At 33.9% G+C, this 142,018-nt stretch overlaps 9 protein-coding genes, 2 long non-coding RNA genes, 4 other non-coding genes and 4 pseudogenes across 16 annotated transcripts; 9 read left to right on the top strand and 10 right to left on the bottom strand.

Moving 5' to 3' along the window:
- Window positions 1-3,308: 3,308 nt before the first annotated feature.
- Window positions 3,309-4,722, bottom strand: LOC120170679 (BAHD acyltransferase BIA1). The gene has a single exon (XM_039178591.1). It carries the CDS (start codon window positions 4,708-4,710, stop codon window positions 3,367-3,369), a length of 1,344 nt encoding a protein of 447 aa, XP_039034522.1. The 5' UTR covers window positions 4,711-4,722; the 3' UTR covers window positions 3,309-3,366.
- Window positions 4,723-6,234: 1,512 nt separating this feature from the next.
- LOC120170668 (serine/threonine protein phosphatase 2A 57 kDa regulatory subunit B' theta isoform-like) lies at window positions 6,235-9,491 on the bottom strand. Its single transcript, XM_039178585.1, has 2 exons — window positions 8,275-9,491; window positions 6,235-7,026 (listed from the first exon to the last, which is right to left on the bottom strand). The coding sequence occupies exons 1-2, from the start codon at window positions 9,487-9,489 to the stop codon at window positions 6,673-6,675; spliced, it is 1,569 nt and encodes a 522-aa protein (XP_039034516.1). The 5' UTR covers window positions 9,490-9,491; the 3' UTR covers window positions 6,235-6,672.
- A 6-nt stretch (window positions 9,492-9,497) lies between these two features.
- On the bottom strand, window positions 9,498-10,304 carry LOC120170698. Its single transcript, XR_005520806.1, has 3 exons — window positions 10,113-10,304; window positions 9,874-9,927; window positions 9,498-9,602 (listed from the first exon to the last, which is right to left on the bottom strand). It is a non-coding gene; the product is annotated as an uncharacterized LOC120170698 (long non-coding RNA).
- Window positions 10,305-33,119: 22,815 nt separating this feature from the next.
- On the top strand, window positions 33,120-36,797 carry LOC120170658 (F-box protein SKIP14-like). The gene is made up of 3 exons (XM_039178577.1): window positions 33,120-34,745; window positions 35,789-36,272; window positions 36,354-36,797. Exons 1-3 carry the CDS (start codon window positions 33,807-33,809, stop codon window positions 36,374-36,376), a joined length of 1,446 nt encoding a protein of 481 aa, XP_039034508.1. The 5' UTR covers window positions 33,120-33,806; the 3' UTR covers window positions 36,377-36,797.
- A 1,588-nt stretch (window positions 36,798-38,385) lies between these two features.
- On the bottom strand, window positions 38,386-41,193 carry LOC120173671 (annotated as a pseudogene).
- A 1,067-nt stretch (window positions 41,194-42,260) lies between these two features.
- TRNAS-GCU lies at window positions 42,261-42,342 on the top strand. Its single transcript has one exon. It is a non-coding gene; the product is annotated as a tRNA-Ser (tRNA).
- A 17,191-nt stretch (window positions 42,343-59,533) lies between these two features.
- Window positions 59,534-67,549, top strand: LOC120170643 (putative ABC transporter C family member 15). 2 transcript variants are annotated; one of them, XR_005520803.1, is made up of 11 exons: window positions 59,534-60,807; window positions 60,893-62,322; window positions 62,430-62,516; window positions 62,603-63,196; window positions 63,290-63,454; window positions 63,558-63,852; window positions 63,934-64,454; window positions 64,532-64,595; window positions 64,688-64,927; window positions 67,155-67,312; window positions 67,453-67,549. XR_005520803.1 is itself a non-coding variant. In XM_039178569.1 (10 exons), the coding sequence occupies exons 1-10, from the start codon at window positions 59,958-59,960 to the stop codon at window positions 65,175-65,177; spliced, it is 4,368 nt and encodes a 1,455-aa protein (XP_039034500.1). In that variant the 5' UTR covers window positions 59,534-59,957; the 3' UTR covers window positions 65,178-65,799. The 2 variants fall into 2 exon arrangements, 1 of the variants encoding a protein (XP_039034500.1); XM_039178569.1 differs by lacking the exons at window positions 67,155-67,312; window positions 67,453-67,549 and adding an exon at window positions 65,056-65,799.
- Window positions 65,609-65,720, bottom strand: LOC120174181. The gene has a single exon (XR_005521142.1). It is a non-coding gene; the product is annotated as a U5 spliceosomal RNA (small nuclear RNA).
- On the bottom strand, window positions 66,335-66,451 carry LOC120174278. The gene has a single exon (XR_005521158.1). It is a non-coding gene; the product is annotated as a U5 spliceosomal RNA (small nuclear RNA).
- An 11,880-nt stretch (window positions 67,550-79,429) lies between the features above and the next one.
- On the bottom strand, window positions 79,430-79,543 carry LOC120174271. Its single transcript, XR_005521157.1, has one exon. It is a non-coding gene; the product is annotated as a U5 spliceosomal RNA (small nuclear RNA).
- A 6,746-nt stretch (window positions 79,544-86,289) lies between these two features.
- On the top strand, window positions 86,290-89,381 carry LOC120170634 (annotated as a pseudogene).
- A 2,180-nt stretch (window positions 89,382-91,561) lies between these two features.
- Window positions 91,562-93,374, top strand: LOC120170623 (pentatricopeptide repeat-containing protein At3g04130, mitochondrial). Its single transcript, XM_039178555.1, is given in 1 exon segment — window positions 91,562-93,374. A coding segment is annotated over 1 exon segment (1,512 nt). The 5' UTR covers window positions 91,562-91,667; the 3' UTR covers window positions 93,180-93,374.
- Window positions 93,375-96,474: 3,100 nt separating this feature from the next.
- Window positions 96,475-98,654, top strand: LOC120170615 (annotated as a pseudogene).
- A 304-nt stretch (window positions 98,655-98,958) lies between these two features.
- LOC120173660 lies at window positions 98,959-100,828 on the top strand (annotated as a pseudogene).
- LOC120170603 (3-oxoacyl-[acyl-carrier-protein] reductase 4-like) lies at window positions 100,738-104,581 on the bottom strand. Its single transcript, XM_039178547.1, has 11 exons — window positions 104,359-104,581; window positions 103,963-104,090; window positions 103,432-103,485; window positions 103,042-103,122; window positions 102,919-102,964; window positions 102,742-102,836; window positions 102,627-102,659; window positions 102,230-102,364; window positions 101,792-101,885; window positions 101,364-101,446; window positions 100,738-101,167 (listed from the first exon to the last, which is right to left on the bottom strand). Exons 1-11 carry the CDS (start codon window positions 104,540-104,542, stop codon window positions 101,135-101,137), a joined length of 966 nt encoding a protein of 321 aa, XP_039034478.1. The 5' UTR covers window positions 104,543-104,581; the 3' UTR covers window positions 100,738-101,134.
- Window positions 104,582-106,113: 1,532 nt separating this feature from the next.
- Window positions 106,114-107,890, bottom strand: LOC120170595 (protein Iojap-related, mitochondrial-like). The gene is made up of 4 exons (XM_039178538.1): window positions 107,493-107,890; window positions 107,323-107,410; window positions 106,942-107,039; window positions 106,114-106,296 (listed from the first exon to the last, which is right to left on the bottom strand). The coding sequence occupies exons 1-4, from the start codon at window positions 107,799-107,801 to the stop codon at window positions 106,222-106,224; spliced, it is 570 nt and encodes a 189-aa protein (XP_039034469.1). The 5' UTR covers window positions 107,802-107,890; the 3' UTR covers window positions 106,114-106,221.
- Window positions 107,891-115,253: 7,363 nt separating this feature from the next.
- LOC120170590 lies at window positions 115,254-126,423 on the bottom strand. Its single transcript, XR_005520793.1, has 3 exons — window positions 126,315-126,423; window positions 118,910-118,914; window positions 115,254-115,267 (listed from the first exon to the last, which is right to left on the bottom strand). It is a non-coding gene; the product is annotated as an uncharacterized LOC120170590 (long non-coding RNA).
- LOC120170580 (cell wall protein RBR3-like) lies at window positions 116,442-124,103 on the top strand. The gene is made up of 8 exons (XM_039178525.1): window positions 116,442-116,739; window positions 117,323-117,927; window positions 118,058-118,166; window positions 118,445-118,565; window positions 118,707-119,411; window positions 120,276-120,983; window positions 121,167-122,115; window positions 123,280-124,103. Exons 2-8 carry the CDS (start codon window positions 117,732-117,734, stop codon window positions 123,705-123,707), a joined length of 3,216 nt encoding a protein of 1,071 aa, XP_039034456.1. The 5' UTR covers window positions 116,442-116,739; window positions 117,323-117,731; the 3' UTR covers window positions 123,708-124,103.
- Window positions 126,424-127,491: 1,068 nt separating the features above from the next.
- Window positions 127,492-129,824, top strand: LOC120167033 (uncharacterized membrane protein YuiD-like). Its single transcript, XM_039176164.1, has 5 exons — window positions 127,492-127,613; window positions 128,673-128,829; window positions 129,067-129,117; window positions 129,255-129,347; window positions 129,650-129,824. The coding sequence occupies exons 1-5, from the start codon at window positions 127,522-127,524 to the stop codon at window positions 129,716-129,718; spliced, it is 462 nt and encodes a 153-aa protein (XP_039032095.1). The 5' UTR covers window positions 127,492-127,521; the 3' UTR covers window positions 129,719-129,824.
- The last annotated feature ends 12,194 nt before the right edge of the window (window positions 129,825-142,018 follow it).

Genomic DNA, 142,018 nt, shown 5'->3' with positions numbered 1-142,018 from the left:
CCAACTTCAAGCTTAGTTTAGATGGTCGGGCACTTATTCTTCTTCTAAGGACACCTAGGTTTGAATACCGACAATATCTTTCTTAAGGAGATTTTTCGCTTGTTATATTTCTAATAAGGCGGTGACATGTGTTATCATCTTATTAATTGAATAAACTTAATTAAATAATAATTTTAAAATTAAGAAAATAATTTAAAAAATGTCATGTGAGCTCTGTGGATAAGTTCTTAACGGCGGAATACTAAAATGAAACAAAAACTAAACATATGTACGATTTTAAAAAAATTAAAAGTTTAGGTATTAAAACGGATTAAAATTAATAATTTTGGTACTAAATGTGTAGTTGACCCTTATATATTAAAGATAATCTTTCAATTATATTTTTCATTTTTTTAATTATAAAAAATCTAAAATAATAAATTTAGCCCTTAATTATTTTATTTGATTTTAATCTTTAATTTTAAAAAAAAAACAACTTTTAATATTTTATTATTCTATCGATTTAATCTCTTCAACACATTTTCAACCATTATAATCTTTTTCCACGTATTTAGAATGAATTACCAGTCTAAAATTTAATCGTTTTTTAAGGAGTTCATGAGTGTTTGTTTCATTCATCATCATCATTTTTTTTGTCGTAAAAGAATGAATTTTCAATCTAAAATTCAACTACTTTTAAAGAGTTCATGAGTGTTTATTTGATTAATTATTATCATCATCTTTCCTTTTAGTAAAAGTAGTGCCCTCATCAGCTTTCATAGCTTTACTTATTTCTCATTTGTGAAAAAGGAGGAAAATTTTCATTTGCTTTTCTCACCTTTCCTATGATTTTTTAGAGTAAAATATATAAATAGTCCCCAAACTTTTAGGTTGAGAACATTCTAGTCGTCCAACTTTTGAAACTCATAGTACAACCATCTAGCTTTTAGGGACACTTACATTTTGGTCACCCAACTTTTCATCGTTTGTAGTAAGGTCCCTGCCATAACCATTTGTTGACGTGACTGTTGTTAACCCCTTATCATTCTTCTTCTTTGTTTTCTTCATCTTTTCTCGTTTACCTCACCTCCAATCGGCGGTGGGTCACACCGCCATCACCAAAGTCAACTCCCGACCACACCCCGACCCTTGATTCATACTAATCCTCCACTGTTTGTCCCAAATTACGAGAAAACTATTCGAACACACATTCTCGATCTCCTTCGTCAGTCGTTGGTGATCGTCACTGTCGGTACCAGTAGAAGTACATACCCATTCCGACCAAAATTTCGCTAACCACTCGTCGATACTCACCTCTGTATGTCGTGGAGAGGGTCGAATCTCGTCAAAAAACCCAAATCCTTTTTTCTATATTGATCAATTTTCGGCCGATAGGGCTATCCGTTCACCACGCCGCCGCCATCATTGAAGTCCTTACACTGTTTCGAATAAAACTCAGTTGATCATGTCTCATTGTCGCCGTCTTTTCTATATAGAGGCGAAGAAGAATAAGGAGGAGGACAAGGGGGTTAACGGGGGTTTAACAAAAGTTAAATGTCACATCAATAAAACCTAATGGGTGAGTGTTAGAGTATGTTCAAAGACCAATCATGAGATGATTGTACTGATATACTTTCTTTACCGTGTTTATTGAATAAATGCATTGCAATAATTGTTTTTCAGTTATACTTATGTGACTTAAATAAACTGAAAGATAATGAAGTCATATAATAATAGGATTGTTATTAAAAGATCCTTAGTCGAGTATTATTATGGGCATGGATAATAATAATGCGTTCAAGGCTAACATATAGTTGATTGATGACAACGAGTTGACATTGACAAAGAGATGTCAAAACCAATACATGAGTATGTTGCTAGAGAACGACATATTGGATTGACCCGCTATGAGCACATATTTTGGATTATTATGTGACAGTCACAACATTGCTCATGGTGTTAACTACATGTATAATCCATATACTTGAGATCATTATTATCTCAACGTATATAGTCATATGTTTTGATACAATTAAACATGCTTCGTAACTGATCGCATTATAAAGACTGAAGTTGAACAAATTACAATATATGTAGTGGGATGTGAATGATCAAGATAGGATTTATCCTTCATATATAACAGGAATTATATCACATGTCATTTGATTGAGTGAGACTAGAAATGTATGGCCATGTTCAAACAAGTTGTTCATTTATTGTAGTTTACTCTAAATATCAAGAAACATTAGATGAGCTATACAAGTGTGACTATTCTTGGATTTGTGACTATTCTAGATATAAAAGACAAAATGATATAACACATATAAGAGTTAGTCACGAAGAGGTTATGACAGATCATGACTTCTTGTAACTTATATGACAATAATATATTGCTAGATGTCACTCATTGTTTGTAATGTTATAATGGTTCTAATATTACTATTAATGTTACAGGAACCTAAATGGTCACACCCATGGTTGAAAATGAGCAAATTATAATTGATTTATGAGTGTACAATTTGATTGTACATAAATAAAAAAATTAACATCAATATATATATATATATATATATAATATTAAAATAATATAATTTTTTTTAATTATATTCAAAATTAAACCCTAAGAGTTAGCGCACCTGTATTATAAAAAAGAAAAATATGGCCTAACAACCTTTTTTTATCACTTTACACGAAATTCTCAAGAAAAGTTTTTGAGAACGAAAATTTGCTCTCAACCGGGTGAACTGACTAGAGGTCGAGACGATATTCGTGGAGGCTTGGAATTCACATATATTTGTGACTCGATTGTTGCTTTACTGTTTTTCCAAGAACCCAAGGTAAATCATGTATCCCTTCCTCCTGAATCTGAATTTTGTACGCATATTCATGTTGGGATCGTTGGATATTTTTCCATTGTGCCATGGGGTGTACTGGTGACCAACAGAGAGTACAATAAGTACCTTACTGAAAACGATTAAAAATTCGATGATTGTATTGTAAGTTTTAAAAGTTAGGAGACCAAAATATAAGCGCTCTAAAAATACAGAGACTATTTATATACTTTACCTTTTTTTATTCAATTTATTAACAAAATTTTGAATACAAATCAAGCCCATACTTTGAACACTTTCCTATGAAATTCTATTGTGTATTAATAATTTACCGATACTTTGATTTTTTTTCTTTTTAAGTATTAATATTATTCGAATATAAAATATATCTATTTTTTTAGGAGGACACATAATCATAATAATCAACACATTTTTTCCTCTTCGTTAAAACCGACATTTTTAAAACAGATGAAAATCAACAATGATTACTTTCAATAATGAAACAGAAGGATCCCCAGAAGCAAATGATTATTCCGAAGTACACACTTGAAATTAATCAACAATGAACAGAAGGATTCACAGAAGCAAATGCAAGAAGCTCATGATTACGTTCAAACAAACCCATTTCCGCTTCATTCAACCACACCCAAGCTTCGATCCCTTCACCGTCCCTCCCATCCATTAATAAGAAAATATTCGAAGCGTCGGGGGCACCCTTGACGCTGACCCACGTCGGTTTTCCCCATCCAAAATCTGCTTCGTATACACCAAATCTGCACCAACTTAAGCTGTTATAGAATTTGATATCATCTCTTCTCGACAAGTTTCCCACTTCCTTTGCAGCCTCGAAAATCGTTGAAACCGCATCGCTCCCCTCAAGTTTCTTCACGTAGTTTTCACTAAATTCCCTAATCCCATCCCTTAATCGTTTAACCAGCACCTGTGATTCTGTTTCAGTACTCTCTGGCGAGTTTACGGTGAAGTAAGACACGAGATACCCGACGGCGTTCTCCGGTAATGGAGGGTTCACTCTTTTACGTAAGTTAACAACTTGGCGCAACACCGACGGTGATGGCGATGGCGATGCAGCTATCGCACATTTCCATATAAGTGCCGTAACGGCTTCGACACGAGTCGGTTGCGGCACGGTTGTACTAGCAGTGCAAGCTTTAAGAATGGGAATCTTAGAAGAATCGAATACGAACCTCCTCGAAACACCCTTTCCAGGATTGAATTCCATGGCGGGAATCGTAAAGGATAAATCTTTCTGAGGTGGTAAAAATGACGTCGCGCATCCGAATTCCGGGAACACCGCCGCCTCGTTAGAACCCCGAGTTATGGCGGCCCAAGTGTTTACAAATTTGCTCAAGGTGTATAAATCGGCGATCTTGTGGGAAAGGCACACGCCGACCGCCATGCCACCGCACTCAAAGAAGTTAACTTTAACGAGTAATAATCGTCCCGTTGCTGCTTCATTTGACTCCGTTTGTATAGGAAGAAACTCCGCCAGTAACTCGCCATTGGGTGGTTTAAGGATGTCGTGGAGGACACAGTTGACTCGAGCTTCAATATAGTCAACCCCTTCATCGTTACAGTCGATTAAGCAATCACTTATCCTGCCTGCAAAAGGGTAGAACCGAGTTAACGTTTCTGATAACGATTTCTTCATCCGGTGAAATCTTTCCTCAGCCTCGAGAAAACGATCATCGGCGGCAGCGTTTCCTGTGTACCAGAAAATCAACGGTATATACATCGGCGGAGTCATCCGATCAAGAAGTGAAAGCTCGAAGGTTTTGAGATTAAGGGGAGTGGGTGAAGAAGGTTTGATGGATTCAGTACGGAAGGTTTCAACTTTCAGATCCGTCGTCATTCTTCTGCTCTTTGATTTTTCAAACTCCATTGTCACCTTTAAAATAGGATTGATTATTTCTGGCTGAAAAAAATAAACGCAAAGACTTTATATTATTGATCATTAAAAAGGAAAGGGTAAACTACATGTTTAGTACCCTAACTATTACTTTTATTCTATTTTAGTCACTTAACTATTTTTGTTTCAAAATAATACCTAACATTACGTTTTGGTTTCATTTTGATCATCCACATTTAAAAATTAACGGTGATGTTAATGTGTCACCATAAGATAATGTCGCATCAACATTGATTTTTTTAAATGTCACGTCAATATTTTTGTTAATTTTTTAACAGTGAATGATCAAAATGAAACCAAAACGTAACGTTAAAATGATTTGATAAGATAAGAGTTGGTGACTAAAATGGATTAAAATTGATAATTAGGATACTAAAAGTATAATTTACCCAAAAAGAAATCATTTAATGAACTCGGATCCAATGTTTATTATTATTATTCTTATTATTATAATTAAAGATCCAAAGTTATATAAAAACAATTTTAAGATAGGTTCTGCAAGCAGGAACTTCATTAATCATTCAACATTCAAATTCTGCAACCTGGAACTTCATTAATTATTCAACATTCAAATGCAAATTGTTCTCTTTTTATTTTTGTTTAATGCAAATTGTTTATTCAATATAAACCCACATTGTTTATGCAAATTGATTTGATTCGAAGTTAAATTGAAAATATAAAAAAATGAAATTAAAAATTTAAATAATAAAATATTAAAATAAAAAATCAAGTAAAATAGTTAAAATAAACATAAATTTATTTTATATTAAAAGGTTTAAATACTCGGTTCTCTAAATTTAAAACCTGTTCCTAAATTGATACCATTAATACTACCCATTATCATTAAATTATAATACTTTTAACATTTTACTTCAAATTAATAAATTATACCATTCATCTTAATACATTTGACATTTTATCATCCATGAATCTGCCATATCGTACGCAAAGCAATAAGCATTCCGGATTTTTTTTGACGAATTTATAAATATTTTTTAGGATAGACATACTTATAACATAATTTTCGTATAAGATAAAAAAAATATAATTTTAAGATAGACATAATTAATTAATCAAATAAATAACTAAAAGAAAATTTGAATTCAAGATGAACATGTGTCCGCCATGAGTTAAGGGTGGAACCGCCGCTGGCTGCTTCAATGGATTCCATCAAAACAGGCACCGGTTTCCTCAAGCAACTCGCCAATCGTCGTCAGGTTCCTCCAGCTATTACTTCTTATCCTCCCCGCAAACGGACTCGATTTGATAAGGATTTCGAGTCATGGGGGCCTTCTTTCAGCCATGGCAAACTCAGTATCGTTGTTAGTATTTGCAGTAGCCACCTTCGCCTAGTGACGGCTCAGAACCCTTCGAGCTCAGGGGAGTCGGACCAATCAGTGAAGGTTTGATTGGAGATGAAGAGAGTATATACGGGAATGTATACGTAAGGAGTAGTATTAAGTTCCAAATAAATCCATTCAAATTCATATAAATATTTGTATTGACAAAGTCACACCAAGAAGAGTTTTCATTTGTAAACAAAGATGAGCTATATAGATCATACAAATATGTAAGACATGCCATCAAGCGAGGAACAATTTAAACCAACATTAAAAAAATAAATTACCTGTGACTGTAGATGGTTCGTATGATTCTGGAAAACATCAAACTCTAACAAGAGGTAAAAAGTAGAGAGAGCAGATGCTAACTTCTATTTGCTTTGTATGCATAACAAGCTTTGGACGTCGATGCTGCCGAAATGATCTTGACCATCGGGGACTAGCTGGGCCAACTCGAACTTTTCGGTGCGAAAGATGGCTTAATATCAAGTATTCGACTTCTCTAAGCATTTGAACCATCTAGTGGCAGCAGCAGCAGCAACAATAAAAGATATCAACACTTGACTAGGTTTGGGTCAATTTGCGATGGGTGGACTCATGATGTTTCGGAGGCTAAAACACGGGGAACAAGAACTGGTTCACCGTTTGCGGCTTTTGATACGGCAATCTCTTCTATGCGCTTCCAGGTGGATTGATGTTTCACTTTGGTCTCTTCCAGCTTTTCTTTATCTTCTTGAAACTTGTTCAAGCATTCTTCAAATAGTTCCGGATCAGACTCGGAAAAAATCTTGCGAACATTAAGCGTCAAGCTCTGGACAACCTGATTCCAATGGTTATGCCCATTTTGCTCCAAGGCAGGGAAAATAATGGGCAGTATAACTCTGCGGTTTTGTCTAATTAAGTTCTCGATGTGATCATTATTCCACAAGTACAAAGCCCTCTCCGCTACCTGTAAAAGCAAGCATGGGTGATCAGAAATTTCGGGAAACCATCACGTGCAACCAAATAATATTAAGAAGATATGTCACCACAGAAAGCTTCAAATCTCATACTGATAACAAGAATTTTACACAAAACTATACCAACCAAATTCTATACCAACCAAATTCCTGTGTATGCAGGGAACAATAGTTTTCGACAATAAATTGCCGAACAAAGGCCTAATTATGGAAAGTGATACGCATTCAAACAGATGTTTTTACATGGTAACATCATAATTTAAGAGTCTTACTCATTGAACTATATTAGCATGACATTGAACAAACTACTCGAAGAACGATAGACAATATGTTATTGTTCATTTTAGTACGTATAAAAGAGCTCCTTTGTGTATTAAACACATGCATACAGCTTGGCCTTCGAAGCGAACACCAAAATGCCCTAATGAAAAATGTAGCCCTCAAGTGTAAGTAAGCCAAATATTAATACGAGAAAATTACATATACGTCTGTCTGAATTACTACGAATTGGTTATGCCTCGTAATGCTAGTATGTAATCACACACAATACATATCCTTCCTGCCAAAGGAAAAGTAATTATCCTAACAAGAAAAACTTCAGGCATAGGCACAACCAGAAAATTTGGTCTAGTCTATTCACAGCTTCATCTATGCCAAACCAGCACGGGTTTGGTCCATGTTACTCAGGCTAGGGTGTGAGTGTCGGACACGAATATGTTCAAATTTTTCTACAATTTCCATGTATTTGGAGAGACTTTGGAGGATCATATTCCCAAACCTATGTTCAGATATGCATTAGATACACGTTTGGACATGGTACTTAAAGAAAAATGAAGAGTTGGAGCGACATAAGATTTGGTTCTCGTATTCTCGAGCATCTAGACCGGTGTACAACAGATAGCAGCACAGATAGATCTAATTTGCTAACATATAGCCGATCCTCGTAATCATCTCATTTGGGAGCAATTGATAAAAACCATTGAAACAGCTGACACAAATTACAATCAAAAGAAAGCAGAAACCCGTGTTTGAATGAAAGATGATCATGGAAAACCTTTGTTCCGAACATAAAATAAATGGACTAGAGGAAAGAAACTAACCTTTCATTGAATTTATTCAAAGCAAAGAGTGTTTTTTAGGGTTTACATAAATTCAGCAGGTTAGAAATGGACAGATGGAACAATCAAAAAGGCCATTTCACACAATAGGGAATGAAGTGAAATTTGTAAGGCTATTACCTGAAAGTGTGAACTGCTCAAGCATCGTGCAATTTTGCGGAACAAAGGTACCATACATCTCTGAAATTCAGCAGGCTGAGTAGCTTCCAAAATTTCTTCCAGCTCACTAAGGAACATGACTTCCTTGGAACTATTAGTAACTGGCCAGTACTTCAATAATCCCCCTATAACAGTATCAGCTAGTTTGCAGTCTTTCTCGACAAACTGCGTGATGCAGTACGATAACTGCTGGTGGTACATCGGCAAGCATTTTGGTTTGTGAAGGGGTATTAACGCCCGTATAAGGAACAACTTGTGTTCTTCTTTGAGTGGCAGGGCAAACCCGTTGATTATACTTCCCAAAACCTCCAAAACCTCGGCTATCCCATTATGCTTCTCCGTTTCAAAAATAAAGCGGAAGAAAATGTTGTTAATAGCTTTCCTGATAAATGGCCGATGCACCATAAACTTTCCATAGATACGATGCAGAATTGTTTTTAGATACTCCCTCTCTCTTGGATCTTCAGAATCAAACAGATCCAGTAATTTAAGAACGAAAGAATGGTCAATGTATCTTTTGGCCAACTTCGCATCAGTCTCGGGAGATGCCACGAATCTCAGAAGGAATTCATATACAATTTGCAAGTGAGCCCATGCAGGGTCCGCCGATGGCTCTTCCTCTTCCAAATCGAAGGCTTCTAGCACCTTGTTTTCACGAGGCTGTGGTGTAAGGGGTCGAAACAAGTTGACAGACACCATCTTTACAGCTTCTTGCATGACAGATTCAGCAAATTTTCCATTGGCGGAACTAACATAATCCACAAGCTCAAGTAATGTCTGCCTCTTGATGTCTTTCTCTTTCAAGTTCTTCATTGGGTCTGAGAAATCAAACACGACACAACACAAACTCAGCTTTCTAAGAAACAAGGTTTGCTTCTCAGAGTTAGGAATATCCTTAAATCCCGGTAGAGCTTCATATGGAGCAGTCCCGGAATTCCCATTAAGTTTTTGATCGACAACTTGGGCGAGCCGACTTCCATGGTTATATTCGAAAGGAGCAGAATAAGGGCCAGAAAGAGGAGCATTGTCGAGTAGCAGCCTATGATTACCCACAATATCACTGCTTCTTGAGTGGGAGGGATTACTCAAAGGAGGAGCAGATGAACCTCCAAGTTCACGATTCTCCGAAGACTTAGATGGCTTGCGAGGAAGCCTGCCTAGTATTTGCTTGATCATATCTTACAACAAAAGAAAGAATCAAATCCACAATAAACCAACCCTGATTCAATTTCCTTCACAGAATCAATTTAAAGAAGGGAACTTCAACTCCAAAATCAGGGAAGAAAATCCTAAAAATATCCCAGAAATAGAAACCTTTATCAGGATAAAAATTTGAAAACCCCCAACAGCATGTATCAAAGCAAAAACTCTTGCTTTTATCAATCATCCTATACTAAAAATTTGGCAACTTCATTACTCAGTACAACCATAAAACAGAAAGATAACACCTTTTGACTTAAATTCAGCAGAAATTAAAGGGAAAAACCACTTAAAACTGGAAACAAAACTACAAACTTCAAGAATTGAAAAGCTCCAGGTTTCTATGTAAGTCCCTGTTACCTCTTCTTCCCCAAATCAGCAGCCAAAGTCAGTTGGGTCAAATGATGACAGGATCTGGATTTTATGAACAACAGCGAACCAGCATCAATCAAAGAAACAATGAAACAAATACACGCGCACACACACACACACACATGAGCTATAAAAAAAAGTGATAAACTAAACACAAGATTACATTAGGAACAACAACATAGAAATCAAAAGTAAACCCAGAAGAGAGGAGAGCCCTTGAAACTTACAGAAAGCTAATAACTCGAAAGAGAAGTAGAACACAAGAAAGTAAAAGGCTTTAGATTTATCCCTTTTTCTAATTTCTTTTTCTTTTTTTTGTCTGAATTTACATTGGGCCAAGGGAGAAAAAAGAGAAAGAAGACCGAAGGGAGGAACAAAGTGAAACAAAAGCAGCAACTTTGATAACAAGATGTCATGTCAAGAACCTTACTGGCTTAATCACAACCCGTAAATGGAACATCTGAGAACATTTAAAAATTGTACAAATTTAGTAAAATAAAATAAAAAGTTTGACAAAAGAAAATAATTCCATGTACCCTATCAAGTACTGCAACAGATAATTTGGGTAACTAATAAGCTTTCGTTCTTTTAAGTTTTCTCTTAATATTTATGTTTTTTTTTCTTTAACTTTTTTAATTAAAGACGATATCAATACTAATATTAATTGTTAATCATTGATAATTATTATTTTTCTTAATTTTTTCATGTTATTTCATTCATTTTCTTTTTATCTTGAATTTTATTTTTAATTTAAATAAAAATATATATTCATGTGATACGTTTTCTATGTTTTTATAATATAATTTTTCTCAGTTCTTGTACCACGTTCCTAATAGTTTTAGTTCGTTTTTGACATATTTTTGTAGTTGTTTCAGTGCTCACACAAATACTCTAATAATATTTATTTTTTTGATTGGTTGGCCACTAGTCTTATATAATCAAAACTCATATTTGGTAAAAGATTATTTAACGTATAATCATAATTATATAGCGAAACAGCCTGTCAAATAATTTAGTTCAATCATCACTATTTTATCACTTCGTAAAACATCTAGATTGATATAAGTAATAAATTTTTATGAGAGTTATTAGACTCTTTTACGTTGGGCATTATTCTCAAGAGAATTTTTTTAATTTATTTGTATTATTGAATTTAACATATACGAGGATTTTATGATTATTGTCATCATTTTCTTTCTATACTCAAGTGTGTTGTAATTATTATTCATTTTATTATTTTTATTAGTAAAATACAATTGTTATTGTTAATTTTTTGAATAATTAATAAAATGAAAATAAAAGCAAATAAACAAAGGTTTTGAAATTATAAACATTATTGGCATGATGTAATGTTGAATGTTTTGTACTGGGTGTATGCTTTTTTCCAATTCAGCTACCATGAACAACTGTAACACACGGTTTAAAGCATTGGTCCCCAGCCAATTTATAACCCTTATTTTCTTTGTTTTCTTTTTTTAACAAAATCTATAGCTTAAGAGGAAAAATGGATTACTTTCGGTTCTTTAAAAAATTTCATGGAAACAAAAAAAAATATTAAATTGTTTTGATGCGTTGTATATCTTTCTACACATGTACTTGTAGACATTCGTTTTTGTCCGGATTTTAATTGTTTATTAATTATTATTATTATTATTTTCAGGTTACAAATTGGATCAAACCAAATTACAAAGCCCGGTACAAACCCACCTGGTTCAAGCATCCAAGCGCAACAACGAACCAACACGACCCAAGATCAGACCCAGTTCAGGCCCAGCACCAGGCCGAACTTGACAACCCAAACCCACTAAGGTTTCTTCACTTCTGCCCAGCGTCGCCTCCAACATCAGCCATTGGATCTGGACTCATCCAACGGTCCAGATCGCCCAGATGGTAGGGTTTTCACCTTAATCCTACAGCCAACCGCCGTCGCCAGTGGAGATAGATCGTCCATCGCAGGCGCGTGTACCAACTTTTCGACTCCCTACCCGCGTGAGCAAGCAACCGTCACCATCGAAGCTCCACATCGCCACCGCCGTCATCAACATAGACCAAACAGTGTACAAAAAATCAACAACAACCACATCAGTCAAACACCTAAACTAATTCGAAAACCCCCATTAAAAATGAGAAAAAATCTGAAAGTCGGGGATTTCACCTAGGGAAATCATATCCCTACCAAAAAAGGGTTCACTGCTGCCCGAAACCCCACCATAAATCAGCATGCAACATCCAAAATTAAGAAGAGGAGAGGCATTCGGAGAAAAGGAAAAAAGAAACCAAAGAGAGCAAATCCATATTCGAACAAAAACTCGAATCAAACAACAAAAAAAGGAGAGTTTACCTTCGGGTCTTTGACGACAACAATTCCAGTGGTCGGACGAAAAATTCGAACAGTGAAAAGGCGTGTGGCTGTAAGGAGATCAACATAACTCGGCTGTGACTCCATCGGACGGTGGACTTAGCAGCGGCGGAAGGTAGACCATTCGGTTCTTTTTTTAGATCTAGGCTTTTGAGGTCGTTTTTAGGCCGAAATAGTTTAGGTTTTGGGCTTTGGAGAGCAAGGAGGGGCCTTTTGGGTCATTGTTTTAAACGTCGACCGCCGAGCGCGACCGTTGGAAGCGCCGTTGAGTGACGGCTCTTCGAAGTTTGGGGAGAGAGTTTCTCCTTTTTTTACGGGCAGAAAACAAAATGAAATAGGGTAAAAAAACCTTGAAGTGGTATATAACCACTTAGTCATACGACGTCGTTTTGGTGCTAGAATTCACTACGTTTACTGCATGGGTCAATCACGCATGAAGGGTCCCTGTGTTGTAATATTTACGTTTCGGTCACTTAATGAAATTTCATCTTTCCATTTCGAGCTCTTTATCTATTTTGTGTTTCGTTTTAGTCCTATCTATTTAGTATTATATCTGTTTAAGTGTTTAGATTTTTGGTTGCTGATTTTGTATAGTGTTCATTTTGGTCATCATTTAATGGTTTCTGTTCGTTTCATTTTGGATTCAATATTTATTTACATTTCATTTTGACCATTATTTGTTCATTAACATGTTTTGGGTAATTACTTTGTTTTGAGTCCTGATTTGTGATTTAGTTCATTTAATTGGTTCATTTGTGATTTAGGTTCCAAATTGGCATTATGTTCATTTTAGTCACCTTATTTAGCGCTTTAGTGCTTGGGGTTTATTTTCCATTAGGTCCTTACTTTTACATTTTTTAAAATAATTTAATTATTGTATAATTTGGTTTCTATTTCTTTCCAATTTTATCATGTTTGTATATATATATATATATGTTTTTATGTAAGTACATATTATATCATATTAGATGGGTGTGTATTTATTTGATATTTCTTAACCCTTGAATATATATATATATATATTATTAATTTTTATTTTATTTTGTTCGATCTTGTTTATTTATTTTATTTTATAAAATGACCATTTATCAATATTTTTACTCAACAATAATATATTTTGGATTTTTTTATTCGAACATTTTCAAGAACATTTATTTGTAGAATGGAGGTAGAAAGCACTGCTTGATCGAAGTAGTGTGATCTGATACGACATTCAAACGAAGGGTGAACTTGAATTAAATCTATCATCTTTTAAATAATGAACATGCAAACTTCGATATTTTTTTCTAAATATTTTTTTTTAATGAGAGAATATTCTTTTACAGATAAGAAATATGTGAGATAGTTTTTTCGAAGGAGGATTGTAAATCTCGATATTTCCTTTTTCAAGTTAAAGAATTTTCTCTGATAATTAATTTGGAATAAATTACTTATCGTTCAATAAATGGATCATACTTTAATTATCGATGCAAATTCATGATTTCCACCATTTACGATAACATGTAAGCGACTAAGTATCGATTTTTGGGCTAAGTGGGGCTGCTTATCATTCCCCACGCGTAATCGACTCACGGACCCTTTAAATCAAATTTTTAGTAAACGCATACAAATTTTTGTCTTAAAAACGATTTTCCTTTAAATTGTTTTAAAAGACGTTTTAGGTATTCGACCTACCTAACCTAAAGGTCAGCGGCGACTCCAATTCAAAATTTTTCAAATTAATTTAAAATCGTCAATTTTTTAAATAAAGTCATGATTGTTTTTTTAAATAATTTCACAGTACTGTTTCGGATTAAACTAAGCCAAACCCAAATAGGAAGATAAATTCTTACAAAATACAGAGCATGTCGTTTTAGGGAATCATTTGACTTCATTTTTAAGCTTTCTTAATTGGAGCTAACAAACTTGTTCAATGGTGTACACATAAAAAATTAATTATATTCTATTTCAGGGTTGGAGGGAAAATCCAAAGCCTCCAACCACAGAGATGAGAATGATTAGGGTTTTGTTCTAATTTTTGAAGAAAGTCAACAAAAAGACAAGCACTTATCCTAGGAAAAAAATGTCACAATTTGGTAGATATATAATACTGACCAACTTGTAAAATGGTGTCATGCTGTCATGGACATTAGACATGAATTGAAATCTAATTAGTTCAGTTCAGGAGTTGAAAAATTGTCCATTAATTAAAAAAAGTAAATTATTAAGATAGTTTTCTTAATTATAGTGTACTTTTTTTTTGTTACATCATCCATTATTCAAAAAAACATAAAATATCATTTGAGTGAATAAAATTTATAAATTAATTCTTTTTCGTTAAAAAATTACCATGATGATTCGACAGTTAATAGACTTAACATAATAACAAATTTACCCTAAATTTATTTTAACATTTTATTTTAGTTTAATAATCATTCTGAAAAATTAACCCTCAATATTCTTTGTCAATTTAATATCTATTAGTTTATTTTTATTATTCATCGTCATCCGCCACTCAGTTTCCATACTAACAAATTCTTTTTTCTTTAATTCATTTCATTATTTTCCTGGAAAATTTCTCAAGAGACTAACCCTCAACATTACAAACTTAATTTTCTCACCTTCTCGTCACTGCTTGTAATTGTAAATCTAAAAAATCGTCCCATCTACAAACCACACATATCATGTGCTAGCGAGTGAAATTATTAGTGATCCATATAGTGATCATAAACCTTTAACCACAGAAGAATAAGTAGAATTTAAGTAACATTCATCCTGTGCATATGCCATTAATGATCTCATAAACACAGAAGAGATAAATTACTATAATTAATTACGGTGACCTGCTCTGGTGATATAACGCCATAATCTATTCACAATCTTCACGAATCACCAACATATTGAAAGAAACATAACCACGCGCTAAGTTTCCAACTTAGTGAGAACTTAAAGCAATTAAACAACGATAGATGATTCAACATGAGTAATCATCGACATGCTACATAGTGGAGTAACATGCTATAGTAAGGTTGCACTATACGAACTAATATGCTTTAATTTATCATATATCGTCATCAATAGTTTAATGTGCATGAACATGAAACAACATGGAGGCATGTATTAGCATTTTGACCCTAACTACAATAAATTTATAAATTCTATTTGATCACTATTATCCATGAAAATTTATAAATTTAGCCCTTAAATAAAAATTTGGGGTTACAACTCTTTCCATTAAAAAATCATCCTTGAATTTAACCTGACGTGGATAAGAGAGGATATTGTTGACGTGACTTCTTCGATTTCTCTCATAGCTTATTCTACCTAGTGATTCCTGTATAGGACTTTCACCAATGAAATAGTCTTATTCCTCAACCCATCCCTCGTGTTAGAATCTTTATTGGTTCCTCTTCATAGGTCAAATCTGATTGAATTTCAGTAGATGAATGAGTTATGACATGAGATGGATCCAACCTATACATTCTGAGCACTGAAAAGTTAAAAAAAATTATGAATTTTGTCTAGTTATGAAGGTAATACTAACTAATATTCTACTGGACCGACAATTTTAAGACTTTACCAATGAATTAGGGACTAAGTTTTCCCTTTTAAACTAGAACACCCTCTTCCATGATGAAACCTTGAGGAAAAAAATTTTGCCCACTCATACTCAATACCATTCCTTTTTAGGTTAGAGTATGACTTTTGTCTATGAGAAGCTTCTTTGAGGTTGCTCTGAATTCTCTTCACTTTGTTCTCTGTCTCTTTTACTAAATCGGAGTCAATTGCTTTACAATCACTAAGCTAAAACTAATTGAAGGGTTTTTGACACCTCCTACCATACAAAGTCTCATACAAGGCCATTTGAATGATCAATTAGTAGCTATTATTATAGGCAAATTTGGCCAACAAAAACTATTTCTCATATGAACCCTCAAATTCTATCATACAAACTCGAAGTATATCTACAAGCATATTTTTCAATAGGTAAAGGCAGATATCAAAACACTAATTACTTTCATAGACAAATGACTGGGGAATAGTTTTAATTCTATCAGTGTTACATGATTCCTTTGGCAAAAAACTATCTTCTCAGCAGCAGATTGCTAATAAGTTATTGTCTTTTTTCAAGAATACTCTTATAGTTCACGATTATATATTAGCATAAGTTCCTAAGGTTCAAAACCCTACAATGGAAACGGATTTCAGGCCCATTTCTGGTTATACCACTATGTACAAATGCAACATTAAGAGAAATGCAAATAGAATGAAGTCTTGCTTATCTGGTGATTCTCCATAATCATTGTGCTTTTCTAGAAGGTAGAAATCTTGTAGATAATGTGTTGTTAGCCCATGAATTAGTATATGTGTATGGCAGAAAGTACATTTGTGTACTTTAAAAATTGACTTAAGGAGAGCCTTTGACTTGGTGAATTGGGATTTTATTTTACAAGTGCTTAAAGTGATGGAGTTTCCTGAGCTGTTTCTTAATTGGATCAGAACTTGTATCACTCAGCCTAGATTTTCTGTTTCCCTAAGTGGTGCATTGGAGGGTTATTTTTTCTGGTGCAAAGGATCTTTATTTCAAGTATGAATGTATTGTTAGGATTACTTAACAAGGCTGGATCATTGGGAGCTTTTGGTTTTCATCCTAAATGTCAGAAGTTGGAGCTTTCCCAACTTAGTTTTGTTGATAATCTCATAGTTTTTACAAAGGGGACAATGGGCTCTGTTTCGGCCGTCAAAGAAATTTTAGACAAGTTCTATTGGATTCTGGGCTGCAAATAAATAACTTTAAGAGTGAAGTCTACAGTTCTATGTTAATTACATTTGATTTACAGTTTATAGTTGAACATACAGGTTTTAAGCTTGGCACTCTTCCAGTTAGGTATCATGGTGCAACTCTGGTTACTATTAACATCAGAGAAGGTGACTGCAAAGCTCTTGTAGGTAAGATTACACGAAGGTTGAAGGGCTTGGGGGCTAAATTTTTGTCATTTGTTGGTCGTTTGCTGTTAATTCAGTTTGTAATTTTTAACATAGGCTTTCTGGTGTAGAATTATTTTTCTTCCTGATAAGGTCAATAAAGAAATTACTGCGTTTTGTACTATTATTATTATTATTTAAAAGGTAGGTGATGGTAATTAAGGATGCACATAGGTAAGGTGGGATCTCAATTCCTATTCCTTAAGGTCTCATGTTCGAATTTTGTATTACCTTATATTTATCCTAGATTAATCAAAACACATTATAATTTTTCATTCTAATCCGACCCTAATTTTAGGGATAAAACCTGTCCAGAACCTAAAAAAAATCCCATTTTTATTCAAAAAAAAAAAAGTTGACAAAGGGGAAAAAAATAAAGAGTGGTATTTATAATAGTTATCCCTATTTTTTCTTTTTTATTCAATCAATACAGAGAGTTAATTGAAAATAGAGAGAAAGGGGGACAATATAGTAATTATCCTTAAATATATAGAGAAAATTATATTATTATCCTGAGTCAAATCAGATATTTTTCATCCCAAATTCAAACTCAAACAAACCCGGCATATGATGATTTCTCAATCAACCTGATCAAAACTCGAAAAAAAAAAAAACTCTATCGGGTTGAGTCCATATCCTATACCCATCCCTAATGGTAATGCTAAAGAAGTCGAGGTGAGTTGGGAAAATATATGTTTGCCAAAGAATGAAGGCGTGGTATTAAGGACATATCATCCTGGAATAAAGCTTGTGTATTGAGAAATCTTTGGTCTATCAGGCTCTTTTTGGGTGGCATGGGTGGAGAACTATAAAACTGTGTTAATAAATTTGAACGATTGGCCGTTGGTGTTGTAAATTGTTTTAAAATAACAAACAACTTAAAGAAATGGACCAACCCTCCCTAAGGTAAGTTAATCCTTGATTATTGCCCAAATTTATGGCGTGGTTCAGTTGTTGTGATGGGGGTGTAAACCAACTTATTAACTTGTTCTGGCTTGATCTTGGTCTCTTAACGGTAAGCACATGAATGAATGTATTTTTTTAACAATAACAATTGAATTTCATTAATAAAAAAATCAAAATCATAATACATGTAAACATAAAGATAAAAAAATAGACAATAGTCACAAAAAAACTGATAAAAAATAAAAATATTAAATTTAAAGATATGAAAAAAATAGAACATTCGCTTAAGAATGTCCAACGTCAAAGGAGACGTTTTGTAACACCCCCAACCCGTACCCGACCCGGATACGAGTCCGACGTGTCACATTGACTTTTCAAATCTTGACTCTTAAGAAAAATCCCGGGAAATTTAAAACTTTATTTAAAACAAAATACAGACTTGATCAGAGTGCTCGTACTTAATGACTTATTAATGCCAAACTTATACATAACCAAATACATACTTTGTCAAATACTTCTGATCTGATCTTTTAGTAGTGATACTGTCTTTGCCACTTCTATTCTTTCACTTCTCGTTCTTGGTACCTACGTGTAAATCACTTGCACGCTAAGTCATAGACTTAGTGAGGCATATAAACATATAATATAACCATATTCATTTCATATAATAAAAGACATACATATACAAAACACTATCAATAATCCTTTCCACTTACCATATACTCATCATATAAACATATAATTCATGTATGTGCATTCATATCATTGAATCAATACATATCAATATGCATGAATCTATGGTACTTTCACTTTCATTTGTCTTTCAATTTCATTGCTCATGTATATTATTGAGAATAGAGGTATGTGTACATTGAGGTTGTGCACTAATGTTGTCACCACAGCTCGTATAAATGTCCCGAAGGACCTATCCAGAGTCACACAGACCCCGGTAACTATCCAGAGGTCATAAAGAACCTCGGCAACTGTCCATAGGTCCAAAGAACCTAGGTAAACTGTCCATATGTTCCTTAGAACATAGGTATACTGTTCATATGTCTCGAAAGACATAGGTAAAACCCTCGACTCTTGGCATGCCAACTATACCTATAGCTCTCGTATCATATACTATGGGCATTTATTTATACATTCGTATCACTTGTTCTTTCTCTTCTTTCCTTAGAACATAGGTATACTGTTCATATGTCTCGAAAAGACATAGGTAAAACCCTCGACTCTTGGCATGCCAACTATACCTAGCTCTCGTATATACTATGGGCATTTATTTATACATTTCGTATCACTTGTTCTTTCTCTGTCACATACCACAGTATGTGTAACCATATATCTCATATCATATCATATTATATAAATACATGTATTCATATATCATGTCATCATTCATATCACATATATCACATATGCATATAAGCTTAGCTTCTTTACATATACATGTAGTCACATAGCTTTCTTTCATGTAACCATCATGTCATGTCAATAACATATATCATATGTGCATTTTCACTTAAACATATAAATCATATAACATAGCATCCATCTATTTCTATGTATTAATGCATACATGGTATCACATAACAATTTAGAAGTTACTTCCATAGTAACTCCATCACTGGCTCATCACAAGCCAATGTTAATTCAAAAATAAGTACAAATGAATTGCACTCACCTTAGCTTTGCTTTGATTCGATTCTAATTCCTCAATTGTCCTAAACAGATCACTTTCTATCTCTACATAACAATACACAGATTCATATCAATATTCCAATTGATATATTCTAAACTGTCACTTCTTAGCTAAGAGAAAGCCATTTCCTCTTTCAATGAAGGTATGCATCATGCACTACTTGTGCATCGTGCATAAATGCATTCGATGCATCAAAGGCATTCGATGTTCTTCTTTTAAAGGAATGCATCGATGCCTTATGAATTGCATCGATGCACCTTGTCCAGAAATTGCATTTCAAGCCTGAAATTCATCAATTCTTCATTCAATTCTTCTTTTAATCCCCTATTATGACTTTAAACTCAACTATCATTATTGAAACCAACTTATGTCCATATAAATCATAATCTCTTCCATTTTCATCAAGATTCTTAAAATTAAGAATCTTAAACTTTCAAATTTGTTATAAATCTTTTCTAACTTCATAAATCCTTATTCTTCTTGATGACAAAAATCATCTTAAAAATCTCTTATTACTCTTTTTCCAAAATTTCCTTTAAAAACCCATTTTCTTTAATTCTTTCAAACTTCTTTATCTTTCAATCTTAAGATAACCTAAGCTTTCCTTAAGCTTAGTTAGTTATCTGATCAAAACCCAACCATAAATTTAGCAAATAACCAACTAACAAAGAAACTCACCTTTGCAAGCTGGCTCTTCACGTTTGAGAGAAGATGAAGATGAAGAAGAAGTCTAAAACTTATCTCTTCATACCTCTCATATATAATACCCATTTTAAAATTTATATCTTTGTTCAATGACCATTTTGCCCTTCATCTACTTTAATAATTACTAACAACTTTTAGGAATTATTTCCAATAAATCATCGAATTATTCCATTCTTCTACTTAATTCATCAAATTCTTAAACAATTAGCCACTAACCCCTAGGGGATGTTACAATTCTCCCCTCCTTAATAAAATTCGTCCTCGAATTTTCACTTTTAACATATGAGCAATCCTATATACAGTCCTCTTTAATTACTCAATACATATCTCTTTCACTCATGCTATAAAATCTAACACACCACTTATAACACTTATCCTACTTGATTCTTTAAACTCTATCATTCTCATATCTTTCTCTATTTATTCCTCATTATCAAGATTTCCTTATAGCATAACTAAAACCATATATTTTCTCATGTTCTCATACGCTATTTAATCCACTCAAGTAACCACAATCTTATTTACCTGAACATTATACCTTAATGGGTTTTATATCAAAAAACTACTACAATTAACTTATAACTAAAATTAGTACTTCTATCATCAATTTACTGTTCAAAATTATGCTAGCCTAAATCAACCAATATCATAACGCATTTACTATACAACTGAAAATACCTGCTAATAATTCTGGGTCCTCACAGTCTTCATCAAAAGATATATTCTAGCAGTGGAGCGCATCTCCTGTTGAGTAGAAGATTCTGATTTCTTTCTCTACCTCTACCCTACCCTTTTGAGACATCAAAACAGATCGTTCTGATTGTGCAAGCTCTCTGTCATTCAAGGACAATCTCTCATGAAATGTCCTATTTCCCCACATCGGAAACAAGCTCCAGATTTAATTCTACATATCCCACCATGATATCTTCCACAATTCTGACAATGTCTCAATTGTGCTCTTCCATCACCAGACTCTACAAATTGGGTCTGTCTATCTCTTATCTGACTTGATCCTCTAGCGGAGGATGTCATCGACTCTGACCGTGCTTGAGATCGAAAATCAGAATCTCTACTTCTTTTGGGTGATACTAAACTCGATGAAGGCCCCGTTCTTTTAAAAGATTGAACTCTTTGATCCCCATAACGTTCATTCTGAGCTCTTTCAAGAGCTTTTTGCACGATTCACTACCTCTTGAAACGAGGACAGATTTAACACATCAACATCTCCTTTAATCTCGGGCGTAAGCCCTCCACAAACCATTCGCATGCATCTTTTTCTGTTGGAACTAACTCAGCCGCAAAACGACTCAACTTATTGAATTCACACTCATATTCATATATAGTGTGATCCAATTGCTTCAGATTCAAGAATTCTTGTTTCATTTGCTTGATGAACTGGTCTCTTATATACTTGTGTTTGAACTCTTCTAAAAACAAGAACCAGGTCACTTGGTCACTTGTCATTCTTAGAGTAACGTTCGTCCACCATATTCTCGCTTGTCCACGAAGCAAGGAGACTACTCCGTCTAACTTTTCCATATCAGAACAATGAAGTCCATCTAGCATAATCTTACGTCATTGAGCCAAAAGTCCGCTTCAACAGGACTCTCCTCAACTTCACCTTTGAATTCAGGAGCTCCTAATCCTTTTAAATCTTTTGCTATATTCCTTCTCGGAGTGGAAGGAGCAGGAGATTGGAAACGCATCAACACCGCATCTAACGTTCTAAAGAAAACGTCTTGGTCTTGCACAGGCACTCCAGAAAGTGTATGTCCTTCACCTTGCCTGGCCAGGGCAGGTGAATTACTACCTTCAGCTAATCTATCATTTCCGCTACGTCGGGAGTTGTCTTGTCCAGACATCTAATAAATACAATCATATCATTCTATTAGCAAACAGTATACTTACTTTCTATCAGATCAAAGTTTTCACTATTTCGTTGGCATGTATACTTTTTAAAACACTTTTGACTTCGTTTTTAGCCTAGAATCGGCTAAACCGTAGCTCTGATACCATTAAATGTAACACCCCCAACCCGTACCCGACCCGGATACGAGTCCGACGTGTCACATTGACTTTTCAAATCTTGACTCTTAAGAAAAATCCCGGGAAATTTAAAACTTTATTTAAAACAAAATACAGACTTGATCAGAGTGCTCGTACTTAATGACTTATACATGCCAACACTTTATACATAACCAAATACATACTTTGTCAAATACTTCTAATCTGATCTTTTAGTAGTGATACTGTCTTTGCCAATTCTATTATTTCACTTCTCGTTCTTGGTACCTACGTGTAAATCACTTACACGCTAAGTCATAGACTTAGTGAGGCATATAAAACATATAATATAACCATATCATTTCATAAAATAAAAGACATACATATACAAACACTATCAATAATCCTTTCCACTTACCATACTCATCATATAACACATATAATTCATGTATGTGCATTCATATCATTGAATCACTACATATCAATATGCATGAATCTATGGTATGATAACAATATACAATCAGGTCATGCACACATGTAACTTACCTTCTTTTATCACTTTCACTTTCATTTGTCTTTCAATTTCATTGCCCATGTATATTATTGAGAATAGAGGTATGTGAGTACATTGAGGTTGTGCACTAATGCTGTCACCACAGCTCGTATAAATGTCCCGAAGGACCTATCCAGAGGTCACACAGACCCCGGTAACTATCCAGGTCATAAAGAACCTCGGCAACTGTCCATAGGTCCCAAAGAACCTAGGTAAACTGTCCATATGTTCCTTAGAACATAGGTATACTGTCCATATGTCTCGAAAGACATAGGTAAAACCCTCGACTCTTGGCATGCCAACTATACCTATAGCTCTCGTATCATATACTATGGGCATTTATTATACATTTCGTATCACTTGTTCTTTCTCTTCTGTCACATACCACATGTATGTGTAACCATATATCTCATATCATATCACATGTATTATATATATATACATGTATTCATGTAAATCATTTCATGTAATTCATATCACATATATCACATGTGCATATAAGTTTATAGCTTCTTTCACATATACATGTAGTCACATAGCTTTCTTTCATGTAACCATGCATGTCATGTCAAATAACATATATCATATGTTACATTTTCACTTAAGCATATAAATCATATAACATAGCATCCATCTATTTCTATGTATTAATGCATACATGGTAATCACATAACAATTTAGAAGTTACTTCTTACCATAGTAACTCCATCACTGGCTCATCACAAGCCAATGTTAATTCAATAAAATAAGTACAAATAAATTGCACTCACCTTAGCTTTGCTTTGATTCGATTCTAATTCCTCAATTGTCCTGAAACGGATCACTTTCTATCTCTACATAACAATACACAGATTCATATCAATATTCCAATTGATATATCTAAACTGTCACTTCTTAGGCTAAGAGGATGCCTTATGAATGTGCATCGATGCACCTTGTCCAGAAATTGCATTTCAAGCCCGAAATTCATCAATTCTTCATTCAATTCTTCTATTTTAATCCCCTATTATGACTTTAAAACTCAACTATCATTATTGAAACCAACTTATGTCCATAAATCATATTTATCTTCCATATTTCATCAAGATTCTTAAAATTAAGAATCTTACTAACTTTCAAATTTGTTATAAATCTTTCTAACTTCAAATCTCTTATTCTTCTTGATGACAAGTCCAATTCCATCTTAAAAATCTCTTATTAACTCTTTTCCAAAATTTCCTTTAGAACCCCATTTTCTTTAATCTTTCATAACTTCTTTATCTTTCAATCTTAAGATAACCTAAGCTTTCCTTAAGCTTAGTTATTATCTAATGATCAAAACCCAACCATAAATTTAGCAAATAACCAACTAACAAAGAAACTCACCTTTGCAAGCTGGCTCTTCACGTTTGAGAGAAGATGAAGAAGATAAGTCTAAAACTTATCTCTTCAATCATACCTCTCATATATTATAATACCCATTTATTAATATTTAATATTATCTTTGTTCAATGACCATTTTGCCCTTCATCTACTTTAATAATTACTAACAACTTTTAGGAATTATTTCCAAATAAATCATCGAATTATTCCATTCTTCTACTTAATTCATCAAATTCTTAAACTTTACAATTTAGCCACTAACCCCTAGTTTGGGATGTTACACATTTTATGACGTGATAAAGGTGTGGTGAACGAACCAAACTATCTAACATAATGTTTCACTACACAATTCTAATTATATGGCAAACAACCTTTTACCAAATATGAGATCTGACCATATGTGAACACCGAAAAATCAATCAGAAAATAAATGTTGTGAGAGTCTTTATTCGTTCACCAAAACGATTGTAAATATATGAGAAAAGCATATCAAAAATTAAAAAAAAAATGTACCATAAGAATAGAAAAAAAAAGCATACCACAAGGATAAAGAATCTTATTAAAAAAATAATAAAAAACAAATGATATAGTATTAAAAAAGAAAACTGATAATCATTAATGATCTACAATCAATATTAAAATTAATATCATCGCCAGTTAAATAAAAATTAAAGGTAGAAAAAAAGTACAAAAGTATAGAAAGAACACCTAAATTAAAGAAAAACCTAATTTTATTGACTACTAAAATTGTTCCATGAATGAATTATTTATTTTCCATTGTTTCATTCAAGTATAAATTATTAAAATTTCATTTCTTATACTAATTTTAATTATTTAAACAAACTATGTTATCATTTATTTTTTAAGCATTCGCTTGTTTTTCTTTTATTTATTTTTCATTCATTTCTTTTCCTTTACTACTTATAATCGAAACATATAATTAATAAATGTTTTGAGATTTTTTTTTGAAAATCAATTATTATTTAATCAATTAAAATCAATTGATCTTGTCACATCCACATGTGACATGTACATCAATTTTTCTGTAACCATGCATATGCTTCTGGTTTTATTTAACTTCACCGTCTATTTTAATTGTTTATATATTATAAAATATTTTAAAAAGATCTTAAATTGATAATCTTATAATTTAAATTGAATCATAATAAAATTCAAACATCCCATCGAAACCAGGTGTAACCGCTCAGGTTGGAATCTATAACGGCGCAGAGAAGTAGTTGGAGGAAGTTCTACCGTGTAGCAGTCTTAATATACGATTAAAGAAAAACGAGATTTGGTAAAAAAATACCTACAACATTATTATTTCTATCTAAAACATTATTTTTTTTAACATTTTCGGTAAAGTGCCCAATAATAACAAAACTGGTAAAAAAAATAATGTTTTAGGTAACGATTTACCGGATATGTTAACAAAATCGGTAAAGCACCCAATAATAACAAAACTAGTAGATATAATAATATTTTAAGTAAATTTTTACTAAAAATATTAAAAATAATAACAAAATCGATAATATTTTTTTAACCGTATACTAACTTCCCCGGTAGTTAGTCAAATGAATGCCTCAGCTTACTCCGCTACAAATTCTAATAAGTCTCCAACCCAACTATGTATGTATACAATCTATGTATTCGGCGCAGAGCAGTAAGTGTTCCGTACAGTCATATATAAATATTTTTTACACATATATATCAATTCCGGATAAATCGAGTGAAAAACAGTCGAAAATTTTAAATTATTATATATTTTAAATAATTTTTTGTTTTTTTATTAATAATATATTTTTATACATCAATCTAATAATTTTTAATTGGTAAATACATAACTTGGTTTGAACCTTCCCTCATCGCGTGTGATTGGGATCGGGTGCTTTGGCTTGAGGACGAGGGATAAGCGTTGCTTGCCACTGGGTGCGGTTTGGGGAAGTAGCTTGTGACACGTCAACCTCTTCAACCGATGTAAGCAATTGGTGATTCTAGTGGAAAAATGTTTTTCGACACGTAAAGCTGCTCATTGGTTTTCAATAAAAATCAACTCTTTGTTGAGCCCGACACCTGTAAAATACGGTCGAAGAAATCAAAGTGATTAGAAGGATGGCATTCGATGTATTTTTTTTTTGATAATTCAAATTTTATTATCCAAATAGCAAAATTTACTACAACCAATCAACCAATGATACAACAAAAGAACTATGAACATACAAAACAAACAAAAGATTGGTTAGGTTATTTCCAAGCACTACAAAGAGTAAGGTTAATACTATCTAATCTATTAATGGATTTGCCCCTTAGTCGAATGCCTACAACATTCTTGATTTCTTTGAGCAAGGCTTCAACATTTCTCCGACGTCCTAGGAAAATTATGTTGTTACGTTCTTGTCACAAAAAATAAGTGAAAGCAGACTATGCAAGCTTCAAAATGACAATGATAAGAGATTTCCCTTTCCAAGTAGAACAAGCCGAATCTATAAAGGCATCCCAAGACGTGAAAGAAGGGTTCATACCAGTAAACTGCAGAAAAAAAATCCAGAGTTCAGCTGCTAGAGGGCAGTGGAAGAAAAGATGGTCTGGAGACTCTTGGAAGAGGTTGCAGTTGATACAAATGCTTTCAGAACAGATTCCCATTCGTTGGAGTCGATTTTTAGTAGGAAGACGATCGAGAAGAATCATCCAAGCTATCATACTATGTTTGAGAATATGCAGTGGAAACCAGATTAAACGATGCCAAGGAAACTTTTGTTCATGCATTCGGGTTACTTCCCAGATTTCTTTGGGTTGTATACCAGCAGTGAGAATAGGGAAAGCTGATGTTCTCAGTTTTAAAATCCGTTTTATGCTCCAACTTGAAATAGCCAAAAGTCTTGGTTCTTAAGAACATAGTTGTTGAGCCAAGCTAGCTACCCAGAAGGAGCCATTTCCAGCAAGAATCTTCCTGATAAGATTAAAATTACAGACCCTGCACCAGTCCTTTAAGTTTTTCAGACCAAGCCCTCCCTCAGACTTTGGAAGACAGATACGAGCCCAACAAACTCTAGCGCCAGCAGCCTTTTTATCAGCTCATTTCCAGAAGAAACGGGAGCAAAGCTGCTCCACCTTGGTTAAAATAGAGGCTGGAAGCATTAGTTGTCTACACCAGTAATTACAGACACTATAAAAGATTGTTTTAATCAATTCAAGTATTCCTGCATAGCTTAAATTCTTACATGACCAGTTCTACAGTCTTTGTTTGATATTAGTGATTAGAGCTTCGCAGTCTTTGTTCGTGAGCTTGCGAGAAACAAGGGGAATACCAAGATATTTGACAGGAATAGATCCATTTTTGAAACATGAAATCATTTTGATTTTGTCCAAGATGCCATTAGGAATACCAGCAGCGAAAAACTCGAATTTAAAAGAATTTAGCTTAAGTCCAGAAATTTGATGGAATTGATCAAGCACACTAAGAACACCAACCATCGAGTCCACATTACCTTTACAAAAAACAAGGAGATCATCCACAAATGAAAGGTGCGAAAGGCCTATTTTGTTGCATTTAGTATGAAGTCCAAAGATTCTTTTGTTTGCTGCCAAGTTAAGCATTCTAGTTAAGATATTCATGGCTAGAACAAATAAGTAAGGGGAGAGAGTATCACCTTGTCTAAGCCCCCTAGCCCCTTTAAAATAACCAATCAAGGTTCCATTGAATGCTATTGAATATCTGGCTTGAGTAAAACATTCTTCAATCCAAGCAATAAATTGGTGAGGAAGTTGAATAACTTTAAGAACACCAGTAATAAACCTCCAATCAAGGGAGTCAAACGCCTTGTGGAGGTCAATTTTCATAGAGCACCTAGGGGAAATGGTTTTCCTACCATAACCTTTAACCATTTCTTGAGCAAGGAGTGTGTTATCCATAATACTTCTTCCTTTGATGAAAGCAGACTGATTCAAAGAAACCATCTATGGAATGTAAAAATTCAGCGTATTAACAAGGATTTTAGAAATAGCCTTATAAATCACTGAACAACAGGATATAGGTCTGAAGTCTTTGACAGTGCTTGGGTTAGGAATTTTAGGCACAAGAGCAATAATCGTGGAGTTAAAATAAGGATTAATGAAGCCGTGGGAAAAGAAATATCGTACATCTGCAATGATATCCCTTCCTATGATAGGACAAGATTTCTTTAAGAATAAGGGCGTGAAACCATCCGGTCTCGGGGCCTTATCGTTTCCTTGACAAAAAACAACATTATGGATTTCTTCGTCAATAACATCCCTAATGAGGTTTGTTGAAGCTTCAGAAGGTAAGGAATAATTTAGCAACTCTTTAAGGAGATTAGGATCAACCTCTTTTAAATAAGCATCAGTAGAACCAAGCAGGTTAGAGTAGAACGAAATCACTTTTTGAGACATTGAATCGAACGATTCTAGTCTGCTTCCACTATCATCCATCAGAACATGAATGGTGTCTCTTTTATTTTTAAAGGCAGCTATAGAATGGAAAAATTTAGAATTTTTGTCTCCGTCATAGATCCACTGGACTTTAGCTCTCTGTTTGAGGAATTATGCTTCAGTTTTCTCCAGTGAGATTAAGTCATCTTGCAAGCTAATTTCCTTAACAATGCTTTCCTCACATTTCAAAGTAAGAATTTGTTGTTGCTCCAGCTCAAATCTCTTAAGCTTCACTCTGTCCGATAAGTTGCTAAAATTATCTTTATTAAAGCTTTTGAGAGTGATTTTGAGTCTCTTAAGCTTAGTAATAAGGATAGTCATAGGATTGCCATGAACAGTAGGAAGCCAAGAGTGTCTAACTACATTCAAAAAATTAGAATGAGCAGCCCAAAAGTTAAAGAATTTGAATGGTTTAGGCCTATTAACTGGGGAGTCTTTAGATAGCCACATAGTAGCCATACAATGATCAGAGATGATAGGGGAAAGGAATTCAACAAAAGAGTGAGGGAAATAAGAAGCCCAACTTGAATTTATCATGACCCTGTCAAGTTTCATAGCAAGGAAAAACTCTTGCTGCTTGTTGCTCCAAGTGAAAGTTGGACCGAAAAAAGGATGGTCCATAATGTCAATATCCTGAGAAAGGTCTTGAAAGTCTTTCATGTCAGGAGTAACATAGTTGCCAAGAAGCTCATGATCCGAACTTTCCTCTGAGTGCAGGAAAATATTGAAATCACCACCCAAGGTCCAAGGATAATGATTGACAATGTGATCAACTTCTCTAATAGTTTGCCATAATTGCCTTCGGGCACTCCCATCATTACTCCCATAAATGGCCGAGATAAAGACTGGAGAGCCCGAGGAAGAACCTTTGATGGTAATACATTGGTATGAGATTTGGATAATAGAAAAGTATATTCCCTTTCTCCAGAGTACCCATATCCTACAATTAGTAGCAAAGTCGTAATTTGTACAAGCATTCCAATTTAAAAAATGAGAGTTGAGAATGGCTTCAGATTTGTCTTCTTTAACTCTGGTTTCCATGAGATAAAGAACATCGATATTAAGAAGATTGGCTCTTTGAACCACTTTCTTCTATTTTAGAGGACTGTTAAGTCCTCTAATGTTCCAAAAACTTACAATCATTGAGTAGAAGAGCCCCCATAACCCCCTTTACTTTCATATAATAGACTTTTAACCTTGTCAATTTTCTCTTTCTTTTTAAATTTCAGCTCATTAACCAAACCAGCAACTCCTAGTGAAGCAGCCCGAGGTTTCCTGGAATTGATTCCTTAGAAGTGTTATCTTCTACAGAGTTGAGAAGGTCGAATATGTTCTTAGATCCAGAAAGAGAAACCTTAGATTTTTCTTTTAGAGGTTTACCTCTACCCTTTTTAGAAACTACTAGAAGGGAAATAGTACCTTTGTCTAAAGATTCAATAATTTCAGCGGAGGGAAGATCACTAACAGAGGCAGGAATAGTAGGAAAGTCAACTGTGTTAACAGAACTGCCAATGGCTGGAGCAGTAACTTTAACATTATTCTCAGCCTGGGTAACGTTAGCATCAAAAGAAGGGTTAATCTCATGATTATCAGGAGTAATGGCTTCAATCTCCACTGTCAGTGCAATAACTGCAACTTTTGTAACATTTAAAATATGTTCCTATAAAACTTCAACTCCACCTACTTGGGAAGGAGCTGAATTGTTTTTAGGATCACCTTTCCTTCTTCAGACTTGAGGAACGTTTGATGCAGGGTAAGGTTTCAGTGGGCATCCTTTATCATTGTGGCCATAGACCTTGCATTTCTTACATGATTGAGGGATCCAGGGAACCTCCACGAAGATAGAAGTAGATTGTCCATCGTTAAGAATTACATCTATAAAATTAGGAATAACATCCTCTGCTCCAATTTCAACGCAAACTTTAGCAAACTCTAACCTAGTTTTTGAAGCAGTTATAATGTCCATTGTGAGGGGATTTCCAATGACACTTGCAATATAGCTAAGGCCAGAACGGTTGAACAGTTCTAAGGGTACATTGAACAAGTGTACCCACAGTGGAATATTAGATAAGCTAAAGTTCAATCTCCTCATATTAGGTTCCCATTTTCTAAGAATAAGATGATTATTGTGAATATGTCATAACCCATTCTCAATTATCCAGTCCCTAGCAGTCTCGGTATTGAACGAGAATAAGAAAAGCTTTTGTCCTGCAGAACTAACCTGGATTGAAGAACTTTGCAACGCCTTGCTACATAAGCTTTCAACAGTTCTTCGCAGTAAGGAGAAGCTTGGGGAGGCACCGAAGAATTGGTCCACAAGAGACAATCTCCAATCAGAAGAGCCAGCTTCAAAGATTTAAGGAGGGGGAAGCACGGTCGAAACTCCATCGCGGAGATTTAGGGGAAAATATTTTAGGTCATGGATTTCTGGACTCCCAAAAAGCTTACGCCAATCCATCGAGCGGAAATAGAGCAGCACTAGAAAAGAAACAGCAACTACGAAGATCTTGATGTGAAAATCGGACGAAACTCACCGGTGAATCAATAGAAATCTTTGGTTCCATTAACCCCGCTAACGTGCACCAAGAGGATTTCATAAACGTGCGCCATTTATTGTTCCTTTAGAAGATAGTTTTTATAGTTATTTATTCGATGTATTAATATCCTATAGATTTATGCATAATAAATAATAAAATTATAATTGCGAGTTACGTTGGATTCATAGCTCAGTAATAAATATAGTTTTGGTTGAAATTTGAACCTCGAACCCTTGACTTCAACGTCGTCGTTTTTTCCTATTCTATATTAATATATTTGTCGTGATGGCCACGCCCAAGTACTTGGTTACCAAGGAGATGTTGCTTTCACAAATACTTAGCTCCTACGCGTATCGGTATTATATCTGTGCATAAAATAATTAAAATTTATATTTATATTAAAAAGTTATTATTATATTTAAGAAAATAATCTACTTATTTCAAAATCATTTTATTTTTTATTCATACTTATATTTCTAATTTTTCGCCAAATGAATAAAAGATAGCAGGAATAGTAGTTCGGATCTCAAACCTGATGGGTCCGGATGCGGAGATCCTAAATCTTTGGCCCGTTTACAAACTTGGAAGACAAGTATCCCTCTCCACCAATCACACTCGCCCAATCTTATCCGCTCTTCACTCATCCAATCAAAACCCAACAGGTCAGAAACGCTAACTTCTTTTCCAAAAGGAAATTCGAACGAATGAAAGTTATATAGCGAGACACTTTTAATATACAGATAAAAAAAGTGTTACTAATTTTATTATTATTTAAATAATACAATTGATAAAAAATTATTTAAAAATTTATTATTTTTCGGTAAAATATCCAATAATAACAAATTTAATAACGCTTTATCAATTTTATTAACAAAATCAATAAAACGTCCAATAATAATATTTTTAATAATTTTTTACCGTTTTTATTATTTAAATAATAAAAAAACTAATAATATATATTTTTAATAATATCTTTTATTCATTAAATAAAATTTTTATTTTTACCCGTTGGTCTAAATAAATGAAGTATTAAATTTTATAAGTAATAATCTAATTTAAAATTTAATATTATAAATAAAAAATTAACTTAATATCGTCATACTTAAAATAAATGTAGATAAAATTTGATTTGAAATTAATTTATTAATGATATTTTTTAAATGATTTGAAATTATTATAATATAATATTTCTTAGAATATTTATTAGTTATTAACAATACATATACATTCTATAAATACAATTGGTTGAACTCATATTTTTTTCGAAGAATAATATTTTGCTTTCTAATAATCATTAAATATGGATGGTGTTATAAAAATATATATAATTTTATTATTTCTAAAATTACTTCAATATGATTAAAATTTTAAATTCTTGTTACCTAAAAAATTAAATTAAATTCTAAAAAAGGTCTCTTAAAATAGGCATGGGAGCCAAAATTCAGGGATTTCAGTAATTTCACCGTTACCATCTATCCGCCACATTCTTCTCTCGCCCCAAAATTGCATATTTCCTTTTAGTCATTTTCATTTCTGTTTCTCTCTCGCGTTTTCTCGCACTCCATAGAAAAAAAAGAAAAGAAAAATAAATTAAACCTCTTCCTCGTTTGCCTGTATTGGATCGAGTTCCCCAGTTTCTCAACCACCAGCAAGCCTAAAAGAAATAAAAATCATTAATTTCGGCCCTAAATTCGAAGTGGTTTTCTTTTCTTCTCCGAAACCCAGAATAATACTTCTTATTTTGGTATAATCTTTGTTGGTTGCGTTTCGCGGGAGTGAAACTCGGGAATCGTTGTTAGGTGGCAATCTTAATCATTATTTGCATTTGATTATCGCTCAATCCAGGTTTTCCTTGCTTGATCTATCTTTTCTTTCTAATATTTTGAATGCTTTTTTTTTTACCTTTTTTGATTCGTTCGCGAACCTTAGTTTCTGTTAGGTTTAGTTTTGAGGGATTAAGAAAACTTGGGGAAAAAAAAGAAAAAAAATTGAGATTTTAGGAATTTTGATATTGATTTTTTGGGGGTGTATAGATAGCTTAGTTTCGCCACCGTTTTTGTTTTTCTCCATTTTGGGCTTTTAACTGATTTTAGGTATTTTTAAAACAAGAAAATCTCTTTGAAATTTTGGTGCGTTGTTTTAGTTTGTCGTCAAAAATCGAGGGTTTTCTTGTTTGTTTAGATCATCCGCTAAACTATCCCATTTTTCTTTTAATATTTTTAATTTCATTTTCTAAAGAAAAAAAGAAAGGAAAAAAAAGAGCGAGAGCGAGAAAACTAGTGAGGAGGAAAATTTTTAGGGTTTGCGTTTAAAGAAAGTTCTTCAGGGTGTTTGATTAAAATTAGAAAGAAAGATTAGGGAATTGGTTGTTTGTGAACGATGGCTTTGAATTTTTTCCATCGACCTATCTTCCCTGCTAATATGACTGAAGATAATCTGGTTTCTCCTATGAGAATCGCAAATGGATACCTGGTTGAAGGTATCCCGGAGTGGAATGGAGATGGGTGTTCAAAACATTGGTTTTCGAATCATCAGTTGGAAGATTGCTTTGATTATGGAAGAGATAGGAGTGGTGATCGATGTGGTTCTCAGGAGTCTTCTTCTGATGACATTGTTGATCTTTTACCATCTGATCCTTTTGGAATGGACATCTCCACTACTTTCACTGCAATTACTGGTTGGCTTGAGGATTTGGAAACTGATTATGGCTGCTGTGTGAGAGATGATGTGGGGGGGACTGGTGATGGGAGTTATCAATTGTTTGCTGGATTGAACTTTATTTGGAACAATGCCATGTGGTTCCAAACTTTTCCAGGAAGCATGGGATTTGAATTTAAAGGCAGTATATGTCGTGGATTTGGTGGGTGTCCTCATGCAAAGGAAGGAGGGGACGTGTCTGGTTGTGCTGCTCTTGGACCAGCATGTAACGTAGAGGACGCTTTGTCTTTTGGGAATGGAGATATGGTTTCGGTTGATCAGGAAAATGAAGAATTTCAGGACTGTGAGGATTTTTGTGAGGGACATGAAGGAGCTCCTCATGAAGCTCTGATTTTGGCCCTTGGTTATCTAGGTGTGCAGGATCTTTTCGTCATTGAAAATGTTTGTACATCTTTGAGATCTATAGTTCAGAATGATCCTCTCTTATGGAGGAGTATTCACATTGATCCGCCACTAAATGAGAAGATTACTGATGAAGTTCTTTTACGAATAACTAGTAGATGTCAAGGTAGCTTGCAATGCTTGAGCCTGGTTGATTGCCAAAGGATTACCGATGAAGGCCTAAAGCATATGGTCGAAAATAATCCAAAACTAGTCAAGGTGATTTATCGACTGAAATTTTTGATTCTTCTGTTGGTTTTTGAATCTTGGTTGTGCTGATTACTTTGTTGTACGTGTTTTTACTTGTGCGCTTATCCTTGAATGTATTGGTCTGCATTTGGATTTTATCTTATTATTTATAAGAATTATACAAACTGGAATATGATGGATTATGCATATATGATATAATGTGACTTAATATCGTATATTTCAGATGAATGAAATTGCTATTTGCTCTCTGATTTTGGATCATTGTGCTTACTGATTTGTTTGTTCCAGATTACTTCAAGAAAATTATAAACAATTATGAATCTAAACCCCAGTAGTTTTGTAATCCGGAAGATGACTGAATATGCATATTTCAGCATAGACTGCATGGTGATCGTGCTATATGGTCCCTGATTTTTTTTATCGGTAGACTGATTGTTTGCTACATGTGGCTTTAAAAGGAAATGCAAGTGGTTATAATCTAAATCCCAGCAATCTTTAGACATATCCACAATATGATAAATGTATATCCTCTCATAATCTGTGAATAGATCAAACAAAAAAATAGTTTTTCACATAATAAAGTCATGTATGGGAAGAGGATTACTGTGATTTAGTGTTCCTTTATGTTTTATGTTGGAGCAAGCAACACATATGTCTAGGTCCAATGCATATACTGAACTGCTCGAAGCAACTGGCAGTGTTGTTGGATTAAATGATTTATCTTCTACGCTTTGTTGCCTAACTATAAAACAACAATTTTCTGAGGTTTGCATTTAAATGCAAATGATACTTGTGAAATTTATTTCGAGGGCTTATTTTTAATGCATGGATAAGCTAAGATTTGGAGCCAGATGTTGGCTGTTATATTGCATGTTCTAGCTTTTTATGGGAAAGTTAATAATTGTTTCTGTTTTCTTTGGGAATTTGGTTTTCAATTTTAGTAGCTCCAATTATGAAATGTTTGTTAAATATATTTCCTGCATCTTTGTACTTCGATTAATATTGTTTCTTTTCTATTGTAAGCTAACGAAATATTTTCTTCTTCCTTGTAGTTGAGTGTACCTGGATGTACAAAACTAAGTGTTGATGGTATTCTGAATAGCCTAAAGGCTTTGAAGTCTATGGGCTCCCAAGGGGTGAAGCAGCTGAGGATTGGCAGTCTTTATGGTGTGACACGGATGCACTTGGAAGAGCTGAAATTCTTGTTGGATGTGGACAACCAAATTCAGCAGGTTGAGTTCAAGCCACATTTTTATAGCAGAAGAAATGTATACCTCCCTTGTGAAGATGACCGTGCCATTGATATTGAAATGTGCCCAAGATGCAAAAACATGAGGCTTGTTTATTATTGCCCAGCAGAGGGTTGCCAGCAGAAAGGGCATGCTGCTCAGTCATGCAGGGCATGCATTATTTGTGTGGCAAGATGTGTTCAATGTGGCAGGTGCTTTAATGACAGTGAGTACGAGGAAAACTTCTGTCTGGAGTTGCTTTGTTCAGATTGTTCAAAGTCACAACTCACTCTTCTTCAAACTGGTGACCTTCGTCTCCATGGCTAGACTGAAATACTTCACATTTTCTGGTTTCTGAATGCCCTTAACTTGTCGAGTCCGTGATGAAAAGGCAGCCAGAAAACAGTATAATGATTATGATCTGTCTCCATCTTTATTGTTGCCTGTTTATTCTGCTCAAAGTTTCAGCCTATACTGTACTTGGATGAGCCTTAGGTTCTCCGAGCTAATGGGTTAGTGATATTTGGAGAAAAAGAGAGAACTGCACTTGTATGTGTTGTCCAAGAGAAGCATTCTGGTTTTGGTTGATTCTTCTGGTTCGCACATTTGTGTTTTGCTTGTGGATGGTCATGTGTTCAAAAGTGGAATCTGTTTACAGAACCCTCTGCTCAGAACTGGGAAATCGTGGCCGTGGAATGTGATGCGACATCCACTCTCTTGATCACTGAATTATTTACTTAATAATCGGAATTTCTCTTTATGTTCCATGTGATGAACTATCAAATTATACAATGGTACATGTTTATAATCAATTTGCTCTCATTAAACTTGTTGGCTTGTATTGATTATCACTGATTATTATGCCTCCTTAATATGACCTTGAATGTGGTCTAGTTTTTACTAATCAGTATATGCCATCATTAGCCAAGCTTCCAAATGTTGTGATTGTTGACTATATAGGTTAAGGAGAAGTAAACCATTTGACCCTTAACTTTGAGGCGTGTAATAGAATTGCATATAGATGACCATGACCATGGAAGCGCAGTCTAAAGTTTGCCTTTGTTGTAAGGACACTTAACCTCCTAGAAAAGTACAATGAAGATCATCAGATGATGCACCCAGCCAATTATACTGCTCTTTCGAATGGATAGAAAATTCTAATGAAGTGACCTCGCAACCTGTGATGCTTCTGTACCTCTCGGTGGCTGTTCTTTTATTGAGCACACCCCACTCAAAGGCTCACCTTTTATAAGATCTGAAAACCTTGGTTTCGTCTGATGCAAAAACTGAAGGTGCTTGTGGTCTTTGGACTGCAAACCATTCGTCGGAGAGGGGTGCATGGTTGACAGGGGGGATTATCAATGACGGCGAACGAAACCAAAAGTTGGGTGCTGGGAGAGACGTGTGTAATCATGGTGGTGGGTCTTTGACATCCAGTTCACCCTCTGATAGTAGAAAATGGAAGTAGGGCTTTTCAATGAATGGCACGAAACCTAGTCATGTTGCAATTGCTCATTGTAAGTAGGGGTGGGAATAGGCCAGGCCGGCCTCCAGGGGCCTGGGCCTGGCCTGGCCTGTAACTAAACAGGCCAGACCCAGGCCTTTTTAACAACCTATTTAACTAAACAGGCCAGGCTTAGGCCTATTAAAAAGCCTTATAAGCCTGATAGGTCGGTTATTTAGAGTGACTACTTTGTAAAATGTACTAAGTTAGAGTGACTTAATAGGGATTTTATTCTAAAATTAATGACTAAACCGAAAATATTACATGTTTATTGTTAAACAGGCTTTTAAACAGGCCCAGGCCAGGCCTAAATAAAAACTTCTGACATGCCACAGGCCAGGCCCAGGCTGACACAAATCATTGTAGGTCAGGCCCAGGCCTATTAAAGCCTGGCCTGGCCTGGCCTATTCCCACCCCTAATTGTAAGAGAACTAGGCTTTGGATTAGCCTGCTTTATTGAAATACAAGACCCAACCAAAGCCATGCAAATTATAGATGGATTTCAGTTCTGGGACCAAAAAGGAGAATAAGTAGATAGATATCCTACATCAAAATCTGTTTAACAATGTCTCAAAAAGTGCAGACATTCTGTTCTTGCAAGTTAAGTGATCAATATTTCCAAAAAAGCTTAAGATCCATTTTTATATAAAACAAAACAACGGAAGAAAAATCAAACCTTTCCACTACTAGATAAATAAACACATCCCGGATTAAAAAAATGCAGAACAAAGTAAGCAGCTTTCTTCTTCTTTTGGTCAATGAAATTAAGGAAAAACCATAGCTTTCAAAGGGAAAAATTAAAAATGGGCAAAAGATGTTTCAGCATCTACTGCTATACCTGAAAGAAAAGTTGAGTTTCTAAATAAGATTGGAAATGGGAGCTGAACTATAGCTACGGGTATTCATGGGAATCATGGCAGTTGTGGTATCAAGTGAATAGAAGATTCACACATCTCAGTTGAGAAGGAAAAAGAAAAAGGGGGTTCCAATCAAACTACTGCTCTTCCCATTCATCATTCTTGTATGGTACAAGAGTGTCAACCTTGTGTATCTGCATCAACCACACACACCAAATTACTTAAGAAGAAGCTTCAATTGTTAATTACTATGGCTTTTGAGTTACTGATTTTTGCAACCGTTTTTACCTTAGTATCAAAAGAGTGCAACTTCACCATCTGAGGGTTTGCAATCAACCTGGAGTCACTCTCAATCCAAGTGAATGGCACTGCAACATCTTTATCAGTGTATGCTAATACATCAAACACGCCTGTAAACAACACCACAAGTGAGAGGGACGACTATGAGACCTCTTGTTGAGGAAGAAGATGACTCAATCCATGTCCGACACAAGTTTCAAACACATAACCAGTCCAGTGGTGGATCCATGTTATGGATAGGGTGGGTAAGTGTCGACCCAGACATCCAAATTTTCTTCTACTAGTTATTTATTTTATTGATTACACTGTCAGATTTTATTTATGTTCACCCGCATAAATTATGTATTGTTAATATACATGTGTTCACCCTAAAAAAAATTATGGCTCCGCCACTGAATTCCGGACATGAAACTTCATAAAAGTCGAACATCTATATCCAACACTTACTACTAGATCTGAGGAAAACAGGGTTTAAATTTGATGTTTTTTAGTCTTACATGGTTCATCTAGGCATGGCAAGTAGGTAATACTTGAAGCAACCTGTCTCAAGATTGCCTGTATTTAGGGATAGGTATGGGACCCGAACTTGACGAGTTCCTATCCGACCTAATCGGATCAAGTTTTTTTTTTAAAAAAAATTGGGGTCGGGTCGGGTTCGGATTTAGGATGAAAAATACCCGACCCAAAAAAATTTATAACCTTATATATTTAGGAACAATTACAATAATACTCCTCTATATATTATTTTTTCAATTAAGTCACTGTTTTTAATGAATAAAAATAATATTTTTATTATTATTTCGGGTCGGATTTTTAAGTTATGTATTGAGTCGGGTGAAACCTTATTTTGATCGGGTTGGGTCGGGTCTTGAATGGAGGATTCTTTGATCTCGGGTCGGATCGGATGGACCATACACTACAAACTCGACCCATGCCCATCCCTACCTGTATTTCTCTCATTTATTTCTTTGTCACTCTTTTCCCTTGACACACTGCAAACAAAATTCTCAGATTTCAGACGAATAGTTCCATACACTGATTAAAAAAATGTGTCAAGTGAAGAAAAGTAAACAAAATTTACCCTTTTTCGACAACCTCAGTCTGTTTCAATTCTAAAATTCCACCTCTCCAACACCTCATTAGTGGCCTTACTCATGATAACCAATACAACCCTTTGTAGCTTCCCACCTTCCAGCCAGTCTTTTTCAAAACAATTTCAGTTTCAAAATGAAATGATTAATAAAAGGGCTTTAAAATGTATCACATTTTTCGTTCAGTTTTCCAAAAAGGAAATCATTTCCATTCTCAAATTTATTGTTATCACTTTAGTCACGTGTTCTAGCACCGTGTATGCAGAAACATAAGCATTCATTGTCAGAGGTAGAAGTTTTTGAACATGTATTACATTGTATTCAACCCAGATTTCTAAAAAGAAGTATTCGTTCAAAATTTAAAACACTTTAAATAAAAATTTTAATATATAACTTGTATAAATTTTAGTTTATATAAATTTATTTATTTTAATATTCATAAATTTAAATTTATAAATGTATATAAATTCCTTTAAAATAACGTTAATGTTTAGAAACAATTTTAAATTACATTTTTTTTGTAAAAAAACCTTTTAACAAAAATATATGTATATATTTTAATTAATAATTCAACATGTCATTAGTTGTATTAGTTGGTTAAAGCAAATCATAATATTTTCTACTATTTATTTCAATTTGACCCATCAATATTAATGTATACATATAAAGACCAAATATAAGTTTATGTTTAATAATAAAAATAAATAATTATAAAAAATTATATTTAAATTACATGAAAATTTAAAATTTTCAAGTAGACAACCAATACTAATATCCTCTATCATCCCTTATATATGTAGAAATATGATCAACTTATTCTAAATTTATGTAGATATAGTATGAATCAATAAAAACAAGTTCCTAGGATAGCATCATAGCGAAGATGTTTATGTTTTTTCTACGGCATATTGGTTATATAGATATTATAAACTAATTCCTGATATAATATTTTAAATAAGGGGATGTAGCTTAGATGGTAGAGTGCTAGCTTAGCATGCGAGAAGTACGGTGATCGATACCCGCATCTTCAAATTACACTATTATTCGCTATAAAACTCACCTTTGTTCAAATCCACATGTTCTTCATTGTCATCACTCAAATCAATGGTATCCAATGTTTTTAAAAGTTGTGTTCGACTATGGCACAGTTTTCTTCTGGTACATTCGCAACCTGCATGCTCCCAACATCGCTGTCTCTTGGTCGGATTAGCTGTTCCTGAACATCATGCGAATGAACTGCAACAAATGGTATAACTACTGAGGAATACTGGGCCGCTACAAAAATGAAAGAAAACGTATATTTTAAAGCGATAGGCAAAGCCATTGAGTACACACGACCAGATTAAAAGAAGTTCGAGGGCAAATGACAGCTTGTGGTGAAGTTTCAGGTTCTACTTCCTCTGCAATAACATTTCGAACCTCATGCAGTAGTCTTGACTGTTCATCTAGAATCTGAAGCTTCTGTCTTCCCTCCATGTACTCCAACATTGAAAGAGCTGAAGCCAATTAAGACGTCGATATAACCGATATGACTTAATCATGTTGGTATTGGGCATGAAGTATTTGGATCAGGTTATATTGACATCTTAACTAGCTTCGGCTCTTACAATGTTCAAGTACATGGAGAGAAGACAGATGCAGAAATGGAACTTATATTGAAGGAAAAAAAATGTTACAAAATCTTTGTGCCTTAGCTGAACTTTATTTGCAGTTCAAAGACCCAGGCTTTAAAGTTCCAAGAGAAGAGAACTCTACAATTGATGGCCTTAGCCCTTCAAAGGAAGCCAAGTTCCTTACTGATACTGTCATTGATGATGTTTTTAGCTGAGATGTCATTGAAATTTTCCCGGGAAACAAACAACTTTCAATTCTAACAATCCTTTTTTCTCAGTAAAAAGACTACCTCCCTCGTGCAAGGGTCCAACAGCTATCAATTTTTGGGTTATTCAGTCTCCAAGTAAACAGCTTGTCCATCCTATAAGTATGCAAACCCCATGCAGAATAAATTCTAATTGCAGCATTCATTCTAAAATATCCAAAATAGTAACTTTAAGTTAGTTTACATGCGAATTATAAGACTAACAGCAAGTGTTGGGCAATTAGAAGACAAGAAATCCACCAAATGACTGACTGCATTGAAGTTACAAATTTTATTAACTAACATATACAAAAGGCTAAGATTTTGCTTGGAAATCAAACTGAAGTAAAATGGAGGAGTGAAATTGTATAGAAAATATAAGATTTTTCTCGATTTCAGTCTTAAATGTCAAATCAAAAGATTAAAATGCTATATATTTTACCTGTTTAGAAAAACATGACTTCTCTGTTGGGCCTTTCATCAACTGTCTCTGCCGAGAGAAAGAAAGTATTTGGCAGTGGCATGGGCTAAATGAAAGCGCACTGTTCTGCCATGGCTATTATTTAGCTCGATTTTGATATATGTAATTAGTAGGGTGGGGGAATGAATTTTTGAACCGAAATAGAATCTAATTGATTGAATCAATTTAATCAAGATCATCCTAGTCCCGCCTATTAAATAACTAGTCGCTTTGGCCGAGTGGTTAAGGCGTGTGCCTGCTAAGTACATGGGAATTTCCCGCGTGAATTCGAATCTCTCAGGCGACGGTTTATTTTGGTTTAGGCATTCTATCGAACATCTTCCATACATATCCCTTTGGAAGGGATATCCAACGTATAAAATGAGGGCTAGGACTTTGCTATGAACTCGAATTTAGAGTGAAACGGAAAGCTGAAATTGTATGGAAAATCTAAAAACCATTTTCAATTTTTTGGGTTCTCACCAAAATTTCGAAGATTTCGATTTCAGTATTAAATGTGAAATTAAAAGAACAAAAAAATTAAATGTGAAAATCTTTGAATGAGATGTAGCCATTGCAGCATTGAATTTCTCCCAGGAAACAAACAACTTCCAATTCTAACAATCAATTTTTCTTAGTAAAAAAATTTATCCTCCTCGTGCAAGTGTCCAACAGCTATCATTTTTTTGGGTTATTCAGTCCTCAAGTAAACAAGTTCCTAGGATAGCTAGCATCATAGCGAAGATGTTTATGCTTTTCTACGGCATATTGGCTATGTAGATACTATAAACTGGTTCCTGAAACAGAAACCCAAGCAGGGGATGTAGCTCAGATGGTAGAGCCCTCGCTTAGCATGTTAGAGGAACGGGGATCGATACCCCCGCTTTTCCAATTTTTCCACTGCTATGAAATTTTCCAAGGAAAAACAACTGTCAATTCTAACAATCAATTTTTCTTAGTAAAAAAATTACCTTCCTCCTGCAAGGGTCCAACAACTATCATTTTTTGGGGTTATTCAGTCCTCAAGTAAACAGCTTGTCCATGCTACAAGTATGCAAACCCCATGCAGATTAAATTCTAATTGCAACATTCATCCTAAAATATCCAAAATAGTGGCTTTTAAGCTTTACATACGAATTATAAGACTAGCAGCAAGTGTTGGGCAATTAGATTAATATAAGTCCACCAAATGACCGAGTGCAAAAACATATAGAGACACTAATGTTTCACCAGAACTGATGATGCAATTAGTAAAATGTTGATTTTTTTAACGGAAAAAAAACTGAATTAGGTGAATCAATTTAATCAAGAATCGATATATAATTTTATTCATGGCTTCCAAACAGCTAGTCGCTTTGGCCGAGTGGTTAATGCGTGTGCCTGCAAAGTACATGGGATTATCCGCAAGAGTTCGAATTTCTCAGGCGACGCTATGTTTTGGTTTAGGCATTCTATCGAACATCTTCCTTACATATTATTTCTGGCACCTTGTACATTCTGATGAACATAAAAGGCAATCAACTAATTAAAAGGGACAAATGTCATTAACCAACATACAAAATAAGGCTAATACTTTGCTTGGAAGTCAAATTGAGATTGAATATGGAAAAAAAATCTAAAATCGTTTTCAAAATTTGAGTTTTTTTTCCCTAATAATTTCTATATAGGGGAGGGAAGGGAAATTTTGTTCCTAATGAATACTGAACCTTGAAATCAACTGTATATAGGTTCAATTTGACAGCACCGACGCTTTTGATTCCGTTACCTCCTCTGCTTCCACCGCCGGCTCTCTCTCCCTCACTCGGGCCATCACTCGCCTCTGTCAGCTCCCTTGGCAAGTCAACTTCATCCATATCTGTCGTGAGGCAAATTTCGCAGCAGACTCCCTTGCTAAACTTTCTTGCACTCCTGACGGCCAGGTCCAAACCTTTGCTGAAGCTCACCCTTACTTTATCACGACTCTTAATAGAGACATTCTTGGTCCTCCTTATTTGAGGAACCATACAATATGATGTAAAGATTTTGCCTTCCCTCTATTCAAAAAAAAAGAAAAAGAAAAAGATGAAGAATGTAAGAGATTTTAACTCACTACTTAGAAGATTAAGAGAGGTGTCGATCTAAGATAATTTTGATTATAATTATAAAAGAATATCTCTTCCACATATAAATGTATAATAATAAGCCTTGGTAATTCAAATATTTGTTTTCACCTCATAAAAGTATTTAAGATATTTTATATAAATATTATATAACCTGACATGCAAATAATCTGTATTATAAATTCTAATATATCCTGTGTTTTTCCTTCGCTTTAACATACGTTTATTTTTTCAGTTTAGTATATAATTTTTTTTTAATTTAATGTTTAACATTTTATTTCGTAACTCAAATAGATCACGTCGTGACGAACAGTTAAATTTAACCGTTAACTCATTAAAAATATCACGTGGTATAATTTTTAATACTAAAAATAATTTTACAAATAAAAATAAATTAAAATGAAAAAAATGTTTTAATGGGGAAAGGCTGGTCGAAGGAACCAGAACCCCCTTCCCCCATTTTTTGGACGCCCTCCAATCAGGTATCTCCGACCGCCGTGGAGGTGCCCCGTCGCCGCTAACGGCCTCAGCAACGACTCGCGACCCAACGTAGCTACCTTTCTGGTGTCACGCCTGTTTCTGATTCTGTGGCATTGTTTTCCAATTTTTCTGGGCATTCTAGTGTTCGTCGTTCTCGTTTCAATGGGGTGTGTGATTTTTGCAAGGTCAAGGGTCATAAGAAGGATTAGCGTTATAGGCTTATCGGGTTTCCTCCTAATTTTAAGTTCACCATACGTAAGGGTTCTCAGGTGGCTTTTACAATCAACTCTGACACTGTGAATGATTCTGTTCTGGGTTCTCCTTTGTCTTCATCCTCAGTTCCTCGTGTTGCTCCTGTGCTCACTGCTGAACAGTATACCCAGTTGTTGGGTCTTGTACATAAGGAACCCCCAATTGAGACTGCTGCGAATTTAGCAGGTATGGTTTTTGGACAATTACTTGTTTCTGCTCCCATCACTTGGATTTTGGACACTGGTGCAACAAATCATATGGTATGTGTTTTTTAAAGCTTGAGCAATCCTATTCCATGTGCTTCTCCATCTCGTTTTGTTCACTTGCCCAATGGTAAAACAACCCCAATATCACATATTGGCTCGGTAGTTTTTTATTTTGGTATCACTCTTCAAAATGTTTTGTTTGTCCCTCACTTTAAAAACAATTTGCTTTCTGTTTCAAAGTAAACCCTTGAGTTGTATTGCTCTGTTATTTTTTATCCTGACCGTTTGAAAGTTCGATGGTTGCGACTCTACCACGAACGGCGGTGGACATTGAAAGTCCAAATAGTTTCCTTGCGATTAAGCTCGTAGGTGATCGATTTATGGTGTACACCACCACTGGTCAGAGAAGGGTGGTTCGGTGACGGGTTAAAGGTTAATAGGTTGAAATGAATGTTTTCAAAGTTTTGAAATTATTTCAAAAAATTAAAATATATATATATATATATAATTTTATTTTTTAAATTTTTTAAAATTACCAGATTGTAACACGTGTCACTTAACGGATAAAATTAACATTTCGTCACGACGTGACCCATTTTGAGTAACGAAATGAAACATTAGACACCAAATTAAAACAAAAAAAACTTTAAACATTGAATTAAACAAATAAAGATATGTTGAACGCTTTTGTATATTTAAGACTTTTTTCCTTTTATATCGCATTTGCGTCTTATCCAACATTAACAAGTGTATACGCAATAATAAAATCCAAATTGGAAATGGATAATATATTTTATATTGAGTGAATAGAATCAATAAAATAATTAAAAATAGATAAATTTAAAATTCGATGAAAGCTTTTTACAAGAAAATAAAAATTTATACAAGAGTAGTATCGGTATTACTGTTATAAATAGTACCGGTACTACATATAGTATCGATACCACATTCTTTTTTATCAAACCAAAGGGTAGTATCGGTATTCATCGATACCAATAAATAATATCAGTATTGATATTGCAATATCAGTATTACTATGCTTAAAATGAATTTTTGACTCGATTGAAGTTTGAAATCCTTAGAAAATTTTGTTCCAAAATTATTTTCAATATATGACTCAAATTTTCAAGAAAATAAGGAGTAAAATGGAGTTTTTTACTTTAAAAAAATTTATATATTCAAATGATCGAATTAAATATAATATTAAAATTTCTTTAAAATATTAGTTACTTTTGATATATCAAAACATCAAAGTATGTTTAACATTTTAAGTAGGAGTAAATAAAAATTGATTCAATTTAAAAGAATTGAACTTTTTGATTTTACTTGATTCGTAATTTTATAATTTTGACTCGAAATTTTTTTAAATTAGAGTTGAGTTATAAAATAGAATTCAAATAACTCGAAATCTAGTTAATCTGAAGTAAGTATAAGCATAAGGCAATATTTGTTCAAAGATAACTCTCAACCATTTGATATTGAACGATCACATCCCATGTATTTACAGTGCTTGAACTCGAAACCTAAGACGATATTTAGAAAAATATTATACTCTAGATTATAAATTAACCTGTCATTAATTGGTTAAAGCATATCACAATATTTTTCTATGATTTGTTTCAACTTGACCCATCAACATACATAAATATGATCGACTTCTTCTTCTAAATTTATGTAAAAGTAGTATGAATCAATAAAAACAAGTTCCTAGGACAGCATCATAGCGAATATGTTTTTGCTTTTCTACGATATTGATTATTTATACATTATATATTTTAGAGCGCTCGCTTAGCATGCGAGAGGTACGGGGATCGATACCCCGCATCTCCACTTTTTTCTACTTTTTCTTCTACTTTAGAAAACTCAACAAATGAATAAAAAATATACTCAGAAACTTATCAAACATCTCCATTGCTGCTTGCACAACATAAACTGAGATATAAAGTTTTAGTTCAAATTACACTATAAGTCGCTAAAAAACTCAACTTTGTTCAAATCCAATGTTTTTAAAAAGTTGTGTTCGAATATGGCACTGTTTTCTTCTGGTACATTCAGAACCTGCATGCTCGCGACATCACTGCCTCTAGGCGACAATGTTGACAAATATCTATTAGAGGCTGGAACGGTAGGAATTTCCAAAGTTTCCCTGACAGTCGATTTCTGTGAGCAATAGTTCTCATGTTCAACATCTTTGTGGTGCAGTTTCAGGTTCTGTCGGTTTCTGCGAGCCATCATTTTCGGCTTTTTTACCCCACTGACACCGTTTGTTTTTATTTTTACTTTTCTAACACCGTTCCACCAATATTTCCAAAACTAGCACCCTTTCTGCTGAGTTGGCAAAGGCGCGTCCCCGGGGGCGCGCTTTACCCGGTTTTTTCGCTGAGTTGGATGCCACGTGTGAAAGGCGCGTCCCCGGGGACGCGCCTTTGCCAACTCAGCAGACACGTATTTTATTTTATAATAAATAGTTTATTTTGATTATTATTATAAATTAATAATATATTATGTAAAATGTTTCGATTATAATGTAAGAATTATCAAGTTTCGAGTATTTTTGATTTTGATTATCGATCTATTAATTTTATCAGTTAATTATTTAAATGTTATCAATCTAGTCATCTCATATCAATATTTAACGAAAATATTGATGCATAAGTTAATAAATTAGTATAATTACATATTTAATCTTCAAGACTTACATATTTTATAAAATTAGTCTTATTGAAAATTTAATTTAATAAATTTAATCCTCCAATCAGAACATGAAATGTGTCATCGTATACATAAATTTTTTAATAACTTTTAATTTGTTTAATTTAATATTTTCTCTACTTAGAAGGTGGAATTATTATTATATTTTAAAAAAATTATAACTAATAATATTAAATATTATATTAAATAAATATATTAAATATATTATGTATTTAAAAGTTAAAAAAAATTATTTAGGTGTACATACATTGACAAATTATATAAATGCAATAACATTAAATTATTAGAAATAAAAACATTCATTTAAAAACTTTAATTACATAAGAGTTAACGGTTATATGATGATAACAGAGCTGGACATTTTTTTCTATTGTGCCCGATGTTTCTACAATGCCCACATCGTTTTTGTTCTGTTGACTTCTCCCGAATATCCATATCACAATGTATTCTAGTAGATTTTGGACGACCTGAGTCCCTCAATAGCAATGGATCTGGGACAATTGTAAGCCAAGTTTGAATCTCATTTGGGTCTCTTTCGTTTCCTATGGGCGGAAACTCAAATTCATATACCTTGAAAACTTGTGAAATTTGGTATACGGGATCAACATAATTTTTGTAGTCCAAATGCGAATGTGAGCAAGCAGCAATGACATGAGAGCATGGATATTTGAGTGCTTGAAAGAAACCACAATCGCACCACCTCTCTTGCTATTAATGATGTGAAATCATTACAGATAAGTTGTGTCGGGCTATCAACTTGATCAGTTTGATATGCAAAAAAATATTAGCAAAAAAATATTAGCATAAAAAAATATCAACATTAATTATAAAAAATATTACCATATCGCTAAAATGTCTGGAGATATGATCAATATCCAATCGCAACAGCATTTCGTTTTCCATTATAACTGTAGACAAAACAATATAATTAGCAAAAAAAATTAATAATTCTAAATAAATAATAATTATATAAATATTATTTAATAAAAATAATATTACATAAATATTTAATATAAAAAATAACTATTTAAAAAAATACTAACATAAAAATAAATTTCTTACCACTAATAACAAATTTAAAACTCAATAGTTGGAGAATTTGAGTTATATAAGAGAGGAGAAGATGATTTGGTGTGAAGAATGAGTGAGGGTTGAGGGGGTTTATATAGGGGAGGAGGAGGGGTAGTTAGGAAAAACGGATGGGGGCATTTATGACATTTAATGGAAGGCGCGTCCCCGGGGATGCGCCTTCCACACGTGTCTGCTGATATGGCAAAGGCGCGTCCCCGGGGACGCGCCTTTCACACGTGGCATCCAACTCAGCGAAAACACGGGTAAAGCGCGTCCCCGGGGACGCGCCTTTGCCAACTCAGCAGAAAGGGTGCTAGTTTTGGAAATATTAGTCGAACGGTGTTAGAAAAGTAAAAATAAAAATAAACGGTGTCAGTGGGGTAAAAAAGCCATCATTTTCTTGTGTAACATCTTGTGGTGCAGTTTCATGTTCTACTTTAAATTCGATTTTGACATCCTATTTGTTGTTTCAAAACAGCTAGTCGCTTTGGGAGTGGTTAAGGCGTGTGCCTGCTAAGTACATGGGTTTATCCCGCGAGAGTTCGAATCTCTCAGGCGACGCTATAATTTGGTTTAGGCATTTTATCGAACATCTTCCATACTTAATATTTCCTCAGGATGGGCCATATCCTGAAAACCGTCTGATGAACAAAAAAGGGCAATAACTAATTAAAAGGGATAAATTTTATTAACCAAACTTTGCTTGAAAGTAAATATAGAAAATCTAAATTCGTTTTCAAAATTTTGGGTTCTAATTATAAAAAAATATATTCTTTCACATATAAATGTATAATTTTAATAAAAAAATAAGTATTAAAATTATATCCTTATTAATTTTATGTATCTAAAATCGTTTTAGTCAATGTAGGTGCATAGCGTTTCCCGTTATTATTTCAAGTGTCTAACCGTTAAAAATCTATTAAAAATTAATCAAACAATCATTATTTGAGACGTGACTACTGATTAGATTTCTTTTGTTTTTTTAAAAAAATTAATAAATGTAAAATATATATATATTTTTTCTATTTTATACAAAACATCTCAAAATTAATAAAACTTTAATCCTCAAACCTCTAAAATCTTTTTTAATTAAGTTTAGGAATTTATGGGATTTAAGCAATGATAGAGGATGATCGACAATGGAAATGTTGTAATGAGTGGGGGAGGGTTTGCCAGTGGTGGTAGAGGTAGAGGTCGGTGAAAGGAAGAGATTAAGAGTTTAAGTATTTGAGATTTAGAGAGATTTAGATTTAGAGATTTATGAGATTTGATAGTGTTGGTCCGACGACGGTGACGATATCCAAAAGGGATTAATATTTTAGGTATTTGAAATTTAGGGATTTAGGGGATCTTGACGACAACAAGGGGATACAAGATAGTGGTGGTCTAGTGAATGTTCGATGACAAAGAAGGGATTAAGGATTTTAGGATTGCTTGGATTTTAGAGAAATTTGAGGTTTTTAAACAAAAATTAGTAAGTTAAGTTTTCTAAAATTACATTTTTAATATTTTATAAACGCAACATGTGTCGTGTTTTGAGTGATTGTTGTATTTTTCTAACGTTTATGACAAACTATATACTTAAAATAATAATGGTGAAAGCTTTAAATATCTAACTTGATCCAAAAACTTTAAACACCTAAAATTAATAAAATGCAGAATTTAAACACTTATTTTTAAATAAATATATAATATCAACGTTTATTATGAAATGGTTAAAATTCTTCGAATTAATATTACCTCATATTGTAGATTTTAATCTATCAACGTTGTTCTATTTATATAGCATTTGCTTCTTATCCAACATTAATAAGTGTGCATGCAATAATAAAATCCAAATTGGAAATGGATAATATTGTTTTAAGATGTTTTCAAATTAAGATTATTTTTCTCGGAGAATCGAATCTGGAGCAAAAATTTAAACTTATTAAAGACTTCCAGCTCTGAACATAATACATTTTTGTTCTTTAATTAAATAGTTCAACGGATAATTTTTTTTTTTGGTTTAGTATATGTTTAGTGGGGGGGGGGGATCTGTAAAGGGGAAAAAATGAGCATGTGGGCTTGAAGATAAAGTATATATTAATATAAAGATTATTACTTGTAAATAAATTATTTGGATTAAATTAAAGTAAGTAATTAAATCTATAATTTATATATTATATTTGGACTAAAAATTGTGGGGGAACGAAAAAGAGAAAACCTAAAGTTTGGAATGAAAAGGCTAAAATGGCAACCTTAATGTACTGTTAATGAAATTCTCTATCAGAAATATTATTATTTTTTTAATATTTCTGATAAGATACTACCTAAAAAATTATTATTTTTTATCGAAAATGTTATTATCGCTAACTAATTTCCGGTAGAACTCAATATTAATATTTCTAATAAAAAAAATAATGTTTTAGATAATACTTTACTGAAAATGTTAAATATTTTAGGTAATGCTCAATATTAACATTTTCGGTAGAAAAAAATAATTTTTTAAGTAGCGCTTCATCTAAAATATTAAAATAATAATAATAATTCTAATAACATCTTTTTTTAGCCGTATATTAATATTGTCATAATTAAATTATCTAAAAAAAATAGGGAAAAAGAGAGAAAAGCAATAGGGAAAAAGAAAGAAAAGCAAAAGCTAAAGTATTGTCTTGTCCAATTACAGTGTTTTCAATAATGGTAGGCAATCAAACCAATTGCCCACGTTTCTTCTTATCATCTTGCATGGTAGGTTCCTGGAAAAATATATATAAAGATGAATTATATTTAATGTATGTATATAGATTTTAAATAATATATCGTAATTTTATTTATTTATAATGCATAAAATTGTATATTATCAATACATTAAATAAAAATTTATAATCAAGAGTATGTATTATTAAATCTTGAATTTCCTTAATTTTTACATTAAATTTGAAAATTTTATTTATTATTGATTAATTTTAAGCTGCATGAATAGTATAATATTAATTATCAAGTTTTGTTTCATAAATATTAGTCGTGGAAAATTGTTAGTGGATTTTTCTTTATTTCCAACTATTGATATACATGGACGAAGATAAGTGGGAGGGACTTTTGTCCTTTTATTAAAAATTTATTAAATAACATTTTAAGTTTCTGGTTATTTACATTTAAATAAATGTTTTTTTTATTTTTTTTATTTTAATTACATATTTAATAAATTTGTATTATTTAAATATTAATAGTTTATATATTTTAATATTTAATTTTAATTCCGTTTATAAATAATTAAATATATATAATCATAAAGAAAATATGAAAATGAAGTTAAGTTTTGTGGAAAATAAATTATAGGAAAAGTATAATATGGTAGTCTGTCTTATTATGCATAATTACAATCTTTTCCACGTCAGATTTGACCAAACTTCCTCAAACAACGTTATCTACAATTGTCTATTCTAAAAGAATTTTAAGACAAATAAAATAAATATATGAATTTATACGTTTAAAAAGAATAAAAAAAATTATATTAAATTGTTTAAGAGCATGGATTTTTTTTAATATTCTTATGATAATTTCGTGGAAAATAAATACTAAGAAAAGTATAATATGATACAATTGACAATTCTAAAAAAATTCCTGCGAAATAATATATATAATTATACTCAAATTATAAGTATTATTCTTTAATAAAAAATTATTAATATTTTCTTGAACTTCTGAATTACATCGATATTGTCAGTTGATCGGCATAAATGATTTGTTGATCATTATATGTTGATATGACTATCCTGGCTTAACTGATGTTAATTTATTGATTATAGTACATTAAATCATTAAATTAACTTATAATAATCCAAGCATCTCATAGATTGTCGCTTAGGAATTAGCTGTCTTTTTTGGAAGAGGCGACATTTGTCATGTTGTACGCCTGTTCCAAAGAACATTTGTCATATTGTAGCTCAAAGTTAAAAACAATTAAATTTAACGAGTTTAACAAAAAATTTATATAATAATTTAGCAATGATTTAATTAACTAATTAAATTATAGAATAAATTATTAGATTTTATTAAAAATTATAATTATATAACGATGTGCCAATGATTAAATCATAAATTCAGGATAGTAGAGAGTTCAAAATTATAATTTGATTTTTATACAAATGAAAGCCGGTAATTTGATTAAAAAGTATAAAAAATTAAAATCACAATAAAGGTTTACGAATATAAGTGTAAACTAAATACATAATTAGGATATTTAATATAATCGCTAATACAAGAAACTAATTATTTGAGGTCATAAAAGAACCATACAAGGATAAAGTTAAAAACCTGTCCAAAAATTTAAACAAAAATATAGATATAAATAGATCTAATTGCATGGATAAAATATCACAATAGATGATTAAACTATTTAAAGATGACCGACAATCGAAAATACAGTTGATCATTGTGATAAAACTATATCCGAACATAAATAGTGTATCCAAATTTAATCTAATGATCCAAAGTAGAGAATATCAATATAATAACAAAATAAGAATCATCTGATCAATTGAGGCGACGTCAAATTCAACCCTGAAAAATAAAACAAAGAGAACAAATCAAATAACTGACAAAAGAATCAAAAATGTGTCAAAAGATAAAAAAATATTATAAAGATAAAAAATATGTTATAAATATAAAATTATAAAAAATATGTTATAAAGATAAAATTATTAAAAAATTAAAAAATAGAGACGTGGTTTTAAAAATAAAAATAAATAAATACTGACTATCAATAACCATGATTAAAACTAAAACCTCCGTCGGTCAATAAAGATGAATGAAAAAAAAAGTAAAATGTCTCGCGAAATCTCTGCCACGTGGACCCAAACCACGTGTTTGAGTTAAAAAAGAAATTCTCTGCCACGTGGACCCCAACCACCATGGCCGCCCGCCCGCCCGCCAGCCGCCAGCCACCGACGTTTAAAAACTGCAGAATTTGAGCAAGTTGAGTGTGATATCGTAAATCCAAATCTTCAAGGAATCATTCCGTACGGTTTCTTCCTAATCCTTTTATCGTAAATGAATCAGACCACTAAGAATTTTTCATTTTAATTTCATTGTTTCGAAAATATATTTATATTTTATATTGTTGAAAATATCACTGAAAAGATGAGGCATTAGCTTTGACAGAATAATTAAAATAAAAAATTAAGTTTAACATTAATATAAAGGATGTTTTTATCATTATTTGTTGTATACAAACATTACTAATGTACTGATAAATTACAATATTTATTTAAAAAATGTTATTACAATATGAATTTCTTACGGCGTTTTTTCAAAAACGCCATTATATATGTATCTTATTACGGTATTTCTATAAAAATACCATTAAAATACGAGTCTTTAGCGACGTTTCTATAAAAACATCACTAAACTGCGAATCCATAACAGTATTTTTTCTAAAAATGTTGCGATAATAATAAAGTTATCAACGTTTATTCAAAAAAACGTCACTAAAAATATCGCTATCAACCCATTTTATTGTAGTGTCAAAAGAAAATGATATATGATTAGAGAAGGGAGATGTATCTCCTCCATGCTTCAAAAGGTGAAAAAAAATCTTAAAATGTAAAAGGACAAAAACAAAAAGAGAGAAATAAAAGCTAAAATGTTCTACAGCACACACAGTGTTTCCAATTTGTCCACGTTTCTTCTTATCTCTTACTTGGTAGGATCCTATATATGCACATGTAAAAATAATTATATTCGATGTGTTAATAGTATATAAAGTTATACACCAATAAAAGTATAACATTGTAGTTTGTCTTGGTCAAGATGTTATCTACAACTGGAAATTATAAAATAATTTTATATAAAATAAAAACTATATTTATAATTATACTTTTAAGAAAATAAATATTTGGTATTAAATTGCTCAAGGGCATACTTTTTTAACATTTCTAAATATGATATCTATTGTCGGTTTAATATTTGGATAAATTCATATATAATTATAAATAAAATTTCTCAAATTTAAGTTATCTATACTTAATAGGATTTTCTCTCTGTATACAGGAATTTCATTGGACCCCAGATGATATATTAAAAGAATCTTTTAGGTCTTCTAATGTCAATAGGTGGCATAATTTTTCTAATAAAAATTAATTTATTATTATAATTCCGTGGAAAGTAAATACTAAGAAAAGCATGGCATGATAGTTAGTCTTATCATCTATAAACAGAATCTTTTCCACGGATTTCACAATTGACAATTCTAAAATAATTTAATGCGAAATTATATATATATATAAATACATTAAAAAATAAAAAATAAAAAATAAAACAGTATTAAATTATTAGCATAAGAGATATATTTTTTCATGTATTTAATTTAAATCGTTAAAATTATCTATCCATAAAAAATTATCAATATTATTCTGATTCTGAAATCATATTACTATTTCACTTTGACTAATGAAAAATAATATTGATTGTCATAATATTAATATATCAGTTAACAGTTTTGAAATAGTATTTAACAATATAAATATGATTATTTATATGTAAATGATGATGTGATAAAGAAATTTAATCAATTTCTTAATCTGGTTAGTCTCATTTATAGCTGTTTTTTTATAAAGGGTTAAATGTAAATTAATGATCGATTTTGTCGTTTTCTTCGAATTGTATATTCATATAGTTTATTTTTGCATATAAACTATAAATGGATTTTTCCTTGTCGTTGATTTAGAGTTATCTTATCATGTTAAATAGAAGTTTGAGAATCCCATTTCCTTTAGATTAAGAGTTTTCAAAATCATTCGCAAAGATGGATCAAAGGGGAGATGGATAGAAGGGGAATGAGTGAAAGTAATTGTCTACCTTAAAAAGATTAAATTAGCATATATTTTAGATATTTTATTTATATATTTTATTGATAATTTATTTTTGTCCTCCCTAAAATTTTATATGTTCACATTCTCCTAAAATTTTAGAAGTTCGTCTCCTAACATAAAATCATGTACTCGTCCATAATCATGTGAGCATTTGTTTTTTTTTTCAAAACAGAAACAAAATGTACCGTTAAATGTAGTTTTTTAAAAAAAGAAATAGTTAGATGGTCAAAACAAAATTACATGAATATGTAGAGTACTAAATAAGAATTTACCCTAATTGTTGTTAGTTTTTTAAATTTGTATAAGTTACAAATATGTCAAACATTTCAATGACTATCAATGATTAGTGAATAATTTATGCTAAAGTAAAAATAATATTTGAATCCAGTGGTGGATTACTTTTATCTTAGAGTGAATATGAGTTTATCTTAAAATTTGATTTTTTATTAATCATCTATTTTATTGATTATACTCACCTTAAAATTTTATTTGTGTCAATCTTATGTAAAAATTCATAATATTAATATATATATTAATTTTAAAAAAAATATTTATAAATTTATTACCGTTAAAATATATTCTTCCGTACCTCTAAACCATGAACTTTTAACCTAATATTATCCAAAAAGGACTATGAATGACGACAATGGATGACGTGAATAGTTTTATTTAATAACATTAATGAAAGATACATTAGTCATATGTATAGCTGCCATTTGTACTTTTCCTGCCTTAATCTTTTCAACCATCTTTATTCTTTTTTTTTTCTATTTAAATAAAAAGAGATTCCAATGTAAAAGATATACACATGTGATTCAAATTTCTTCATATTTTTCTTATTAATTAATTCGCTATAAAATGTTAGGAAATTGTCTTGGAAACTGATTTATACCTAATTTATTAAAATAAATATATGGTTAGATGTTGTTTTCTAAAGTAATGGGTAAATTGAACTGATCATTAAAGTTTTGGTATTTTTATTTTAGTCATTAAAGTTTCAAAATTTATATTTTGATCACTAATATTGTCGATAAATTATAAAATAGTCACTTTTCTGTTGAATCTCATTAGATTTATGATATTACACGTTAATAAATAAAGTAATATCCAATTTGATTATTAAATAATAACTAAACATTAATTTAATCATTAACAATTTTTTTTTAAATTTTCATCTTCATCAACTAATTTATCATCAATGTCACCAACTCTCATAACTCAACCACCATACCATACTATTGGAGTAAAAATTCATCAATTTTTTAATTGCAAATTAATATGAATCTTCAAAGGAAAACATTTTCCCTCATACCAAAATTAATATGAACCTTCAAATTTTAACTATATTTTAGGATTCAAATTGAAGGTTAACTCATTTTATTAATGTGTCGTAATAAAAGTTGTCATTTTTTGTTTTATCAATAACTATAATGATCAAAATATAATTTATGAAACTGTACAGATCAAAAATAAAATTTCACTGAAACTTTAGCAGCCACAAATGTAGTTTACCTAAAATAATTTATAATAGAATCTTTTATTGGAGTTGCCCGAGGAAAGATTCCTTTTTAAAAGTCATCAGTCAAGCAGAGGCTGCACATAAATAAGTAGGTCAGATATGGTGGCGCATATTGGGTTGAGCTTGGCATGTCAGTTTAATTAGACTTTAAAATAATTGTATAACACATAATTACCTAAGTATTCTTTAATTAATATTATATGTCAATTTCTTTAAAATTTAGATGAAAAAAATTAATATTTTAAGTATTTATTTTGATTAAAAATATTTTAAATACTTATTTTGACTAAAAGATAATTTTAGATATTTATTTTAAAAAAATATTTTAAATATTTAGATGAAAATATATACTTTAAGTACTTATTTATAATATAAAAGGATTTTAAAACACAGATTTATCAGGGGTGAGACGTTTCATCGTGCGATTTTTATATATTAAAAATTAAATTAGTTTTATTACCAAAATTCAGTTGAATACTTTAAACAAAATTTAATATAAAGTTGAATCTTTTTAAGATTCATTCGTAAAATAAAAATATTATTATTTAAAATAAATTAATTAAATATGTACATATAATTTATTACTCGGAGAAGTTTAATCCGTTAATTTTACATTAATTTAAAGTTAAAAAGTTATATCAATTCTTAAAAAAATAGGTGTTTAAATTATTTTTTGGTTCTAGATGTTTATTCTTTTTTATAAATAAATGTCTTATGTTTTATTATGCGATTATTTTTAAGTCGACTTATTAAGTTCGTTAAAAAATATTATATGCTATTGTTAAATACTTTAGTTTTGTAATTTATTTTTTATTTTAAGATTTTTTATATAGAAATAAATAAAATTAAAATAATTTTTGAAAGTTAGAGATTTAAATTTATTTTTTGAATAAATGATTTTTTTAATCTAAAGTGTTTGTGACTTGAGTATTTTTTAATTTCTCAAAATGCTTTCTTTTCTGTTTGGTTATGGGTAAATTTCGGAGAAAAAAGAAATAAAAAATTAAAAAAAGAATCTTGAAGAAGAAAGAAAGATTAAAAGTCACGTGTCAATCATTAAGTAACAGATTTTTCAACATAGGTAAATAGATCAACCTTAAAATAATTACAAAATGAAACAATAAACACCTATTTTGATAAAAAAAAATTAACTCTTAAAATAAAAATGTAATATAAACATTTATTTTATAATTAAAAAAATAAAATACATGCAATTATTTCAATTACTAACAAATCTTATCATTAATTAAAATATAAAAAGAGTATAAATGATTTGATATAAAATTTTAAAGAAGAAAAGAGTATTTAATGATTTAATATAAAAAGAGTATAACATAATTCCTTTATCATTTGTTATTTTTCTATATTTGTATCACTACTTATATTTAGAGTTTGAATTACTCTTTTTAACTACCTAAAACACTCTAAATTTATGTCACATGTCCAATTTTGTATTTCTTCACACGATTAGGGTGAATAAAACTCGACTTAATTTAAAAAATAAATTTTTTTAATTCAACTCAAATTGACTTAGAGTAGTAGTTTCATAAACTTGACTTGAAAAAATTTAAAGTTCAAATTGAGTTGTAAAATACTCTTTTTAACTACCTAAAACATTGTAAGTTTATGTCACCTGTCCAATTTTGTAATTCTTCACCACGATTAGGGTGAATAAAACTCGGCTCAATTTAAAAATCGATTTTTTCAACTCAACTCAAATTGACTTCGAGTAGTAGTTTTATAAACTTGACTTGAAAAAAATTTAAAGTTCAAATCGAGTTGTAAAATACAAATCGAATAACTCGAATAGTAACGAATAACTCGAAATTTTTTGTAATTTGTGGATTCATTTTCAAGTTTGAGTCAAGTCATTCGACTTTCTATGATATATGTATATCACATATGAAAAAAATATGTATTGTATATGCTTATAATAATAATTTAAATTGGAATCAAATATCATAATATTAGAAATATTTATAACTAAATTTAAACAAAAACTCAAAAATTCGACTCGACTCGACATGAAAAAATTTCATATCAACTTCGAGTTATAAAATAGAACTCATCAAATTAAATAACTCGAATTTTTTAACCCGACTCGATCTAACGATGAAGCCCACATGTGACCACTCCCACAAGTAGAAATCAATTAGGAATGTCATTACAATGTCGACATTATTTAAATCCTTTGGATTTGACATTAGAATGTTTGCCGAAACTTACCATATTTTCAAAGATTCTGGCCCCGAATGAACCCTATAAAATAGCTTGAAGAGGCCACCGAATTTCACGACCCAAAGTTGAAAAAACAAAGATTTGTGTTTAGGGTTTGAACTACGAGAGAAGGAAGAGATGCACAGAGACTATATTCATATTTTTGGCTTTAATGAAAGTGCTGTCGGAGCTATCCGATAATGTGTAAAACGCTGAACCTTCGTCTCATTCCCTCGTCAGCACCCTAGCAAAGCGCCACATGCTTTCTTCATACACATTCAAACAGCTTTTCCTCATAATCTTTTTGCAACTTTTGGCTTCCTTTTAAACTCACACCGCCACAGTTGTCTTTTTGTCATGAACGTGAGTGTGACCGATATCTTGTTATTTGAGTTGGGATTTTGATCTTTTTTTTTTCTTTTGCAAAGAGCCATTGTTGTTTTGCAGGCATACCCTTTCTAAATGTCTGGTTTTTGATTGGAGGGAGGGGATAATAGGATTCTAATCCAGCTTTCATGGAGGTGTTTTTAGAACTTGTGAACGTACCATTTGTTTTGGCTTTACTAACATGGATTGCCATACATATTTTGAGATTTCGTAATGGTGGTCGTAGTCATAGTGATGTTATCCCAGATTTTAAACACAGAGTAGGGATAAAAGCAAGGGTTTTTGGGGTTATAATTGTGCTATCTAATGTTATCATCTTTATTTTGAACTTGGGTTTTGGTTTTTATGTTTATTGGAATCGTGGTTTTGTGTCTACAAAACATGTATGTTCATCCATCACTTGGTTTCTAGCAAGTTCAGTTTCGTTATGTTCAAAGAACAGAACTTTCATGGAGCAAAAAGGGTGGCCTTTAGTTTTGGTACTTTGGTGGGCGTTTTCCGGCATCCTTGTGACGTTTTCGGTATCGGTTTACATTATGCATCGCTTCAAATCCATGGAACTGCCTCATCATTTTCCGGAAGCCGACATTGTTGATGTTGCTTCTTTGCCTTTGTTGATGATGTTGCTTTTCTGCTGCCTACTATCTTTTGCTGTTGGTGAAAACGGTGATCTTCGACGTCGGTTGCTCGATAAAGAGGATGAAATTTCCTTGAAAGATACTGCTGCTGCTACTTTTGTTACTGCTAGCATATGGAGTCAACTCACTTTTCGATGGCTAAACCCCCTTTTCGAGAGGGGTCGGATTGAAAAACTTGAGCTGCACCATATTCCTTCGGTTCCGGAATCGGAAACCGCGGATAACGCATCGTCGTCGCTCGAAGATTCGCTTCGAAAACATAAAGCAGAATCTTATATATTGCCAAAAGCAGTAGCTCGTACCATATGGAAATCCCTGGTTGTGAATGCAGTTTTTGCAGGTATTTTTCTTCTCAATTCGTCGAATTTGTTTTCGGATTCTGTATGCAGCGTCTTTATAATGCTTATGTTTTTTACATTTTGTAGGACTCAACACAGTTGCCTCCTATATTGGACCTTTCCTTATCACTAGCTTTGTGAATTTCTTAACTGAGAAATATGATGGTTCAAGCTACCAGTATGGGCTGTTTCTTGCATTTATCTTCTTCTTTTCGAAGACTGCAGAATCGCTAACACAACGGCTGTGGTACTTCGGTGCTCATAGAATTGGAATAAGGGTTCGTGCGGCTCTAACGGTATTGATTTACAAAAAATCGATTTCAACTAAGTTTGTTGGTCCCAGCAATGGTAAAATCATAAACCTCATCAATGTGGATGCTGAGAGAATAGGAGACTTTTGCTGGTACATTCATGGAGTGTGGCTGCTACCGATCCAAGTCTTTCTGGCCTTGGTTATACTATATAGGAATATGGGTGCGGCTCCGGCCTTTGCAGCCGTCTTTGCTACGATTTTGGTGATGGTGAGTAACACTCCGTTAGCCGGTAGGCAAGAGAGGCTTCACTCCAAGATCATGGAAGCCAAGGATTCGAGAACGAAAGCAACTTCGGAGACTCTAAAAAGCATGAGAGTCCTGAAATTACACTCATGGGAACCCACTTTTTTGAAGAAGCTTCTTCAACTTAGAGAAACAGAGAGAAGTTGGCTTAAGAAGTATCTATATACATGCTCAGCTATTGCCTTCTTATTTTGGGCTTCACCGACTTTAGTGTCCGTCGTCACATTTGGTGTCTGTGTTCTGGTAAAAGCACCATTAACATCCGGGACCGTACTTTCAGCCATAGCAACTTTTAGGATCCTACAAGAACCTATATACAACCTTCCAGAACTCATTTCCATGATTGCTCAGACAAAAGTCTCATTTGATCGAATACAAGAGTTCCTTGGAGAAGAAGAACAAAGGAAGGTCATATCTACACATAGTGCAAGAGCATCTAATGTTGCTATCGAAATCGAGACAGGAGAATATGCTTGGGAAACAGGTGGCCAAGAGATAAAGAAACCAACCATCAAAATCACCAACATGTTGAACATAATTGAAGGTAACAAGATAGCTGTATGTGGCTCTGTTGGCTCCGGTAAATCAAGCTTACTTTGCAGCATACTAGGTGAGATCCCAAGGATTTCGGGTGCACCCATTAAGGTTGATGGGAAAAAGGCTTATGTTCCTCAGAGGTCTTGGATTCAAACAGGCAGTATCAGAGAGAATATACTATTTGGGAAGGACTTGAAGAAAACTTTCTATGAAGATGTTCTCGAAGCATGTGCGTTGAACCAAGATATCGAGACGTGGGATGATAGAGATATGAGCGTCGTGGGAGAGAGAGGGATCAATTTGAGTGGAGGCCAGAAGCAGAGGGTTCAATTAGCAAGGGCTGTTTACAGTGATTCTGATATTTATATCCTAGATGATCCTTTTAGTGCAGTTGATGCTCATACAGGAACACATTTGTTCAAGGTTAAAAAATGAAACTCTTTTTCGGTTTCCATTCGTTACTCTAGTTGCATTCTCATGTGTTCATATTCTAAGATGAAGTTGCTTCATATATGATCATTCTTTTGCAGAAATGTCTCAAAGGATTGCTGTCTCATAAGACTGTCATTTATGCTACACACCAACTGGAATTTTTAGATGCTGCAGACATTGTTCTGGTAAAAAATCTTGTAATAGCATACATAAAATACTATGAGCTTCCAGTTGTAGTCTCTCATTCTGCCCTCTATGCTTCTTCTTGTAGGTGATGAAAGATGGCCTCATTGTTCAGTCTGGAAAATATGAGGAGTTGATAGCTGATTCTGATGGTGAACTTGTGAGGCAGATGAATGCTCACAGGAAATCACTAGATCAAGTGAACCAACCCCGAGAAGACGTTGCCGGGCAGTTCCAAATAACTCGAACCGAAGTCATAGAAGAAAAACATGAAGAACCCAATTGCTATGACAAGCTTCTTGAAAGGAGTCAAGAAGAAGAAACCGAAACCGGTCGGGTCAAATGGAGTGTTTACTCAACCTTTGTTACTGCTGCTTATAAGGGAGCTCTTGTGCCAGTCATCCTTCTTTGTCAAGTTCTCTTCCAGGGGCTGCAGATGGGAAGCAATTACTGGATTGCTTGGGCAACTGATGACATTCACATTGTATCAAGACAACAGTTAATAGGCATATTTGTTTTGCTGTCTGGTGGAAGCTCCATTTTTATACTAGGAAGGGCAGTTTTGCTGGCAACTATCGCCGTTGAGACCGCTCAACGTCTTTTCCTTGGAATGATAACATCTGTTTTCCGGGCACCGATTTCATTCTTTGACTCCACTCCATCTAGTCGAATCCTCAGCAGGGTTAGTCTACAAAGTTCAACTGCTTTAGGAATCCATAATATTGCCTAATTCTTTTTGGAAATCGAACTTGTCTACTTTTTCTTGTTGTTACAGTCTTCTACGGATCAAAGCACATTAGACACAGACATTCCTTACAGGGTAGCCGGGCTGGCATTTGCTTTGATTCAGCTGTTCAGTATCATCATCCTTATGTCCCATGTTGCTTGGCAGATCTTTGTTCTTTTCCTTGTTGTCCTCGGTATATCCTTCTGGTATCAGGCAAGTACAATGACAAGTGTAACTTGCATCTACATGTAGAATGTTCCTTTTATTTTATTTCTTCTTGATGTTACAAATTCTAAACTAGCTAAATTATCTACAGACCTATTATATTACGACTGCTAGGGAGCTAGCCAGGATGGTTGGGATTCGAAAGGCTCCTATTTTGCATCATTTCTCGGAATCTATAGCAGGGGCAGCAACAATCCGTTGTTTCAGCCAGGAAGACAGGTTCATGGAGAAAAACCTGAACTTAATCGATGATTACTCTCGTGTAGCTTTCCATAACTCTGGCACAATGGAGTGGCTGTGTGTTCGAATCAATTTTCTTTTCAACTTCGTTTTCTTCTTAGTTTTGATCATCCTGGTGAGCTTGCCTCGGTCTGCCATTGACCCCAGTAAGCTCTCATCCCAAGTTTTTTCAGTTCGAATCTATAATGTCGAGTTTGCAACTAACTAGCATGTTGATCTGGTATCAGGCATGGCAGGATTGGCAGCTACATATGGCTTGAACTTAAACGTACTGCAGGCATGGGTAATATGGAACTTATGCAACGTTGAGAATAAAATGATATCAGTCGAAAGAATTCTCCAATTCTCAAACATACCTAGTGAAGCTCCCTTGGTGATCGAGGATTGCAGACCGAAGCCCGACTGGCCAACACAAGGAAGAATCGAACTCGAAAACCTTCAGGTGCAATACAAGCCTACACTTCCTATGGTTCTTAAGGGTATAACTTGCACTTTCCCTGGTGAAAAGAAAATCGGAGTTGTTGGCAGAACAGGAAGTGGGAAATCCACTCTGATTCAGGCTCTCTTCAGGGTGGTAGAGCCCTGCGGAGGACAGATTATGATCGATGGAGTAGATATTTCGACCATCGGTCTGCAGGATTTGAGGTCCAGATTGGGAATAATCCCACAAGATCCAACATTGTTTCAAGGCACCATAAGGACCAATCTGGATCCATTGCAACAACACACAGATCATGAAATCTGGGAGGTAAATGTTAAAAATCTGGTTTCCCTGAAACTATTTCTATTAAACTATCCAGTTTTTCTGAAATAAGCTCATGACAGGTCCTCAACAAATGCCGTCTTGTAGACATGGTGCGACGGGATCATCGACTTCTTGACGCTCCAGGTTTAAAATTTTAATAATTTCAGTGTATATATATATATTCTACTTGGTATAATTTCCAGTGTAATTGATACTGAAATGTGGTGAACTGTCAGTGGCTGAAGACGGAGAGAATTGGAGTGTTGGAGAAAGGCAGCTTGTTTGCCTGGCAAGGGTGCTCCTAAAGAAAAGGAGAATTTTAGTGTTGGATGAGGCTACAGCTTCCATTGATACAGCCACAGACAATGTAATTCAGGAGACAATAAGGAATGAGACAAGCGGGTGTACGGTCCTCACCGTGGCACATCGAATACCAACCGTTATCGACAATGATTTGGTTCTGGTTCTTGATAAAGGTAAGTCCACAGTCTCCCTTCTGCATATCATCAAGGCATAAAGAAAATTCTGAAACATAGTTAAATGCTAATAAGAATTGCAGAAGGCAATTTTAACTGATTGTGACAAATATGCCGTTCAATTCCAGGACAAATAGTGGAATACGATACGCCGGATATATTACTCGAGGACAATTCTTCTTCATTCTCGAAGTTGGTGGCCGAGTTCTTGAGATCATCCAAGAGCAACCACCATAAGAATCCGGCTTGATGGATGGACAGATATGATATATGAACTGCCTAACATGTGAAAAGCATTCAATTGATGGAGAGTATGGACCAAAATGAAAGCTTTTAGAACTTGCATGGAAGATTTCTTTGGATGAATCCTGAAGATCAACTTTCTGGGGAAGATTTAGTCAGTAGGTTTGAGAAAATATGAAGAAAAAGCTTGAGTATTCATCATCCTGGAGGAACATTGACACTTGAACCTTACAAACCACCTGCTGATCCTTAACAATTTCTAGCGGTTACATGCTCCACCGCCATTAACAAAGGAATAGTTGTACATTTTTAACTTACAAGGCCCAGTTATCTTCATTAACAAGCCTCAGGAAATACATGCCCTATTTAATGAAAGCTCTCACATTATATTCATTTAAGGGAAAGAACGATAATTAATCAATTTACTCAAATTTTAGGACCCTTCCCAGAGAAAGAGCCCTCCAAAAATAGGCGTATGCCACGTTCTGCAGCGAGCACACAGTATTCTTTAGTAAAAGTCAAAAGAATAGTTCGCTATGGCTGCGTGATTAGCCGGATTGGAGTTGCAGTTGTTTATACTGGTTCTATAGCTCGCGGCGCTGTGTATTGCCTATGTGGGATAGATGAAACTAAGAAAATATCAGAGATGAAACTAAGATAATGTCACAAAACAATTATGTAATCGTAACATTTTATTAAAAAGCGTCATCATTAGAACGCTCTTAGAAGCAAAATCAATATATTTTTTACAGTATGAGACCTCCAGATTTTGGAGCCCTATGACGTATCACATGTTACACTTGCTGATGGATGGACTGAGTTAAATTTACTCACCGACAGTCTAATTTATTCTATTTATGACCACACCAATCACCTTATAAATAAGACAAAAAGAAAGATTTGATCTGATACTTCATGTAATCAGCAAATAATAGTAAAAAAAATACCCACGTCCACTGTTCATATTCCCAAATCCAAAAACAAAATTAATATTTTCAATAAAACAGAACTCAAGTAGAAATTGCCATAGTAACTAATTCAAACAGAAATGATCCTAATATTCCTATTAAGTAAACCTTCAAGCACTCTGAATCCACATTCCAACCAGACATTAGTAGGAAAACAAAGGCATGTAAATCAAAAGCATTAAACTTGAATTTTAGGACCCTATCTAATGAAAGAGCCCTCCAAAAATAGGCTTATGCCACTTTCTGCAGTGAGCACATGGTATTCTTTAGTAAAAGGCAAAAGAATAATTCGCTCTGTGCTCAATGTGTAGCTGCATGATTTGATAAGTTGGAACTATAATTATTTATACTTGTTATAAAGCTCATGGCGTCTCTACTGTCATTGTGGGATTATTGCTCTAAACCTTTTTTGCTGGTAACTAAGAAAAAGATGCAGCAACTTCAATAAACCATGAAAAAGGGACCAATAAACAAATTTTTTAGCAGTTTTTAAATTTGATAGATGTAAAACTAGAGATGCATCCAGTACAGTTTTTTGTTTTTCTTCTAGCAGCTTGCATCGATCTCTAGCAGTATGACGAAGTTTTTCACTTAAAAATTGGTTTCTAGCTGCTGAAAGCATACAAGCTACAGCAAATCCATGTCTGATATTGGCACTAGCCTCTTTGATCTCGATTGGAATATCATGAAGCCTAGTGAAGATTGTTTGACTGGCAGGGGTGCTCCTAAAGAAAAGGAGAATTTTAGTGTTGGACGAAGGGACAGCTTCCATTGATACAGTCACAGACAATGTAATTCAGGAGACAATAAGGAATGAGACAAGCGGGTGTACGGTCATCACCGTGGCACATCGGATACCGACCACTATCGAAAATGATTTGGTTCTGGTTCTTGATAAAGATAAGTCCACAGGCTCTCCCTTCTGCATATTATCAAGGCATAAAGAAAACTTTGAACATAGTTAATTGCCAAAGGCAAAATTAACTGATTGCGACAAATATGCTGTCTACTGCCAGGGAAAATAATGGAATATGATACACCAAATATATTACTCGAGGACAATTCTTCTTCGTTCTAGAAATTGGAGGCCGAGTTCTTGCGATCGTCCAAGAGCAAACACTATAAGAATCCGGCTTGATGGATAGACAGAAATGATACATGGACTGCATAACATGTGAAAAGCATTCAATTGATGGAGTATGGACCAAGACGAAAGCTTTTGGAACTTGCATGAAGATTTCTTTGGATGAATCCTGAAGATCAACTTTCTGGGGAAGATTTAGTCAGTAGGTTTGACAAAATATGAAGAAAAAGATTGGGTATTCATCATCCAGGAGAAATATTACAAGTAGCAACTTACAAACCACCTGCTAATCCTTAACAATTTACTTCGGTTACATGCTACACCGCCTAGGGGTGTGGCTGAGGGGCGTAGAGTCCGCGACGGAGCACAACCTCAAAAAAGAGGATCCCGAAATAGATTATATCTATCAGTTGTTACCATTAAGAAGTAGAAAAATAGGTATAGAGAAGTGGTTAGATCATTGGACTCATGACTTTGTTGATCCTAAGTTCGAATCTCATTAACAAGCAAAATTATTTTTGGGAAAAACAATACAAATGTGTCTGCTCAATGTAATAAGTTCGAGATCTAAAGGCCTCTTTACAAGAATTTGCACAGGACCTCCAACAACCTAGCCACGGCCCTAACACCGCCATTAACAAAGCAATAGTTGTACATTTTTAACTTGAGAAAATAACATCAGTGATCGAAAATTCCTTATAATATACGATTTTGACCAACTTTTTTTCGATTTGCCAAAATGACTAACAAAATCGCAATGCGATCTCTAAATCACAACGCGATCTCCAGTATCGCAAATTAGTTTCCAGATTCGCAACGCGATTTTGACTATCGCAACGTGATTCTGACTATCGCAACGCGATAATACAAAATCGCAATGCAATTTTCAAAGCGCCATTAGTATCACAACGCGTATTTTATTTTCAAATTCCAAACACGAATATTAATACATCCCGTAATCGCAACTCTTAACTTAAAACCCTAAATTACAACTCAGTCACATCTCCATTCTCACTCTCTACGGTGACATTCGTCCCCATCTCCGACGAAATCCGTCTATCTCCATCTCTCAGAGCCACCCTCACAATCATTCACGATCAGAAATGGAAAATCAACCAAATCAACCACCAATGGTTAGTTTTTTTAATTATTTTTATTTTGAAATTTTTGCATTATTATTAGGCTTTTCATATTGAAATTGATGATAAGTTTACTGGTAATTTCAATAATAGATTAACCATTTCACGTAGATTGCTTATTAAATTCATTCGATTACTGCCAATACTGCTAAACTGTTTAGTCTTTAACCCTGTAAAGTTAGTATTTGTCTTTGTTTTGTCTTTTGGTTGAAGTAATGCAATTCATTCAAGTTTCAATTTTAGACAATGACTATTTGAAACCGAGGATCGCAACGCGAAATGAAAATCGCAACGATAGTCAAATTCGCGTTGCGATAGTGATTTTCGTGTTGCGATTTTCATTTCGCGTTGCGATAGTCAAATTCGCGTTGCGATAGTCATTTTCGTGTTGCGATTTTAACTTTCAGAAACTATTATTCTTCTGCAAATTGAAACTTGAATGAATTGCATTACTTCAACCAAAAAACAAAGACAAATACGAAACTCACAGTGTTGCAAATTTAAGTTTGAAGAATAAACTACTACTACTCTTTATGTTTATTATTGTTTTTGGTATATCTTTACAGTGTAGTTTTTAATCTAACTTGGTATGTTTATTATTTTTGTAGAACTTTTTTTCGACTCAATTGACCTTAAGGAATAAAATAAGCCTAGTCACTATAATTGCGTCGAAGCTTTCACCTGTACAAAGAACATTGTTTGAGGATACTTGCTTCGGACCATGGCTGAAAGTACAACATCCGGGTGGAGATGCTATGTTGACCCATTTGTGGCTTTAGACCATGACTAGCGATCTACCCGAGAGTATAAAATGTGGTAATGAAGAGATATGGTTTCATTTTCCACCGGCGTATACGTGTTTTGGGCGTGAGGAGTTTTGCTTAATCACTGGTCTACGCTTCAGACACGATGATGTAGGTCGATACACTAGTCATATTACCCGCCCATCATGGTTATCCCGGGTTTTTCCTGAGCTGTCAATGGAGAAGCCGAATTTACACGTCGACGACTTGACGAGATTATTGAATAAGAAAGATGGTTTTACTCGGATGGATGACGTCGATGTTGTCCGAGTATGCCTTTTAGTACTTTTGCATGCCGCCTTTTTAGGCAGAGAGGCTAGACAACCTATTCCTAAGGACATAATATTATTAGTAGATGACCTAACTGCATGGAACCTGCTTCCGTGGGGTTCGTATCTATGGAAAGCTACATGGAATAAGTTGTCGTCTGCCTTTGATGACCGCAAAAGTTTGCATGACGATGGTTCCAAATACACTTTGTCAGACTTTATTTGGGCCTTTAAGGTAAGAATTTCTATATAATGTTTCCAAAATTATAATTAATTATTTAACAATTACTAATGTTTGTGTATTATATTGTTTTTGTAGATTTGGATATTTGAGGCTTTTGACATGCAGACATATGCATTAAAAACTTCAAATGATATTCCTAGAGCTATTTCCTGGAAGAGGAAATGGCGACTGTTGATTTGGGAAGAGTTACTACGGTATACGACAATAAATGATGTAAGTTATCACAAATACTACCATATATATAAACAAGTTATTACTAGTACAGATTTAACTTTGTTTGAGCTTTTATATTGTTAGGAGGCCAACACTCCATTACAGAGGCTGACACCCACGAAGGTTGAGCTTGCCACTGATTGGTGGCAAGCTAGTAAGCATTTTTTTCATGGCACGGATGATGAGCAACCTCCACTTCGAGAGCCATCACCTCACCCAGAGCCATCACCTGATCGACCATACTATATACCTCTACAACGAGAGTCATCACCTATTCTGTCACATCATCGAGCCTCTTCTCCACCATCACCTCATGATAGGCGACCGGCAAAGATGACACGACATTTATCTCCCTGTTCTCCACCTCAACGGGATGAGTTAGGGGAGTTACGTGATGAGGTCAATGCCTTGCGTGAGGAGGTCGGTACTTTACGCGATGACTATGGTGCATGTCGTGACGAGGTATCTACTTTACGTGGTGAGGTAGGGGCTCTACGTGAGATGGTAGCATCGTTGCAGAATGAGGTTCATACTCTACGTAACGAGGTAAGTTTAAGATTTTTCATATTTAACTTGATTTACTCGTAATTTCACTTAGATTAACCATTTCACTTAGATTACTTAGTAAATTCATTCGATTGCTGCCAATACTACTAAATAGTTCTAAAATAACCCTGTGAAGTTAGTATTTGTCTTTGTTTTGTCTTTTGGTTGAAGTAATGCAATCCATTCAAGTTTTAATTTACAGAAGAAGAATAGTCGCAACACGAAACTTAAATCGCAATGCGAAAATGACTATCGCAACGAGATAATCGCAATGCGAAATAAAAATCGCAACGAGAAAATCACAATGCGAAAATGACTATCGCACGCGAATTTAGTTTCGCGTTGCGATTTTGGTTTCGCGTGCGATTTTTATTTCGCATTGCGATTATCCCGTTGCGATAGTCAAATTTTGCGATAGTCATTTCCGCGTTGCGATAGTCATTTTCACGTTGTGATTTTAAGTTTCAGAAACTATTCTTCTTCTGCAAATTGAAACTTGAATGGATTGGATTACTTCAACCAAAAGACAAAGACAAATACTAACTTCACAGTGTTGCAAATTTAAGTTTCAAGAATAAACTACTACTCTTTATATTGTTCTTTTAAATGTTTATAAGTGTTTACTTCCGGAATGTTATCTGATTCATTTTGTGAACTATGATAGAATAATGACTTGGGTGAATACCGTGCAAGTTTGAAACATATTTGTCTTTGTTTTCACTGTTTAATATCATGTTTGTTTATTTACTTATTTATGTATTAATAATTATTTTTAGCGGCCCGATAAGGTAGATGTTTTACGTCGGGTTTTTCTTGCACGACGGGGTTCACGCATCAGACGGCGTGCACGTGCCATTACGTCTCCGTTCACCCCAATAGTGCGAAGACTCCGTGAGAAGAAGCCCGACTCACCTGTTATCATTCAAGAGGCTTCTCATATCGTTCAAGAGGCCTTTATCATCCCTCAAGAGTCCACTCCCACCGTTCAAGAGGCCCCTGTCATCGTTGAAGAGGTCCCTCCCACCATTCAAGAGCCCGATTCATACGGCGTAATATGTCGAATTATTGAGAAACCCCCTCACGTGCCGGACATAATGGATGACTATTGGCTTTCGTATGAGTTACCGGCCAGTACCATTCCGGCAGATGAAGTGGAGAGGAAACAACTACGAGAAACAATTCTGGATAATACCCTTTGGGCTAAGACTGCAGTTGATTTTTATCTACATGAGCGGAGCCAAGGGTGTTACGTTGACATATACAAACTCAACGATGATATGCATTTGTTGATTGATCGGTCTTGGTGGGGTACGTTATTAAGGGTTGAAGACAAAGACTATTTCGATGGGGGGTAAGTCTTATATTTCTTCTTATATTTCATTTTGATTAATTTTTTTTTAAATTTATGTAATTCACTAATATATGTCTTTTTTTTAAAACAACATATTGATGCATGGGTGTCATGTCTTCTAATAGTAAGGAAATTGAAGAAAAATAAAAAAAATACGCGATATACAATTATGCCGACGTCTTTTCACGTAGTTCACTTGAAGAATCAACGAAAGGAATCATATGTGTTAGCTAATGGACAAGCTAAACTTTATCCTGCATGGTGGGAGATCGATAAGGTTAGTATTTATTTTTTTAAAATATTTTAAAGGTGTTCATAAATAAGTGCGCAATTTGAATTATTACTTATGATTGCAGGTGTTTATCCCTGTTTTGGAACGTACTCATTGGCTTCTCGTCGAGCTTCAGCTCCCATCCCTGAAGACAATAGTATATGACAGCATAATAAATTACATATCATTGTCTGATTTGAGAGATATTATTAAGGGATGGAGCTCTCATTTGGCTAAATTCTTGGATGCGATTAATTATTGGACTTATTCTGGAAACAAGAAGCCAAAGAAGTTCAATGTTACAGTTATCAGAGACGAGACCGCGCCGCAACAAACGCAGGAAGCCAGAGGGGATTGTGGATCTCTCGTATACATGTTCTTTGAGCGTTTGACGACAGGGAGTACACATTTTCTACCTCCCACCGATAGAGATAGAGGTGCAGTAGGCTTGTGGTTTCGGCATCCGTGTTATGAAAGTGTCCATAAACAATTTGTAAGTCAAATGCAAGTGTTGTTAAGTACCTATAATTCAATTGTAACATCCTCCATGCCGGGATAGTGATCAATTTGTAAAGTTTCAGCATTTGGTGATTTAAGTAGAATGATGGAAGAGGTCAATAACTTATTTGAGTTATTTTGTGTAGGATTGAATTATAAAGAAGGAAGATTAGAAGGACAAAATGGTCTTTTTATAGTAATATAATTTTGGGGTTAGTATTATATTAAGCACGTGGAAGAGTAGGAAATTAAAACAAGCTTCCAGAGTTATCTTCTTCTTTCTTCTTCTTCATACGTGAGACCCAAGCTAAGGTAAGATTTTCTTGTTAGTGAATTTCTTGATGAATTTATGGTTGATTCATGACCATTAGGCAATAGTTAAGCTTAAAGGAAGTTTAAATTGTTTTAAAACCTCAAGAGGAAAAGTATATGAAGAATTAAAGAAAGGAAGTAGAAAAGTGACATCTTAGATTAGAGTTCATAATAAGAATTGGAAGTGAGATTTGACTTGTCATCAAGTTAATTAAGGGATATGAAGTGTTAGAATTGGAATTAGAACACCTTGAAAATTTAGTGTGATTCTTGAATGCCATGTAAATGATGGAATTTTGGGTTTAAAGAAGTGATTAAGGAATAGAAATGAGTTTAAATATGTATATGGAAGTTAAGAATATTAAAGGAAGTAAAATATGAAGGTTTAAGCTGAAATGAAGTGATTTTCGAGCTCAAAATAGGATTTTTGGGCTAGGGGAATCGATACCCATTCAAGGGGAATCGATACCCCCTCAAACGAATATGAATTTCCAGAACGCTAGAGGGGAATCGATACCCCCAGGGGGAACCGATTCCCCCATAATAAAAAAAAGAGAAAAGAAAGAAGAGAGACTAAACTATCAATTTCTTAAATTGGTAGGCTATTAGAGGTTAATTTTAAGACTTAGGCATCTGATAATCATCTTGAAAATTTTGCTTATGTAGATATTGAGCCTAATCGAGTTTCGGAACCATCGACAAGTAGGATCAATCGAGGGAAAAACAAAGAAATCTAGGTGAGTGCATATGCATAGCATGAATATGTATTTTATTCAGTTCTAGACTTGTGATAAGTCTAGATTCAATATTTTGATACATGATCGTAGTTCATATGATGATATATGACATGAATCCATACCATATGCATTATGGGACATGAATATGAAAGAAAAGTTATATGAATTATATGATAAAGGTATGAAAATAATATGTCTACGTGATATGAATTAGATAAATTGTGAAAGCCCATGTTATGTAAATGAGAACTATAGGTATAGTTGGCATGATAAGGGTAGAGGGTCTATGTGGTTCTTCGGGACATATATGTGTTCTTTGGAACATGTGTGAAGTCTGGTGAGACACATACTTGATCCTTGGCATATGTATATGATTCTTAAGGAATGATATGTGGTCCTTCGGGACATATATGTATTCTTTGGAACATGTGTGAGGTCTGGTGAGACACATACTTGATCCTTGGTATATGTATATGATTCTTAAGGAATGATATGTGGTCCTTCGGGACATATATCTATTCTTTAGAACATGTGTGAAGTCTGGTGAGACACATACTTGATCCTTGGCATATGTATATGATTCTTAAGGAATGATATGTGGTCCTTATGGACATTATTATATGGCACTACGGTGCAATTCTACGCAGCACTCCGGTGCAATTCTACGTGGCACTTAGGTGCAATTATATGAGTTGTGGTGACAGCATAGTGCACAACCTCACAATACTCACATACCTTAGGTTCTCTGTATGGTACCATGGGCTAATGAACTTACTAAGGTGAATTTATGAATGTGAATTTGATAAGTATATGTGTAAGAAACATGGTTTTGGTTATTGCATTGTTTACATACATCTTATTACTGCATCCCCTCTTATTTTGGCAATTACTTTATATTTATTGATATTATTATTATATTATTGCCTCACTAAGTCGACGACTTAGTGTGTGAGTGTTTCACACGTAGGATCTGATAAAGTAGATGATCGAGGTTAAGCAGCTGGACAACATTACTCCTGCAACTATCAAATCATAAGCAACTTAATCAGTAGGTCATTTTGTTATGAAAATGGATGTTGGCATGTAATTAAAGAGTTAAGTTGTGTATGCTCTGAATATTTTGGTAAACTTATATTACCATATGTATATTATTGTATTTTTCATAATATAAGTTCAAGTATTTTACTATTATTTGTAATGAGTTGTGTTTTAAAAGTCAATGTAATATCTCTGACTCGTATCCGGGTTGGGATACGGGTTGGGGGTGTTACATCAATAATAATTTGTTGTTTGTTGGTTTTAGATGTGTAGAAAGTGTTGTTTGAGCAAATGTTTGGTTTCTGCAGGTTAATCCTGAAGTGAGCTGCGTGAAATTGATGTATGGGTGCATAAACAACTGTCTGGGGTATACTTTTTTTATTGTTTAATTGATTCTTAAAAGTCTGATTTGTTTAATTGATGAGGAAAATAAGAATTATTAGCATTTTTTGCTTGTTTAATTGATTTGTAAAAGTTGATTTGTTTAATATTGATGTGTAAATAATTCTTATTTGTGCTTGTTTAATTGATTTGTAAAAGTTGATTTGTTTAATTGATGTGTAAATAATTCTTATTTGTGCTTATTTAATTGATTAAAATGTAAAAGTTGATTTGTTGATTTCAATCTGCATCATATTGAAGGCAAAAGACCTGTTGAAGGTACACTTTCGCAACGCTAAACTCAAAATCGCAATGCGAAAGCCAAAATCGCAACGTGAAAGTCAATTCGCGCTGTGATAGTCTAATATGCTTTGTGATTTTCTCGTTGCGATAGTCAAATACCCGTTGCGATAATCAAATTCACGTTGCGATACTCAAATTCGCATTACGATTTTTGCGTTGCGATAGTCATATTCGCGTTGTGATAGTCAAATTCGCGTTGCGATTTTTGAGTTGCGATAATCAAATTCGCGTTGCGATAGTCAAATGAATGTGTAATAAGTGATAACAACTGAACATATCATAGCAATGTTCAAACTCAAGTTACTAATACATGTCTAACTGAAAATGTTAAAAGTTTACACATAAAATACACATAATAGTCAAATTCGCATTGCGATATTCAAATGAATGTGTAATAAGTGATAACAACTGAACAAATCATAGCAATGTTCAAAATCAAGTTACTAATACATGCCTAACTGAAAATGTTAAAAGTTTACACATAATACAACGTTTGCATTTAAAAATCACCTAAGTTAATAGTCCTAAAAGGTGAAGCCGGTTGTGATTGGGATTTTGATTTTGATTGCCTTTTTCTTGACACCATATGAGCTTCGGATTTTTATGAGGATCTATATTTTGGTAGAGGAAAAGATGAATGTGATGGCACTGGTGATCCACATGTCAACCTTGTATGACCATTTTCCTTGCACCGACTATATGTCGATCTCTTCTACTCTTCACCCTTAGACGGTATACGATCGTGACTTTTTGGTCGGCCAGGTAGCCTTCTGTCCATGGCTGGTGGCAAAACTGTTTGTAAGTCATCTGGTATGTCCCACTTAGAAGGATGTGGAATAGGGTAGATAATCTCGGCATAAGTTTGTCGATATACTTCTGTAGTGTAGCAATCCATAGCGTATGCGCTTGAATCATCTTGGTTTAGATGAAGAGCAACTTTTATAACATGGCCACACGGATAACCAGATGTTTGCCATTTCATACAACTACACGTATTTGCATTTAGATCGATAAGCCCATTTAAGTTATTATCCAGTACTTCAAACAAAGTGTTTGAACATGGTTCAACTCTCCATGACGTTGACTTCACAACATGTTTCGTTATCATTTTTTCAGTCCATGGTGTAACACGATGTTCCAATGTTCCTGTAAATTTAAATAAATAATACTTAGTAAAATATATGATAAGTTACGAATTTAAAGAAATAATACCTACATGGTTTCTTTTCTTGTAGTACCACTTTGAATAGAGGCTCAAAAAAACTCCATTAACATAGTAATGGGTAATTTCCGGGAATGACGACTTAGAGCGTTGATTGATTCTGCACTATTAGACGTCATGAAACCATATCTTGCTCCAAGTTGATGTACTCTTGACCATCTTTCAAACCCGACATCTTCTAGTGTTTGAGCACATTGAGGCAAAACACGTCTTAAACAATTTATATGCTTATTAAAATCCACTTCCCGATAAGCTTTTACAACCTTCCAGTATGTCCATTTGTGATTTTTTATACCAGCAGACCTTGATTTTAGATTTCTATACAAATGAACACCACAAAGTCCATAAAAAACATCTGGGAAACACCTTCTAACAGCGTTGTCAATTGAGTTTGCCCTATCGGATATGATTTTCAGATTGCTAATAGGACCTATACAATCCCTAAGATACCCCATAAACCATGTCCATGAATCAGAGGTTTCAGATTTGCTAACCCCGTAAGCTATTGGCAGTATCCCATTGTTATCATTCATGGCTACTGCTAATAAGTTTACTCCAATGTATCGACCTTTTAAATGTACTCCGTCAACTATAATAACTGGGCGCATGCAAGTAATAAACGAACGAATCTACAAAATCATATACACAAGAAATATAATCATTTAAATGTGAAATGCATGTAACTAACAAAAATAAGTCAACAAAATTATATTGATTTACTAACCGCAGCACCAATGGCGATAAACAGCAACTCAAAGCGTCCATCTCTATCTGTTTTGATATGAGTTACCGACCCAGGATTTTTCAGCTTTAAATTGTGACAATAAGCCGGTAGTTGGGCAAACGATGCTTCTGGCGACCCCCTCAACAATTCCAAGGCATAACATTTGGCTCTCCAAGCTTGAGAATATGAGATACTATTCTTGAACCGAGCATTAATGTCAGTCATAATTTCATGTCCCCGATATACCCTACAATTCAAAAACATTAACTCAGCCAGAAAACCACCCAACACCTTTTTGTTTGCCTGTCTATGGTGAGGAAAAACTTGGGTTCTTGAACATGTATATTTATCAATAAAAGTCCTAATTTGAAACATTTCGCAATCTTTTATCCTCTTTGCAATTATACGCCACGTACAGTTTTTGTCAATCATACACCTTGTTTCAAAACGATCTTTGTTTGATTTGTTAACTTTTAGTTGATAGCCATCTTCCACACATTTCGTATACAAAGCTATCTTCAAGTTTTCCTTTGTATCAAAACAATCATCTTTCTTGATACGAATAATTTTTGTGTAACAATCAACTGCTATTTTTACCAACTCTTCTTCCGGTATCTGAAGTAATTCTGGCATATTCCAGTTATACTCCTGTGGCATTTTCTTCGGAGACTTTTCTTCGAGAATTTCTTCTTCTTCTTTTTCTTCTTCAGGGTTATATGAATTACAGAATGGATGTTCAACATGTTCATTCACAGTCGTAACTTCCTCCTCATTATCATCAACAACATCTTCCTCGGTAGCGGCTGTTTCATCATCAAAATTCGGGTATTGACCAATATCAAAATCATTACATGCAGGGTCTGTTTCTTATTCTGAAACATCATCAAAATCCGAGTATTGAACAAGATCAAAGTCCGGGTATTGACCAAGATCAATTTTTGAATACCGACTAGTACTCACAATTTTTTCTGTTGGCTCATCATCATCTAACTGGTTAATACGAAAACCGGAATTTGGTGCTGAAAGTTGATTGGGATTTGGATTAGGGAAAGGTTGTGGGTTTTGAGATTGTGTTTGGTATTGGAAATGTGGTGAAACAAAATTTGCTTGGTGATGAAATTGTGGTGGAACCATTAAATTTTGAGCACCATAAACTGGGGTTGAAAAACTTAGTTGATTACTACCCACTACTGACTCAACTTCACTACTTCTAGGTTCAACAACATATAATGTAATATCATCTTGCGAAACACTAATGTAAGCAATGAATCGTTCAACATCTTCATTGTCGGTTAACAAATAAACTTTACCTTTTCTCTGATAAGATAACCTAACACTTAAGGGCTCTAAATTCAATTTATTTGCAACACGTAACATTAGAGTTTCATAAGTTAACTTTTTTAATGACAGTTTTAGTTGAAGATTCATGGGTAAAGGCATATATTGTAAAACACCATGAACATTCTCCCATGACCCTCCAAAACACAAATCTATCCAAACATGATCAACATTATATGATTTTATTATTGTAAATTAATTTACTAAACAAACAAGCTGCGAAACTAAAACCTGTTGCAAGATGGGGAAGGATGTCGTTGGATATAGGAATGGATGTCGCCGGAGAAAGTGATAGATGGAGATGGAATGAGTTGCGATTTAGGGATTTAGGTTATGAGTTACTTCTGCTGCGTAGTTATATACCCAAAACATTTGTGTTGCGAAACTTAAACCTGTTGCGAATTTGAAATTCAGTGTTGCGACAGTCAGAATCGCGTTGCGATTTTGTTGGTCATTTTGGCAAATCGAAAAAAAGTTGGTCAAAATCGTATATTATAAGGAATTTTCAAACACTGAGGTTATTTTCTCTTTTAACTTACATGGCCCAGTTTCTTTTTTAACTCGCAAAGTAACAGTTCATTAGCAAACCTCACGGCATACATATATGCCCTCTTTCATAAAAGTTCTCACCTACTGTATATTTGTTCTCTCGACATCTTATTATGTAGAACTCACAATAGTTAACATGCATAGGTAACAATTTCAATTGCAGATTGAAGACCAACATTCAATAGAGTTAAAAATAAATACATCCGAGCTCCTGCTGCTTAAGACAATGAACGATAAACAAATATCCATTTAACTCAAATTTTACGGCCATATCCAAATAAAGAGCCCTCCAAAAATAAGCTTATGCCACTTTGTGCAGCGAGCACACGGTATTCTTTAGTAAAAGGCGAAAGAATAGTTCGCTTTGTGCCCACTGCATGGCTGCGTGATTTGCTGAATCGGAGTTGCAGGTGTTTATACTAGTTCTAGAACTCGTGGCGCTGTGTATTTATTGCCTATGTGGGATGTGCTCTGGGCCTTATCTGTTAGGCACAACTAACAAACATTCGAAAGTACGTGTAATTGATGATGAACTAATTATTCTTGAACATAGTTAATTAAACTTGAATCAAGCATAAGACTTGGAATAATGTTGATGATGGTTAAATTTTCATTAAAAAATCGTGAATTGTGCTCAAATGAATGTTAATGTAAAATTGTGTTATTGAGTGGTAATCGAGTAAGTATTATGAGTTTCAATAGTGCATTTACTTGCTATTACGGCTTTTGTGACATTTACTCGATATTATGGTGTTTGTGATTTATTTGATATTATGATTTATATTGCATTCAGGTGATTTTATGATTTTTGTGACATTTACTAGATATTACAATCTTATGTGACATTTACTCATATACCGTAAATCTTATGTGACATTTACATGTAAGATTACACCCATAAATATTCAATATCATTTAAATCATCTAACATTGGAATCACGCACAATATAATTTGAAATAGTTAACATTATATAATCTCAAATATCAATATCATTACATTTAAATGCATTATGAAATCATTATATTATAATCAAGTGGGTTGTAGCACTTGACGTTCAATAATGATCTTGTCTGCCAGGCGCAACTAAGAAAACAACTGGTAACTTCAATAAAACCGTGAGAAAGGGAAAAAGAAGATGTTGTATTGAACTTATATAATAAAGTATTTAAAAAAAACATTTGTGCCTCGAGATGTAAATCCTCCCATCAGACGCCATGCATTGATATCCCTTATGCTGTGAGCTATACCCAAGAAAGGTGCATGGTTGTGACCTATAACTAAGTTTATGACTTTGATAAGCATGAAGATGAGGAAAACACCTACACCCGAATACTTTTAAAAACTCATAATCTGGTAATTTGATATACAACACCTCAAAAGGTGACTTTCCTTGCAAAACTCGTGTAGGAAGGCGATTGATTAGATGAACAGCAATGCTCACTGCATATGACCAAAATCTAAACGGCAAGGATGCTTGAGCCATCAAGACAAGGGCTAATTCGATGATGTAGCGGTGTTTCCTCTCTACTACTCCGTTCTGTTCTGAAGTATGTGGGCAAGACATTCGATGATTAACACCCAACTTTGTCAACAGTGAAGATATAGGACGATACTCACATCCCCAGTCCATTTGCACTTCTTTAATCACAACACTAAACTGTGTTTTAACCATTTCATGAAATGACTGATAAGCTTGTAAGGCTTGATCCTTGGTTTTCAACAAATATACCCATCAATATCTCGTGTATGCATCAACAAACGAAACATAATAGTAAAAGCTGTTTGAAACAATATGTGAGGCCCCCATAGGTCTGAGAATACAAGCTGGAAGGGATTCATATAAACCGTAGAGGATTCATTGAAGGGAATCTTATGGCTTTTTCCCATTTTACATGCAACACACATATCACCATTTACTGTATTTGTAGTGGTAGGAAAAACAATGCCAACGTTTTTACAAGCTTTTACAATTAAGGCATGATTTGGATGCCCAAGTCTCATGTGCCACAAGGCATATGAACTTTTCATATCACTTGAAACTTTATTAACTACATTTGCTTCTAAATCATTTGCACCACTATGATGATCATCCACTGTGGCATCAAATTGATATAATCCTCCACTCTCTTGTCCTTGCAACAAAATAGCATCCATTTCCTCATCTTTAACTAGACACTTCTTTGCATGGAACTCAAAGTAGACACCATTGTCTCTAGCAAACATGGAGACAGAAAGCAAGTTTTTAGTAACTGATGGAACATAAAACAAGTTATGAAGGAACAAATCTCGACTCTTAGTATTGAGTACAACAGTTCCAGTTTTACTAATGTTTAAAGCTTGATCATTACCCACAACCAGCTTACCTGGACCAGTGTAGTCTGAGCCATCGAGCACCTTAGAAGCCTCGAATATGACATGATGTGTGGCTCCCGAGTCTACAACCCACCTGTCTGTGGTTGGAGAGACATATGAACCTGAGGGTGTGCATTATTGTTGCATGAAGAATAACTATTGGCCACCTCACATGAGTTAACATCTATAACAGTAGATTAATCTTTGTGTGCTAACACTCCTAAAAAAATTATGATCAAAGCGATGCCAACATCTGTCCACTGAGGGACCAGTCTTACCACATAACTGGCATTGAAGCCTAGTACGTCCTCGACCACGAGCTCCTGATCATGCACCAGACCTGTCACCCGAACTATAAGGTCGATTGTACTGGTTGGAACGACCATGACCTTGATTGTTGTTCTGCATATGAGCAACATTTGCACTCATGGATACCTGAGTTTGAAGCTAAAAGCTCTTAAGCTGTGCCTCGGCATCAACTAGCACAGGTTTCACTCCATCAAGAGAGAAAGCTTCTTTACTTGCCGTTATAACCGCCATAAATGACTGATAATCAAACGGTAAGCCATTCAATATAGTGGCTATTTGTTCCATATCTAAAATCGCACTGCCACACACAGCTAGTTCATAACAAACCTCTTTGATCTGTGTAAGATACAACCTCATACTCTTATCACCTTTCTTAATCGACCTTAACTTACAGTGGAGGCTCATTACCATCTTTGTGGATCGGTTGGCAAAAAATTTGAGAACAGTTGACCACACATCTGCAACTCTTTCTGCACCAACGAATTGAGGAAGTATGTGATCACTGATTGTAGATAACAACCACGAGGCTAAGGCAGTGTCCTGTGCCACAAAGACCTCGTAATCTTTATTGACTTCAAGCGTGCCATCTCCAGACTAGATTTGCGCCGGCGGAGGTTTAAGTTCCTCAGTGAACAACCGTTCCAGGCGATGGCTCCTTACTATTAAGAAAACTTGTTGTTTCCACAACAGGTAGTTCATTTCATCAAGCACAATGTTTATTTTCTTGTTGGTGAACAAGCGACTGTGTCTCGATGACTCTCCAAGATCAAGGTTGTGCACAACATCCTCAGCAACCATGGACGAAACACCAGTAGAGGAAGAAGGAGATGAACTTTTCAGCAATTATCAGAGAAGCAACGGAGGGAAGAAGCCTCCAAAATCAATGGCGAAAGATACCATGTTGAGAAAGCAAAGTGTAGAAGTAAATCAAGAATTCTTATTCATTGATTATTCACAAAGCATTACATTGTTTTTATACAACACATAGTAACAAAATTAGCAGCCAAGGTTGTTAAGGCTAACAACTAACTGTGTTGAGCTGGATAACCAACTATGCTGAGTTTGCATCTTCCAGAATATGCTCAACACTCTTTCACATGGGAATAACTACAATAATAAATATGTATTTTTTTTATCATTTCAACAAGAGAAGAAAAGTAAAAAGCCATATTACCTAATGGTGGCTTCAGTTAGGGAGAAGTATAGGTCGGGTCGAGTCGAGTTTCCGACCACCTTAACTCAACCAAAAAAATATATCCATTCCACCCGAAATTTGATTTAACCCGGGTTTAGGGTGTCTTCACCCGACCCGAATATGACTCTTCTTTTTTAGATAAAATATAGACCCAACTCGAAACAATTATTTTATAAAAATATTAATTTTATTCAATAAAAATAAGGATCTAATTGAACAAAAATAAAATAGATAGGAGTACTATTGCAATTATCCCTAAATATTTTATGGTAGAATTATATTATTTTTCGAGTCCGATTTTTTTTTACCATAAACCAAAACTTAAGTCGACCCAAATACATCCTCTAAAAATCTGATCCAACATAAATCCAAAATTTTTTAAAAATCTAACACAATAAAGTCAAGTTGAAATCCATCAAATTCAGGTCTCGTCAACTTTAGATGTCTCAACAACTTTTATGACATGGAATAAGCCATTGTGGTTGTTATTGCCGTTGAATGCTAACATTAATAACATCTCAGGTAATTTTTCATCATGGTCGTTTTTAGGCCTCAATCTCTCAATTAAAATTATTTTTTAAAAAATATTTCCAAAAATAATTATTAAACTAACATAATATATTTTATATAAATTCATCCAAACATTAGGAAATATTTATCTTTTCAGAAAATCAATAAAATAATTCTTCATGGGTAATTTTACTTTTATAATCAACCAAAAATCAATAGTGTTGCCTCTTATTTTTAATTTTATCAATTTAATTTTTAAACTCTACTAATTACATCAATATTATACTTTGATAGATGAAAATTGTTATTGATCATTATTGTGCTAATGTGATCGTCTATTTTGTTGATATAGTGATCCACATATGAATGATGATATAATGAAAGAATTTAATCACATGTTTTAAAATATTTTTAAGGATCTAACTATTTTTTTAAAAGTTTAGAGGCTCATTTAATCTTTAATTAAATAAATATTAAGAAAATATTAAAATAATTTTTTTTTTGTAATTTATTAAAAATTATTATTAAAATTTTAAAATATAAATTAAAAAATTAAAAAGGATAAATATAAATTATTAAGAAGTTAAAATTTAAAAATATTTTTAGTCATTTGAATATTCTAATATTTTACTATTATTGAAATATCTCTTTCATTTTTTTTCATAATGTTAAATACTTGTCAATATAGTTTTTAATAATTTTTATTTTTTTATAAAAAAATTATTTTAAATGTTTTTTAACTTTTAAACAAGTCATAAAGCTTTTATTAATCATTCAAACTATTAAAAAAATCAATTAAATTTATCTATCATATCTATGTGTAGACTACCATATCAACATCATAAATTTATGTGTTAACATTGTAATAATCATTGGTGATTTCTATCGATCAAAATAATAATATTAATATATATTTCTCATAATTCAAAAATTAAATATTAAAATTTTTCATTTTGATATACTACAAAAAGATTCACTCCTTAAAACAAAATTTTGTATTAAATCTGTAAGAAATCTATTTTTTTAACATAAAGCATGATGAATCCGAAAATATTCTGTCTAGAAATCAAAAAGAATAAAACACGTGTCACATAAAGAAAGAGAGACCTTAGCCTGAAGAAAACCCATTATAAAAGAAGCAATTTGGAATTTATTAGACCATATAGTTGAAATTTATAGCCGAACCTTCCAAAGAAAATTATGGAGTATTTGTATATAGCTGATGAAAAAAATATAAATTTATTTAAATAATGTCAAATGTTTTTTAAATATTTTAAAATTTTAAAAAATTAATTAATTAATTAATTAATATAAATCTGATTGCAAATAGTTCATCTTCTTTTTATTAATAAATAAATAAATATACTATAATATAATATATGTAATTTTAAAATTATTTTTACTGATAATAAATAAAATTTTAAACAAACCGAAAACAATACCATAATTTTCGCGCAGGGTGCGGCTCACGTGGGCAGCTGCCATGCCAAGCTTCCATTGGCCAGCGTTTTCAAAGCTTAATTTGATTTTTTTACCCCCTAACCCAACGGCTTTGAGCCGCTGAATGTTTGAAAGGTGAAAATTCCAATTCCCCTTCTCATTAAGGCACGTGAAATTCTACCGTCACCCACGTTTTGTTAACCATTAAGTTTCTACCCAATAGAAAACACGTGAATATCAAACTCGTTACGGCGCGTGAACAAACATACATCTAAACCATAAAATAAATCCGGCGGCTAATTTATGAATACATTTTATAATTGACATAAAGGGCAAAGTAATCAAATCATTCAATAACCAACAATTATTTCTGTTTGTTTGTCTTTTAATGAAATCATTCAGCGTTGAAAGATGAACCGTTCAGTATTCAGTACGTTTGTTTCGAATTTTTGAATGATTCAGTGCTAACTGATTCAACAAAACAGTGCTGAATGGTTCAGCACAGAATTACATTCTGAATGATTCAGCAAATAAATACATTCTGAATGATTCAGCAAAGAAGTACATTTTGAATGATTCAGAGCCATTATCAAACAACATGTCACATTCAGAGCAAATTCATACAGTCTCTGAATCATTCAGTATTTGAATCATTCAGCGTTTAATTTTAATGAAAATCATTCAGCGTTGAAAGATGAACCGTTCAGTATTCAGTACGTTTGTTTCGAATTTTTGAATGATTCAGTGCTAACTGATTCAACAAAACAGTGCTGAATGGTTCAGCACAGAATTACATTCTGAATGATTCAGCAAATAAATACCTTCTGAATGATTCAGCAAAGAAGTACATTTTGAATGATTCAGAGCCATTATCAAACAACATGTCACATTCAGAGCAAATTCATACAGTCTCTGAATCATTCAGTATTTGAATCATTCAGCGTTTAATCATTATGAAGTAAACAAACAACCCCCTTAGTTGGTTTAGTGAGATGAGGTACTAAGTCCTTTAAATAAGGTATGAGGTTCGAATCTTAGAGTTTGTGAATGGAACAAAATGAGTTGGGAGAGTTACCCTCAACTCTACAGTATTTGATCTGGATTAATATGTCAATAGATCAAATATCGTGATTAATTAAAAAAATCAAATCATGTACTAATTATTAAACCTACAAGATTCCATTAAAAACTAAACTAAAACAATGGTTCTAATTAAAATAAAACAGCGGCTACCTTTCTTTCTTTTGCCCCAAGGAAAAACTATACCCTTCTCATCACGTGACACGTCACAGTTCACCTAATTTATTTCTCGATCTCCGCCCTTTAAATAACCTCAACTTGCCATTTTTTCTTTGATCTAAATCTCACTGTTAAACCCTCTGCTTAGCTAAAAATTCTTCATTCTGCACTCTCTTGTTTTCCTCGTTATATTCAATGGGTAAATTTCTTATTTTTTCTGCATTGGATTTCGTTTTGGTAACATGTTTTCACTTAAATTTAAGTTTATTAATTGTTCGTTCACTTGATTTAAGCAGCTTCGGACAAGAAGATTAAGATCGGGATCAACGGTAATTATCTGATCTAGTAATTTTACTTTAGTACAAAACGGTTGATTAGATTCTAAGCATGAGGAAATTAAAAATGGTGCAGGATTTGGAAGGATCGGGCGTTTAGTTGCTAGAGTTGCTCTTCAAAGGAACGATGTTGAACTCGTCGCCGTTAACGATCCCTTCATTGGGCGTTTACCTTTCTTTTTCGGTCTTTTGATCTGTTTTGATGTGATGGTTTAGGAACCCTGAGGAGATCCCATGGGCCGAGGCCGGGGCTGAGTTCGTTGTTGAGTCAACTGGAGTGTTCACTGACAAGGACAAGGCTGCTGCTCACTTGAAGGTTTATTTTCTTCGTTATTTATTTTTACCGGATTTTCATTTTGTTTAATGGTATATGGAAATTGACTGGAATGTTTTTTGTTTTTCAGGGCGGTGCGAAAAAGGTTGTGATCTCTGCGCCAAGCAAAGATGCACCCATGTTTGTGATGGGTGTGAATGAGAAAGACTACAAACCTGAGCTCGACATTGTTTCCAATGCTAGCTGTACTACCAATTGTCTTGCTCCCCTTGCTAAGGTTATCCATGACCGATTTGGAATCGTTGAGGGTCTTATGACCACTGTTCATGCTATCACTGGTAATATTTTCGTTTTTCTTTACTCGTTTCAAAATGGATTAAGGCTCTCTTTTTAATAGAAAAGGTTCTTTTGGTTTACAGCAACACAAAAGACTGTTGATGGACCATCAATGAAAGACTGGAGAGGTGGTAGGGCTGCTTCCTTCAACATCATTCCTAGCAGCACCGGTGCTGCCAAGGTATATAGGAATATTCATACCTGATTTGATTTAGTTTATTTTTCAACCTAAATATATAGGATGCCACAATTTAAATTATGGGTGAGTAGCTTGACTCAACTCGAAAAAACTCTTTTTGATTTGAAAAAATTTGACTCGAATTGACTCAACTAGTAATTTTATAAATTTGAGTTGAGTTGGCTCAAATAACTTGTAATTTTTAATATTTAGTAAATTGGTTTTCAAGTTTGAGTAAAGCCCCCCAAAACTGTATGATATGTGTATATCGCATATAAAAAAATATGAAAAAATATATATGTATTCTATATGATTATAGAAATTGTTTGAATTAGAATCAAATGTTATCATAATATTAGAAATATTTACAATTAAATTTAAACAAAAACTCGAACTCAACTTGATTTGAAAAAAAGTTCAAATTAAGTTTGAGCTATAAAATAAGACTTATCAACTCGAATAACTCAAATTTTTGTGACTCGATTCGATCGAACGCTAATCCCTACTTTAAATAGTGGAATGAACCGAATTTCTGAAATAATGCAGTGGAAAAAATTATTTGCTCGAATAACGTAGTCGAAAGATTATTTTTGTGAAATATGGTGAATGTTACAGTAAACACTGAAGACGCATTGGAGTCCAAGCGACTTACCCAAACCCCTTGAAGACGCATTGGAGTCCAAGCGTCTCCTCAAAGACGCATGGCAATCCATGCGTCTTCCCCCTCACGGCTCAATATCCTTGACCCATACCATCCAATCTTCCTTGTGGCCCGCATGTATAGCAATAATATCTTCGTTGTGGCCCGCATGCTATTTTGAGAAAACGCTCCATTATTCACGTGGTACACTCCATTATTGCTATGCATGCGGGCCACAAGGAAGATTTATTGTTATGCATGTGGGCCACAAGAAAGATTGGATGGTATGAGTAAGGGATATTGTGTCGTGAGAGGGAAGATGCATGGATTGCCATGCGTCTTTTGAGAAGATGCTTGGACTCCAATGCGTCTTCAAGGGGTTTGGGTAAGTCGCTTGGACTCCAATGCGTCTTCGGTGTTTACTGTAATATTCACCCTATTTCATGAAATAATCTGTCGACTGCATTATTCGAGCAAATAATTTTTTCCACTGCATTATTTGAGAAATTCTGCCAACCAATTGAGTTGTGGAATTTTTGGTTTCTCATTTGCTTTTTATGTTGTGAATACGTAGGCTGTTGGAAAAGTTCTTCCTGCCCTCAATGGGAAACTAACTGGAATGTCCTTCCGAGTACCTACTGTCGATGTATCCGTTGTGGACCTCACTGTAAGGCTTGAGAAGTCTGCATCTTATGATGACATCAAAGCTGCTATCAAGTAAGTCTTATTATACGATTTGTGGACACCATTGCCTTCGTGTTTATATCAAGCAAGTCTTATTCTTACCCATAACCCGATGATGATTTCAGGGAAGAGAGTCCGAGGGCAAGCTCAAGGGAATTTTGGGTTACATTGAAGAAGATGTTGTCTCCACAGATTTCATTGGTGACAGCAGGCGAGTTAAAAAACGAGTCCCTTGTTTAATCTATACTAGTTCTAGTTGTTGCATATAAATTCCAAAAATTTACTGAAACTGAATGTTGATGCAGGTCGAGCATATTCGATGCCAAGGCCGGTATTGCTCTGAACGGGAACTTCGTGAAACTCGTTTCCTGGTACGACAATGAATGGGGTTACAGGTAAAAACATGCCTTCACCTTTTGAAAGGATCTATGGCCTTTTGCAATCCTGGTTATTTGACAAAGCTTGTCTTGTTTTTTGCAGTTCCCGTGTGATTGATTTGATTGTTCACATGGCATCCACCCAAGCATGTTGAAGTTTTTCAAGGCCAGTTGTGTTTCTGGTTTAAAAAGAGCTTGTTATTTGGAATAAAACCAAGAATTTTACCCCTTCTTGGCTGTGTTTTCTATTTCTGTGTGTTTTTGAAGGTTCAGAGGAACTATTTTACTGGTTTAATGTTATAAAGTAATTGGTGTTTATACATCAAATTAAATAAATTTTGTTATTTCTCCGTTTTCGCCTTTAATTGGTACCATCCACTTTCTAGTTGTTGGTTAAATGCAAAAAAACGAAGCGTCGCCTGAGAGATTCGAACTCTCGCGTGAAAATTCAATGCACTTTGCAGGCACACGCCTTAACCACTCGGGCAAATCGATTATTTGGATGCTGACATGAATAGGATTTAATATCGACTATTGATTGAATTGATTTAACCAAATCGATTTTTTTCAATGTTTTTAAAACCGGACAAGACATTGAACCGGTGAAGGTACTGCTTCAACCGCGATTGAACCGGATTTTATATAAAATAATTTTTTTAAATTTTACATAATATTCAAAATAATATTAATATATATGTAATACTTTTTTTAAAGTTTATAATATTAAAAGGTATAAAAATATCACAAGTCATAACATATACAAATTAAAAACCATAAAATCAAGTGAAATAAAATGATTCAAATCAACTACAACATAATATTTAAGGTAAAACATATTAAATAATAAATATAATTATAATAATAAAAAAATTGGGGCTTAAAAAATCATAATAAATGATGTCATTTGATTTAATTTTTTTAAAAAAAAATAATCTCACATGACTAAGAAACATATAAGAGCATCCCAAAAGCTTTAAAGAGTAAAAATATGAGAACAAAACAATCCCACATGAATAAGAAACATAGAAGAGCATCTTAACTTACTTCTATAAATAATAGAAGTAATTTGGCATTCAAAATCATGGAGTCTTTTGGTGAGCACATAGCAAACTATTCTTTCGCTTCAATTGAGCTCAAATTTTAGGCTTCAATCGAACTTCTAATTTTTTTTGAGTTCGAGCCTTTTCGAGTTCAAGTTTTAATATTATATTTCGAGTTCGAGTTGAACTTGATAATTTTTAACTCGTGAGTTTTTGAGTTGAGTTTACTTTTAAAGTTTTTGAGTTCGAGTCGAGCTTAGCAATACTCGAATTTAACTCGGCTCGTTGAACAAACGACGTCGTTTGGTTTAATTTTTTTTTAAAAGAAAAAAGTGAACCGGCGGTTCAAACTGATTTTCAGCAGATTCTCCCCGATTTTATCGGTTTTTAACTGATTCTATCGGTTTTCAGCCGGTTCATTATCATTCTGATATTTTGACCGAACATACCACTGATTCACGATTAAACCGGTTGAACCGACCGATCCGATCCATTTTGATAATTATGATTTTTTTTACTAATTGAATCATTTCATTTGATATGGCGAGAACAGTACGCTTTCGTTAAAGTCACTTCCACTGCCGAACCCTTTCCTTGTCAAGACAGAGTTAGGCCCAACAGACACGGTAAGCTCCTCTGTATACATCTCCCGCAACACCCTAAGTAATTGGTTGCGAATATCTTCCCAAAACTCGTGTGTTTTTTTTAATCGAGTAAAATATGTTGCATTTTATTCTTTTAGTTTATTTTTGGGCAAATTTGTATTCTTTTAATTTAACATTTATGACTGAAATCGAGAAAACCCAAATCTTAATTTTGATTAGAACCCAAAATTTTTGAAAACGATTTTTGATTTTCTATATTTACTTTCAGTTTGACTTCCAAGCAAATTCTTACCTTATTATTATGTATGTTGGTTAGTAAGATTTGTCACTTTAATTAAATGGTTGTCTCTTGTTCCATATGTAATGGGTAAGAGGTAAGATATTAGTTTGCTCTTAATATTAGGTTTTAGGTTGAGAGAGAGACCTCTAAATTATGAAATGTCCGGTATTCGATCTCACGATCTTAAAGTTAAGAATATTATGTTCTACCAACTAAACTGGATGATCATTTCGTCCCGTCTTTTTTTGTTCGACAGAAATTTATTTGTGTGCAGTCATCCCGAGTAAATAATATGTATGGAAGGTGTTTGATGGAATGCCTAGGCCAATATGGAATTCTATTTTTTTTTTTGTTCTGCCCTTCTAAATTTCCGTTGTGGGAGTTAGATAAAGGGAGAAAAACACGTCCTTTTTTTACAATTAATATTATTTTATCATAATTAAGTGTTATTATTCTTTAAGTTAATTTATGCAAATGTAATTTCATGTCATCAAACTTGCTCACATGTTTGAGACATCATGGCTGCCAGCATATATGGGTTGGTAGAGTAACTAGCTATTGCTTAAGTGAGAATTTTTCTATAATTTGAGGGCATATTGTTATTTTGCAGTTATGTATTATCGATAAGGTAAATAGGGAGGCTAATGCCTTTATTCATTTGGAGATGCAGTTTAAAGAACCCGAGTGAATTTTATTTTGAGGGCAGTTCTCCATGATATACCCTTTACAGAACTGCCTTAGAAGTACTCGGTTCCTTGTCAAACCATCAGTATTATGTTCCCTTTTCCGTGCTTACTCTGAAAGTTCCACTCTTGCTCTGCCTGTGGAATCTTCTCACTTCACTGGATCAAGTGAAGTTGTAGGACAATGTTACATTGACATTGTGGTAAGTAAAGTTCAAGCTGGGAGCAGTGTGAATGCAATTTTCGAGTCTCTATCGAATAATCGAGAATGTAACTCTATACAGCTTTCCCATGACCTTATTGATATATTGTTGCATCGGTTCAAGGATGACTGGAAATCTGCATTGGGTGCCTTTAAATGGGCAGCATCACGCCCAGGCTATAATCACTCTCGCCAGGCATATGATATGATGGTTGACATCCTTGGTAAAACGAAACAAATGGATCGAATGAAAGAGTTCTTGGAGGAAATGCGTCAAGGTTACCTCGTTACGCTTAACACGATAGCCAAGGTTATGAGAAGGTTTGCGGGGGCAGGGAAATAGGAAAATGCTGTGAGGATATTTGATGAATTGGAAACTTTTGAATTGGAGAAGAACACAGAGTCAATGAACTTGCTGCTTGACACCCTTTGCAAAGAGAAATATGTTGAAGAAGCACGTGATATTTTCTTGCTGCTCAAATCATACATTGCACCTGATGCTGACACATTTAATATTTTCATTCATGGCTGGTGCAAAATCAATCGCGTTGAAGAGGCACATTGGACAATTCAAGAGATGAGAGGACATGGTTGTCACCCGTGTGTCATTAGCTACTCAACTATCATCCAGTTCTATTGTTTCCGAAACAACTTTCAAAAAGTTTATGAACTCCTTGATGAAATGGCTGTCCAAGGTTGTCCTCCCAATGTTGTTACTTTCACTACAGTCATGAGCTCACTATCAAGGGCAGAGAGGTTCGAAGAAGCTCTGCAACTTGTTTTGAGACTGAAAACTGCTGGGTGTAGACCTGATACACTTTTTTACAACTGCTTGCTCCACACACTGGGTCGAGCAGGAAAACTGAAAGACGCAATTAATGTTTTCGAGGTAGAGATGCCAAAGACTGGTGTTGTCCCAAATACATCAACGTATAATTGCATGATCGCTATGCTTTGCCATCATGGTCAACAACAGAAGGCCCTATCTCTTCTTCAAAACATGGAGAATTTGACAATTTGCAAGCCTGAAGTTCAGACATATTACCCCTTGCTGAAGTCATGCTTTAAAACTGGGAAGATAGATACTCTGTTGAGCGAACTATTGAATGACATGGTTAATAAGCATCATCTAAGTCTTAATATTTCTGCTTACTCACTTTTGATTCATGGACTTTGTAGAGCAAACAGATGTGAGTGGGCTTACAACCTGTTTGAAGAGATGATTAGCAAAGACATAACACCATATCATCGGACTTGCCGTTTACTTTTAGATGAAGTCAAAGCGAAGAGTATGTATGATGCAGCTGAGAAAATTGAAGGTTTCATGAAGAAATTATGAACTTCTCCAAGCGAGCATTTATTCCTATCTCACCATGAAATATTCTCTTTAACGGCACCCAGACATAGACTTACAACTGTCTGTATTTGACGATGAAATGTGACATAAGCCTTTGTGGTTTTATTTGATAATTTTTTGGTACATTTTAATATGACATATTATGTTACTTTATTTTAACAGAATATAACCAAAAAGCGAAAGAATTGAAAGAAGAAAAATCAGCTTCAACTAGATTGTACCGCACACATGCATCTATCCTGAGATGGTGTTTATAGGTATATCTGAATGTTTTCACATGTTCATGCTCAACTAGATTTGTTTGTAGGTATATTTTGTCTTTCTTATTAGAATTTGTTTCTGGACCCGTCTTACTTATCTGGGGAAGTTGCTGTTCAGATTTACTGTTTTACTCGAGTAATGGCAGGGTGACACAGGCATTTAGGAGTCGAGTACCGATTGCTTCATTGTTTTCAGCAGAACTAATAGAGTTATCTTTTTAATCTTTTCTTTTCTTTTTTCAGTCGAAATCCGAGTGTTGTTTCTCTTTATCCGTGTATGTTCATGAAAGCTATGGCTTTATTTGAACTGAATATCTCTACATATTTTTAGCATTTACAACATGGACTTTATACGTAAAATAGATGATGTAATGTCAAAACAATCATATGGGGTCAATCTGCATATGAATTACCCATTGCTTATCTAGCTTTCTATTTTCAAGGTAACAAGCAATAGTAAGACAGCTCAGCAACTCTGTATACCTCATATTACCAGGTATGCAGCTGATTCCATATTACCATATGGTGTTATAAATTTTGATATCGTGTAATTATGTTAGAAAATATTTATGTTTTTAGCAATTGAGAAGTGCAAAATGTAGGGCTGATATGGTCATCAACTTAGGTCTCACAGTTAAGGGAATCATTTTTGTGTATTGTGATTTGTAAGCTTAGATCTCATATGGCTTGCATTCTCTTTCCTTGTCTCCTAGTCCTGGCTGGTAAATTTGACTATCTGGGAAACAATGAGGAGGCAGCATCACATGATGTTCGTCTGAATCTGTTCATTAAGTACTAATAAAGTAAACCTTTCTTCTGAAGATCATAACCTCGTGATCCAATGCTGCAATCACTACATACAATATACTATAATAAAGAATCCTCCTCTTGGCCTTGTAGGGTGCAGAGTTTCACATCAACTCGATCAGAGATGGACCCAGCACTTTTTGGAAATTTGAATTTTTCATATAATTTAAGTATTTCTTATATATTTTCTTTTGATGATCTAATTTTGCACTCTATCCCTAATCCCAATGGAATTCATTTCCCAAGAGAAGTGAGTGAACTACTCAGTGAGGTTTCGAGTTTCAGGAGGTAGTGATCGATGTTATACTATACTGAATAATGGTAAGATGGTTTGGCCCGAGTTAAGTTATAATTTGGTTCTTGATTTTTTTTCCATTTATTTTAGATAATATACTCTTATATGCATATGAAATATAAATATTAAGAAAATGAAAAAAATCCAAAAATATATATTTTAATTAAATTTTGATTGCAAAATGTGAATTAGAGGTCACCTCCGGGATCCTTGGATGGCCACAAGGACATAAAGAAAGTAAAGTGATAAAGAAATGATATCACAAGACTACCAAAGGACACTGCTACGCAGTAAAAACACTACGTTGACCTAATAATTTTACCTTTTTTAAATGCATAAAAATACATATAAATCTTTTAAATGATTTTGGTATATTAATAAGTATATAAATTTGAGTTTTATTCATAATAAAAAAATTATGAAAAAATATTTAATATACAATTTACATAAATTTTAATCACGTCTATTTTAATATTAAATTCTAAAGTTTAATTTTTTATTTTTAAATTATAAAATCCTAAATAAGATAAATAATATTAAAAAATTATAATAGTATAAATTAAAGTTACAATGTTTATCAGATCGGTTTTTTTCAGTATACTAAAATGAATATATAAAAAATATTAATAATAGAATCCTTGTTTGAGCAATTATGTCCGCATGATGTATATGTGTTGCCAATGATTAAGAAAAATTGTGAATATATATTATCTTGTAATTACCTCAAAAAATTAAAAAATATATTAATAACAATAATATTCAAAAATATTATTTGATGTACATCTATAAAATTTATTTTCCACAAGTTATATATGTTAATGTTAAAATTTAAAAGATCAAACTCTAAATATTAAATCTCAAATTCTAAATGAAATCTTTAAAAATAATTAAAAATTATATATTAAATAATATTTTGAGTATTAAATGTGTGTGATATTGTAACATCTTTTTCTGCAACAACTCACCCCATGATTTTATAAGGTACGTACTTAAGAATGGCATTTAAAGATATTGTCAAGGTTTTAAATAACGGTATGTTATTACGATAGTACCTGCGATTTCATGGTAGTGTTATCTTTCGTTACACCCACTAACATGTAATAGCGCCTAATAATAATTGTTATGGCTATAATAGCATGTGTTATGACCATAATTACAGTAAAAATAAAAATAAAAAATACGGTTGTGACTGCGATTTGAAACCTGTTACAAAATTGAGTATACTTTGGTTGGCAATATTAAGGACCACAGCAGCTTTTATTTATAAACCAACCAATCAGCTACCAAATACTTTAATGCTCTCAAAGCTATCCCACTTTCACATCTTACTTTTTCCTTTTTCTAACCAATTATGAGTTAATCCTTATAAAATAATTAAGTAAAAATAAAATTTTAAAAATTAGAAAATAATTATTAAAAATCAATATAGGATGATTATTTTTTAATAGTTTAATAAATTTAACGATAATTTTAGAATTTATAAAATTTTAATGATTTTTTCATTTAATTCATATGCAAGGGTTACTTTTCTTAACTCCAAAATTTCATAATATGTCTTGATATTTAAGACTTATAAAACAAGCAAAACTTAATATAATGATCATAAAATAAGATTTAAGGAATCTATAAAATCTAACCTCGATGGGTATAAATATAAATCGTCAAGTGTCTTGCATGATTTTATGATTGTAATTCATGACATGATTACTCTCTTCTATCTTAGGCTGTCACTGGGCTTTCACGGGCGAGACGAGGGGAATCTTTTCTAAATCTAATCCATTTTTCCAGCACTCGCTTATAGAAATAATAAACGAGAATCTGTGGCCGATGCGGTATTTTCTCAGCTTTGTTTTCATCTGCGTACTTAGTAGCTTAGCCTTTCCTTGTTTGATCTATAAGAAAATCCATCAAGCACACAAACTTTCCTTCCATGTTTATCGTAGTAATTCTCATTATGATTCTCTCTAGTTTAACTGTTTTTATGAATTTTAGTGATTTCAAAACTCTGCAATCTTCTTAACTCTGTTGTGTATTCGCTGAAATCTCGTGGGATCTGATAATTTTTTTTAGAGATTCTTTTGTTAAGATGCCGCCATCTTACTTCCCTCTGCGCTGGGAAAGCACCGGGGACCAATGGTGGTACGCGTCGCCTATTGATTGGGCAGCAGCAAACGGCCTTTACGACTTGGTCATCGAGCTCCTCCATCTCGACCCCAATCTCCTCATCAAACTCACTTCGCTCCGCCGTATCCGTCGCCTCAAAACGGTGTGGGACGACGAAGCTCAATTCGACGATGTCGCCATATGCTGTTCTTTAGTCTCCAAGAGGCTTCTTCATGAGTGCGAGTCCAAGAATGGCACCAATTCCTTGATAAGAGCCGGGTATGGAGGCTGGCTTTTGTACACCGCCGCCTCGGCCGGAGACATGGATTTCGTCAAGCAACTGTTGGCGAGAGACCCTTTTCTCGTGTTCGGAGAAGGAGAGTACGGGGTCACCGATATATTTTATGCGGCGGCCCGGAGTAAAAACGCCGAGCTTTTCACGATGCTGCTAGATTTTGCAGTGTCGTCTGGGATGAAGAGGATGAATCGAGTGAAACTCGGTCGGTTTTTAAGTGGGAAATGATGAACAGAGCGGCTCAGGCGGCGGCTAGAGGTGGAAGTACGGATATTTTAAGGAAAATTCTCGGAGATTTCGATGATGTTTTGGCCTATAGAGATGTGCAGGGTTCTACTGTCTTGCATACTGCTTCCGGGAGAGGGCAGGTTGAGGTAATGACACAAGAACGATTCTGTTATAATGAAAGCACGATAATAATAAATGTAAAACGATAGTAAAATAATGTACGAATGTCTCGGATGCGAAATCGTGTTAGCTGGTACATGTTCATATATAATTTTCTTGCTTTCATTACAGGTAGTGAAGTATCTCGTGGCATCGTTTGAGATCATAACCTCTACAGATAATCAAGGGAATAATGCCCTGCATACGGCAGCTTATCTCGGTTATTTAAGTGTTGTCGAGTTTCTTCTTCGAGCGTCTCCGAGTTTGGCCTCGGTGAAGAATGATTGTGGGAATACTTTTCTTCATGTGGCTGTGGCCGGTTTTAGAACTCCGGGGTTTCGAAGAATAGCCCGGTAGATTGAGTTGATGAAACGATTAGTATGTAGTGAGGATTTCGTCATTCGAGATATCATCAATGTGAGGAACTCGGATGGGAAAACTGCTTTGCATATGGCTGTAACCGATAATGTCCAGTCTAGTCTGGTTGAACTGCTTGTGTCCATGCCGTGTATCGACCTGAATGTCCGCGATGCCGACGGGTTGACCCCGTTAGATCTCCTCAAGAGGAGGCCTAAATCCGCATCGTCGAGCTCCATGAATCACACTGCGAGACGCCTAAAGAATCTTCTCCATTGGCCTAGGAAGGAGAGAAAAACTGCAAGTGCGGAATCGGTGGACGACGATGATCCTCTGGAGGTCATGAGTACTTGTAGAAACTGGTCGGACAGTCACATTCCGCTTCGCGAAAAGTACACAAAATCGTCATCTCTACCGAACAACAAAAGGACGCTTTCGCTCCGGAGTGATCTTCCATGCCAATCCAGCAGGAAGAAATTCACTGCAGGGCTAACGCATGGCGTCATCCATGCAGCACCATATTTAGCTGCTCCTTTAAGATCACCTACAAGCCCTTTCTCTGCATCTTCGACAGCCTCACCTATATCGGTGGATGAACAAAAGCACGTCCACGATGCTCGACTTAAACAGTTGTTTGATGGTAAAGCGACACAAATGAGTCCGAAGCAGAATTCAGTCAATAAGAGGCTGATGAACCAGTATTTCTGCTTCGGAGCACAAGGCCTAGCCGCCGTCTTGTTCGATGGTAAAGCGACACAAATGAGTCCGAAGCAGAATTCAGTCAATAAGAGGCTGATGAACCAGTATTTCTGCTTCGAAGCACAAGGCCTAGCCGCCGTCAAAGATAACCGAAGCCACACAGGGGTGGATCGCAGCATTAAGAGCGCCACTTCTTTAGTCGCGTGACGATAAAATATATCCATAAACATCCCAAGTTGTTTAATTTGTCTAAATTCAATAAAAATAATCCTTTCAACATATTAAAAAGTAACCATTTAATCTCAAAACCTGTCAAATATTCAGATTTCAGTTACTAAAGAGAAATGGCAGCTTAAGAAAGCAACTGTCCACGTTATCTTGCTTGAAAATTCAAGCTTACTGTTAATAGCTTACCGGATAAAACTAAGACATGTCGCTTATATACAGGCTACTTCAGCGAGTTCCCATTATATTCTTCTCTTTGATCTTAAAGACCGTATACAGATTTGTTCTGAGGTTGTCCGTTTTCAATTCCGTTAAAGGAAAAGAACTGAAAATATGGTGTACGAAAACAAAAACTCGGAAAGCGACCATGAGAAGGCCATCAACGAGTGGCTTCCCATCACATCTAACAGGGATGCTAAATGGTGGTATTCTCCATGGCGGAGCTGGTGTTCTTAGCCTTCCATATGCCATGGCACAGTTCGGATGGTATGGTGTTTCTTTCCACAATGTTAAACGAGTTTCTGGAAAAATGGATCAATCCATTTTACATTAGTATTTCGTCGATTAGCTAGAGACTAAAGTAGATGTTGAACTTTGATGAATTGCAGGGGTCCAGGGTTACTATAATGATTTAATCATGGCTAGTGACATTGTACACCCTTTGGCAAATGGTGGAAATGCACGAGATGACACCCGGAAATGCACGAGATGATACCCGGTAAGCGTTTTGATAGGTACCATGAGCTAGGTCAGTATGCGTTCGGTGAAAAGCTCGGTCTATGGATCATCATACCCCAGCAATTAACAGTAGACGTCGGTTCCGAAATCGTCTACAATCGTTGAAAAAGTTCCACGATCTGGTTTGTCCCAACTGCCAGAAAATCAGGCAAACATATTTCATCATGATTTTCGCTTGAGTCCACTTTTTTCTTTCCCATCTCCCGAACTTCAACTCCATATCCGGTGTCTCACTGGCTGCTGCAGTCATGTCATTGAGGTAAACTACACATTCGTCACTCGGAACATGGCATTTTCGTATTGTTAATGTTTCATCGATTGAATTTGGTTATTTCATCTTCTTTTAATGCAGTTACTCTACCATTGCTTGGGAGCTTCGGTTGCCAAGGGTGTTCAACCAAATGTCCACTACTCATACAAGGCTTCAAGCACCTCTGGGAAAGTGTTCGATTTCTTTACCGGATTGGGAGAAATAGCGTTTGCATATGCCGGTCATAATGTGGTTTTTGAGATTCAAGCAACGATTCCTTCGACTCCAGAAAAACCTTCAAAAGGCCCAATGTTGAAAGGTGTGATTGTTGCATATATAATAGTGGCGATTTGCTAATTACCAGTTGCTTTTATCGGGTTTTGGGCATTCGGAAACTCCATCGACGACAACATCCTCTTAACATTAGAGAAACCCATCTGGCTTATTGCTACAGCTAACATGTTCATCGTCATCCATGTTATTGGCAGCTATCAGGTACATATAACGAAACATAAACACTCGGTTAGGTTCGGATCATGACACTGTAAGCCGATAAAACAATGCAGATATTTGCAATGCCAATGTTTGACATGATAGAGAGCTTTTTGGTCAAGGAAATGCGTTTCAATCCTTGTTTAAAGCTTCGTTTAATTAGTCGGACTTCATATGTTGGTAAATAATCCCAACTTCTTTCATTTTTCCCATCTTCTCATAATCAAAATCTAGTTTCCCCCATTTAGTCCTGATTATGTCTGTTGCAGCATTCACAATGATTATTGCCATTTGCTTCCCATTCTTTGGAGGCCTTCTTAGTTTCTTTGGAGGATTTGCATTTGCTCCTACATCATATTTTGTAAGTCGTTTCACTCTGATATCATCTTTGTTTGTTTTGTATGACAGGAAGGATCGTACCTGAGATTGGTGCCAGGAAATCATGCTTGTTTGTTTCCTGGTTTTGGAGCTTCCATGTATCATCTGGCTCATCATATGCAAACCCAAAAGATTCAACTTAACTTGGTTTATAAACTGGACAAGTAAAACAAGTAATAAACTCGGGTTTAGGTTTCCGAACTTACCAGGTACCATGACATAGAATCCTGTTTGGTATGCATGCAGATATGCATTATTCTTGGTGTTCTGTTGATGGTTCTATCACCCATCGGAGGCCTTCAGTCGATTATCGTCTCGGCAAAGGACTACCAATTCTTCTCCTGATTCGTTCCCAGATTGTAGAACAGTATGCTGATGATTAAACGGACAGTAGTTGGTAGAATTTCCTTTTATCAGTTTTATCAAATCTTATTGTTCACAAGTTTTATCATCAGATGAGAAGGTTGTTCATATGAATTTCTTATTCAATTCCATGATAACCCAAATAGTTGTCAAATGTAACCCATAGTTTCTTGAATTAGTTACAAACAAAATTTCACATTCTAATGGTCTTGATAATTACCAACTAAACTTCTCCTGAAGCTGTAGAAGCACCTGCTGAAAGCTTATATCAAAAGAAATATGGCGATTTTACATGACCATGCCTCCATCAATGGTGAACACCTGCAAGACAAAAATGGCCCATGCTAATTGCTATCAGCTAAGTCAAAGAGAAATCAACCATAAGAGATGATCGGTGCAACCATGCAAAGCTAGGGATTTTAATAAATCAGTAACATTGCACCACTAGTTTTAATAAATCAATGCAAAGGCATCCTTCTAGTTTTATTAAAAAAAATGAAGATAGTAGATTGATAACCTGTCCTGTGATGTAATTGGAAGCGGGGTTTACCGCCAAAAATTCCACCAGTCCAGCAACTTCTTCCGGTTGACCATACCTGCCTGTACCATAATAAAAATAGTTACTACTACTGCAAATATTACTAAGCATCACTACTACAGACCTCCAATTTGAATTGGTGGAAACTAGGATGTCACATTAATAATACAAGTTTAAAGTAAAATATGATGGAAGAGACTTGTGTGAGTAGAGTAAATATCAACAAAGATGAAAGATGCAATGGATTTGGTACACTGCAAGATTTGCTGTATGAAGATCAATTGGACATTTCAAATGAAAGTTATTGATTTCAGTGAGTTCGGTTTGAAATGTTAAGACAAATTGAGAAGACTAATAAGAAATCCACATATATGGAAGTGTTATTGATTTTATAAAATATCTCTCACCCAAGGGGATTGTTGCCAAGATTTTCTTCTCAATATCTTCCCCAAGCTTGGAAGTCATATCAGATGCAATAAATCCGGGGGCAACAGCATTGACCTGGAAGAATAATATTACAGAACATTATCAGAGTGAGCATACCCGGCATGAGTCTCACATACCCCTATTCCTCACCCCCATATAAGGAAAGCATCTTTATTGTTTCTTGTCCTCATTTTTTATAATTTTGTTAATAATCGAATAGTCAAGGCATTAACTTTCATCTTTCTTCACCTTATCCCGCATCACATGTTCTTATTCCTTTTCTTAAGCAAAAGGAGAAAATCTTGGAGAAGTGTTTGATAATTACATCCTTAAAAAAGCGTGATACATAATTCCAAAATCCATAACGCAGATCTTTCTTATTACTGGAATGAAAGTTTAATAACTCTTGGAAAACTTACATTAATGTTTCGGCTAGCATATTCCCTTGCAACAGTCTTTGTCAAGCCAATGACTCCAGCTTTAGCAGCACTGTAGTTGGCTTGCCCAACATTGCCAACCAGACCGACGACTGATGCTATATTAATTATTTTCCCCTGACATTAGAACATATATTAAGACATAGTACATATTCTAAACCAACACTCTTCAAGCGGAGGAACTTTTCTTTATTTCTCACATTAGAAAAGAGAGTATCAACAAGAACATGCCTCTCTGAAGCAATGCATTTTAAGAAACCAAGGCTCAAGTTTACAAGCTGTAGCAATAAGTTGATTTGGAGGTACAAGGTTCTAGTCAGAACAAATTGATGAAGCAAATATACAACTTGTGAACTCATATGGAGAAATATATTATTACCTTTCTCTTCTTCATCATGATTTTAGCTGCTGCCTGCAAAAAGCAAAGTCAGTCAGTTCCAATAAATGACTCATACATCGACTAGAACAGCGAGTCATATGTCTAGCACTCGTACCTGTGTACAAAGAAACACTCCTGTAAGATTCAGATCAACAACCTCTTGCCATTGTGATCTCTTCATTCTCATCAACAAAGTATCCCGAGTAATTCCTAAAACCATGTCAATCAGATTAAGGGAGAAGACGAATCAACAGTTAAATAACTAAAGGGAAAAGAAAGGATTCTCAATAACCTGCATTGTTTACCAATATATTAATAGTTCCCCATGCATCAAGTGCCTGCCAATACAAAGTTATAAAACATGCCTATGCTAGAGAATTACAAAATATGAAAAGAAAGGGGACATTGACTTTACAGTTTTTATCATTGCCTCCACATCAGCTTCTTTTGAAACATCCCCGCCGAAAGTAATAGCCTGACCACCGTATGACTTAATCTAGAAAACAGTTGCCCAAACATTTAGCATTTGTTATGCCAACCATGCGGTACAAAAAAATTTAACAGCTGCCCAAAGAATATGAAGGCACTTTGGTAACAGCAAAGACTAGATGCATATAAACAGATGCAGAATTGAGCATAAAAGGAATCCTAGGATAGATTATAGGTAGCCAACAAACTCTCATCCACCAGTAGAAAGATTCCATTCCAGCACATAACAGTAGCTTATCGGACAACAAAGTTACTGCAATAAAAGCTGTAAAAAAGTAGTCTTGGTATAAATTTCTTCAAAGGGCATATCATTTACCTCTTTTGCAACTTCCTCAGCTTCATTTGACGATCTAGCATAATTTACTAGGACCTGCAAAGCAAAAAGGGATCTACAACCATCATTTCCTAAACAAATAGTAGTATATAGAAAATGTTTCTTTAGTTATAAAACACTTGAGATGCAAACATTATCAACAAATAAGCATGAAAAGCTAACTGGACAGCAAGTCCACCCACTTAGTCAGCAGTTAGACAAGTAATTTAATTTGGATTTTTTTAATCATTAGCATTTTAACCTTGAGAATTGATGAGATAAATAATCAGTTCATATTAAAGAGATAAAACTAGATGCCAACCTAATGCAAACCCAATCTCCCAAATGCTGATTAGACAGATAATCAGTTTATATTAAAGAGATAAAACTAGGTGCCAGCCTAATGCAAACCCAATCTCCCAAATGCTTTACCTCAAATTTGAAGGTAACTAACAAGTAACTACTGACAATTAAAGATAAATATTTTTCCCTATGAAAGAAATTGTAAGATCCTAATAAGGAACACCCGCTAACCTTGCAACCGGCTTTTCCTAAGGCCAGGGCAACTGCCTTGCCGATTCCTCTAGAAGCTCCTGTAACTACAGCCACGGGAGCTTCCACTTCTGGTGCTGCTTCAGAGCTAGCTTGCTCGACAATGGCACCTAGAAAAGGAAAACCAACAAACAAAAAGGAAAAAAAATTAAAAGCCAACTTAGTCTAGCATGTTTCTCGTAAATTTTCAAAACTTCGTTGTTTTATCTTAAACAATTGCTCATTGTCTGTTGAACTTGTTAAACAGAAAATTTATCAAGCTCCGACGATAATTTGACTATAATTATCCTTACTTAGTAAACATGTTGAGCTTTTTCTGCTTAAAGACTAAAATATGCCGCAAGGATGAAAATGACTGCTTCAAAGCAAAAGGAAAACAACTACCGGAGGAAGCAAACAATCTCCTCGATCTACACCGAAGTCTGGCACAAGACCTAATCTGAACCGACCCTATCGGGCCGGAAACCGGAGACCATTTCTGAGCGGGAAGAAATTTCCGGTCACTAGAATCACCAAATACCGAGACGGGTTTCAAAGAAATAACACTGGATGCAGCAGTCATTGGAATGGTAGTACCGTACAATGAGCAAAACGCGAAAAAGAAAAGTAAAATGACTTTGATGTTTAATGTTGGATAAAATACTGTTTTGGTCACTTACCGTTTTCCCTATTTTCTGTATTGGTCACTCAGCTTTAAATTTTTTAATTTCATCTGTTTTGATCATTCGATGTTAAGTGTCTAACTATGTTTGAATTTATTTGTTAAATTTATACAAAAAAACCTTTGAAACTTCTCTTTTAAATCCATATTTTTAGACTCACTTTAATTCATCAATTTTAGAATATTTTCTTTCAAATTTAAATACTGATAGGTTAAAAAGAAGGGAAAAAAAAGCAACATATCTTAGTTCTGCGCTTATTAGATAGAGGAGATTATTAACTGGAACAAAATAAGTCAACTTTAATTTGAATTTTATCAATCCTAAGAAAATTTCGAGGAAAACTAAATTAAGAATAAGAAAGAGTGGAGAGGAAATTTTTGGGTAATAATTGCATTAAAAATGATGGACGGCATTAATCGAATGACGGTGAGGAAAGATTCTAACCACAAAGAGAAGGTTGAAATTTTAAGAAAAAAATCAGAATCAGAAAGCCCTAAAATATAATTTTTTAATGTTATTAGACACTTAATGGTTGAGTAACCAAACAGAAATAATTCAAAATTTTAGTGATGAAATTGAGAATTTTTATAACCAAGTGACCGAAACAAAAATTCAATCAAAATTGAGTGATGAAAAAACATAGTTTATCCTAAATTGTTTGCTTTTATTTAAATAATAATAATAATAATATATTTTGCTTTTGGAAGTTAGGCGATTCATGCAACGTTTGTGTGAATGTTTTTCAGCCATGGGTCCTTGATGCGTTTTGAGTGGCCAAGGGAATTATAAAGCGGCGGGCACTACCCGTTGAGTGGTGCTCTGAGCACTGTAATGTAACTTAAACCTGATTATCATATTAATTAGAGGAAAATTAGGCTAACCAGCTCAATCATAATCAAGCCATTGGTGTTGCGTGATTCGGATGACGACGTCGTTCCACTCCAAATGCAGAGCCACAGCTATTGACCCGGTGTGCATCAACGGTGTCCAAAATTTCATGCTTGGGTTCAACTTCAAGCCACTATTGGTTAAGTTCTTCATTCATTATCTGATAAAACCAAACTTTGGTTGTCTTGTATTCATATCCGACACACATTTGGACATAAATTTAAGCATACGACCCTCCATATGTGAAAAACTTACGATCACCCGAATCCAAGAAGGATGTACTTAAGAATAGGTATTGTGTGACTCGGATGACGATGTTGTTCCATTCCCCGTTGTGCATCCACAGTGTCCAAAATTTATAGCCTGGCTTCAACTTCAAGACACAATTGGTTAAGTTCCTCATTCGTTATCCGATACAATCAAACTTTGGTTGTCTTGTATCCATATCCGACACATCCGGACGTGAATTTAAGCATACGTCACCCAAATCCCAGTAAGATGTACTTAAGAATAAGAAAAGGACTAAATGGAGGGAATATAGTAAGCAGAAGAACAATATGCAGAATGAACTAGTAATCATGTATCAATATAGAGTTTTCTGGTTTCCAGTACAAGCAGCGAAGAGCCTCACTACGTACTAACAAACTACACCTGCAAAATCCAAGTGATAAATGAAACAAAGTAACTCCTTCTATTGATCACTTCTTTGGGATGGCTTTTTGGAATTATTAATACGTCGAACCTTCAAAAAAGCTTTTGTCAAGTCCTGAAACAAACAACGAAGAGAATACTTCAACATATTCACTACTAAATGATGTTTTGCATATGCAGAAAAGATCAACAGAAAAATGCTACAAATAGCAAGAAATGAAGAGAACAAGAGACCCTGCGAAGATAAAAAGAGGATATTGGGTATTCTTCTCAAGATTTGGTGTATACTGTAGACAATAGGTAATTAACATATTAAGTCCTACGGGTGAAACATGACCAATATGTGACAATTATTTGTTTTTCAAACTCAGTGAGTAGAATATCGCTGCTCTAGCTCTACGAGTCCATAGTCCAAACATGAGTGCTAGCTGATAGGACCCTAATTTATCTTTCAAGCACTTACAGTAAAATATGCTATGTTAAATAAAAGGCTTGCTAAAACAGCTAATCAAAACCTAGACATATTCTCAGCCATATCCAAAGTTGGGCTAGAATTCTCCGACCTACTGTTGTCAAACAAGAAAGGTTTTCCGAATTGATATTTAGAGGTGTAACCCCATAAAACCAAGGGGATTGAAGGGGAGAAGCATTTGTCAGCTATTACATGGAGAAGCTAAACATAAATATCATCTGTCATTGTAAAATATTGACAACGAAAGATTAGACGTTCATCATTGTAGATCAAAGTATACAAACTTACCTCGACTGGTTCCGTGTGGGCTGTCTTGGAAGTCCAAATATTCTCCAAATTGTAATAAGCTCTTGCCTTCTCGTCGAGAGCATGAACTATCACTCTACCTAAATGAAAGAAATAACCACACAAAAATCATCAACGAAGTCTACAATATATAGAATCAATGTGTAGAATTGAAACATCCGATACTATCATTGCAGAAGATTGTCCTAAAACTGCTAACCATTTATATGCGTTAAGCCCGAAAATATCATCAACGACATCGATTCCTTCAAATCAGCTAATTGCAGACGCAAATCGATACATTTTGATTTTCGCATAAAAAGATTACCAATACAAGCATACAAAGAAAGTGCTAAAAAACAACAAAGTGAATGAAGCACGAACCCGAGTCGATGACAATCCATTTTCCCGTCTCTTGCCCTTGTACACTGGGTAATACCATCCTCTTAGCTCCTTTTTGCTTCTGCTTAACCTGTTCCGGCAAATAAACATAAGAATAATCACAGTGACGATCGAGGAAACTTGGAAATCAAAAGAAAACCACAAAACCGTACCTTGTAAATTAGGGCTTGGGCGATGTTCTTGACGTGCCACGGGGACCTCCCGGTGGCAATCACCATGAAATCGGCCCAATCGCATTGGTCCCCGACCGGAACCACCGACACGTCATCAGCTCTGACGTCGCTTAGAACCTTCTCCGCCTCTTGCAGGCTCAACAGCTCATTGCTTCTTTCCACGGTGGTTGAAGAAAACGTCTGATTTAATCCAGAAAACCCTAGCTTCCACGATCCATATGTGAGAGAGGTCGAAGGTAACGATGATGTAGATAGATGCAGATATCGGGATCTTAAAGTCGCCCACATCAGATCGCAACTACTGAAGCTCTTTGAACTGACAATCGCCGCTTCCTCGGGCTATTTGCTTTCATCGCCTAACAAAATCCCCCTTCCGCATCGAGATTATATTGATTTTCTTATTTAATTGTTTAAATTATTTTTTTAATCAATTTACTTATTTAAACTTACAAATATTATTATTTTAAATACTTTAAATATAACGACTGTTAAAAAAGGAAAAATTTAAATTTAAATTATTATATTAAAAAAAATTAAATCCCCTCCCCTCCCTCTCACCCACTGTCTCCCCCTCCCTTTAACCAATATTAGCTAACAATTGTTTATAATTTTCTTAAAGTAATCTGTCACAAACAAATCAGAAAGCACAATAATCCAAAATTAGAGAGCAAATAGCCTTCATCAGTAATCCAAATGGAGAGGAGAGGGAGAGGACGGGGATTTTTTAAATTATTTTTCAAATATAATAATTTAACTTTTAAGTTTATAAAAATTGAAAATCACTTAATGGAATTTTTTAATAGGTCGAGACACTTAAAATGTTAATATTTATAACGTTAAAAACATGAATTAATCGAAAAATAGTTTAAGTACATAAATGAGAAAAATATTATAATTTAAACAAGTATTTTTATATTAAGCCAACATTATATTATAAACATATATCTTTAATATTTTATCATTTATATTATAATTAATGTATTTTTGTAAAATAAATATAATTAATTTTAACTGTTATCTAACTATATTATTTTTAATAATACACATCTTTAAATTAATGTAATTGTCATGACCAGTGAACCTATATTCGAGACGTGTATAAATATTTGTTAGACAAATTATATGCGAAGTATGGAATTTGTTAAGACGGTTAGATTTAGTCTCTCGCTTGAAGAATGCTAACAACCACATTCATTTTGACTTTGCCAAAGAAAAAGAAAATATTATATCATCAAATATCTTAAGAGAATCTTGTCATATTCAATACGAACAACTATCCGAGAAATATTCTATGCTAATTGATGTAATTTTCTTAGATAGGAGAATTTGTGTAGACGTTGACACATTTTAATCGTTGATGTAAAATGATCTAAGCCATCCATCACGTGGAAACTCAACTGCAAATAAAAACTATCCACCTCATTTGTATTTTTTCATTCATCTCATTTTATTCTATAGCTGTAGAAAGAGCATTCATTCTCTCGTCACTTTATTCTTACTTGATCGATACTTTAAAGACTTGGCCTAACGTTAAGATTTAGACCCTTTTAAAAGATTTTAAATTTAAATTATAAATTTACATTTTTCATTAATACGATGAAGATATATTATTATTTTACTAAAAGTATTAATATATTAAAATAAAAATATCTGTAACTTATCACGAGTACTCGACTTTCGAATGGATGATTCTTCGGAGAAAATGACTAATTGGAAAGTGTCGCTCAAGTAGGGTTTGACTACTTGAAAAAATTTGGGTTTCTTTATTAATGAATTTGGAGTTTTGGTTGGGTTAATTGGGTTTGCCCTTTGGACCTGAGTTGATTAGCTTAGGTTCTTGAGCTTTCAACATAAATAATATAATAATAAATATGGTTATTATCAACAATTAGTTAGTCTAGTAAGAATAGACATTAGGTCCCTTAAACAAAGTCAAGGGTTTGAATCTTGGCGTTTGCGAAGGTAATAAATTGGGTTGGGAGAGTCGCCTTCGCCTCTGCAGTACCCGATCTGAATTAATCAAGTCAATTGATCGGATACCAGAGATTAATTCAATATATATATATATATATGGGGTTATTATATTTCGTATTTGATATACAATTAATATCCAAGGTTCATATATGTCTCTACCAACAACGTTATTTTTCAGAGTTTAAACATACTTTTTTTAAATTTTAATCATTGAAAATATTTTTAAATCACAAAATAATTAATATATCATAAACTGCAATTAAGTTTACGGGAGTGGGAGACTTTCTTTTAATAGTCTAGGGTGATAGAAGATAGTATTTGTACAGAATTTTCTTAATCCATTGATAATGTATACACCCTATAGATGCACCTACTCGAACTTAAAAACTCGAAGGATAATAACATTTCTTTTATCATTTAGTACTTAAATACTATATAATTAGAGCTTATTGATGGACATTTGTGAAGGCAATGTAGAGGTTGATATAATCTTGTCAACCTTAGTAGAGATAACTTCCATAATTACTGATGGCAATCTCACCAAATCATTGGAGATGCTTACTATTTTTGATAATGTTGATGATGAGTTTAGTTGAAGAAGATGAAGGTTTTTAATATATATATATATAATTGAATTTTTTTGTCAATGACTGAATTAGTTTTGTAGCTACAATTTAGAGGTTAAAATAAATATTTAATTTTTTTATTAAAGTGACACATTATATACTTAAGGGCGTCAACCATAAACAGAATATTTTATAATTTATTAATAATTTTAGTGATTAAAGTATAATTTCAAGATTTTAATGACTAAAATAAAAACTCGCTAAAATTCTAATGACTATAACTATAGTTTACCGACTGTCAAATTATAAAAAATTAACGGTAAATTGTCTATTAAGATTAACTATTTATTTAAAAAAAGTATACATAACATTATATTTTATTTTTCGTATTTATCATTAAATTTAATTATTGACTAAATAAAAGTAATGATGTGATATGATATAATGATAATTTAAACTTTTAAAATTTATGATTTTTCTTGAATAAATTTTAATTTAAAATAATTTAATAAATCTTCAAAATTTCCCCTAATGACCATGACTATAGTTTATAAATGATTAAATTATAATAAAGTTAAAGATAAACTACACATTTAGTATTTAAATTATTTTTTTTATGTTTTATTTTTTTCAAAATATTACTAACGTTTATTTTAGATTTCTTTTGTATCGAAACATAAATAGTAAACATGTAGTAGTTTACCTTAAAATTAAACACACAATTCATGAAAAGGAAAAACATGAAGAACAAATCATCAATGGAATCTGAGAATGGAATGAGTCGCACCTCAGAGCAAAGTATTAAGTTGGCTTCTGGTAGAATGGCACGTGCATTGTCGTCCACTTTATTCTACCGGCAACCCGCTGCTTGATGAACAGCATATTTTTAGCTTCTTTTTTTGGCTTTCGAGAGACATCCCACCTTGAAAAAGTGAAGTCCGACACGATTAAAAGAGCTAGAGGTTTTAACTACCGTCTGATCTACGTTACAGTACGATCTGACTAAAGAACCAAGCGTCACCCTTACGCCACGTGGGTTGGGAGAGAGACTTTAGTCCCAACTTCACTTTTTGCAGCAATAATAAGGATCTCATTCTTCATATATTAGACTATTTTCACACATTTTTATGAAAATGTTAATTAAAAATAGGGTAAAGTATATAAATTATACCTACACTATATGATGTTCTTTTTTGAGTCCCTCAACAATTAAAAGTTACATAATAGTCACTCAACTATGTTTCAAACTCGTCATTTTTCATTAAAAAATTAGTGGTCGTATGAGTTGAACGTTAACTTGTTAACTGAGATATTATAAAATATGATCCCAATATTGTTTGAGTTATATTTTATGGGTCGACTATTCGTTTACATTATGTTGTCGAGCTAGTGCTTGAAATATTATGTCGTTGAGCCAGTTCTTGGAAGCAACAAGAATGCTAGTAGACATCATTTAAATATAATTTTGTCATATCTCAGTCAACAAGTTAACGTCCAGCTCAGACGATTGCCAATTGTTTAACGGGCAAGTATGAGTTTAGAACATTATAATAGTCGGATGAGTATTTTGTAACTTTTCATAGTCGAGTGACTCAACAAAACAATACCCTAGAATTAAGGGACCATTATGTAACTTTTAATAGTTAAAAGACTCAACAAAACATCACATTGTAGTAAGAGGACCATTTGTATACTTTACCATTAAAAATATTTTTTTTCAATTTTAACGTGATTGTTTGTATGATAATTTTCGTATATTATATACTTATATTACTTAATTCTTTTATATGTAATTTTAATGAATTATTTAAAAATTGTAAAAAACTATTTAAAAAATATAAAAATTACTAACATAAAATACATGTGGACCATCATACAAATTATTGTGTCAATATCATTGAAAGTTTAATATTATATTTACCATTTCATTTTTAAAAAATAACTATTTTTAAATGGTTAAAAGACCAATTTCAACCAAAAAGGTATATATCAATCTAACAAAAATATAAATAGTAAAAATTATATATATATATATATATGTATATATTACAATAAAGAATAAAATTTGTTAATTGACTGAAAATTTAATATTAATCAAAATTAAAATAATAGAATTTATTAATATATTAAAGATTTGATTGAGTTTTGTTAGTATATTTGCAGGTATTTAATATATTCATTAATTAATTCATATTGAGAATTATAAAGATCCATTATAGGGGTAACTCTTTCAATCAAATTTACTTCATTCACAACACTTAGATTTGAATGTATAGCGTTACTTAGGAAATCTAATGTCTTATCTCATCAAACCAACTTATAGTTGATTGATTGAGAATATTTTTAATAAAAACTTTTTATATTACAAATCCGGTTAACACTTTATTATATATAACTAAACAGTGATAATATAATAATTAAATAAAATTTTCCTAAGAGTAATTAAATATATTTAAGGAAATCTTTTGATCAAATTTCATTGAATATATATTGTTTAAAATATATGATATTTAATAATTTATATAGTTGATTCTGTGATGGATTTCCAAATATTTAAGTTAAACGAGTTATACAACTAATTATGCCGGCTATTTATTTTAGTTTATTGTCAATCCCATCTACATGGACCTAATTCGAACAAAGCCTAATTATTATTTGTTAATACATTTTAAAAATAATATTTATTATTGGATAATTATCTCGAATAAAATAAACTCTTCACATAATTAAAAATAATGTGCCGGGACGGTAATTCAAATTAACCCAAATTTAAATTAGGTAATTTTAAAAATATTTAAAATAGCTAATTTTAATTTAATTATGATAATAAAAACAATCAATGGTGACATTTCAACATAATCATTAATTTTTTAACGGTATGTGATTATAATAAAAATAAAATTAAACATTAGATATGATATTGAAAAAATTAAATGACTAAAACAGAATAAAAATGATAGTTGATGTATTAAAAGGGTAGTTTATCCTTATAATATATGAGGTAGATGATTAGGAAAGAATAAAGATTTAGTTAGGACATCATTGGAAGACAAGGGCATCTAAGATTTGTCCTACGCACCTACCCACCAATAACGTCAACATCATTAATCCTTCCATAATTCCATTACTCGGCCTTGGCTTTAGCTAATTATGACATTATTTGTCGTAATTTGGCTTTATGGATAACTTATATTCTATATATTATAATATTATTCTCCCACCTAAAGTTTTGAATATATATATATATATATAACTTGGATTTTGGGATAAAAAAGTTACCTTTGACAAGTTCAATCTTTGATATAATGACTTTTTGTATATGGATGTGATGTTTCATTCATATATATATATATATATAAAAGGTTAGGATACATTTATATAATATTTTTTTTTTAGTTTTATACATATTAAAATTTATGATTATTAGATGAGTAAAACTAGTTAATATATTATTATTTCTTATTGTTAATATCAATTATTTATTTTTAATTATCCAATAATCATAAATTCACTTAAAACTAAAAGAATCTTACATTGCATAATAGGATATCATCTCATTTAAAATGTGTGAGTATGTATGTATATATATATGAATTGATTTTTTGACATAATGACCAAAATCTCCTTAATGTTTAACTAAGAAATTATTTTGATCCATATTATTTTTTAGAGCATTTTGTCCCATAATATTTTATTTTGAGACAAAAAAGACCTCTTCGTGGATGGAGATCATTAGTTAACAAACGATTAACGCTCTAAAATAGAGATTTTATCTTAAAATGAAACGTTAAGAGTGAAAATGTTAAAAAAATAATAAGAACTAAACTGCCTATTTAGTTAAACATTATGAGTCTTTTATCTTAAACTGAAATATTACGAGTCAAAATAATCAATAAAAAACTAAAATATTATTTTAATCAAATATTATAAATATTTTTTGAGATTACGCTTTATTTTTTCTCTCTCGTTGAATTGAATTTCAAATAGTATTTGGATTGAGGTTTTTATTTGGGTCTGGTTTGTTTGGATGTAGAAGATGGCATCCGAACAATTGTTGTTTTATGGGTTTATTTAGTTAAGAAAACAGAGCTTTCAAATAGGTTTAAAAAAATTAAAACAATGATTAAAATGATAGAATCTTTAAATTTAAGATTAAAATTATTATTAAGCCAGATGATATTATTATATTCATTAGATTTTTTTTTTATAAAATTTAAAGATCAATGATTGAAATAAATATATAATTTTATTAATATTACAATAAATGATTTTTTTAGAAAAAAGTAAAACAATATCTATAATTCCCCTCAATTGTGATAACAAAAATTAAGCTAATTTTTTTAGAATTACGATAATAATGAAATATACTTTATCAGAAACACAAAAATAAAAAAGGACAAACAACATATTTAGTATCATAATTATCATTGTTGTTATGTTTTGGTCACCTAGCTATATTATCTTATTTTTTAAAAACTATATCTAACATTATATTTTAGTTTTATTTTAGTCACCCGTTATTCTGATATAGAAAAAGAGTATGCTCTGGGACGGAAGGATTTAAACCTCCGGATAGCGGGACCAAAACCCTTTGTCTTACCACTTGGCCACGCCCCAAATAGATTTCTATTTGAAACTACTAAATACTAATATGGGTATTCCTTGTTCGTCAATTCCAGTTCCAAATAGCTATGGAATAGAGTAGATTATTGCTACGATTTTTGCACGTATGGATAGAAAATTAAACCGAATTTATTGATCATTACGTAGAATTCAATTAAGATATTGTATGAAAGTATGTTTTCTTCTATTCTCTTATAAAATTTGAAGGCTTTTTGATTGGGTGAGTTCAAAGAAGTATTGTTTAGTCGACGTGGCAAAGCATTACCTTTAGGTAAAACATCAACATCACCGTTAATTTTTTTAACGACGGATGACTAAAATGAAATCAAAACGTAACGTTAATTATGATTTTAAAATAAAATATAGTTAGGTTAGAATAAAAGTATTAGTTGGGGCACAAAAAAGTGTAGTTTACCCAAAAAAAAAAAAAATGAGACCGGAAAAAGAAGAAGAAAACGAAAGGTTGCTGCAGAGGAAAGACGGAAATCTGAACAAGAGCCGATTATTGTAGCCTGTCTTGGAAGTTACTTTCCCGGAGGATAGAGAAAAAATTGAATTGTCTGCGTCTGAAACCGGTCGATCTCCTCCGACCTCAGCCACGCACCACTCTGTAATTTGCTTTTAATTTCTCCCCTCTCTTCCAATCGCAATCATTTCTAATTCAATTTATTTCTCAGGTCAAAGGAACTTTACGTCTACTTATTTTATCTTTGTCAACTACCAACTTAGTTTTCAGACGCAAGTGATCATTAACGGTTTAGTCTCATCATCATCATTATTAAATAACTTTTTAAAATAAGATAACTATCAAGATTACCTATCAACTTTAGTATAATATGTAATATTATTATATGCGAATTTAAAAGATATAATGTTAAAAATATTTTTTATCGAACGAAAATTATTAGTTGATTGACGGTAAAAGTATATTGTTGACGTATTATTTTTACATGTAGTCAATTATTAGTGTATCACATTTTATATTATCATTTTGAATGACACGTCACATACGTTTTTGACATGATACATACTACATAATTACTTTAAGTGATGTTACACATGTTATACCATTGATTTGAATGACATGACATATATTACATTATTACTTTAATTAATATGACACATATTACGTCATTATCTTGGATGACATTACATATGATACGTCAATAATTTAGTACATATAGAAATATAAAATTAACAATATACATTGATCGTTGGATAATTAATAACTTTTATTTAATAAATATAATTTTAACTAAAGTTAAAATATTAAATATTTAAATTTTCTTAAACCAATTACTAGTTGGTTTAGTGAGATGAGATATTTGATTTTTTAAGCAATATCAGATATTCAAAACCCTAGTGTTTGCATGAAGTAAACTGGGTTAGGAGCAAACTGGGTTAGGAGGGCTGCCTTCGTCTCCGCAGTACCCAATCTGAACTAGATAGATCGGACACTAGAGGTTAATTAAAAAAGAATTTCTTAAAAAATCAATAAAATTTAAAATAATTATTTAAAAAATGTAAGATGTTAATTTTGATATTATACCTTTAAGTGTACTCAAGCGGATTAAATGCGATTAACCTAAAATAGAAGAAAACATTTACAAAATTACGATCGATTAAAAAGAATATTTAAAAGAAGAAAAGAGTAATGAGGCGATCAGGTCGGGTGGACGAATTGGTCCTTACGCGGACTCTGCGCAACCCGACTGGAGCAGCTTTATAACTTCCATTTTATATTTTATAAAAAAAATTTATCTGTTACCTCTGAACCAAAAACAAAATCTTATTACCCTCAGTTTCTCTAGAGTACCATTGTAGCTTCTGCCGTCGCGGCAACCACCGTTCACGGCTGTCCGTAATCTAGTATCTTCACAAATTTGACTAGAGTATTCCTTTTGGAACTTCTAAACCCAGAAACCAACTTAATTTTCTCAAAATCAACACCGAAACCTCTAAATCTAAGCCCGAGACCTGCTGTTACTAACACTTTAAACCGCCACATTCTGCCGTTAGATTGTCACTGGATTTAAGATGAACGTCCCTCCGGTCTCCTCAAGGTATTAACCTGTTTTTGATTTTGAAAACATCAACTCGAACCTAAGAAACCTTGAAAATTCCTTAAAATGCTTAACCTACTGACAGAAAATGTTTGATTGTTTTCTCTCCTTTGCCGATGAGTACTTGCTTTGATTCTCTTCATTTTCTCTGTTGTTTTTTTGGAAGAAAAAAAATGAAACAGTAAAAAAACTCGTGCTTTATTCTTGTGATCTGCTGGAGAATTGTGACATTTTCTGGGTTTGTTGATGTTGGTCTTGTCAATTATTCTGCTTTGTTTAAATCAAGGGTTTAACATAAATTCATTAAGAGCGAATATGCGAAGCAGGTCCAATTCTTGCTTTTATTTCGCTGTTATCCTAACCTTAATTTCTTGATCTAAGTTTTCGGGTTCCTTATTTTTAGCTTCAAAATCCCCTCCCCAAAAAACCATCTTAATAAGTTTCAACTCTAATATTCAGATCTCACATTTCAAGACCAAATTCGAGAGCGGAAATGGATTTTCAACAAAAATAAAATTATAATTCACTCTAGCATCATTACTGAAATAATTTTCAAATGATACGGATAAAATCGTGTCTATAGGTGAATTGACTTCATCACTAATTTTGAGCGGCGCTGGAAATGTTCTGCCTGGAGGTTACTGGTGGCTGAAAATTTTGACTTTGGCTTTGGGTTTTGGTCAATGTAGGCGTTTTACTGTTAATTTTGATGGATATCTAGGGTTCTGAAGTTGCGTTTCATTATGAGCATCTCAGTTTGGTGGCTATTTTCCATCTCAAATTCGTGGTTATTGTTCAGTTACTGCTGCTGCTGATTTTCTATCAAGCATTCTATTTCAATGTGGCCATTGCACCCTTGTTTTGAGTTATTTTGAAGTTGACTGCATTTGTTACTTGGAAGAAACACGGAAAGGGTGAGTTGGGAGTAAATTATGGGGCAGGATTAAACGATTGCTGTGATTCTTTCAGTAGGGTAGATTAGGGCAGCTGAGATGCCTCCTTCTCCAGCATTGAGACACTCTCCAGGGAGGGAGCTGAGAGGGGGAACCCACAAAAGATGGTGTAGCTTGGAGGGCGTGTTGAATGTACATGAAAAAGATGACGACCTTGCTTTGTTCAATGAAATGCAGTTCAAAGAAAGAGATAATTTTTTGCTTCAACCCTCGGATGACATGGAAGATTCATTTTGTAATTTTCTGTTTTGCCTTTTGATTTCATTCGAATGGGTGTATTGCCCGTGAATTAATGAATGTAAATCAATGTCTGCAAGCTAACGCCATTTTTTTTATTTTCTTTGGTTTTGAAATATTGTTTGCAGCTACAAAACTGAAATATTTTTCAGATTTCAAACTTGGAGTATCTGTTCCTGTTCGAGGGGAGACTAGTGAACTCCTTGATGCAGATGAAGAGAAAAATGACTATGAATGGTATGTCATAATTTCATCTTTGAGATTTTTGAATGTTGTTTAGAACTGTGACATGATGAAAATTTTGGCCTGGAACTAAGCTGAAATAGTAATATAATCTTATATAAGTTGGCACGTTCTTGTTTGGCATATGTTAGAATTAAGTAATTGCCGATGGTGTCAGCAAGAAATTATTATTATTTGATCATTTTTATTTCATTCCTTGCATGCTATTGTGCTGTTATCTGAACTTAAAGTTTTTTGGTCCTCACAAAGTGTCATTCTTGGTGATTTTGAAGGTTATTAACTCCACCTGACACCCCCCTTTTTCCTTCCTTGGATGATGAGCCACCTCCATCTAACATTGTTCGCAGGGGTAGACCTCGGACTCAACCCATTTCCATATCAAGATCATCCACAGTAGGTTATCATATCACTCTTGTGGAATGAAAATATGTGTATTGATGAAATAGTTGTCAACATTCACTTAAGTCTTCTTTTGAAAGTCTGATCTTATTCTTTCTAAAGCTTCACCATTCGTCCTCTATGAAAATATTGCAGATGGACAAGAGTTACAGAAGCAGTAGGGGCAGTGCAAGTCCAAATCGTTTAAGTCCATCACCTCGGTCTACGACTAGCACACTCCAATCTAGAGGAAGGCCATCTTCAGCACCTCAGTCCAGTCCAATAAGGCAATCTACTCCAACTCGAAGACCATCTCCTTCCCCTAGTAAAAGTTCAACACCCGGTCAAAGGTCTTCCACACCTACTCAAAGGACAAGCACAGGAGGAAGGGGAACATCTCCTATAAGGACAAGTAGGGTAAACTCTACGTCACCAAAAATAAGGGCTTGGCAGTCAAATATCCCCGGTTTCTCCTTAGATGCACCACCTAATCTTCGTACTTCTCTGGGTGATCGACCAGCATCATATGTGAGGGGTTCCTCACCTGCGTCTAGAAATGGAAGAGATGCAAGATTTGGCAGGAAATCGATGTCCCCAACGGCCTCTAGAAGTGTCAGTTCATCTCATAGTTATGATCGAGACCAATTAAGTTCATACAGTAGAGTGTCTGTAGCATCATCTGGTGATTATGATGCAGACCCTCTACAATCTATTCCTCTTAGTGGATCTACCCTTTCTGTTCCAAGGAGGCTTGGTACATACAAAAATAACATGGGGCCAACCTTTAACAAGAAATCAGCTAGAGTGTTATCACCAAGTTCTGCTCCAAAACGTTCCTTTGACTCTGCTCTTCGTCAAATGGTAATTTCTTTCTTTCTTAGGTTAATATGCATCTGTTACATCAGTTTGGGTCCATATACAAGTGTTGAAATATAAGTAGTTAATTTTCTGCTCTAATTTTCTGAACCTAGTCAACCTACCTTGCTTTATTTGCTCCTAGTTTATTTAATTCCTTTCTGAATGGCCTGCAACGGAGGACTATTCTTGTTCCAGTATGTTTTACTAATACAGTATAGATTTAAACTATCTAATAATGGAGAAGAGATAAGGAAGGTCAATGTAAAATCTTTTCATTTTCGTTGGAATGTGAAACTGTGTTCTCTTGGTAGAGTATTCTTAAATTCCTGTGTCATGTTCCAATAATGTCGTATATCTAGAGGTGACAAACTTGATGGTATAATTTAAATTGATGGGTTTGATGTGATCCTACTACTTAGTAAGCATTGCACGTGAGAATTATAGTCGGAATTAATTGCTGGATGAAGTTTTTGGCAGTGACCATTTAAAATTTCAGTGCCTGATTTAATCTGGTATGTCTAAAAGGGGGAAAGAAAGTAATAACTCCAGAACTTCCTGTTTAATTAGTGCATTATATGAATCACATTCCATATTTGAGTAAACTTTCTGAGCAATTAGCTTTCTCTTGACGTGTTTTAACGTGTTAAATAACTCAAGAACTTCAATGCAATCTGCAAGGTCAATGTCTTTACTACTAAGCAAAAAGAAATTTATGATAGCTGTGAAAGAATTCATGTGGTGTGTTGTTACTTCTCATGCATTTACTTGTTCCCAATTAGACTTTTTCGTGCGTAATTAGTGCAAATCATGCATGCTTGGTCATAAACACAGACCTTATAGTTTATTGTAATCAATATTTCGATTCAGGATCATCGGAAGAGTCCTCCAAATATGTTCAGACCTCTATTATCTAGTGTTCCAAGTACCACATTTTATGTTGGGAAGGGCAGTTTTACACATAGTTCTCTGATGTCAAAGAATTCATCTGTTACCACCAGCAGTAATGCAAATTGTGATCAAAGTTCAAGTGCTGTGCTTGATATTGAAGGAAGTGACCAATATGATGACATGGCAAGTGAATCCGGAAGGGTACCTTATGCCAATGTTCTTGAAGAGGTTTTTGCCTTTGATAAGATGGATGCAGTAAACCAGGATGCTAGCTATGAAACACATAATGATTCACTTAATATTCTCATTGAAGATATTGATAGAGACTCTACAATCCAATGTGACCCTGACCACTCTGGGGAGTTATGTCATCATGGTCTTGAAGTGGAAATGACTTCAAATTCTGATCCTCTGCGTGACAGGGGAGATCTTTTTGAAACTGATAGTTTTGAAAATACAAAAATTTGTTCTAAATGTGGTTGCAGGTATCTTGTTATTGAGCGGGTTGAAGAAGAAACCAGTCTTTGCACAGATTGCAGTAGGCAACATGGTATAGTTGGTGGTGACATTTCTGATGCAGAGAATTACCCAGAGTTGTTTATGGAAGTTTCTGAAGAGGATAAACCCTACCCTGAAGTGGAAATCTCAATTAATCCATCTGATTCACTGTTGCATGTTGCTGATGCAGTTGAACCCTGGATTTCTCAGCATGAAAAAACTATCAAGCAAAGTGAAAATTTCTCTCAAGAAAATTCTCTTGGAGGTTCTCTGTTGGAGGGAGGTGAGAACAGGCTTGGTTATCAGCAAGAGATGGCTGAACCAACTGTTGGTTATTCTATACCTAATAGGGACACTGGAGGTCAGCAGTTGCATTACTCTGATGAACATTTGAAGGTTAATTCATCAGAAGTTGTAGGTATTTCAGTGCTGTTAAAGAGGTCAGGCAGTAGCAAGGGGCCTGTTGTTCTAGGTAGGACCTTTTCTACCATACCATCAGAAGATCTTTCTTATGCAAGAGACAGTTCTAACAGTTTCAGAAGCTCTGTTGGACATGGGAGTGTCTCTGTATCATCCTCTGTCGAATTGAGCTCATCCAGACAAACAAATACATTGAATGCTATAAAATCTGAGTTGGAGAATTACCGATATGATTTGAATGCGAAGCCTCCAAGCTTTACTTTGTCTCAAAGTTCAAGCAATAATTACCAAGCATTAAGTCTTGCATCTAGCACAAATGATGAAAATTTTGAGAGTTCTGTTCGCAGTCTGAAATTTGAGGAAGCAGAGGACCTAGCTGTTGTTTCTCTAGCCAAAGCTTCACAAAATTCAGAGGCAGATTCATCATTCCCTGCTGCTGCCATTTCCAAAACTGATGGTATTGAGTGGAATGAAAGTAGCAATGTAATTGATACTTTAACCTCTGAGCCATTAGAGGACAATTCAGCAGCATCGTTTCCTCTCAATAATGACAGTGTTTCATATGAGAATGTAAATAGCTTTTCAACTAATGCCAGGATAGCCCCAAGTGTTGAAGCATTACCTACCACTCTAGATCCTACTCTTGAAGAACATGGTATGCAAAATGATATTCCTGATGCCGTTGAGGCTGCTGGCCACACCTTTTTGACTACAATCTCAGAAATAGAAATTGACAATTCCTGCCGAAGTTCCTGCAGTTCAGAACTTGATGGCTTGTCTCCAAATTCTGAGAGGAAGAAGAAGAGATCCATGGATCTGTCTGATGCTATACCTTTTTATGTGGATATTACTGCTTCTGTTGAGGAGCATGATACGTCAGATCATGCAGTTGGTGTTTTAGGTACGTAATTATTTCATTGCGGCTTTCCTTCTACTTTGTACTTTCAACTTGAAGTAAAATTTTACTTCCATTCTTGAGAAGATTTTTGATATGTCAATCACCATTTGTCATAAACAATTTTAGGATGCAGCATGTTTAGTCCTTCATTAACTATCCATGCTAGTCCTTTTGAAAGTCAGATTATTCTGTCTTCAACCATTGTTACTTCCTTGTAGTTTTTATAAGAGCAGTAAATAGCAACACTAAGAGCCACTTGTAACCCTTCATGGATTACCCATCATGATTGACCCCTTTCTCTTTTTCTTTGGGGTTGAGGTTCAAGTTTGTAATTTTACCCAGGTCTGTGATCAAATTTGCCTTGTCTTTTAGCAGGTGCCATTTTAACATCGTACATTTTGATTGGCTTAAAAATGATCAAAAGTTAATCATGAATAAGGAACTGCCATATTATTTTGATCTTTTTGGCCTTTCTAATAAAAGTTGTACACTTGGGAAGCACATGGTTTGTCAGTCATACTAGTTTCAAATCTGTTCAGTTACATGGTTTGAGTTAAGTCACAATCTTCATAAGGTTTTCATACTCCGATTTTTAGCAGTCAATTACTTATTCTTGGAAAGCTGTGGATAAGGCAATTACTGCTCTGATAATGGATGTGAGGATTGCCTTTTTGTGGCTTCAATAAGAGATAAGAGTATGAGTTGTTTGAATTTTAGACTATCCCCATAGATATGTTGCCTATTCTTGGTCTTCAGAGAATTGCTTTACATGGCAGTTGTAATGTTTTCTACTTGGGGGTGTTTTAACTTCAAATATTGGAAATTAATGCTTGCTTTGCAATGGATCATGTTAAATTCCATTTACCACCATGCTATTCCCCCCCCCCAATATTTGCAGTGACAAACTAATTTTATTTACAATTATTTTTAACTCTTTTTCGTACATAAGAAGTGATTGATTTGACCTTGTGTCTGTTAAAATGATATTCCTCAGTTTGTTGATCGGATAAGGTTTATTTTGTCTGTTTCTTGATGTCAATGCTTTTTTGAATTTAGTACTCAAAGCGGCACACCATAAGATTCTTTGCTGAAGTTCAGTTCTGATTTGTTACTGAGTTGCAGTGATATTTTGTTTAGTCTTGATGGAAATTTTATGCTATTTGACAGAGGAATCAACTGTCTTGGTAGAATGTCGTGGAGGAAGTAAGGCCAGAAGCCTGACACTTGAAGAAGCAACAGGCACAATACTTTTCTGTAGTTCCATTATCCATGATCTTGCCTACGAGGCAGCTTCCATTGCCATTGAAAGGGAAAGTTCTGTGCAATTGGAAGGTTCCAGGCCAACTGTGACGATCTTGGGGAAATCCACTTCTGACAGGAAAGATCTACGGGGGCGAACTGTTGGTAGATGGACTTCAAAATCTAATAAAGTCAGGCAGAGGCGGGTAGAAACTGATGTAAAATCTGTGCCTACCAAGACTGTCAATGACGAAAATGCCTATGAACCTTCAAATCATAATGTTGATATTCCTAATAAGATGGACAATATGAACCCTCCAAAGCTAGAATCTAAGTGTAACTGCTCTATAATGTGAGAGCAAGTCTTTCAATCAGACCAAACACGCAGCGCTTCACCGTCCTCCTCATGGCTTTGCTACTCCAATCTTATTTAGAGGGATTGGCAAGTGCTTTGGATTTTAAACTCATTTTGTGGTTAAATTTATTGGCAATGGGTTGTCTGGTTCCAAATTTAATTGTAAGAAATGCCACCGGTTGTTGGTGGTGACATAAATTGTAAAGTTGTTTAGGTTGATAATAGTGAAGGCAGTGTGGGGTGGGGGCATTTGTGTTTCCCATCACCAAATTCGTTGTTAGTTATCAGTGTTTGTTTTGGGTCCTGTTCTTTGTCGGAGAAAGTGTGAATTAAGACCCTACCTCATTCATATTCAATTATTATGACTATTGAAAATAATGTCAGCTCAATTTGTTTAGCTTCTCCTCCATCTCCTTGGCAACAGGTACTGAGACATATTCCACTGTGTTTCACACTGACACTCCTGCACAGAGTTTCCATGCGGAAGAGGATTTTGCGTCACAACACAACAGGTATGTACAAATTCTTGGTCCTTGCTTCATGAAAGTTAAGATGAATGTAGACAAGAAAGATGGAATAGAGGACTTATGATAACATGATATAAATGATGTGCCATTGCTTTTCATGCTAATGTTGTTTTCCTTTTTAAGTTTCCATTCTCTTGTACAAGTTATTGTAACGATAATGCTTATTACGAGTGTTTGCTGCCCTTTTCCGCAAGTGGATATAAAGTTGAGATTTATTCAACCAATACAAACTTTTATTCTTGAAGTCGAGGGTGCCATGTCTCGTCTGATAGTTCTATAACATTTAAATTTTCATCCTTTTTTGCAGAGGCATTCCAATGCAATGCATGTCATTAAATTCATTGTTTTTTCTTATATGGGAAGAGTGGGGGGCACCTGATATCTGAAGAAATGATTTTGAGTTTGAAACTTGAAATTTCCTGTATTTTTTCCTTTCTTTTCTGCAGCTGAAAGTTGAGAGTAGGTTTTTATTTTTCTGATATATTTCCTGGCACTGGGTGGTGAGACTGAGTTGCTCAACTCATCATATTTTGTTCTATAAACTTATAATTGTATGGTGGAAAATTGCTTGGTTGGCTAGCAGTGAATACATATGGATAGTGATTTAAGAAATAATAAAGCAAAGGAATGTGGATTTTATTTTCACATACAGGCATTAGATACATTATTGATTTTGGTTGGAAAAATAATTGGAAAAGTCCGATGAGGTTTGTCCAAGCAGGTTGCTCATTCAATAATTTGATTAAAGGAAGACTGATTTTATATATTTGGTTATATGTGTTCTTCGGCTGGATTCTTCTTCATGTAATCCGAGTTGTTGATGGGTTCAGAATGTAAAGTGAAAATCATCAGCTTTCTATAACTTTAAACGTCCAAAATTGACGAGACTAGGGGAGTTGCTTGAATCGAAATAAATTAGTATTATGATGTTATAAATAATTATATTTAAACTTAAACAATTAAATAAATATATGTGATTCAATTTAAATTTTTAAATAAAATTTGAATAATAAAGTGTTATTCATTAATTCAGTTTAATTTTTTTCATTTGATTTGACTTAATCGAATATTCAGTCTTAACTGGGTTAATATTATTACCAAAGCACAATTTAAAAACTTTTCTTACGAAGATAAATCTTAAATTTATTAACTATGATCTGACAAGGTTATATTATTCAATTTTTATTTTATATAAAAACAATAATTTTGACCCGATCCCATACTTTAAAATATAGCATAAATTACACTACATATTATCAAACTTTAAGCGTTGATTCCTTTATATTATCGAACTTTTAATTTTGTCAATTTTAACAGTAGTGTTATGTTTTATGCCACTTTGCCGCTAACGACTTAACGAGACAATGATATGGCAGCTAGATGTCGTGACGGTTAGGACGTAGAAACTATTTTCTACGTAATATTGCATTTTAAAAGTTCGTATGATATTAAAATACATCAAAACGATGTAGTACTATGAGGTATTCCACTGTCGTGCATCATGTCGTTCTTTAGCTTTCTATTTTGCCCATGAGAGAAAGGAGAGAAGGTATAATCTTTCACCGGGGAACATGGGGCAGCCTTTTGTGGGTGAAACAATCGGTTAGTTGAGTCCTTACTCTGCTACATCGGTTGGTGAATTCATGCACAAGCATATATCGAGGTAAGCTTTGAGTTTCAACTTTCAACCCTTTGTTTATCTGTTTATATGGCATTCCTTCATTTCATGGGTGGCGAGGTTGAAGCCCACAACTACAGTTACAATCGACAAAGGGTGGGTAAGTATCTCCGTCTTGTGCCTTGCATTATGCAAATTTACAGCCCTATTTCCTCCCTCCACTTTCCACTGCAACACCTTACTCTGCTACATCGGTTGGTGAATTCATGCACAAGCATATATCGAGGTAAGCTTTGAGTTTCAACTTTCAACCCTTTGTTTATCTGTTTATATGGCATTCCTTCATTTCATGGGTGGCGAGGTTGAAGCACACAACTACAGTTACAATCGACAAAGGGTGGGTAAGTATCTCCGTCTTGTGCCTTGCATTATGCAAATTTACAGCCCTATTTCCTCCCTCCACTTTCCACTGCAACACCTTGGCTCTTGTTGTTATTATTCAACTCCCTGTTACTTCTCTTCAATTCTCTGGATTCCACGAAGACCATGGATTCCCTATCAACTCCTACTCCTTCTCCTACTGTCGCCAATGCTGCCATGTCACCGAGGGCATCACCGTGGTTATGTCGAAGAAGCGAAGATGATGAACGAGAGAGTCACTGGTTGGAAAATATCGTCGCCTCCAGCTCCGAGGAGCATCACCGTTGTTATGATCTTGAAGAATATCCAGTAAAGCAAATTCATGGAGATGAAAAATCCAAAGCGAATCATAAAAAAACAAAAAGAGAAGAGAATTAGAGCGAAGAAACTGTTCCAATAAAAACAGTGAAGCACCTAAGTGTAAGAGAAAGTAGATTCATCCATTGATTTAAATGAACCCACAATTAAAGCGATGAACAGTGTGTTTCTGAGCTAATGGAAGAACTACAGGCTCAGTTTAAGAAAGCTTCAGCGGTTTCACGGTGGAGTCATCGCTAGCTTAGATTATTTAACTTAAAAATGCAATATTACGTGGAAAACGGTTTCCACGTCATCACCGTCAAGATATCTAACTGTCATATTATCGTCCCGTCAAATTATTAATAATGGAATAATATAATTAAACGTAAAAACATAATTTAGTGATAAAACTAATAAAATTAAAAGTTTAATAATATAAATAAGTCAATGCTCAAAGTGGATGGTATCTGTTATAATTTATCCTAAAATATATATTGAATTATTTATTTTAATGTATATGATAAAGTTATTTTGGGAGGAGACACCGACTCGTAGGGTATATTCGAGACATGATTAGTATGCCAAGTGGCATATTCAGTAGGAACCTTGCAGAACTCGAAGACCGTTAGTTGTTTTGGTTTGAGTTTGACAAACGAATACGATATATCCCATTGCCCGTTGCCTCTAATTTTAGTTCATTTCAAGCAAAGCAAGCCCCTTTGTTTCAAAGGATCCGTCAAGGTCGCCGCCTACTCCGCTCATCTTCATTCTCATATTCCATTCCCAATATCCACTTTGGGATTTGCCCATTTGTTCTCTTCTTTCTGAATTTTGGGCCTTTAATCTTTTCTTTTTCTTTCTTGTTCCATCATTAAAGGTTTCAGTATAGCAGCAGTTTGATTAGAAAGGAAAGAATATTGAGGAGCAGGGACACATAATTCTCTTCATCAATGTCTTCTTCCTGTGTTTTCACAAATTACCCTCTTATTTCTGCTTTTATTGCCTTTGCTATTGCCCAATCTATCAAGTTCTTCACCTCCTGGTATCTCCAAATCTCCATTGTTTTAGCTTCCATGAATCTTAAATAGTTGTCTTGTTTCTGTTATGCTTTTTTTTTTATAAAAAAAATATGAGAATCATTTCACTGCATGTTTAATAAGTGAAAATTTTCCTGTTAATTATCTTTCAATCAACTTGTTTTCATCATTGAGGGAATAAAAGGTGCCTGAGATAATAGCTGGTTGATAGAAGTGAGTATTCAATCTCAAGTCTAAGTAAAAAAAAAAAAAAATTGAAGATAGTCGAGTTATTCGAATTTTTATTGAATATTAATAGTAAATATTTATAATATTTTATTACTAATTAATTCTAATTTAAATGGATTTCTATAACTACATATGTATATATATATATATATATATATTCAAATTTGTGTTATACTCGTATATCATGCAAAGTTCAGAAATAAACTTGAAAATCAATCCACTAATTATTGGTTGAGTCCAATTTTGGCCACCCCTACTGGTTGATTAGTGATTACAATTAGACATTATCTTCTCGAGTCCTGGGGGGTCTTTGATTATTCAAGTTGTAGTTCTGGTCAGCTCTAGCTTGATTCAATTCCTGTTTTGAAATGATAGCATATTTTAGTTTTAATGCCTCCATTTACATTCTTTTCATCAGCCAGGGGCTTGATTTTCGTTACGAGACGGGGAAGAAAATCTTATGTAAACCGAACCATTTTGCAGGTACAAGGAAAAGCGATGGGATATATATTCAAATTTGTGTTATACTCGTATATCATGCAAAGTTCAGAAATAAACTTGAAAATCAATCCACTAATTATTGGTTGAGTCCAATTTTGGCCACCCCTACTGGTTGATTAGTGATTACAATTAGACATTATCTTCTCGAGTCCTGGGGGGTCTTTGATTATTCAAGTTGTAGTTCTGGTCAGCTCTAGCTTGATTCAATTCCTGTTTTGAAATGATAGCATATTTTAGTTTTAATGCCTCCATTTACATTCTTTTCATCAGCCAGGGGCTTGATTTTCGTTACGAGACGGGGAAGAAAATCTTATGTAAACCGAACCATTTTGCAGGTACAAGGAAAAGCGATGGGATATCAGCCAACTTGTGGGATCCGGTGGGATGCCTTCGTCCCATTCTTCGACGGTCACTGCTCTTGCCACTGCTATCGGATTCCAAGACGGTTTTGGAGGATCACTATTTGCGACCGCATCGATCTTAGCATGCATCGTATGATCCTTTGTTTCTTGTTTTATGGTTGCCTTATAAACAACATCGAATGGAAGTCCGGCATTGCTTTCTTTGTCCCTGCTGGTGCTAATCTTGGTTTTCTCCTAATTTCGATTTCTAGTACCCAAGTAAAATGTAATATGGCTAATAAACTTGCTATCGAAGAAAGGGTTTGCCGTGTCACCGATACCGCCTGCTTCGTAAATTTAGTTTTGATGGGATGGATTTGATTTGCAGGTAATATTTGATGCAACCGGTGTGAGATTGCATGCTGGACGGCAAGCAGAGGTTTGATTCTGAGTAATTGCATGTTATAGAAGCTTTAGTTATAAACTGCATTCTGTCATTACGAAATAGGATGCATGATCAGTTGGTTTAAACCTGATTTCTTTCATGTATCCATTGACAAATTGTATGTCCTTCAGGTCCTGAATCAAATCGTTTATGAATTGCCTGCTGAACATCCTCTGGCCGAGACCAGGCCGTTACGTGAACTTCTTGGTCACACACCTCCCCAGGTACGTTTTCATGGCAGATTACTTGATCCACACTTTTGTTCTTGAACATCCTTTAGTTAAGCTTCTCAGATGTTGTAGTCCAAAGCGTTTATGTTTTTTTCTTATTTTCTGAGCAATAGATGTTTCAAATGTTGTAACTAATGGATACAGAAATCTGGGTTATTTTTTAACACCGATGCTGATATACATATGGATTCGAAACTGAAATAATCTCCGGTATTGCTTGTGGTAACATCGGGTGCCACGAGCAACTTCATCTGAGATAACCACTTATAATTTTCAACCTTGCATCTAAATTACAGGTTTTTGCTGGTGGAGTGCTTGGTATTATAACATCTGCTGCTGGCTATTTTATTTTCCAGGCAGCCTAGTAGAAGTTGATGCCTCATATTGCTCATAGATATCATTCTACAATAGCTTCGATGTTTGAACTTCGGCTACCATGAAGACGGGCTGCGACCAGCAGACCTTCGCCCTCAATGGAGAGATGTTTATAAAATCATGTTTTTTCCTTTGGAGTTTCAATTCATTTAGTCAGTAGCATAAGTTTGAAATGATTTGTGTGGTGTAATGATGATAGTTTGATACATCTTGTTCAATCTGATCAAATGTAAATTGTTTCTGCTATAATATGTATATCAGTTCTAGGGTTTTTTTACTGGAATATCAAACTTATTTGTTTGATTTGAGACCTGTGGTTTAGTCCTAAATGGTGAGCAATGGTAGTTCTTCACCATGTGCTCATCCGGCCTGACTAGAATCACTACTTGCTCCGTCGTCTGACAAGTTCTCCACAGTGACAACAAATCCGATGATGTTCTAACTTCTATAACATCCAGGTAGTTCTTCCGAGGTGCTCCCAGGCCGAAATCCGGTAACAGATTCGGCTGGCCAAAGCTAATATACCTTGGCAGAACCTTTAGATTCTTCAGAAGCCTTAAAGGAAGCTTGAACATGATCATGCTTCAAATTGGTACATAGTGAATATAAGTTGTCGTAACCGGTTTTCGTCCGGGCACAAAATATTTATTTGGCGGGAAAAGTAATGTGAATAAATGGTTTTTAAAATAATTTGGGAGTCTCCATCGGCCTTTTAGGTCAGGTAGGTCGAATACCTAAAAATCATCCTTTAAAAGAGTTTTTAAGAAAACATCGATTAAAAGATAAACTGATCTACGTTTTAACCAAAAATTCGTTCTTTTTAATAATAAAAAGGGATTCGTGGTCGGTTACATTTAGGGAAGGATTAGCACCCCTACAACGCCCAAAATTGGTACTTTTCAATTATAAATTGTCTCTATTATTAGAAATTTAAAAATTTAAAATATATTTAATTTATAATCCTATTATTTTAAAATTATAATTATGATTTTAAGTAAATTTATTAATTTATATAAATTTATAAATAAAATATTTATTTATTTAAAAATATCAGAAAATGACTTCTAGGTGCCTTAAGACAGCTCTTTTCTTCGATATTAAAAAATAAATAAATAATTAAAACAATTAATATATAATTTATAAAATATGATTTTTATTTATTTAAAAATATCAGAAAATGGACATCCAGTTATTTTAAGACTGTCCTTTCTTAATATTGAAAAATAAATAAATATTAAAACATGATTAAAATAAGTTAAAAGTAATTAAATAAGATTTTAATAAATAAAATAAATATTATAAATATATATATTTATGGCTAAATAATAATAATAATAGTAATAATAATTAAAAGTAAACATATAAAATTAACATATAATGAACAAAATTAAAACTATATATTTAAAATAAATAAAACTTGTAAAAATAAATAAAAATTAAAATTAGTGACTAAATTATAACCTAATAGAATTAAATACCTAATTCATGATTAATTATTTAAAAATATAGTGGCTAAACATACTATATTACCTATTTATTAATGTAGTGACTAAAATAAACATATATTGAATTCAAATATTAAATTAAAACAAATTAAAACATGCTGTTTGTGATTAAAATAATAATTACTAAACTATAAGGGACTAAATTCAGTATTCATCCTAAATATATAATTATACTGGACATGACTGAAATAAAATAAAATAAACTTCGAAGACTAAATTATAATAGGCAAAAATTACTTTCAGTGACTAAATTGCAAGGTATACAAACTTGGAGCACTACGAACGGGGTTTACCCTTTATGAAATTACATAAACACCCTCCCCTAAAACGGCATCGTTTGGGAGAAGGTATTTAAATACCCTAAACGGCTGGCCCTTCGGGCCAGCATCCTCATTTCTTCTTTCTCTCTTCTCTCTCTAACTGAGAGAGAATTTTTAACTCTCTCGCCTCTCTCTAAAACTGAGAGAGAGACCACCGCCCGGCAGCCGTGCTCCGGCGTCGGCAACCACCGCTGCCGGTGGCCGGAAAATTTCAAAATTCCCAAAATAAAGATCAGAACGTCCTAAAGACGAATCCGATGTCCTTTTTCTCTAAAAAGCCTTGTAGTTACCTAGATCTACAGAAATACTCTCGGTATTTCAATTTCTTTTGCGGCGTGTGGAGGTTCTGACGACGGCGTAGCTTCCTCGGTGGTAAGTTTTCTCCCTCTATTCTCTCTTTGCTTTTTGATTTGTTGCTATGGGTTTTGTTTGGCTTGCTGTTGTGGTCTGTTCAGGTTCTTGCTATCGTTTCTGTTATCTCCGGTTCTTCCTCTCTGTTTTTTTTTATTTTGCAGGTGTGGTGGCTTTTATAGCCACCACCGAGGCTTTCGTCGGACCGGTTCCTTAGGAAGCTTTCGGTGAGTTACCATAACTATGGTGGTGACTCACCATAGGCAACAACATGGATGATCAGAGTCGTGGCAGCAGAGCTTCTAGAGGCTTCGGCGGCGAGGTGACGTGGCACTGGAGTGTCGGCAGCTGGACGTTGGACCACCTGGCAGAGGCGACGGCTGGCCTTCTGGAATCTTGGAGGCGGCTGGGGTGCTAGGGTTTAGAAACTCTAGCTAAAACCCTAAATTGGTTTAGGGTTTTAGCTGGGCCATCTGGTTGGGCTTCCAGATTTGTAATTGGGCCCCGATTTTAGCCTGTTTGTAATAATAATTTTAATAATAATAATAATAAATAAAATAATAATAATATTATCAATAATAAAAAAAATGGGTAAAAAATTAGTATCTTCAGCTGCCCCTCTTTGCTCATTCTTGTGTTAACAAGAATAGAGCAAATACGAAAAGATAATAAATTTTTTATCCATTTGAGTTCACTTGATTATGATGGCAATGTTGAATAATTTCTTCTTTGGGATTAGTTCTTCTAATTATGAACTTTTTCACTGGGGATGAAAATTTATCTCCTTCTGTGATGTAATCTAGCGAATGTTGAACAAGCTCTTCTCATTGTGAACTTCTTATTCTTCAGATGAGTTCTTCTCATTATGAACTCCTTCTGGAAATGCTGATGATGATATATCTCCTTCTGTGATAGAGTCATGCAAAAGGTCGAACAAGCTCTTTTTATTATGAACTTCTTCTTCCTTCTTCAGATGAGTTCTTCTCATTATGAACTTTCTCTGGAAAAGTTGATCCATCGAGTGATGAATTCAAACTAAAAGTTAAACAAATTCTTCTCATTATGAATTTCTTCTTCCTTCTTCAGACGAGTTCTTCTCATTATGAACTCTACCTGGCAATGTTAATCCATCAAATGATGAATTCAAACAAAAGGTTGAACAAATTCTTCTCATTATGAACTTCTTCTTCCTTCTTCAGATGAGTTCTTCTCATTATGAACTATCTCTGGAAAAGCTGATCCATCGAGTGATGGATTTGAGCAAAAGGTTGAACAAGCTCTTCTCATTATGAACTTCTTCTTCTTTCTTCAGATGAGTTCTTCTCATTATGAACTTTCTCTGGAAAAGCTGATCCATCAAGTGATGGATTTGAGCAAAATGTTGAACAAGCTCTTCTCATTATGAACTTCTTCTTCCTTCTTCAGATGAGTTCTTCTCATTATGAACTTTCTCTGGAAAAGCTGATCCATCGAGTGATGGATTTGAGCAAAAGGTTGAACAAACTCTTCTCATTATGAACTTCTTCTTCATTCTTCAGAAGAGTTCTTCTCATTATGAACTTTCTCTGGAAAAGCTGATCCATCGAGTGATGGATTTGAGCAAAAGGTTGAACAAGCTCTTCTCATTATGAATTTCTTCTTCCTTCTTCATATGAGTTCTTCTCATTATGAACCTTTCTGGAAATGTTTTAAGAAAAAAAAAGATTCTGCACTGTAGGGCTTACAGCTGACCTGAAGGTTTTAAAAACATCAAAAAGCTCCTGAAGGCTTTTTGGAAACATCATGCACTGTAGGACTTACAGATGTGAGAAATAGTTTACTAAGTAAGAAACTATGAAAATCGTTTTCTCATTATTTTTCAAAATAACATGTTGATTGGGTAACATGCCCCAATCTCAAGATAATGCTCATTCTTGTGGATTGCGTCCATCTTTCTTTCAGATGTTTGCATGATTCCTGCATTTGAGATTTTGAATTCTATCTTCTTCTTGTAAGGTATTTTCTATCATGAATCTTCTTTTTCATACGAAAATCTGAAAAAACCTTATGCTTGAATGCAATCAAATGTATCAATGTAATGCATTGTCTATTGTGCAAATGATGTTCTTATGAATGGATAAATGTTGATGGAATCTTCATTTGACTTTTAAAGTGGTGAACTCGGTCTTTCTTCACCTCATCATTTATTTTCAGGGTTACCTCTGGAGTGTAGCAACTTATGCTATCAAGCTTTCATTTCTGAAGAATTATCTGATCAATCTGCATACTTGTATCTTCGTCTCTTCTTTGCTTCATGAAAGTCTCAGAAGAAATGTTTCATTTATGGAACTCTTGCCGTAGTCAGAATTATGACTTTGATGCCCCATTTTGTCTTGGATAAAACCAATTGCTTGGACTTGTGCAAAAATCCAATAAAACTTTCATCTTCGAAAAGAGAATCTATCATCTTTAAAAAGAGAATTTATCATCTTTGAAGAGAGAATCTATCATCTTTGAAGAGTGTAGATGTAGATATGCCTGACTCATCAGAGATTAATTAGATATTGAATAAGGCAACTTGGACCATATCATGTCGAGATGTTTAACAACATCCTGTCGTTCAACATTAGTTGGCTCCATTAATTTCTTGTTGTTAAAATTTTTGCTTCCCTTTAATGGAAAGAAATATTCATCATGTCTCACTGCTAACCTTGGGGTTGAAGAAAACAAACTTCATCTTGGATCCATAAATGGAAATACCATATGATTGCAACATTGGTTCAGTACCAGAATAACTGGTTCGTAAAACATTTGACAACACATTCATCATTTCATGTGGTTTCTGCTCAGATGTTTGTAAAGTATTTGACAAACATTCATCATTTCTTGTGACTTCTGCACAGATTTCTGGTCAGTGAAGCTCTTTGCACAGTGTTCAAAGCTTTTGTATGATGTCACAAGACCTCTTGAAAACAAAACTCAGTGGGAATACAAATGGAATGCTGGCATGACCAAAAAATTGGTCCAATTCACAAGATATGCTAGTGTCGAATTGAATAAGAGATACCAACTGATCTTGATATCATCTTGGGCAAGGGAAAGTGTAATACCGATCATGTTTTTTCCATAATGAGTGTTGTAAGAAATGAAAACACATCAGCTATAGGAGCCATGTATAGAACGATATCCATGAAATTCTTGTCGCTGGGGATGAAACACCCATGATAAAACCAAAATAGATGAAAACTCTGTTCACCCTGGCTGGCAATGATAACACCAATAACAATGGGAGTAAGGGTAATGTAATCTGAGCCTCTTTATTCAATGTCATCAAGCAAACAACAACTGATGTGAAAAACAGCTTCGTAACCTCAACATTATGGTTGAAACTAACTGCCAGGAATCTCAAAGAAATATTTTCAATCATCATCGACACACAAAATACAAAATTCAAAGATGAGATTTTGAGGAATTGAACCCTGGATCGACTGGTTTGCCTGAGGATCATCTTTATTCATGCAACCATGATGTGGATTAACAAAGAACACACTGTCATGTGACACATGGTTAAGAAGATTGGGTATTTGAAACCATACTTGTTGAGTAAATAGTTGTTAAATAACAAGACCCTGATATAACTGCCTAATGAATAAAGCAATTATGTATAGTCAACTCGACTGTCACTGTTTCACCATTTTCATTCTTCATATATTTATGTCTCATTAGAAATATTTGTTCAAGTCAATGATCTCGACACAGGATGATATGGGCCTTCAGCATGCCCCAACATTGGCTAATACAAGTGTTCAAAATGCATCAACAGTCCTGATTCTGATTGAAAGGGGCTTTCAGCATGCCCCAACATTTTGCTGATATAAATATTCAGAATACTTCAATATTCCTGATTCTGATTGAAAGGGGTTTTCAGCATGCCACAACATTCACTTTTTGTTAATTTGAGCCTTCAAAATGCCCCACATGGATCTGTCTGAAAGAACTTTTAAAATGCCCCAACATTTACTGATACAGATGTTAAAAGTGTGCTCAACATTATTTCTTGTTGAGATGAGCCTCCAAGAATGCCCAAATAATCATATTGTTGTGAGCCTTCAAAATGCCTCAATATTCTATTTCTGGTTGAAATTGGCCCTCAAGATGTCCCACATGGATCTGTCTAACTTGGGCCTTCAAAATGCCCCCAACATTCTAATTCTGGTTTATTTTCAATGTCTGTTTGACTTGAATCTCATGATCCCTATGAGGTCCAATTTTGACAATGCATTGTTATGGGTACATGTGGATTTATTCGTGCCCCAAATCTGTTTATCTTGAATGCTCTCATTATGGTGTCAATAAACAGCAGTGTTGTCAAGTAACTGGAGGAATTCTCATCACGTTGTCACAGACTTAAGAAGCAATCAATCATTTTGACAGAAACGTCTGAGATATATGCCTCTTTTGAATGAGGTGACCATTTTCTGTATCTGGAGGGATTTAATCAGACATAGTAGTAAAAATAGCTTGGTAATCCGTTCCAGGCTGACACAGTGGCTTATCATCTTTCAGTGAAGGCCATCTCTGAAATATACTTTTCTGTGGGAGAGAAACCAATTTATGCAAACAGTAATCTGATGCAATAGAAAGACTACATATACAGTGGTACAGGCTCTTGAAAACTCCACACCCATGCAACATGTTGATTCTGATAACAACTCATCTGATTATGAAGTGATCTTTCAGGATGATTTCACATATATTGATAGTTCTTCTGATATCGAGGAAATCCTGAATTCTGATTCTAATGAGGAGAATAAACTGTTATACTTGACAAAAAATGGGATTCTTAGAGGCTGAGACTTCAATAACCATGGAGAGATGTGGTCCAGATTGATCAATTGCAGAATTGACAGATTTTATATGTGATGATCAACTGGCTAAGGCTACTGACGCACTTCTTATGATAGAAGATAGGAAGTCATTATGCAATGATCCCAATTACAAGCAAAGGCGAAACTTGGGCTATGATTTTTGAAAAGGAAGAAGCAGAGGAAGCTTGAAAAGAAGCTTCTTAATGAAGACGATCATGCAGTTCATCTTTCAATTCCAATGATTGGTTCTGGGGTTCCTACCGAACCAGATCAGATAACTCAAAGAACACTTCCAGAAGATGCTATTGGGTCTCTTTATTTCTACTATGAGCAAATTCATCTTTCAAATATAATGATTGGTTTTGGGGTTCATACCAAACCAGATCAGATAACTCAAAGAACACTTCCAGAAGATGCTATTGAGTCTCCTTATTTCTACTATGAGAACGTGGCACTTGCTCCAGTTGGTTTGGACTGAAATATCACAATACTTATTCGATGTAGAGCCAGAATTTGTAGATTCGAAGCATTTTCATACTGCTACACTGAAAAGGGGCTATATTCATAATCTGCCAATTGAGAACAGATTTACTTTTATCATGTTTTCTCCACGCACTATACATGATATTTTTCCATTGACAAAGAAATGATGGCCTTCCTGGGATCCAAGAACAAAGTTGAACTGTTTACAAACATGTACAGGAAGTGCCAAATTGACAGAAATGATCTGTAAGGCTCTTGAAGCTTATGACGATGAGCCACCTTCGAGTGTCCAGAAGTATGTTCTTGATGAGTGCTGAAAATGGAATCTGGTATGGGTTGGAAGGAATAAAGTTACTCCAATTGAACCTGATGAGGTGGAAATGCTTCTAGGTTTCCCTAAAAACTATACATGAGGAACTGCTAGAGACAAGTTCCCCAATGATATCAATGTCCTGTCTCTTTTCTCTGGAATCAGTGATGCAGAGATTGCCTTCTATTGTCTTGTCATATCTTTGAAAACAGATGTGTAAGAACTGAATGATAATCAGTTGGAGCAAATGATGAGTAGATTTGTCGAATTCAACCTTGTTGTCGGTGGCATCCAGCGTAACAACCTTACTGGAAGAAATAAACATCATCAGGATGAACTAGAAGATTTTTGTTGGTGCATTTTCTTGCAATGACTGCTATGACAACTGTATCTTCTGCTGCTCCAATATATCCCACTTTTTTCGAATCATGGAACGGTTTAGTTGACGGTAAAACTGGTCATCTTCAACTTTTGGAATCTTGTAACCAATGTTACCCTATATAAAAGGCATATAAGGGTATATTCTGTTCCAATGTCTTATTCCGTGACATAAGTCCTCAAATTCAAATTCAGCAATCTTCTGAAGGACATAATGAATATCATCTTGACAAAGAAAGTGATCGGCATAGAAGAAACAGCAATGATGTATCAAGACTTGAGCCAGCCTCACGGTATAACCAGAGTGCAGGTAGTGACTTGTTCATGGCTCTATGATGTAATCTTCTAGAGAACATGAATTGAAGGTTGGGAAAAATAATTTGTCTGGTGATGCTTATCGACCTCAACATGAGATAAACGATAATCTTTCTTGATGAGTTGCTAATAATGTCATAGGAGAGTGTCACAAGTTCAATTCTCCAGACTTTCTGGCTTCTTGGACCACTGGCTTTCAAAAATGTGAAGTGCTTCATTATTCTGGCCTCGTTCATTCTTTTGTTTCTACAATAGAGGTAGAATAAACAACAATTGCTTCAAGGACCTTCCTCATTTGAGAATGTCCTGTTTGAAAATGTTTTTTTCTTCTCATTTCTTTATCGAAGAATGAAAGAATTTTGCAAAGTAATGCACTTCTCAAGTTCACAATAGAATCAAATCATAAATAATGAGTTTAATGAATATCAAATAAATCAACTACACTTTTAAATCATTCAAAAATCATAGTCCTATAGCAAGTGTCAAAAATATTGACTGATTTAAGGTATATGTTGGTTCTGGTAAAGTAGGTTCTTTCAAGTTGGTTCAATATGTCGCTTCGAGCTTCCACTAACTTGAAGAAATGGTTGTTATGCTCATCTTGTAGAGATACTTCTTGATTCCAGAATCTCAGGAACGTCTTTGGGATGTGCGGTGCTTCATTTAAGAGCTTAAGATCATCTCTTATGTCGTTTGTTGCACCATTCAATATTCGAGCCGCCTTTTCAGGTTTTCAAGTCGAATCCTCCTTTGGTTCTAAGATGTTATTTAAAAATTTATATCTTGAACCCTCCTTTTATCATTTTTCATATCATGCATTAAAGATTTTAAAAATCAATTTTTGCAAATAAAAATCAATCTTGAGAGGCGGAATGAATTCTGAAGATATTCTCTTTACTTAGAAATCCATGTATGATTAAAATGGACTTTTCAGGTACGTAACGTAGGCCATGGCTTATGGTTACGAAAGAAAGGGATAAAAAGGCCCAAATAAGTGTTTAAGGGTAATCAAACCAAGGATCAATTCATTCTGATGCCATCAATCTTGTTTTGTTTGACTTGGATCTGCCTTGCTGGGATTTTTCCATCATCTGGATCCCTCTAGACTGCCAAATTTTGGATTCATTTCCATTTTCTCATATCTCCAGCATTTCTTGCTCTTCTTGTTTGTACTTGATCAACCTTGTAACTTGAGGCTCAATAAGTCACCAATCTTGATTCAATTTTCCTTCTTTTTTTCCCCTTTTTCCTTTTTTTTTTTATTTTTCTTCTTTTTTTTTTCTTCTTTTTTTTTCTTCTTCTTTCTTTGCTAGATGAGTATAATACTTCAATTGCTTTGAGCACCTCCTTTTCCTTTTGCATTTTGGAGATTTCCCATTATTCTTGATTGGATTGATCTTCAAGCACTCTGTATTTGACATACCTTGTAGTTCAAAACTTTCTTGACTTCATGGAAACTTGTCTTCGTAATAAAATTGTATTGACAATCTTTATTCTTGTGAGCAAATATCCTTCACTTTACCCCCTAATGTAGAGGGTGATCCTTGGTTAGGGTTGAATCAGAAGAAAAATCATTCAGGCTCAAGTGGGGACAACAAATGATATATATATATATATATATATATTTACAAGGATAAATGAAACAATGCCGTTCATCATCTCATACACATAAACCTTTGTAAAAAGTGGTATCTCCAGGGGAGATGAATTTTCAAGATTAACTTTATTTACATGAAAACAATGTAATTAATGCATGATATATTTATTTCAATAAATCACCTCTTCTTTGAGTATGTCCCCAATCACTTGAAATCATATTCGATAAGTTGGTCCATGATGCCTCATCTCATCTCTTCTTGCAGGAAAATTCACGGATAACTGAAAGTTTGGTTCTTTTGAGGTTTTTTTTATGATGGCATTGTATTTGGAAGGTCAAATGTGTGACTTTTGAGGTCATATATATAGTGGAAGGGGTAATATCATAAACCAACCAACTCTATCTGAGAAGGTAAACATCTAGAGTTGGTGTCTCAAAAACAGGTAGAGACATTTCTTCAGAGTCTCGGATAAATGTACGGTCAAAATTTGGTTTTAGTAAGGATCAAGTAATTGGCATTGGATGGAAGGTATAATTTTATCACTTGCCAAAGATATATAATTCTTGAAAAATTAAAAGAATATTTAATCTACTTGATACTCAATAATCTCAAGATTAAAAATTGATTCCTTGCTCATAACCATAAAAGCAACACACATTTATTTATTATACAAAAGCGGAGAAAAGAAACAAAAAACAAGTTCAAACAAGATGCTGAAAATAGAAAGTACTACAGTGGTAGATAACACTTCCACTTGTTTCTGCATCATTACTCCTCTAATGTTGGGTGTGTACTTAGCCCAAGATTTTTATCCTTATTTGCCCCCCATTTATTGATCATTTCTTGTGTCAAGACTCCCTTATCGACGAGCGTCTCTATTTCCTTTAACAGTGACCAACAATTCCTTGTTGAATGTCCAGATACCCCCAAGTGAAAATTACAGAAGCTATTTTGATCATAGCAATGGGCATAAGGCTTTGGTGACGCCTTCACCAATCTTGGTGTAATATATTGACCTTTAACCAAATGAGGGTATAGGTCTGAGATAGATTCTTGAAACACCTTCAGAGTTTTTCTCGCTCGTGAGGCTATCACCTTCTTTGATCGTTCTGAACGACTGAATGCTCTCATGTTATCGAGGGGGTTCTGGGTGCTCATTTCAGCTATAATTGGGGTAGTGTTCCCAGACTCCTTAGATTGCCGCTTGGGACCAAATCTTGAATCTGTCTTGAATTACCATGCTCTCTAATAGGTTCTTGATCATCAGACACTATCACATCGAACTCATCATTATCATTCAGAACCTTATTCATAGCTTTCACAGCGGGATCCTTTAAGGGTTTTCTCTCCATGGAGTACAACATTTATCAGGTCCATCAGTTTTGTCATTTGCTCTTTTGAATCATTATGGGAATTTTTTACTTGATCAATCATCTCTTATTGAGTCTTGATAAGTTGCTCTTGTAGTTTCTCAATTCTACCAACACTTGCTAAAATCTCATTCATGGTTCTTATCCTTGTTTAGGAAGACCAAGTTAGCTCCACTTTGATTTCAGAAATTCTGTCATGGAATCCTCCACGAATTACTCTCATGTTTTCATGTTTAAATGTATGTAAAATAGTTTAAAACCAAATGTAATTATGTAAAAATGAAAATGTAAATAAAAACGTAAAAAATGCAAATGTAAATGCAAATGTAAATATGTGAATGTAACAATAAAAATGCAAATTGTATAGTACAAAAGCAAATATAAAAGTATAAATGCACAATGAAAAATGCAAAGATGCAAAATGCAAATGCATGTATGAAAAGGTGTTTACTCAAGAGTGATCATCTTAGAACAGATTTCATTGAACACAAAAGTTTCGGTACATCAAACAAAACTTTACATATAAGGATATCTTTCACTCCTAACTTCTCCAAAGCCCAGTTAGTTTCCATTCATGCTCAAAAAGTTGAGTCTTCAGTCTGCTTCATCTCCTTGTAAAATCAGCTAAATCTTTTACTTAAGAACCATATTATTTGTCTGGACTGAAACTTCATCCATGACATTCTCTTTCATCTTCTGTGTCATTTCTCGGAGTTGCTTATTTTCCCTTGTAAGAAAACCTTTTTGTCCAAGAAGTTCTTGAACAAGATCTTCATATATGTTGCAGTTCTTTTTCAGCTTGGTGACCCCTGT

This window comes from Hibiscus syriacus, unplaced genomic scaffold (assembly GCF_006381635.1).
Source record: "Hibiscus syriacus cultivar Baekdansim isolate YM2019G1 unplaced genomic scaffold, ASM638163v2 tig00003041_pilon, whole genome shotgun sequence".
NCBI lineage: Eukaryota > Viridiplantae > Streptophyta > Magnoliopsida > Malvales > Malvaceae > Hibiscus > Hibiscus syriacus.
Note: the sequence above shows the minus strand (reverse complement) of the source record. Positions and strands in the feature narration are given on the sequence as shown.

What these genes read in the sequence shown, in the direction of transcription:
- LOC120170679 (XM_039178591.1), bottom strand. Translation starts at nt 4,710, where the DNA reads ATGGAGTTTGAAAAATCAAAGAGCAGAAGAATGACGACGGATCTGAAA.
- LOC120170668 (XM_039178585.1), bottom strand. Translation starts at nt 9,489, where the DNA reads ATGATCAAGCAAATACTAGGCAGGCTTCCTCGCAAGCCATCTAAGTCT. An exon ending in TGAGCAGTTCACACTTTCAG is followed by an intron (nt 7,027 to 8,274) that starts GTAATAGCCTTA and finishes TTGCTTTTACAG; the next exon opens with GTAGCGGAGAGGGCTTTGTA.
- LOC120170658 (XM_039178577.1), top strand. Translation starts at nt 33,807, where the DNA reads ATGGCTTTGAATTTTTTCCATCGACCTATCTTCCCTGCTAATATGACT. An exon ending in ATAATCCAAAACTAGTCAAG is followed by an intron (nt 34,746 to 35,788) that starts GTGATTTATCGA and finishes TCTTCCTTGTAG; the next exon opens with TTGAGTGTACCTGGATGTAC. An exon ending in CACTCTTCTTCAAACTGGTG is followed by an intron (nt 36,273 to 36,353) that starts ACCTTCGTCTCC and finishes GTCCGTGATGAA; the next exon opens with AAGGCAGCCAGAAAACAGTA.
- LOC120170643 (XM_039178569.1), top strand. Translation starts at nt 59,958, where the DNA reads ATGGAGGTGTTTTTAGAACTTGTGAACGTACCATTTGTTTTGGCTTTA. An exon ending in ATGCTGCAGACATTGTTCTG is followed by an intron (nt 62,517 to 62,602) that starts GTAAAAAATCTT and finishes TTCTTCTTGTAG; the next exon opens with GTGATGAAAGATGGCCTCAT. An exon ending in CAGATCATGAAATCTGGGAG is followed by an intron (nt 64,455 to 64,531) that starts GTAAATGTTAAA and finishes AGCTCATGACAG; the next exon opens with GTCCTCAACAAATGCCGTCT.
- LOC120170603 (XM_039178547.1), bottom strand. Translation starts at nt 104,542, where the DNA reads ATGACTGCTGCATCCAGTGTTATTTCTTTGAAACCCGTCTCGGTATTT. An exon ending in GTTTGCTTCCTCCGGTAGTT is followed by an intron (nt 104,091 to 104,358) that starts GTTTTCCTTTTG and finishes TTCCTTTTCTAG; the next exon opens with GTGCCATTGTCGAGCAAGCT. An exon ending in CTTGGCAACAATCCCCTTGG is followed by an intron (nt 101,447 to 101,791) that starts GTGAGAGATATT and finishes ATTATGGTACAG; the next exon opens with GCAGGTATGGTCAACCGGAA.
- LOC120170595 (XM_039178538.1), bottom strand. Translation starts at nt 107,801, where the DNA reads ATGTGGGCGACTTTAAGATCCCGATATCTGCATCTATCTACATCATCG. An exon ending in ATGGATTGTCATCGACTCGG is followed by an intron (nt 107,040 to 107,322) that starts GTTCGTGCTTCA and finishes TCTTTCATTTAG; the next exon opens with GTAGAGTGATAGTTCATGCT. An exon ending in CCCACACGGAACCAGTCGAG is followed by an intron (nt 106,297 to 106,941) that starts GTAAGTTTGTAT and finishes TGTTTGTTTCAG; the next exon opens with GACTTGACAAAAGCTTTTTT.
- LOC120170580 (XM_039178525.1), top strand. Translation starts at nt 117,732, where the DNA reads ATGCCTCCTTCTCCAGCATTGAGACACTCTCCAGGGAGGGAGCTGAGA. An exon ending in ACTCTGCTCTTCGTCAAATG is followed by an intron (nt 119,412 to 120,275) that starts GTAATTTCTTTC and finishes ATTTCGATTCAG; the next exon opens with GATCATCGGAAGAGTCCTCC. An exon ending in TGTTGCATGTTGCTGATGCA is followed by an intron (nt 120,984 to 121,166) that starts GTTGAACCCTGG and finishes GGTCAGCAGTTG; the next exon opens with CATTACTCTGATGAACATTT.
- LOC120167033 (XM_039176164.1), top strand. Translation starts at nt 127,522, where the DNA reads ATGTCTTCTTCCTGTGTTTTCACAAATTACCCTCTTATTTCTGCTTTT. An exon ending in ATGCTGGACGGCAAGCAGAG is followed by an intron (nt 129,118 to 129,254) that starts GTTTGATTCTGA and finishes TATGTCCTTCAG; the next exon opens with GTCCTGAATCAAATCGTTTA. An exon ending in TTGGTCACACACCTCCCCAG is followed by an intron (nt 129,348 to 129,649) that starts GTACGTTTTCAT and finishes TCTAAATTACAG; the next exon opens with GTTTTTGCTGGTGGAGTGCT.